The sequence below is a fragment of the Erythrolamprus reginae genome, chromosome 10 (genome assembly GCF_031021105.1).
Source record: "Erythrolamprus reginae isolate rEryReg1 chromosome 10, rEryReg1.hap1, whole genome shotgun sequence".
In the NCBI taxonomy this organism is placed as follows: Eukaryota; Metazoa; Chordata; class Lepidosauria; order Squamata; family Dipsadidae; genus Erythrolamprus; species Erythrolamprus reginae.
Window position 1 is genome coordinate 17,416,116 of NC_091959.1, and position 143,758 is coordinate 17,559,873.

At 45.6% G+C, this 143,758-nt stretch overlaps 2 protein-coding genes across 2 annotated transcripts in view; one reads left to right on the plus strand and one right to left on the minus strand.

Annotated features, from left to right (window-relative positions):
• The first annotated feature begins 8,357 nt into the window (after positions 1-8,357).
• Positions 8,358-119,006, plus strand: SMAD3 (SMAD family member 3). Its single transcript, XM_070762344.1, has 9 exons — positions 8,358-8,953; positions 93,055-93,248; positions 93,371-93,505; positions 95,067-95,141; positions 104,967-105,017; positions 108,674-108,886; positions 110,251-110,388; positions 113,196-113,340; positions 115,959-119,006. Exons 1-9 carry the CDS (start codon positions 8,454-8,456, stop codon positions 116,080-116,082), a joined length of 1,575 nt encoding a protein of 524 aa, XP_070618445.1. The 5' UTR covers positions 8,358-8,453; the 3' UTR covers positions 116,083-119,006.
• A 4,052-nt stretch (positions 119,007-123,058) lies between these two features.
• Positions 123,059-143,758, minus strand: part of AAGAB (alpha and gamma adaptin binding protein) — a 35,166-nt gene continuing 14,466 nt past the window's right edge. Inside the window, 8 exon segments of the mRNA XM_070762345.1 lie at positions 123,059-124,613; positions 127,813-127,862; positions 130,127-130,231; positions 131,433-131,526; positions 132,499-132,574; positions 135,402-135,492; positions 136,852-136,941; positions 142,283-142,379. Coding sequence (XP_070618446.1) covers positions 124,536-124,613; positions 127,813-127,862; positions 130,127-130,231; positions 131,433-131,526; positions 132,499-132,574; positions 135,402-135,492; positions 136,852-136,941; positions 142,283-142,379 — 681 coding nt within the window. The 3' untranslated portion in view covers positions 123,059-124,535.

Sequence of the window (143,758 nt, forward strand, 5' to 3'; positions counted from 1 at the left end):
CTGTAATATGGTAAATGATTTAGCTTTACTAGATAAATGGTCAAAGCAATGGAAACTGCAGTTTAATGTTTCCAAATGTAAAATAATGCACTTGGGGAAAAGGAATCCTCAATCTGAGTATTTTATTGGCAGTTCTGTGTTAGCAAATACTTCAAAAGAAAAGGATTTAGGGGTAGTGATTTCTGACAGTCTCAAAATGGGTGAACAGTGCAGTCAGGCGGTAGGGAAAGCAAGTAGGATGCTTGGTTGCATAGCTAGAGGTATAACAAGCAGGAAGAGGGAGATTATGATCCCGCTATATAGAATGCTGGTGAGACCACATTTGGAATACTGTGTTCAGTTCTGGAGACCTCACCTACAAAAAGATATTGACAAAATTGAACGGGTCCAAAGACGGGCTACAAGAATGGTGGAAGGTCTTAAGCATCAAACGTATCAGGAAAGACTTAATGAACTCAATCTGTATAGTCTGGAGGACAGAAGGAAAAGGGGGGACATGATCGAAACATTTAAATATATTAAAGGGTTAAACAAGGTCCAGGAGGGAAGTGTTTTTAAAAGGAAAGTGAACACAAGAACAAGGGGACACAACCTGAAGTTAGTTGGGGGAAAGATCAAAAGCAACATGAGAAAATATTATTTTACTGAAAGAGTAGTAGATGCTTAGAACAAACTTCCAGCAAACGTGGTAGATAAATCCACAGTAACTGAATTTAAACATGCCTGGGATAAACATATATCCATCCTAAGATAAAATACAGAAAATAGTATAAGGGCAGACTAGATGGACCAGGAGGTCTTTTTCTGCCGTCAGACTTCTATGTTTCTATGTTTCTAACGTTTCTACTTAAGAACCTGGTCACGGAACGAATTAAGTTCTTAAGTAGAGGTACCACTGTATATAGTTTAATATGCTTAGTTTATACGATTCCTCTAAAAGTAGGTCTACCATTATCAGAGTGCTGGTACTTACTGCTTGATGACCTGTCATTAATTTCCTGACAATGAGAGCAATTCATCAATGGAACAGCTTCCCTCCCAGAGTTGTTTTCAAGAAAAGGTTGGACAACCCTTTGTCTGAGATGGTACAAGGTCTCCTAGCTTCAGCAGCATCCCTTCCAGCCCTACAATTCTATGTGTTTTGTATCCTGGAGTGTATCAAGGTTAATGGGCTGTTTTTCACTTTCCTTTGTGAAAAGCGAAAGAAAGAACTAAAATGGAAAATATCAGAGATGCCAGGTTTTCTGACCAAGATACACACAAGCGAACAATCATGTTGCCACATCTTGTTCAGTAGACAATGTTCTGCTTTGCTAAGTGCAAAATAATGGAAGGTTCACCCGCTGCAGGTTTTAACAGAAAGATGCGAGCTGAGAGACGCCCCCTGCATGGCCAATTTTAAACGGAGGTGCAAATGTCACATTGATGAAGTTGTGAGGCGTAATTATGATAGTCGTATCTGACGACAGCATACGTTCAGTCGCAGCTGTGTCGTTCCGTTTCTGTCTGCCTGAACACCTGGCCTCTTTGGTAACCAGCACCAATGTGCCCTTCTGCCATCACGACTGTCCCCAAACCCTTGTGATAGGCAACGCTGCTTTATTTATTTTATTTTATTTTATTTTATTTTATTTTATTTTATTTTATTTTATTTTATTTATTTTATTTATTTTATTTATTTTATTTATTTTATTTATTTTATTTATTTTATTTATTTTATTTATTTTATTTATTTTATTTATTTTATTTATTTTATTTATTTTATTTATTTTATTTATTTTATTTATTTTATTTATTTTATTTATTTTATTTATTTTATTTATTTTATTTATTTTATTTATTTTATTTATTTTATTTATTTTATTTATTTTATTTATTTATTTCATTATTTTATTATTTTATTTATTTATTATTTTATTTTAATTTTATTTATTTATTTTTTATTTTATTTTAATTATTTTATTTTACTTTACTTTATTTTATTTATTTTATTTATTTTATTATTTTATTTATTTATTATTTTATTTTAATTTTATTTATTTATTTTTTATTTTATTTTAATTATTTTATTTTACTTTACTTTATTTTATTTATTTTGTCCAATACATATTGTAGGTTTCAGAGGATATAATCACAGTAAGATATGATGGTGAGACCACATTTGGAATCCTGTGTTCAGTTCTGGAGACCTCACCTACAAAAAGATATTGACAAAATTGAACGGGTCCAAAGACGGGCTACAAGAATGGTGGAAGGTCTTAAGCATAAAACGTATCAGGAAAGACTTAATGAACTCAATCTGTATAGTCTGGAGGACAGAAGGAAAAGAGGGGACATGATCGAAACATTTAAGTATGTTAAAGGGTTAAATAAATAAATAAATAAATAAATAAATAAATAAATAAGTAAATAAGTAAATAAAGAAATAAATAAATAAATGAAAGCAAATCATGTCAGACTAATCTCATTGATTTATTTGACTATGTCACAAAGGTGTTGGATGAAGGTGGTGCCGTGGATATTGCCTATCTGGACTTCAGCAAAGCCTTTGATACGGTTCCACATAAAGAGCTGATAGATAAATTAGTGAAGATTGGACTTAATCCCTGGATAGTTCAGTGGATTTGCAGTTGGCTGAAGTGTAGACATCAGAGAGTTATTGTTAATGGCAAGTATTCTGAGCAGAGACAGGTTACAAGCGGTGTGCCACAAGGGTCTGTTCTGGGTCCTATTCTTTTTGATATGTTTGTGAGTGACATAGGGGAAGGTTTGGTAGGGAAGGTTTGCCTATTTGCCGATGACTCTAAAGCGTGCAATAGGGTTGATATTCCTGGAGGCGTCTGTAATATGGTAAATGATTTAGCTTTACTAGATAAATGGTCAAAGCAATGGAAACTACAGTTTAATGTTTCCAAATGTAAAATAATGCACTTGGGGAAAAGCAATCCTCAATGTGAGTATTGTATTGGCAGTTCTGTGTTAGCAAAAACTTCAGAAGAGAAGGATTTAGGGGTAGTGATTTCTGACAGTCTCAAAATGGGTGAGCAGTGTGGTCGGGCGGTAGGAAAAGCAAGTAGGACGCTTGGCTGCATAGCTAGAGGTATAACAAGCAGGAAGAGGGAAATTGTGATCCCACTATATAGAGCGCTGGTGAGACCACATTTGGAATACTGTGTTCAGTTCTGGAGATCTCACCTACAAAAAGATATTGACAAAATTGAACGGGTCCAAAGACGGGCTACAAGAATGGTGGAAGGTCTTAAGCATAAAACGTATCAGGAAAGACTTCATGAACTCAATCTGTATACTCTGGCGGACAGAAGGAAAAGGGGGGACATGATCGAAACATTTAAATATGTTAAAGGGTTGAATTAGGTTCAGGAGGGAAGTGTTTTTAATAGGAAAGTGAACACAAGAACAAGGGGACACAATCTGAAGTTAGTTGGGGGAAAGATCAAAAGCAACATCAGAAAATATTATTTTACTGAAAGAGTAGTAGATGCTTAGAACAAACTTCCAGCAGACGTGTTTGGTAAATCCACAGTAACTGAATTTAAACATGCCTGGGATAAACATATATCCACCCTAAGATAAAATACAGGAAATAGTATAAGGGCAGACTAGATGGACCATGAGGTCTTTTTCTGCCGTCAATCTTCTCTGCTTCTATATATCAAAGGAAGAAGAAAAACATAGGAATAGTATGAAAAAAATAATCATTGGGAATAATAGAGTTCATAAACTTATGCACATAGGTAGTAGAAATATAAGAGAGACATTAGGACAGGGGACAGAAGGCATGCTGGTGCACATATGCACACCCCTTACTGACCTGTTAGGAATCTGGAGAGGTCAACCGTAGATAGTCTAAGGGTAAAATTTTGGGGGTTAGGGGATGACACTACGGAGTCAGGTAAGGAGTTCCATGCTTTGACAACTCAATTACTAAAGTCATTTTTTTTACAGTCAAGTTTGGAGTGGTTAATATTGTTTGAATCTGTTGGGTTCTCTTGTGTTGTTGTGGTTGAAGCTGCAGTAGTCGTTGACAGGGAGGACGTTGTAGCATATGATCTTGTGTGCAATACAAGAAGCAGAGGTGTCTCCAGGGTGGAACCTGCTACTTTGTGAAAGGGCTGGGTGGCTTTTCTCCATCCTGGGCTTTGGAAGAGCCCCCCTAAAAGTCAGAGGGATCTGGAATATCTTCTAGAATAGGGGTCCCCAACTTTTCCAGCTTGGTGGAGGTGAGAGGGAGAGGGACTGGTTCCATGTGAGTGGCAGACATGAGCACAAGCATGCACAATTCAATTTGCACAAGCAACAGGCAGCCACACGCACCACTCACACCAATAAAGCTTTGCACACGAGCACCCGGTTCCAATAGGGTCGTGCCCCAGGGGTTGGGGACACCTATATGAGAAGGTCCAAATTGATACAACAGCAACCAAAGACCTGGAGGTTGGTCAGTGGGCATTTGTCTCTCAAAGCTTTTAGGGCCAGGAGCAAAGCTTTCACTATAGCACAAACTGCTTTTGTCCCAGTGAAGGCCCTCTCTACAGAATGCAGAATAAGAGAGTGGGGAGGCACCTTGAAGGTCTTCTAGTCCAACCTCCCCTCTCAAGCAAGAGACCAGTGGGAAGTTTCAGTAGGGTCCTCCATCCCACTGGCCTTTCCGAAAGCTGTAAAAACCTGGGTTTTCCAGCAGATCAGGGTCGTTGATCAAAAAAAGGTATCACCTAGATATGGCCACATGCATGGTTTTAATATGGGTTTTTAATCATCTTTTAAATTGTTCTTTTTAGCTTGCTGTAAGCTGCCCAGAGTCCTTTGGGAGCTGGACATCATATAAATTAAATTAATAAATAATAATAAATACGTCAACAGCATTCTATGATGTCATACTGGCCACATGACTGTGGAAATGCCTTCTGACAGCGCTGGCTCAATGGTCTTATTAAAGCGGAGATGAGTACCACCCCCCTGTAATTGGCAACAAGTAAAATCTGCAGGGACTCGTTTACCTTTTTAGCACTACAAGTCATAATTTCTACCCTAAATAGTCCTTTCAGAATAGTGGAAGACCCCCCCCCCCCCAAAAAAAGAGAGAGATATCTCTACCTCCATTTTAAGTCATAATGGAATGAAAAATTGCTGCCCCAGAAGATGGAATTAGCAAAAGAGGCACCGAAACTTTGAGTCTGAAAAATTGCTCCCATGGCCAAGCCTTGGAGGTAAAGGGGAGCAGAAAGAGATGGTGTCTCAAAAGGGGGGGAGGCCTTTAATTCATCCTCTCCTCTAACAAATAACATTGAAAATACAAACAGATTAGGGGGTAGAAATGATAGGAAATCAATTATCAAACAAGTTCATCGAAACAGACCCCACCAATTCATATATTTTTAAAGAAGATATTTATTTTGGGGTAAATATTTACTTCACTGCCTATTTAATGAGTGACACTTTTCTCTAAAAAAACAAGAACCTAAGAGATTCACTCACAAAGATAGCCCACACCCAGATCCAAAATGAAAATAGAATTTGAAGTCACTGAGGTCTCCCCAAGGAAGACCAATTCTGAAAGGCAGATGGTGACAACTCTGCCTTGCTAGTTATGTAAGAGTCCACAACTTTTAAAAGTATGAGAAGGGGGCTCCCCCCCCCAAACTCCTCTTGGATCAGAGAAGAAGATAACAATAGAACTTAGACTCATATGTGTTGTGGTTGGCTCTAGCCCAGCTCCTGCCCCAGGGAATGTGGAGGTGGATGCAGGGGAAACTTCAACATGTCATAGGCCTGTTTTATTGCCGACAGAGTCAGGTAGTTCAGTTTCCTCAGACGAAGAAGAAGGTGGAAGTGACTTGGAAGAGGGGGGCTTGGCACACAGCCCAGGAAGTCAATCTCCATTATCTTCGGTCGATTCGGATGCAGAAGTCTTGGACCCACGCAGGTGCAGAGTTATGCGTAGAAGAGACCAATTGAGGACATATTACAGGAGATAAGAGAGGCCACCTGTGTTTGGTTGGGGCTCCAGTAATTAGTGCTGCTGACATAAATAGCAGCGTGTGGGTTTGGCCATTGTGGAAGATTATCTGATCGTTGTTCTTCAGAACTGCCTTGCTGTTTCCGGACTTTGTTGATTTTTCACGACTTTGAAACCAAAGCAGAGCAAAGTGTGTGTGTGTTTCACTTCGTGGAAGAAGGAGGGCGGTGACGTTTCTTCACAGCTGCAAGCTAAGTACTTAAGGACTGGTTAAGGGAATTGTACAGACTGCCAGGTTGTTTTGGGACGAGTGCTCTTTGCAATACAAAAAGAGTGCTTACTTTATTTTGAATTTTGTGATAAAGAACATTGTTTTGAATTTTCAAACGTGTGTCTGAAATTTGTACCCTTGAATTTTCGGGAGGCCCATACCAGAGAGCCCGGCAGAACAATGTGTTGCTTCACAGTTTTTTTACAGCCCTCTCTAAACGGTTTACAGAGAGTAAGCATATTTCCCCCAACAATCTGGGTCTACATTTTATCGATCTCTGAAGGATGGAAGGCTGAGTCAACCTTGAGCCTGGTGGGACTCGAGCTGCCAAACTGCTGGCAGCCAGCAGTCAGAAGAAGTAGCCTGCAGTACTGCATTCTAACCACTGTGCCGCCAGGGCTCAAAGATCTCTTCTCTATTCTTGCCTTTCAAGGTGAAAAGCCATTCTGCAGAGTGTGAGGAACACTTACAAATGACTGTCTCGCAGTATTTATTAACCAGAGGTTGAATGCGTAAAAACTTTGGGTTAAATATAAATGGACCCACGTGTTTGTTAAATATGTTTTACTGAATAAACTATACATGGCTGGGTTAGTTCAAGAAGGCATAAACAATGGCTCAGCCAAGCGCACGAAGTTCCCTCATTAACAATTTATATAGCAGATTAATTAAAAAAACAACAACAATAACACATAAATGTTGCCAGGGTCTTGCAAAATTGCCATGTTTCTGAGAATTGGGATGAGGACCTTGTAAGATCTGCCCTAAGAGTTCAGCTTTGTTTATGTTTAAATGTTGGCCCTGCATTGTCTTGCAGAATTGTGCAAAAGTTTCCAGTGCTTGAAGATGTTTCCAATCCCTGCAATAAATCATATGTTAAAATCATAGTGATAGAGCTCTCACATTAAACAAAATCCAAACAAACCAGATTACATCTTGGGTAACATGAAGAGTCCAGCTTTGGCCTAGCCAATCATTGTCATGGACAAACGGGCCCATTTCATGTGATGGACACATAGACATTCGGCTTCATAAAGGAACGATAATAGTTTCAAACATTATTTCTCTGAGTTACTACTCCAGTGATAAATTGCGGTCCAAAAATCTTCAAGTTGCCAAGGTTGGGAAACACTGGATTAGATGACCTATAACAGGGGTGGGCAATTAATTTTGCCATAGGGCCGCATGAGAAATTGGGATGGTTTTAGAGGGCCTGACTAATACTTAATTAACTCAGTTCTACCCAATACTGTTTATTATTGTGTAGAATTGAGTTAATTATATTATAATTATAAATTATAATTATATAATATATTATATATTATACAGTATATTATATATTATATATATAATTATATATTAAATCTTGAGCACACAGTTCTTATCTAGAAAACTTGGACCAACCTCCGCGGGCCGATACTATAAGGTCCCTTCCAACTCTAGCAATATAATAATAATAATGAATATGAAGCATAACACACCAGACATCCTAATTGTGGAGAAAAAGAAAGTATGGATCATCGACATTGCAATCCCAGGAGACAGCAGAATTGAGGAGAAGCAGCTAGAGAAATTAGTGAAATACGAAGATCTAAAAATCGAGCTGCAACGACTTTGGCATAAGCCAGTGAAAGTGGTCCCAGTGGTACTTGGCACACTGGGCGCAGTGCCAAAGGATCTCAGCGGACATTTGAAAACAATCGGAATTGACAAAATCTCCATCTGCCAATTGCAAAAGGCCGCTTTACTGGGATCAGCAAACATAGCATAGTGATTTCATTTGCTGTGTTGTATTGCAATAATAATAATAATAATAATAATAATAATAATAATAATAATAATAATAATAATAATAATAATATTTATTAGATTTGTATACCGCCCCTCTCCAAAGACTCATCCTTCACGTCAATATTGTACTGGCTTTTGGGGGCTCCTGCCGCCCACGGTTGGCTGGTGGGTGAACTGAAGGTCCCCCTCAGAGTTCCTGTTTTGGAGAGGAAAGTGGTCCGCCAGCGACGAGGGCTCGGCCCCCAGGACGCTCCACAACGGGTTCCGCCCGGGACCCTCCGCCCTTCCCATCCCCAGCGGCCAGCCGGGCGAGGGGAAGGCAGGCTGGAGCCGGACGCCCCGCTTCCTCCCGCGGCGGCCGAGGGGCAGGTGGCCTCCCTCCGCCCCCTCAGAGGAGGCGGCCCCCCGATTTGCATGCGACTCAGACGGCCGCCGGAGCGCGCCTTTGCGCAGGAGGCGAGGAGCGCGCCCTGCCGGAGGAGGAGCCGCAGCCGCCCGCTAAGAGGAGCTTCGGCAGAAGTCGGCGGAAAGTTGGCAGCGGCGGCGTCCTTCGCTTTGTCCCGGGCCGCTCGTGGCCCTCGCGCCGCCCGCCTGAGCCGAGGAGAGAGAGCCGGGGCGCCCGCGGGCACCAGAGCCAGGCGGGGCGGCGGGGTTCCCGGGCTGCCCTCGCCCGGCCTCCTCCTCCTCTTCTTCCTCGGCGCGCCGGCCATGTCGTCCATCCTGCCCTTCACGCCGCCCATCGTGAAGCGGCTGCTGGGCTGGAAGAAGGGCGAGCAGAACGGGCAGGAGGAGAAGTGGTGCGAGAAGGCGGTGAAGAGCCTCGTCAAGAAGCTCAAGAAAACCGGCCAGCTGGACGAGCTGGAGAAGGCCATCACCACGCAGAGCGCCGCAACCAAGTGCATCACCATCCCCAGGTAGGGCCGGCCGGGAGACCCGCCGAGAGACCCCCGCCCTTTGTGGCGGCGGGGAGGCCGGAGGAGAGCGCCCGCGGGCCCTACCAACACCTCCGTCCGCTGCACACCCACCCACCCCCGGCACCCTTTAGGCCAACCCGGGGTCTCCACCCTTGGCAACTTTTAAGACCCGCGGACTTCAACTCCCAGAATTCCTCAGCCAGCTTTCCTGAGGGGAAAAAAGAAAAGAAAAGCCAAGCTTTGCTGGCTGAGGAATTCTGGGAGATGAAGTCCGCGGGTCTTAAAAGTTGCCAAGGGTGGAGACCTCCCTTACTTTAGGCACAGAGGCCGGCGGCGCTGGGAAGGGAGGGAGGGGGAGACGAGAAGGAGGCTGCGAAAGTCGCCGCGGAGGATGGAGAGGCGCCTCGCCGCCCTTCGTTGCCGGCTCTTTGGTTGCCTCCTTTGCCAAGAGTGTGTTCGTTTTCAGTCGGAAGTGAAAATAGGGGCGAAGAAAAGAAAATGATTTAAAAAACCAAACCTTTAAATGAGCTGTGAAAATGTTCTACCCTCGTCAAATTCACTCAGTCCCGATGAGGTTTGGTTTGGTTTACTTTACTTTCTTCAAAGACTCGCATTGATGACCAGATTGTGTTGAGGCCCAAGCAAAACAGTGCGATAAAATAGATTAGGATAGGATAGGATATAGAATAGAATATAGCAGTGTTTCCCAACCTTGGCAACTTGAAAATATTTGGACTTCAACTCCCAGAATTCCCCAGCCAGCCAATGCTGGCTGGGGAATTCTGGGAGTTGAAGTCCAAATATCTTCAAGTTGCCAAGGTTGGGAAACACTGGAATATAGAATAGAATAGAATTCTTTATTGGCCAAGTGTGATTGGGCACACAAGGAATGGGTCTTTGGTGCAGATGCTCTCGGTGGACACAAAAGAAAAAGAGACATTTGTGAAGAATCAGGAGGCACAACACTTAATAATTGTCATAGGGATCAAATAAGCAATTAGGAAACAATCAATATTAATAAAAACTTTAAGGATACAAGCAACAAGTTACAGTCATACAGTCATAAGTGGGAGGAAATAAGTGATAGGAATGATGAGAAAAAACCTGTAGTAATAGTAGTGCAGACCTAGTAAACAGTTTGACAGTGTTGTGGGAATGATTTGTTTAGCGGAGTGATGGCATTCGGGAAAAAACTGTTCTTGTATCTTGTTGTCTTGGTGTGCAGGGCTCTATAGCAAAGTTTGTGAAGGTAGGAGTTGAAACGGTTTAAAATGTTCAGGATTTGAGGGGTCAGTAAATATTTCCCCCGCCGTCTTTTTGACTCGTGCAGTATACAGGTCCTCAATGGAAGGCAAGTTAGTAGCAATTGCTTTTTTTTCTGCAGTTCTGATTATCCTGTGTCAGTCCTTTTGGGTTGCAGCACCAAACCAGACAGTTATAGAGGTGCAGATGACAGACTCGATGATTCCTCTGTAGAACTGTATCAGCAGCTCCTTGGGCAGTTTGAGCTTCCTGAGTTGGCGCGCTAGAAACCTACTTACCACTAGGGCCCTTCCTGGGAGTCACCTCCACTCCTCCCGAAAAGTTTTATTTATTTAGTTCCACTTGCATACTGCCCAACTCCCTAAGAACTCTGATTATACTCTAATTTAATGCTGGAACAGCTTGTTCGGAAGTGACCGTGACCTGCCCAGCTGTCACCTGCAACTGGGTCCAGACAGATAGAAGAAGGGCATACACCCAGAGGGGGGCTGCTAAGGTAGAACGGTGACTTGTGCTCGGCCCTGTGCTAGCAGAGTCCAGCGCAATTCTGCTACTGCACCTGGGCAGGTACCGAAATGGCCCAGGTGCAGTAGCATAATTGTGCTGGACTCGGTTAGCACTCAGAGCCACGTGGGACAAGCACACATCCCCGTTCCACCTCTGCATATACCTTCCCAGGAAGGAGGGCAAGAGATCCACCCGGACTCAGTTCCTGGAGGGTCAGCTGGGGGTCCACTGAGTGGCTGGGATGAGCATTCTTTGCTGGCTTCTGGCCCTGTCTGCAACCCGCCCGGAGGCATCTGGGTCAGCTGCCTTGGAGACAGGCCCAAGTGGGGCAGAGGTTCTGATGGACTTGCGGTCTGTCTAGCAGCCACTGGAAGGACTCTCGGCTGAGTCTCTTCGGCCGCCCCTGCTGCAAGGTCTCCCCTGCACAGGGAGCACCCCCGCAAATCGCCTTTTCTTGCTGGGATAATATTCACAGAGGTCTTTTCCTTTCCTGCCGTGGGCTGCACAAAGGCCTCGCTTGGGAACGGCATGGGAGACACGATCCATTTCAAAATCCTGGAGCTTGAAGGGAGAATGCAGTTTGGCCTAAGCTGGGCAGGGTGGGGATTTTTCAGCCGGCCAAGTTGTTTCCTCGTCATTTATTTTGGCCCTTCATTCTGGGCTCTTACGGCCGAGCATAATTGCTCTGGTTCACGTGCAAGTGAGTTTAAAAAAAAACAAAAAACGACAAACATCGATTGGTTCTTCCAGTTTGAGTCTGGAGTTTGGGGTCACTCTCTCTCCTGGAGAGAACTTGGCCTTCTTGGTTTCCCCCTTTTTTCCTTTCTCTGTTTCGAGGAGGGGCTGCAGAGCAGCCGTGTGGCCTCACTTTCGGCGCGAGGGGAAAGTTCTCAGCGTTGGGCCCAGAAGGCGTGTTTGTTTTCGTCCCTGCCTTTTGCTTTCCCAACGCTCTGTAAATGTGAATCTTGGCTGTCAGAGTGATTTAGCAGGGGGCGGCTGGCTCACACAAAGAGGCGTCTGTTGTTTCGGGCCAGCCGGGGAGAGGGGAGGCCAGGAGGGGTCGGGCAGTGCCGAAAATGTTTCTCTCTCTCTCTCTTTTTTTTGAAAGACAGCTTCCAAGTGTCGAAGTTGCATGCTTCTCAGGGTGGAGAGCCTCGCTGGGTAGAAAACCGCCTTTTGCAGAGCGTCCGTACTCAAAATGGGGGGGAGGCATTTATGGCAAAGGAGCAATCCATCTCTCCCACCCACCCACTTCATCCACCCCACTCATTGTTCTCTTGTAGTGCCAGTTCGTTGGGGATAGGGTTGCTTTTCTGCAGAAGCTCATCTGGGCTTGTATTCTCCAGAAGGGACTGGGGGAGAGCTGGCATTGCCTCTGAGCCACAGCTTGGGTTAGAAAACCTCATCTCTTCCTACTCCTCTCCTCCTCTCCTTCTGGAACGCCAGGCAACGTTCCCAGCTCTGCCTCCTTCGGATTTATTCTCTCTCTCTCTCTCTCAACAAGGCAGGGGAGTGACCGGCCCCACATCCAGAGGTGGGCTGCTAACGGTGATGTGTGCTCGCCCCTGTGGCTCTGAGTGCTAGCGGAGTCCAGCGCAATTCTGCTACTGCACCTGGGCAGGGAGCGAAATCGCGCGCGGACACGCAGGTGTGCCCATGGCTGTCCAGGTGCAGTAGCAGAATTGCGCTGGACTCCGCTAGCACTCAGAGCCACGGGGGCGAGCACACGCCACCGTTCCACCTTAGCAGCCCACCCCCTGCCCACATCACTCTCCGCGAGTTTGGAGGTTGAAAAGGAAGGGAACTTGTGGCGTTCCTAACCCTCACCTCAGGCAGCTCTCTGCGTCTTGCGCAAGCTCTTTCTCAAGAAAGCTTTTGTCTTTTTCACGAAGTCCTCCTCCTTCTCTTGAACTGCCTGCTCAGAGGTCCACGGCTGATACTTTTCTCAGCCCTCGAGGTCTTCCTGGAAGGTTGTGTAAAACTGGTGTTGTCCTCTTTGCTCAGGGGTAGAAATGCCCTCTGCAAGTGGCAAGACCCCAGGTAGATGTTTCACCCATGTTTCACCATCACTCCGCAGTCTGCATTGGCTGCCGATCAATTTCCGGTCACAATTCAAAGTGTTGGTTATGACCTTTAAAGCCCTTCATGGCACTGGACCAGAATATCTCCGAGACCGCCTTCTGCCGCACGAATCCCAGCGACCGATTAGGTCCCACAGAGTGGGCCTTCTCCGGGTCCTGTCAACTAAACAATGTCGGTTGGCGGGCCCCAGGGGAAGAGCCTTCTCTGTGGCGGCCCCGACTCTCTGGAACCAACTCCCCCCAGAGATTAGGACTGCCCCTACTCTCCCTGCCTTCCGTAAACTCCTTAAAACCCACCTTTGCCGTCAGGCATGGGGGAATTGAAACACCTCCCCCGGGCATGTTCAATTTATACATGGTATGTTTGTGTGTGTGTTTGTTAGTAAATGGGGTTCTTTTAAAATCTTTTAAAATCTTTTAAATCTTATTTGGATTTGTTATGATTCGCCGTATCTTGTTGTGAGCCGCCCCGAGTCTGTGGAGGGGGGCGGCATACAAATCTAAATAAATAAATAATAATAATAATAATAATAATAATAATAATAATAATAATAATAGATTTACTTACATCTGCTCCAGAGGGACTGCTGTGTGAATAGACATGGGGAGACCCTGGTGTGTGTGAAAGACTTTCCAAGAACAGGACATTTTTCCATTCCACCTTGCAGCCCCAGGATGTGTGCGTGCGTTTGTGGGCTTCCAAAGCCTCTTTCCTCTTGCAGTGGATGTGGTTGTGCTTACCCTTGAAGTGTGTGTGCTGTTTTTTCTTCCCACCCTTTTCGTGTTCCAGGCCTTTGCTCCCCTTTCAGTTCTGCCCGAATATAACCCGTTTTATGACATAAGGAGATGGCAGGGTCTGGAGAACAAGCTATCTGGACCGAGACTCACTGCTCACAGTCACTCCTGCCCTCATCGCCTCAAGGTTCGACTATTGTAACACTCTCTACATGGGGCTACCTTTGAAAAGTGTTCGGAAACTTCAGATCGTGCAGAATGCAGCTGCGAGAGCAATCATGGGCTTTCCCAAATATGCCCATGTTACACCAACACTCCGCAGTCTGCATTGGTTGCCGATCAATTTCCGGTCACAATTCAAAGTGTTGGTTATGACCTATAAAGCCCTTCATGGCATCGGACCAGAATATCTCCGGGACCGCCTTCTGCCGCACGAATTCCAGTGACCGGTTAGGTCCCACAGAGTTGGCTTTCTCCGGGTCCCGTCGACTAAGCAATGTCGTCTGGCGGGACCCAGGAGAAGAGCCTTCTCTGTGGCGGCCCCGGCCCTCTGGAACCAGCTCCCCTCAGATATCACAGTTGCCCCCACCCTCCTTGCCTTTCGCAAGCTCCTTAAAACCCACCTCTGTCGTCAGGCATGGGGGAATTGAAATTTCCCTTCCCCCTAGGCTTATAGAATTTATACATGGTATGCTTGTATGTCTGAGTGGTTCTTTAAATTGGGGTTTTTTAGATTATTTTTAATATTAGATTTGTTTACATTGTCTTTTTATACTGTTGTTAGCCGCCCCGAGTCTTCGGAGAGGGGCGGCATACAAATCAAATAAGTAAGTAAGTAAGTAAGTAAGTAAGTAAGTAAGTTAGTTAGTTAGTTAGTTAGTTAGTTAGTTAGTTAGTTAGTTAGTTAGTTAGTTGCTGGCTGAATTTCTTGCAAAAGGTTGAGCCACCTGCTACGCGTTGCCTGGCATTTAGCTCCTAGCATCTTCCAGGTCCTGCAGTTTCATTGGACTGCCGTTGCCAGTGCAGAGAATTGTGTTACTTTTGTACTTATACAAAGGAGTGATGGATTGGAGTGGAGTTCTTCTGTATGAATACAGACATTAAAAAAATAAATTCTGGAAGGCAGTCAAGGGCTCTCTTGCTACACTGGCGTAACTCATCCTGCAGAGTCCTTCTGTTGACTTCTGCAGTTAGGTAATCACGGTGGAATAATCAGGCCTCTGATGAAATGTCTGTGTTAAAAGTAGAACTTGCGATGAATTTTTTAAGAATTACAGCAAGTAAAAAAAAAAGATGGGGATGTGCTATGAGAATAATACTGCAGACTTCAGTCTTGAGCATCTAGTCAAACTCACAGCTTTTTAACATCTGGTCTAATGAGAAAGTCAGGGATTTTCAAAAACCTAAATACATAGAAACATAGAAGACTGACGGCAGAAAAAGACCTCATGGTCCATCTAGTCTGTCCTTATACTATTTCCTGTATTTTATCTTACAATGGATATATGTTTATCCCAGGCATGTTTAAATTCAGTTACTGTGGATTTATCAACCACGTCTGCTGGAAGTTTGTTCCAAGGATCTACTACTCTTTCAGTAAAATAATATTTTCTCATGTTGCTTTTGATCTTCCCCCCAACTAACTTCAGATTGTGTCCCCTTGTTCTTGTGTTCACTTTCTCATTAAAAACACTTCCCTCCTGAACCTTAACCCTTTAACATATTTAAATGTTTCGATCATGTCCCCCCTTTTCCTTCTGTCCTCCAGACTATACAGATTGAGTTCATGAAGTCTTTCCTGATACGTTTTATGCTTAAAACCTTCCACCATTCTTGTAGCCCATCTTTGGACCCGTTCAATTTTGTCAATATCTTTTTGTAGGTGAGGTCTCCAGAACTGAACACAGTGTATTCCAAATGTGGTCTCACCAGCGCTCTATATAAGGGGATCACAATCTCCCTCTTCCTGCTTGTTATACCTCTAGCTATGCAGCCAAGCATCCTACTTGCTTTTCCTACTGACCGACCACACTGCTCACCCATTTTGAGACTGTCAGAAATCACTACCCCTAAATCCTTCTCTTCTGAAGTTTTTGCTAACACAGAACTGCCAATGCAATACCTTTTCTGAACCTTTGAGTTGGCCTCCGGAAGAAGCCATTGCCTGAACAAATGGTTTTGGAGCACCATAGCTAAATTTGTATAGTAAAGAGAGAGCAGTTTAGCAAAATAATCTCTCCTCCTGCTGAAATGTTAGATATCTGAAATGTTTCCATCACCGTGTCGTGATAGTCCTCAATTTAGGATTGAGCATTGAGCATCCAACTGAGTTACAATGTCCATCTTACAAGGAATTTATGACCCGATTTCAAAGTTCCAATGAACCCAACCCAGTCACATGATCAGATTTTGGGTCCTTGGCAACTGGCTCGGACATTTGCAGTCTCCCACAGTCACGTAACTGCAAATTTGACTTCTATTTCTGGCCAGAAATGACCATTGGGTAAAACGGATTTGCCTAACAACTACAATTTGCCTATCGACTACTGCTTTCACTTAATGACCACAGCAAAGAAAAAAAACCAGTCATATGGTCAGGCATGCTCTCAGGGTGATCCATTAAAGACTGCAATGGCTTACGGCAATAATTCTGGCCTTAATTACAGATGTAAATCAAGGTCTTTATGTATCATGGGTGAATCTACAAAAAAGTACAGGAGAACATGTTAGAGCAGAGGTGTCAAACTCAATTTCATTGAGGGCCGTATCAGGGTTGTGTTTGACCTTGGGGGTGGGGGCAGGGATGAAGAAGAGCCAGGGTGGCACAGCAGGTAGAGTGCTCTACTACAGGCCACTGAAGCTGACTGTAGATCTGAGGGTCAGCGGTTCAAATCTCATCACCGGCTCAAGGTTGACTCAGCCTTCTGTCCTTCTGAAATTGGTAAAACGAGGACCCGGTTTGTGGGGGCAATATGCTGGCTCTGTTAAAAAAGTGCTATTGCTAACATGTTGTAAGCCGCCCTGAGTCTAAAGAGAAGGGCGGCATGAATGAATGAATGAATGAATGAATGAATGAATGAATGAATGAATGAATGAATGTGTGGCCAGGATGGGTGTGGCCAACTCAACGTCATTCATGTTGGGGGCACCTGTAGTGCCAGAGCACTCTGCCAATGTAAATGGGCTCCTGAGCTGGGTTTTCAGCTGCAACGGCCTCCTGCAATCCTCTGCCAGCAAAAACGGAGCTCAAGAGGACCGCACACAAGCAGAGGGATGCAGGAGGCTGTTGCAAGTGAAAACAGAGTTCGGGAGCCCGTTTACACCGGCAGAGATACCACGGGCTAGTCCTTCGTATATCCAGCTCCCAGGCCTTGAGTTTGACACATCTATCTATCTATCTATCTATCTATCTATCTATCTATCTATCTATCTATCTATCTATCTATCTATCTATCTATCTATCTATCTATCTATCTATCTAATCTATCTAATCTATCTGTCTATTCTGTCTAATCTATCTATCTATTCTATCTAATCTATCTGTCTGTCTGTCTATCTATTCTATCTAATCTATCTATCTATCTATCTATCTATTCTATCTAATCTATCTATCTATCTATTCTATCTATCTATCTATTCTATCTAATCTATCTATCTATTCTATCTAATCTGTCTGTCTGTCTGTCTGTCTGTCTGTCTGTCTGTCTATCTATCTATCTATCTATCTATCTATCTATCTATCTATCTATCTATCTATCTATCTATCTATCTAATTTGTATGCCGCCCCTCTCCGTAGACTCGGGGCAGCTCACAACAGTAATAGAAAAAAAAATGTACAATAGAAATCTAATAATTAAAGCTAAAAACCCATACTTTAAAAAACATGCACACAACATACCATACATAAACAATATAGGCCTGGGGAAGTTATCTCAGTTCCCCCATGCCTGACGGCAGAGGTGGGTTTTAAGGAGTTTACGAATGTTAGAACACCGAGTCTCAAAATCGTTTCATGTTGATTTGCCCTTCAAGACTATCCACTTCTAGAGGAAGAAGCAAAGTCTTCTCTTAAGGAAGGCAGGGCCAAAAAAGGTGCAATTCAAAAATAGTAAGATAAACCATAAGACAAAATAAGACAAACAATAAACAAATCCTTGTTAAGACCACACTTGGAATACTGCACCCACTTTTTGTCGACATATAACATTCCACAGTCCCACAACAAAAAGATGTTGAGACTCTGAAAAGAGTACAAAGAAGAGCAACAAAGATGATTAGGAGGTTGGAGGCTAAAACATACAAAGAATGGTTGCAGGAATTGAGTAGGTCTAGTCTAGTGAAAAGAAGGGTCGGGGCGACATGATGGCAGTGTTGCAGTATTTGGGGGGCTGAAGCAAAGAAGAGGGAGCCAACTTGTTTTCCAAAACGACCAAAAGGCAAGGCAAGAAACAATGGATGGAAACTAACTAAGAAAAGAAGCAACCTAGAACTAAGGAAAAGTATTACAGATTAGCAGAGCTGGAAAGAACCTTGTAGTTCATGTAGTCCAACCCTTCACCCAAGCAGGAGATCTTACACCATTTCTGACAAATGGCAGTCCAATCTCTTCTTGAAAGCCTCCAGTGGTGAAGCTCCCACAACTTCTGAAGGCAACTTCTGTTCCGTTGGTTGATGGTTCTCACAGTAAGAAAGTTCCTCCTTAGTTCCAGGTTAAATCTCTCCTTGTTCAGTTTCCTTTCTTTCTTTCTTTCTTTCTTTCTTTCTTTCTTTCTTTCTTTCTTTCTTTCTTTCTTCCTTCCTTCCTTCCTTCCTTCCTTCCTTCCTTCCTTCATTCATTCATTCATTCATTTATTGAATTTCTATGCCGCCCCTCTCCGTAGACTCGGGGCGGCTAACAACAGTAATAAAAAACAGCATGTAAATCCAATACTAAAACAACTAAAAAAACCCTTATTGTAAAACCAAACATACATACAAACAAACATACCATGCATAAATTGTAAAGGCCTAGGGGGAAAGAATATCTCAGTTCCCCCATGCCTGACGGCAGAGGTGGGTTTTAAGGAGCTTACGAAAGGCGAAGAGGGTGGGGGCAATTCTAATCTCTGGGGGGAGTTGGTTCCAGAGGGCCGGGGCTGCCACAGAGAAGGCTCTTCCCCTGGGCCCTGCCATTGTTCCTTGTCTGGCCTAATTCCTAAAGGAGAGAGAAATCAAACTATAAAATAGCTTGAAATTGTTGGTGCTCCATCAGTGGAGGCTTTCTTAAAGAGTCTGAATAGCCATTTGTCTGAAACAACATATGGTCTCCTGCTTGAGCTGGGGGTTGAACTAGAAGACCTCCAAGGACCCTTCCAACTCCATTATTCAGTATTCCATATTCTAAACAACCTCTGTAGATCAGACGGAAGCCCCCGTTTAGATTATCAGCCATCTGTTTTCACAGCAACCAGTTTTGATGCCTGCAAACAAGGTATTGATTAAAAAAAAGACTTCCTGCATTTGAATTTCCTAGCAATGGCAAAGAAAAATGTTGTGCTGGCCTGTGAATGTTACAAAGCTAGAGTGGACAGTGGCTGTACAGTTCAATGACTCAATCTATCATTTGAGTACCCTCTGGACCAGGGGTGGGCAATTAATTTTGCCATGGGGCCGCATGAGAAATTGGGATGGTTTTAGAGGGCCGGACTAATATAATTAACTCAGTTCTACCCAATACTGTAAAGACCCAGACCCTGGCCTGACCTAAACACCCAGACCCACTCTACAGACCCCTAATTGTTTGCTTTACGGCAACATGGTGCACCACAGTCACTGCGCTGGAGTGTTTGCGAGGTTTCTGTGCTCGGACGCTCTCGATAGGAGGCTGTGTTCCTGTTCTGTCGGGTTCTCTGGTAGACTCCTCCTAAAAATTCACAGGTACAAATTTCAGACACACACACGTTTGAAAATTCAAAACAATGTTCTTTATAATGAAAATTCACTTAAACTAAGCCCTCTTTTTGTATAGCAAAGAGCCCTCGTCTCCAAACAAACTGGTAATTTGTACAAGTGCCTTATCAGTTCTGTGATATTTAGCTTGCAGCTGTGACGCAATTCACAGTCCTTCTTTCACAAAGTGAAACACACTTTGCTCTGGTTTAGTTTCAAAGCGGGGAAAAATCAGCACCCAAAAAGTCAAAGTCAGTAAAGCAGTCACAAAACACAACGATCAGATAATCCTCCACAATGGCCAAACCCACAGGCTGCTATTTATAGCAGCCTCACTAATTACCACAGCCCCACCCAACCACAGGTGGCCTCATTTTCTTTGATAATAATCTCTCAGTTGTTGTTGCCTATGCATCGCTCTCCGCATGCGTGGCTGTATCATTAACTCTTGTTCTGAATCCAAGGAGGAGCTAGATAATTGATCTCCTTCTGAGCTGTCTGCCACACTCTCCTCCACCCTGTTACTCATGTCTTCTTGGTCAGAGGAGCCGTCATTAGCAGATTCCACCAGGGGCAAAACAGGCCTGCAGCATGTGGATGTCTCTCCCACATCCACAGTCCTTGGGGCAGGAGCTGGGCCAGAGCTAACCACAACAGTTCCACTCCAGTGCGAGGATGAAAGAGCTCACTGTGCCTGCATCAGGAAAGCAGGAACCGGAGCAGTCCCGGCAGACGCGGTGAACTCTTTCATCCTCGCACTGGAGCAGACCCCGACCTCCGCGGACCTGTCACAGATAGCAGGCAGGCCGGTCACAGACAGCGGGTGGATCGCCCCTTGCCCAGGTCTGCTCTGGACAGTGGATTTCCAGAGTCATCCTCAGGTAGCATAGCTGCTGCTAAGATGATTGGGAGTTAAAATGTCACAAATCTGCTGCCATTGGAGAATTTGTGAAGTTTTAGGTGCAAATCTTTGATGTCCTTGGATCAGAAATGCACGAGGGTTAGTTCTGCTAGTGTAGCTTTTTCCACACAAGGGCAGCATGAGTGTTTTCAGCTTTTGCACAAAGTTTTGCAATCGCAATGGGCTCTTAAGCATTTCTGCAGGAAATTTGAATTGTCCAAATAAACATTCTATCCTCACCGGCTTTGAAGCGCGGTTGGATTATTAAGAGGGGAAAGAATTCCGAGTCCGTCACAGTTTGTGTGCATTGGCAACAAAAGCAGCTTATGGCGAGGAAGCACAGAAGCTGCTGTCCGGACGTCCCCCGTGGACCAACCTCATCGTTGCTGGTTTAAACAAGGGCTTGATTTTCTCTGGATTCCATTAATGGCAGACTTGATGACAGATCCTAAAACATTGAAGTTTCCAATTTAGAAGTAGGTTGCATCTCAGTTATTTAAAAGCAGAATGGAATTCACTTCCAGAAGAGGTCGTGACAGCTGTCAGCCTGGATAGCTTCAAGGCAGGATTAGACAGATTCATGGATGCCAAGTGTATCCGTGGTTATTGAAAGGTATGTCCATGTGCCGCCTCTATGTTGGTTGAAGCAGGCGGGATTCCCTTGAGGACCATTTGTTGGGGGTCATGGCAAAGGGAGGATCTTGCCTTCTCTTTCTGCTCAAGATCCCCATAGACAGTTGGTGGGCCGCTGTGTGACACAGAATGCTGGACTCCATGGGTTTTGGCCTGATTTAGCAGGGCTCTTCTTATGTTCTTATGTTCTTAGTGGGGAAATCCTCTGCAGCTGGGCGAAAGCTTTGACCGACACCCTATAGCAGTGGTGGCAAACCTTTTTTCCCTTGGGTGCCGAAAGAGCGTGTGTGTGTGCTATCGGGCACGCGCAAGTGCTCACACCCATAATTCAATGCCTGGGGAGGGCGAAAACAGCTTCCCCAGCCCCTGGAGGCCCTCTGGAGGCCAGAAACGGCCTGTTTCCCAACTTCTGGTAGGCCCACTAAGCTCGTGTTTTGCCCTCCCCAGGCTCCAAAGGCTTCCCTGGGAGGGTAAAAACGTCCTCCCCCATCCCACCAGAGGCTCTCTGGAAGCCAAAAACGCCCTCCCAGAGCCTCTGTGTGAGCCAAAAATCAGCTGGCCGGCACACACATGCACATTGGAGCTGAGCTAGGGCAACGGCTCGTGTGCCAGCAGATGTCTTCAGAGTCTTCCGAGAGGGGCGGCATACAAATCTAATTATAACTATAACTATATGGCTCCACGTGCCCCCTGTGGCACCCATGCCATAGGTTCACGATCCCTGCCCTATAGCCTCCTTTCACTGTGAGTGCCCGTCAGAGGCAGCACTTATGGGCTAGGCGGCTGTCCCCAAAACATTGGCTGGATTAAGCCTATGCCTGCCTAACCGAAAACAAGCTCCACTGAGTTCAATGTGACTTATTCCCAGGCCAATAGTAAGGCAACAGTTTGCTTGCAGCTTATAATAAGTAAAATAATAAATATTAACACTAAAATTCCATTGCCCAGATTGGAGAGTTGGGGGGGGCAATGTTTACTTCTTTCTAGGGGGGTGCAACAGAAAATAATTAGACTAGAGCAGTGCTTCTTAATCTTGGCAAGGTCAAGATATGTGGACTTCAACTCCCAGGATTCCCAGATTTCTTATCAAACTGTAGGAGAGAGGTGTACTAATGCTTGAGGTGTTCCATTAGAGCTAACCACAGTGGTGATGTAGGTACAGACCATCGTCATTTGGAAACCACAATTTGAACCAACACTGGTCATTAAGCAAAGCAGTCATTAAGCAAAACCACAGCTGCGCTTACAACCTCACTTCAGCTTTCCTTTGCTTGACAGCCATCAATGCAAGGATTGATTGAAAGGATATTTTTCAAATGGTCATTATGGGTCATTGGTGAGAGAATGAAGGAAGTACAGTGATACCTTGTCTTACAAACTTAATTGGTTCTGGGACGAGGTTCTTAAGGTGAAAAGTTTGTAAGACGAAACAATGTTTCCCATAGGAATCAATGGAAAAGCGATTAATGCGTGCAAGCCCAAAATTCACCCCTTTTGCCAGCTGAAGCGTTGGTTTTTGTGCTGCTGTGATTCCCCTGGGGCTCCCCTCCATGGGAAACCCCACCTCCGGACTTCCATTGCCAGCGAAGCGCCCGTTTTGCGCTGCTGGATTCCCCTGCTGGGATTCCCCTGCAGCATCACAAAAACACGGAAGTCCAGAGGTGGGGTTTCCCATGGAGGGGAGCCTCAGGGGAATCCCAGCAGCGCAAAAACGGGTGCTTCGCTGGCAAAGGAAGTCTGGAGGCGGGGCATCCCAGCGGCAGCGGCGTGTTTGTAAGGTGAAAATAGTTTGTAAGAAGAGGCAAAAAAATCTTAAACCCCGGGTTTTTATCTCGAAAAGTTTGTATGACGAGGCATTTGTAAGATGAGGTATCACTGTATAGCCAGAATCAGACTAAAGCAGATTGGAAGAGATACTGTTCTATGGCAGTATAACATGGGAAGTAATCGTTGAGGGGGGTAGTAGTAGTAGTAGGTGGTAGTAGAAGTGGAAGAGAATGGAGTAGCGAGCACTGAGTATTAGCCTTTGAGTATTGGGGGGGGGGGTGTTACCTAGGGACCTGTATGGTTATGTTGGCCCTTAGGTGCTTTGGAGCCCACCAACTTGGGTGTTCTTGAAAGAACCCATGTCCACCCCCTCGAGGTCAAGCAGAAAATGATGCAAAGCCAAATAAACCCCAGTGCGATCCTAAGCGGCATTAACAGAGGGATGCAATCAAGATCAAGGGAGGTCTTTTTCTTTTTAATATGTTTGTGAGTGACATAGGGGAAGGTTTGGTAGGGAAAGTTTGCCTACTTGCCGATGACTCTAAAGTGTGCAATAGGGTTGATATTCCTGGAGGCCTCTGTAATATGGTAAATGATTTAGCTTTACTAGATAAATGGTCAAAGCAATGGAAACTGCAGTTTAATGTTTCCAAATGTAAAATAATGCACTTGGGGAAAAGGAAACCTCAATATGAGTATTGTATTGGCAGTTCTGTGTTAGCAAAAACTTCAGAAGAGAAGGATTTAGGGGTAGTGATTTCTGACAGTCTCAAAATGAGTGAGCAGTGTGGTCGGGCGGTAGGAAAAGCAAGTAGGATGCTTGGCAGCATAGCTAGAGGTATAACAAGCAGGAAGAGGGAGATTGTGATCCTGCTATATAGAGCGCTGGTGAGACCACATTTGGAATACTGTGTTCAGTTCTGGAGACCTCACCTACAAAAAGATATTGACAAAATTGAACGGGTCCAAAGACGGGCTACAAGAATGGTGGAAGGTCTTAAGCATAAAACGTATCAGGAAAGACTTCATGAACTCAATCTGTATAGTCTGGAGGACAGAAGGAAAAGGGGGGACATGATTGAAACATTTAAATATGTTAAAGGGTTGAATAAGGTTCAGGAGGGAAGTGTTTTTAATAGGAAAGTGAACACAAGAACAAGGGGACACAATCTGAAGTTAGTTGGGGGAAAGATCAAAAGCAACATGAGAAAATATTATTTTACTGAAAGAGTAGTAGATCCTTGGAACAAACTTCCAGCAGACGTGGTTGGTAAATCCACAGTAACTGAATTTAAACATGCCTGGGATAAACATAGATCCATCCTAAGATAAAATACAGGACATAGTATAAGGGCAGACTAGATGAACCATGAGGTCTTTTTCTGCCGTCAGTCTTCTATGTTTCTATGTTCTATGTATTAATGTCACTCTACAAAGCTTATAAGATCACATCTAGAATACTGCATCCATTTTTTTCCACCACACCCTAAAAGAGATGTTGAGACTCTAGAAAGAGTGCAAAGAAGAGCAACCAGGATGATTAGGGGGCTGGAGGCTAAGACATACGATGAACAGTTGCAGGAACTGGGCATGGCGAGTCTAGTGAAGAGAAAGACCAAGGGAGACATGATAGCAGCCTTCCAATACTTGAGGGGCTGCCACAGAGAGGAGGAAGGGGGGGGGGTCAAGCTATTTTCCAAAGCACCTGAAGGCCAGACAAGGGATAATGGATGGAAACTGATCAAGGAGAGATTCCACCTGGAAATAAGGAGAAATTTCCTGACAGCGAGAGCAATCAACCCATGGAACAGAAGTTGATTCCAGAAGTTGTAGGAGCTTCGTCACTGGAAGCTTTCAAGAAGAGACGGGACTGCCATATGTCAGAAATGGTGCAGGGTCTCCGGCTTGAGTGGTGGGTTGGACTTGATGACCTCCAAGGTCCCTTCCAACTCTGCTGATCTGCAATCTGGGCCAGACCAGAGACTTACCTGAGATAACTTGAGCGCTGCTGAAAGGCAAGTTGCTGCTCTCCCACGAAGTGGCCTTGGGCTTTTTGGCTTCCTTATGAGGCAGCTTGGCAGCTTCGTGCCCTTCAACTGCCTTGGGCATGAAATGCCTCCCCTACACATTTAAAGGATGAGACTTGCACAATGCAAAGCTCATTACAGGAGCAGTAATTCAGACCTTCTGGCAATAATCTTGATTTTGGAATAATTTATCACCACTTGATGCTCTTGCCAACGTGGAACACCAGCTGGCCAAGGTCTCCTGAGGGCAGTGGGAGTTGGTCCAACTGAGGTTGGACAAAAAATCTCCTCCTTGCCATGACTTATTTCCATTTTCTCTCCTCCTCCTCCTCCTCCTCCTCCTCCTCCCTTTCTAAACTTCCAGTGGTTGTGATTGGTCGTCTGCTGTCCCTCAGTAGCAGAGAGTTTTTCCAGGCCTTTACAGATGATCTATGGATCTTTTAAAGAACTTATTAAGCTGGGAAGGTGAGCCTCAAGGAGAAACCGGTGTTCCTCTGGAATTAATGATGACATCCTTTGCTGAGGCCTGAACAAAGTGTTCTTATCATCAGTAATGGGCAGCCAATTTTTTTACTGCCACACTGTGGGTGTGGCTTATTTTGTGGGTGTGGCTTGATGGTCATGTGACTGGGTAGGAGTGGCTTGCCGGCCATGGGACCAGGTGGGAGTGGCTTGAACGATCCTCATCGTTCAAGTGAACTGTTAAGTCCTCAACTTACAACCTCACCAGTGTCGCTTTCTGGGGTGACAATTTGCTTCGCGTTTCCCACGCTCTCCTTCCTCGGTTGCCCCCTGCCTCAGACTGGGTAACTGATCAGCTGTTGAGAAAAGAGGGGGGGTACGAAATGGGCCCCCTGCAACTCCTGCCGGTGCTGGTCTCCCTGCCGCTTTACGAAGAGGAGGAGGAGGAGGATGGGAGTGGTGGATGGTCAGCTAAAGCTGGGGCATTTTCAACGCTCTCAATCTGCTGATTCTCAACGCTCTCAATATCCTGCCCAGCCCAGAGGAACAGGTCCCAGAGGCGGCAGACGCAGGGGTTCCAGTAACTACAGATCAGCTCAACGAGGTTCCGGAAGCGAATCACGTGCTACAATCAATATTTTAACTCTAAACAACGTTCCTGATTCAAATTATGAGTACAACACAAGATATTTATGGACTTTAGATAGCTGTCCCAGATGTTCCAGTTGATGTGCAGTCTTCACCATCGCAGATGATGTTCCTAGCGATGTAATTGGAGACGGAGATGACCAAGATGATGAATGGACCACAGTTCTAAGACGTTCTAAGACGCTTCATTTGTGCCGGTGGAACTGCGTTCCACCCCGTCCTGCCTGCTGCCCACCCCTGGTTCTTATCCACTTGCCGCTTGGCTTCCAAGCAAGTAGAGAGAAGAAGCGTCTTGTGGATTCCACACACACACACACACACCCTTAACGGAAGTGCTTTGCATATGCAACTTTGAGGCTTACCACATCCACCCCCACATTCAGGGAAGGGTACCGGACTTTCCCAAGGGCTCAATTCGTGTCAATTCACAGCAGAGATCGACATAGTAACCATTTCTTTTCCAAGGAAAGGCTCTGTGTAGACACATCCCCATGACAAAAAGTGCTTTGTTTTTAAGATAACCCCAAAAATGGGGCAGCAAGAAAACAGCACAAAGAGGTTTGTCATGCAGAGGTTGCATACAACAGTCATGAAGCCTGAGGCTAAGTTGGGTTTGTGTTAAGTTGGGAAAATTGATGTCTTCTTTTTTTTTTTCCTTCAAATTTTTATGTTACAAACAACAATAAAACACGACAAAGTGTCAAAACAGTAATTGCACGGTTATATAATAAATCATTTTTGATTCCCAGGTCATTGGATTCATAAGAGATTATACAGCTTCATATGTCCTTATGAAAAATTCCTTTCATCAGAAATAAAGATCCATATACAGTCATACCTTGTCTTATGAACCTAATTGGTTCCCGGGGGAGGTTCGTAAGATGAAAGGTTCGTAAGACGAAACATTGTTTCCCATAGGAAACAATGTAATTCAATTAATCCGTGCAACAACAAAAAAAAAACCGCAAAAAAAACCTGCCGCCCGGCTGTCACCTTTTAAAACAGCCCGGGGGCTTCTCAGCGGCCTCCCGAATGCCGAACGCCAAACCCGAACTTCTGGGTTCGGCGTTCGGGAGGCCGCTGGGAAGCCCCGCCACCCAGCTGTCACCTTTTAAAACAGCCGGGGGGCTTCCCAGCAGCCTCCCGAATGCCGAACCCGGAAGTTCGGGTTTAGCGTTCGTAAGACGAAAAAAGTTCGTAAGAAGAGGCAAAATTTTTCTGAACCCCGGGTTCGTATCTCGGGTTGTTCGTAAGACGAGGGGTTCGTATCTTGAGGTACCACTGTATTTCTGCACACATACAAAATATACCATATACCGTATTTTTCGCTCCATAAGACGCAGTTTTTTTCATCCCAAAGTAGGATGAAAAATCGGCCACGTCTTATGGAGCGAAGATGCAGGCAGGGAGGGGGGGGAGGCGCTGGAGCAGAGGGGGGGCGGCGATATACTCATCTGTAGACTGCCGCCTCTGTCGCCGCCTCTCCTCTTCCCAACCCCGAAGAGAGCCGCGCCTTTCGGCCTCCGGAAGTGCTGGGCCGGGGGATGCCTCCACCCCGCAGGTTTAGGAGGCGGAGCGACACCGGAGGAGCGTTGGCGATTCCGAGCCTTTGGGAAGGCTACGGGAATCGCTTCAGGAGGCGGGGAGGTCTCGAAGACCCAAAACCCAGCCAGTCGCTCGCAGCCGGCCGCCGCCTGTGCAAAGTTTGGCTGCGAACTCGGCTGGCTAGCTGCTGCCTGGCCCCCTCCCTCCCGGAGGAGGGTCTCCCTTTGCACCACCAGCGGCGCTCCCCACGCCAGCCAGCCAGCCAAGCCCCGCGCCCGCCGGAGCCGGCTTCTTGCTCTTCCCCCGCCGCCGGCCGCATTTGCAGGAGGTGGGGAGGGTCGGGCGGCCCGCCAAGGCCAAGAGGGACGCCGCTGCCCCCCCCTTCCCTCTCTCCGCCCGCCGCTGCGCCTCCTGCTGAGCCCCCTCGGCCCCGCGCGGCGCCTGTCAGAGGAAGCTGCCCTGTCCCGGCCAGGATCCGGGGGCGAGGTCGTCGGGGTTTGAGGGGCCCTAAACCGCCCACAGCAGAAAGAGAGAGAAAGGAAGAGGAGAGATAGAAAGGGGGAGAGAGAAAGAGGGAGAGATAGAGAAGGAGAGAGAGAAAGAGAGAGATACAAAGAGAGTGAGTGAGAGAAGGAGGGATAAGAGAGAGAAAGAGGGACAGAGAGAAAGAAAGAGAGGGACAGAGAGAAAGAAAGAGAGGGACAGAGAGAAAGAAAGAGAGGGACAGAGAAAGAAAGAGGGACAGAGAGAAAGAAAGAGAGGGACAGAGAGAAAGAAAGAGAGGGACAGAGAGAAAGAAAGAGGGACAGAGAGAAAGAAAGAGAGGGACAGAGAGAAAGAAAGAGGGACAGAGAGAAAGAAAGAGAGGGACAGAGAAAAAGAGAGGGACAGAGAGAAAGAAAGAGAGGGACAGAGAGAAAGAAAGAGGGGCAGAGAGAAAGAAAGAGAGGGACAGAGAGAAAGAAAGAGGGACAGAGAGAAAGAAAGAGAGGGACAGAGAAAAAGAGAGGGACAGAGAGAAAGAAAGAGGGACAGAGAGAAAGAGAAGAACAGAGAGAAAGAAAGAGAGGGTCAGAGAAAGGGAGAGGAGAGATAGAAAGGGGGAGAGAGAAAGAGGGAGAGATAGAGGAGAGAGAAAGAGAGAGATACAAAGAGTGAGTGAGAGAAGGAGAGAGAAGAGAGAGAAAGAAAGAGGGACAGAGAGAAAGAAAGAGAAGAACAGAGAGAAAGAAATAGAGGGACAGAGAAAGGGAGAGGAGAGATAGAAAGGGGGAGAAAGAAAGAGGGAGAGATAGAGAAGGAGAAAGGGAAAGAGAGATACAAAGAGAGTGAGTGAGAGAAGGAGAGATAAGAGAGAGAAAGAAAGAGGGACAGAGAGAAAGAAAGAGAGGGACAGAGAGAAAGAAAGAGAGGGACAGAGAGAAAGAAAGAGGGACAGAGAGAAAGAAAGAGGGACAGAGAGAAAGAAAGAGAGGGACAGAGAGAAAGAAAGAGAGGGACAGAGAGAAAGAAAGAGAGGGACAGAGAGAAAGAAAGAGAGGGACAGAGAAAGAAAGAGGGACAGAGAGAAAGAAAGAGAGGGACAGAGAGAAAGAAAGAGAGGGACAGAGAGAAAGAAAGAGGGACAGAGAGAAAGAAAGAGAGGGACAGAGAAAGAAAGAGGGACAGAGAGAAAGAAAGAGAGGGACAGAGAGAAAGAAAGAGAGGGACAGAGAGAAAGAAAGAGGGACAGAGAGAAAGAAAGAGAGGGACAGAGAGAAAGAAAGAGGGACAGAGAGAAAGAAAGAGAGGGACAGAGAAAAAGAGAGGGACAGAGAGAAAGAAAGAGGGACAGAGAGAAAGAGAAGAACAGAGAGAAAGAAAGAGAGGGTCAGAGAAAGGGAGAGGAGAGATAGAAAGGGGGAGAGAGAAAGAGGGAGAGATAGAGGAGAGAGAGAAAGAGAGAGATACAAAGAGTGAGTGAGAGAAGGAGAGAGAAGAGAGAGAAAGAAAGAGGGACAGAGAGAAAGAAAGAGAAGAACAGAGAGAAAGAAATAGAGGGACAGAGAAAGGGAGAGGAGAGATAGAAAGGGGGAGAAAGAAAGAGGGAGAGATAGAGAAGGAGAAAGGGAAAGAGAGATACAAAGAGAGTGAGTGAGAGAAGGAGAGATAAGAGAGAGAAAGAAAGAGGGACAGAGAGAAAGAAAGAGAGGGACAGAGAGAAAGAAAGAGAGGGACAGAGAGAAAGAAAGAGGGACAGAGAGAAAGAAAGAGGGACAGAGAGAAAGAAAGAGAGGGACAGAGAGAAAGAAAGAGAGGGACAGAGAGAAAGAAAGAGGGACAGAGAGAAAGAAAGAGGGACAGAGAGAAAGAAAGAGAGGGACAGAGAGAAAGAAAGAGAGGGACAGAGAGAAAGAAAGAGAGGGACAGAGAGAAAGAAAGAGAGGGACAGAGAAAGAAAGAGGGACAGAGAGAAAGAAAGAGAGGGACAGAGAGAAAGAAAGAGAGGGACAGAGAGAAAGAAAGAGGGACAGAGAGAAAGAAAGAGAGGGACAGAGAGAAAGAAAGAGGGACAGAGAGAAAGAAAGAGAGGGACAGAGAAAAAGAGAGGGACAGAGAGAAAGAAAGAGGGACAGAGAGAAAGAGAAGAACAGAGAGAAAGAAAGAGAGGGTCAGAGAAAGGGAGAGGAGAGATAGAAAGGGGGAGAGAGAAAGAGGGAGAGATAGAGGAGAGAGAGAAAGAGAGAGATACAAAGAGTGAGTGAGAGAAGGAGAGAGAAGAGAGAGAAAGAAAGAGGGACAGAGAGAAAGAAAGAGAAGAACAGAGAGAAATAAAGAGAGGGACAGAGAGAAAGAAAGAGGGACAGAGAGAAAGAAAGAGGGACAGAGAGAAAGAAAGAGAGGGACAGAGAGAAAGAAAGAGAGGGACAGAGAGAAAGAAAGAGAGGGACAGAGAGAAAGAAAGAGGGACAGAGAGAAAGAAAGAGGGACAAAGAGAAAGAAAGAGAGGGACAGAGAGAAAGAAAGAGAGGGACAGAGAGAAAGAAAGAGAGGGACAGAGAGAAAGAAAGAGAGGGACAGAGAAAGAAAGAGGGACAGAGAGAAAGAAAGAGAGGGACAGAGAGAAAGAAAGAGGGACAGAGAGAAAGAAAGAGAGGGACAGAGAGAAAGAAAGAGAGGGACAGAGAAAGAAAGAGGGACAGAGAGAAAGAAAGAGAGGGACAGAGAGAAAGAAAGAGAGGGACAGAGAGAAAGAAAGAGGGACAGAGAGAAAGAAAGAGAGGGACAGAGAGAAAGAAAGAGGGACAGAGAGAAAGAAAGAGAGGGACAGAGAAAAAGAGAGGGACAGAGAGAAAGAAAGAGGGACAGAGAGAAAGAGAAGAACAGAGAGAAAGAAAGAGAGGGTCAGAGAAAGGGAGAGGAGAGATAGAAAGGGGGAGAGAGAAAGAGGGAGAGATAGAGGAGAGAGAGAAAGAGAGAGATACAAAGAGTGAGTGAGAGAAGGAGAGAGAAGAGAGAGAAAGAAAGAGGGACAGAGAGAAAGAAAGAGAAGAACAGAGAGAAAGAAATAGAGGGACAGAGAAAGGGAGAGGAGAGATAGAAAGGGGGAGAAAGAAAGAGGGAGAGATAGAGAAGGAGAAAGGGAAAGAGAGATACAAAGAGAGTGAGTGAGAGAAGGAGAGATAAGAGAGAGAAAGAAAGAGGGACAGAGAGAAAGAAAGAGAGGGACAGAGAGAAAGAAAGAGGGACAGAGAGAAAGAAAGAGGGACAGAGAGAAAGAAAGAGAGGGACAGAGAGAAAGAAAGAGAGGGACAGAGAGAAAGAAAGAGGGACAGAGAGAAAGAAAGAGGGACAGAGAGAAAGAAAGAGAGGGACAGAGAGAAAGAAAGAGAGGGACAGAGAGAAAGAAAGAGAGGGACAGAGAGAAAGAAAGAGAGGGACAGAGAAAGAAAGAGGGACAGAGAGAAAGAAAGAGAGGGACAGAGAGAAAGAAAGAGAGGGACAGAGAGAAAGAAAGAGGGACAGAGAGAAAGAAAGAGAGGGACAGAGAGAAAGAAAGAGGGACAGAGAGAAAGAAAGAGAGGGACAGAGAAAAAGAGAGGGACAGAGAGAAAGAAAGAGGGACAGAGAGAAAGAGAAGAACAGAGAGAAAGAAAGAGAGGGTCAGAGAAAGGGAGAGGAGAGATAGAAAGGGGGAGAGAGAAAGAGGGAGAGATAGAGGAGAGAGAGAAAGAGAGAGATACAAAGAGTGAGTGAGAGAAGGAGAGAGAAGAGAGAGAAAGAAAGAGGGACAGAGAGAAAGAAAGAGAAGAACAGAGAGAAATAAAGAGAGGGACAGAGAGAAAGAAAGAGGGACAGAGAGAAAGAAAGAGGGACAGAGAGAAAGAAAGAGAGGGACAGAGAGAAAGAAAGAGAGGGACAGAGAGAAAGAAAGAGAGGGACAGAGAGAAAGAAAGAGGGACAGAGAGAAAGAAAGAGGGACAAAGAGAAAGAAAGAGAGGGACAGAGAGAAAGAAAGAGAGGGACAGAGAGAAAGAAAGAGAGGGACAGAGAGAAAGAAAGAGAGGGACAGAGAAAGAAAGAGGGACAGAGAGAAAGAAAGAGAGGGACAGAGAGAAAGAAAGAGGGACAGAGAGAAAGAAAGAGAGGGACAGAGAGAAAGAAAGAGAGGGACAGAGAGAAAGAAAGAGGGACAGAGAGAAAGAAAGAGGGACAGAGAGAAAGAAAGAGAGGGACAGAGAGAAAGAAAGAGAGGGACAGAGAGAAAGAAAGAGAGGGACAGAGAGAAAGAAAGAGAGGGACAGAGAAAGAAAGAGGGACAGAGAGAAAGAAAGAGACGGACAGAGAGAAAGAAAGAGAGGGACAGAGAGAAAGAAAGAGGGACAGAGAGAAAGAAAGAGAGGGACAGAGAGAAAGAAAGAGGGACAGAGAGAAAGAAAGAGAGGGACAGAGAAAAAGAGAGGGACAGAGAGAAAGAAAGAGGGACAGAGAGAAAGAAAGAGAGGGACAGAGAGAAAGAAAGAGAGGGACAGAGAGAAAGAAAGAGGGACAGAGAGAAAGAAAGAGAGGGACAGAGAGAAAGAAAGAGGGACAGAGAGAAAGAAAGAGAGGGACAGAGAAAAAGAGAGGGACAGAGAGAAAGAAAGAGGGACAGAGAGAAAGAGAAGAACAGAGAGAAAGAAAGAGAGGGTCAGAGAAAGGGAGAGGAGAGATAGAAAGGGGGAGAGAGAAAGAGGGAGAGATAGAGGAGAGAGAGAAAGAGAGAGATACAAAGAGTGAGTGAGAGAAGGAGAGAGAAGAGAGAGAAAGAAAGAGGGACAGAGAGAAAGAAAGAGAAGAACAGAGAGAAATAAAGAGAGGGACAGAGAGAAAGAAAGAGGGACAGAGAGAAAGAAAGAGGGACAGAGAGAAAGAAAGAGAGGGACAGAGAGAAAGAAAGAGAGGGACAGAGAGAAAGAAAGAGAGGGACAGAGAGAAAGAAAGAGGGACAGAGAGAAAGAAAGAGGGACAAAGAGAAAGAAAGAGAGGGACAGAGAGAAAGAAAGAGAGGGACAGAGAGAAAGAAAGAGAGGGACAGAGAGAAAGAAAGAGAGGGACAGAGAAAGAAAGAGGGACAGAGAGAAAGAAAGAGAGGGACAGAGAGAAAGAAAGAGGGACAGAGAGAAAGAAAGAGAGGGACAGAGAGAAAGAAAGAGAGGGACAGAGAAAGAAAGAGGGACAGAGAGAAAGAAAGAGAGGGACAGAGAGAAAGAAAGAGAGGGACAGAGAGAAAGAAAGAGGGACAGAGAGAAAGAAAGAGAGGGACAGAGAGAAAGAAAGAGGGACAGAGAGAAAGAAAGAGAGGGACAGAGAAAAAGAGAGGGACAGAGAGAAAGAAAGAGGGACAGAGAGAAAGAGAAGAACAGAGAGAAAGAAAGAGAGGGTCAGAGAAAGGGAGAGGAGAGATAGAAAGGGGGAGAGAGAAAGAGGGAGAGATAGAGGAGAGAGAGAAAGAGAGAGATACAAAGAGTGAGTGAGAGAAGGAGAGAGAAGAGAGAGAAAGAAAGAGGGACAGAGAGAAAGAAAGAGAAGAACAGAGAGAAAGAAATAGAGGGACAGAGAAAGGGAGAGGAGAGATAGAAAGGGGGAGAAAGAAAGAGGGAGAGATAGAGAAGGAGAAAGGGAAAGAGAGATACAAAGAGAGTGAGTGAGAGAAGGAGAGATAAGAGAGAGAAAGAAAGAGGGACAGAGAGAAAGAAAGAGAGGGACAGAGAGAAAGAAAGAGGGACAGAGAGAAAGAAAGAGGGACAGAGAGAAAGAAAGAGAGGGACAGAGAGAAAGAAAGAGAGGGACAGAGAGAAAGAAAGAGGGACAGAGAGAAAGAAAGAGGGACAGAGAGAAAGAAAGAGAGGGACAGAGAGAAAGAAAGAGAGGGACAGAGAGAAAGAAAGAGAGGGACAGAGAGAAAGAAAGAGAGGGACAGAGAAAGAAAGAGGGACAGAGAGAAAGAAAGAGAGGGACAGAGAGAAAGAAAGAGAGGGACAGAGAGAAAGAAAGAGGGACAGAGAGAAAGAAAGAGAGGGACAGAGAGAAAGAAAGAGGGACAGAGAGAAAGAAAGAGAGGGACAGAGAAAAAGAGAGGGACAGAGAGAAAGAAAGAGGGACAGAGAGAAAGAGAAGAACAGAGAGAAAGAAAGAGAGGGTCAGAGAAAGGGAGAGGAGAGATAGAAAGGGGGAGAGAGAAAGAGGGAGAGATAGAGGAGAGAGAGAAAGAGAGAGATACAAAGAGTGAGTGAGAGAAGGAGAGAGAAGAGAGAGAAAGAAAGAGGGACAGAGAGAAAGAAAGAGAAGAACAGAGAGAAATAAAGAGAGGGACAGAGAGAAAGAAAGAGGGACAGAGAGAAAGAAAGAGGGACAGAGAGAAAGAAAGAGAGGGACAGAGAGAAAGAAAGAGAGGGACAGAGAGAAAGAAAGAGAGGGACAGAGAGAAAGAAAGAGGGACAGAGAGAAAGAAAGAGGGACAAAGAGAAAGAAAGAGAGGGACAGAGAGAAAGAAAGAGAGGGACAGAGAGAAAGAAAGAGAGGGACAGAGAGAAAGAAAGAGAGGGACAGAGAAAGAAAGAGGGACAGAGAGAAAGAAAGAGAGGGACAGAGAGAAAGAAAGAGGGACAGAGAGAAAGAAAGAGAGGGACAGAGAGAAAGAAAGAGAGGGACAGAGAGAAAGAAAGAGGGACAGAGAGAAAGAAAGAGGGACAGAGAGAAAGAAAGAGAGGGACAGAGAGAAAGAAAGAGAGGGACAGAGAGAAAGAAAGAGAGGGACAGAGAGAAAGAAAGAGAGGGACAGAGAAAGAAAGAGGGACAGAGAGAAAGAAAGAGACGGACAGAGAGAAAGAAAGAGAGGGACAGAGAGAAAGAAAGAGGGACAGAGAGAAAGAAAGAGAGGGACAGAGAGAAAGAAAGAGGGACAGAGAGAAAGAAAGAGAGGGACAGAGAAAAAGAGAGGGACAGAGAGAAAGAAAGAGGGACAGAGAGAAAGAAAGAGAGGGACAGAGAGAAAGAAAGAGAGGGACAGAGAGAAAGAAAGAGGGACAGAGAGAAAGAAAGAGGGACAGAGAGAAAGAAAGAGAGGGACAGAGAGAAAGAAAGAGAGGGACAGAGAGAAAGAAAGAGAGGGACAGAGAGAAAGAAAGAGAGGGACAGAGAGAAAGAAAGAGAGGGACAGAGAGAAAGAAAGAGAGGGACAGAGAGAAAGAAAGAGGGACAGAGAAAGAAAGAGGGACAGAGAGAAAGAAAGAGAGGGACAGAGAGAAAGAAAGAGAGGGACAGAGAGAAAGAAAGAGGGACAGAGAGAAAGAAAGAGAGGGACAGAGAGAAAGAAAGAGGGACAGAGAGAAAGAAAGAGAGGGACAGAGAAAAAGAGAGGGACAGAGAGAAAGAAAGAGGGACAGAGAGAAAGAGAAGAACAGAGAGAAAGAAAGAGAGGGTCAGAGAAAGGGAGAGGAGAGATAGAAAGGGGGAGAGAGAAAGAGGGAGAGATAGAGGAGAGAGAGAAAGAGAGAGATACAAAGAGTGAGTGAGAGAAGGAGAGAGAAGAGAGAGAAAGAAAGAGGGACAGAGAGAAAGAAAGAGAAGAACAGAGAGAAAGAAAGAGAGGGACAGAGAGAAAGAAAGAGGGACAGAGAGAAAGAAAGAGGGACAGAGAGAAAGAAAGAGAGGGACAGAGAGAAAGAAAGAGAGGGACAGAGAGAAAGAAAGAGAGGGACAGAGAGAAAGAAAGAGGGACAGAGAGAAAGAAAGAGGGACAAAGAGAAAGAAAGAGAGGGACAGAGAGAAAGAAAGAGAGGGACAGAGAGAAAGAAAGAGAGGGACAGAGAGAAAGAAAGAGAGGGACAGAGAAAGAAAGAGGGACAGAGAGAAAGAAAGAGAGGGACAGAGAGAAAGAAAGAGGGACAGAGAGAAAGAAAGAGAGGGACAGAGAGAAAGAAAGAGAGGGACAGAGAGAAAGAAAGAGGGACAGAGAGAAAGAAAGAGGGACAGAGAGAAAGAAAGAGAGGGACAGAGAGAAAGAAAGAGAGGGACAGAGAGAAAGAAAGAGAGGGACAGAGAGAAAGAAAGAGAGGGACAGAGAAAGAAAGAGGGACAGAGAGAAAGAAAGAGAGGGACAGAGAGAAAGAAAGAGAGGGACAGAGAGAAAGAAAGAGGGACAGAGAGAAAGAAAGAGAGGGACAGAGAGAAAGAAAGAGGGACAGAGAGAAAGAAAGAGAGGGACAGAGAAAAAGAGAGGGACAGAGAGAAAGAAAGAGGGACAGAGAGAAAGAGAAGAACAGAGAGAAAGAAAGAGAGGGTCAGAGAAAGGGAGAGGAGAGATAGAAAGGGGGAGAGAGAAAGAGGGAGAGATAGAGGAGAGTGAGAAAGAGAGAGATACAAAGAGTGAGTGAGAGAAGGAGAGAGAAGAGAGAGAAAGAAAGAGGGACAGAGAGAAAGAAAGAGAAGAACAGAGAGAAAGAAATAGAGGGACAGAGAAAGGGAGAGGAGAGATAGAAAGGGGGAGAAAGAAAGAGGGAGAGATAGAGAAGGAGAAAGAGAAAGAGAGATACAAAGAGAGTGAGTGAGAGAAGGAGAGATAAGAGAGAGAAAGAAAGAGGGACAGAGAGAAAGAAAGAGAGGGACAGAGAGAAAGAAAGAGGGACAGAGAGAAAGAAAGAGGGACAGAGAGAAAGAAAGAGAGGGACAGAGAGAAAGAAAGAGAGGGACAGAGAGAAAGAAAGAGAGGGACAGAGAGAAAGAAAGAGGGACAGAGAGAAAGAAAGAGAGGGACAGAGAGAAAGAAAGAGAGGGACAGAGAGAAAGAAAGAGGGACAGAGAAAGGGAGAGAGAGAAAGAGAAAGAGAAAGAAAGGTAGAGAGAAAGAGGGAGAGATAGAAAGAAAGAGAGAGGGGGGCTTGTTTGTATATTTTCCCAATTCCCCTAGGGCAGTGTTATTGTAATAAATATCTTAGCCTACTTTTTGGCTCAAAATATTTTTTTTCTATTTTCCTCCTCTAAAAACTAGGTGCGTCTTATCAGCAGGTGCGTCTTATAGAGCGAAAAATACGGTACTTGAACTGTAGTCCTACCCTTTGAAGCGAACATATTATTTTTCATTCCTTCATCATTGGTGTCTTCTTTTATGTACAATAGTGGGAAAATTTGACTAGATCTGTTCAAAATTCTAGAACGAGGGTGATAAATCAACATCTGGTACAACTTTGCTAAAATCAGCAGGGCTTCTGTTGAGCACAGCTTTTGTGGATTTCTCTGCTCATTCTTAGAGATGAGGACATCTTAACCCAACACTTTTTATGTTTTTCTTCATATAAAGCCACCTGAACCAAAGATGGGCCGAAAAGGCTCTACAAGGGCTGTTGGGTGGGCTTAGTAGGCCAGTGTTTCCCAGCCTTGGCAACTTGAAGATATTTGGACTTCAACTCCCAGAATTCCCCAGCCAGCAAATGCTGGCTGGGGAATTCTGGGAGTTGAAGTCCAGATATCTTCAAGTTGCCAAGGTTGGGAAACGCTGTAGTAGGCCATCCAATGGATAAGTTGACTATCAGAAACTGCAGATGAGATTGTCCGAAACAACAGTGATCTCCACAATGGATTCCCATATTGAGTTTGGCTCAGAGATCAATTCATTGTTATTTTGTGGGTTTCTGATTATTTTGAGGGATGGGAACTATTGAAGGAAAGAAGCAATCGATCCCTAAGGAGAAAACTCTTGTGAGAACAATCAACTACTGGAATGCTTTGCTTCCAGATGTTATGGGGGGGAGATTCAAGAAGAGACTGTAGAGCCACTTGTCTGAAATGGTAGAGATTCTCCTGCTTGTGCAGGGAGTTGGACTAGATAACCTCCAAAATCCCTTCCAACTCTTTTAGTCTAGGTTCAAGTCTATGTTTCCGGGAACGACTTTTAGCCAACAGATAAGTTGACTGTCAGAAACCAGAGATTAATATTATCAGAAACAACATTGATCTCTATGCTGGATTACCATCTATAAAGTGGCATTCCTTGCAAGGATGCAACTCCAAGGGATCCAGTTAAGGGATCCACCACTCCCTGTATCATGAATTTTGACTTACCCTCATCAATGGTGTTTTATTGGACCACCAGATAGCTCCCATCGGCCTCCCACGCCAAAAGTCCAGCTAAATCTTTCACCAAGCTTCCAGTCATGGTTTGTCCACCATGACTTTCAGGCCATGATGCCAGATTATTGAATTGGTGATTCAGTAATCAATTATTATTGATGTTACAGCTTGGACCAAACTAGGTGTGCTTGGGAATTAGTTACTCAAAGGTTGTTTGCCAACATGCCAATCCTCTTTGTTGTTCTTCTATGGTAAGATAATTTGCTTTAGGTTTTGAATCATATCTTATTAGGAAATCTGAGAAATTGAATTATTCAAATCCTAGCTTATTGAGCATTGAATTCATCGTGGTGTGAATCAAAGTGAGAACTTACGGTTGATTAGTGTCTTGATTATTTTTTGTAGCTTGGATTTATAAACGGAGATGCGATGATCTAAGTAGGTCATTTTAAATAATAGACTCTAATGCCGTGATGGCGAACTTATGGCACATGTGCTACTGGTGGCACCCAGAGCCCTCTCTGTGGGCACGTGGGCTGTCACCCAGCTCAGCTCCAACGCACCGCCTCCCGCTGGCCAACTGATTTTCAGGTATCTGCTACACACGTGTGAAGAGCGGGGAGCATCCCTTGGCTCCAGATGCTTTCTGTGAGCCTCCAGAAGGATGAAAATGGCCTCCCCTAGGCTCCGGAGGCTGTCGGGAGGCCAAAAACCGGCCCATTTTTGGACTTCCAGAACTTCCAGGAGGCCTATTTTTTGCCTTCCCTAGGCCCTGGATGCTTTCGAGCCTCCGAGAGGGCAAAAATGGCCTCTGCTGGGCTCCGCAGGCTCTCCAGAGGGGGTGGGGAACGCAGGGGGGAGGATGAATGCTGGGGTTGTGCACATATGCGCGGAGGGTGTCACATATGCATTGTATTATGGCTGCTGGCATGCATGCACGCGTGCTATTGCGCGTGTGCATGTTTTAGGCTCATGGCAAGAAAAAGGTTAGCTACCACTGCTCTTGTGTGTTATGTATGGAACGGATTTAGGATAGGAATTGGGTTGCTCATTTGAGTTTGTCTCTGAGATCGAATTGTCTGCCGCACGAATCCCAGCGACCGGTTATTATTATTAGCCTTCTCCGGGTCCCATCAACTAAACAATGTCGTTTGGCAGGTCCCAGGGGAAGAGCCTTCTCTGTGGTGGCCCCGACCCTCTGGAACCAGCTCCCTCCTGAGATTAGAACTGCCCCCACCCTCCTTGCCTTTCCTAAACTCCTTAAAACCCACCTCTGCCGTCAAGCATGGGGGAATTGAGACATCTCCTCCTATACAATTCATGTATGGTATGTTTGTTTGTGCGTATGTCTGCTTTAATAACGGGTTTTTAAAAAATGTTTTTAAATTATTAGATTTGTCTTGAATTGTTCTGTTGTTGTTGTGAGCCGCCCCGAGTCTACGGAGAGGGGCGGCATACACATCTAATAAATAAACAAATCTAATAAATAAATTTTGCGGCATTCTATTGCAGGACCCAATCTTGGTCGGTCACTGGAACCAGCTTCACTGTTGGTTTATTGTAATATGATCTTCTTTGTGCAGCGTGTTCCATTGGTGAAAATGGTCTTACAGTGATGATGATAATAATAACAGTTCTGCTTGACTAGTAAGCAAAGGCTTGTGCAATACATTCTTCTCCAGAGGAAAACATCTGTGCCACATGTGGAACATGATGTGAAGCCAAGAAAGATGAAAATCAATTCCTTCCCACCCTCATTATTAGTGTATTTTCTGGACAAAATATATCCCATTTCAGGAAAGTTTGGGGGGGGGGGTGTTGTCCACTGAAATTCATGTATGTATGTATGTATGTATATTTACTCTGCTTTCTGCATATTTATTTATTTATTTATTTATTTATTTATTTATTTATTCAATTTTTATGCCGCCCTTTACGACATGTTAGCAATAGCACTTTCTAACATGACATTCATCGGCCAGGGGGTCTAAGATCTAATCACCCCAAGCCTGGCGGCATAAATGAGTCTTAAGACTGTTGGGGAAGGCGAAGAGAGTGGGGGCAGTGTGAATCTCCGGGGGGGGGAGCTGATTTCATAGGGCCAGGGCCACCACAGAGAAGGCTCTTCCCCTTGGCCCTGCCAAGTGACATTGCCTGGTTGATGGGATCTGGAGAAGGCCAACTCTGTGGGACCTAACCGGTTGCTGGGACTCAGGTGGCAGAAGATGGTCCCGACATCATGGGCCACCATGGAAAGAAAGAAAATCTGCGGGAAAGTATTGAACTGTATCCCTGTTTCTTTGCCTCCTCCGGCTCCTCTGGATGCTCCGAGAGCCCTTTGAAACCTGAGAACATTTAACTGCTGCTGCTCCCGAGGGAGGATAATTATAGCTGTGCAGGCTCCTGGCGTGGGCAACGCTTTACGGAGTTTGCATGCCATTTTTCCCGGAAGGAACCTTTAATTCAGGGCTGAGAAACTCGATTTCATTGAGGACCACGTCATTTATTTATTGATTTCATTTGTTCATTTGTCAAACATATGTAAGATAGCAAGTACAGCGATACCTCATCTTACGAACTTAATTGGTTCCGGGAGGAGGTTCGTAAGGCGAAAGGTTCGTAAGATGAAACAATGTTTCCCATAGGAAACAATGTAAAATCAATTAATGCGTGCAAGCAAAAAAAAAAACAACGCAAAAACGGTGCTTTGCTGGGCGCCGCCGCCCGGCTGTCACCTTTTGAAACAGCCGGGCGCTTCTCAGCGTTCTCCCGAATGCCGAACCCAGAAGTTCGGCAAAAGTTCGGGTTCAGGAGGCCGCCGAGAAGCCCCGCCGCCCGGCTGTCGCCTTTTGAAACAGCCGGGGGGCTTCTCGGTGTCCTCCCAAACCCGAACTCCGAACCCGAACTTTTGCCGAACATCCGGGTTCTGCATTCAGGAGGCCGCCGAGAAGCCCCGCCGCCCGGCTGTCGCCTTTTGAAACAGCCGGGGGGGGGGGGGGGGGGCTTCTCGGTGTCCTCCCAAACCCAAACTCCAAACCCGAACTTTTGCCAAACTTCCGGGTTCTGCATTCAGGAGGCCGCCGAGAAGCACTGCCGCCCGGCTGTTGCCTTTTGAAACAGCCGTAGGGCTTCTCGCCGTTGTCCTGAATGCCGAACCCGGAAGTTCGGCAAAGTTCGGGTTTGGCGTTTGGGTTCGGGAGGACGCTGAGAAGCCCCACCACCCGGCTGTCAGCTTTGCAAAAGAGCCGCGGAGCTGTCGGCCGGTTGGGAGGCTCAAACGGAGGTGGGGAATCCCAATAGGGAATTCCATGGGCGGAGCTTTGACATCACGGAGACGTCCTTTCTGGCCGGCCGAAATGTAGACTCCAGCATATATAAAAAACAGAACAATAATATAATCCAATTAGTACTACAATATTAAAAACAATTACAAAGAGAAGATTAAAAAATGAACTTATTAACCAAACATTCAGCAATCATACTTAAGGCATTCAGTGGTCAGGGGAAGATCTAAGAGTCCCAAACCTGGTGGCAAAGATGAGTTTTTTAAGCTCTTTCGGAAGCCAAGGAGGGAGGGGGCAGTGCGAATCTCTGGGGGGAGTTGATTCCAGAGGACCGGGGCTCCCACAGAGAAGGCTCTTCCCCTAGGTCCCGCCAACCGACATTGTTTGGTCGACGGGACCCTAAGGAGGCCAACTCTGTGGGACCTCACCAGTCGCTGGGATTCGTGCGGCGGAAGGCGGTCTCGGAGATAATCTGGCCCTGTGCCATGTAGGGCTTTATAGGTCATAACCAACACTTATTTCCAGGTTGAATCTCTCCTTGGTCAATTTCCATCCATTGTTCCTTGTCTGGCCCTCTGGTGCTTTGGAAAACAGCCTGACCCCCTCCTCCTCTCTGGGGCAGCCCCTCAAGAGAGATTCGAATGGGAGGGGTGGGCTCTCTTCCGCAAGGCCTCTCTCACGCTCCTGCGCCACTACTCAGCTTTCGTGCCCGTAGCTCTTCCGTGCTTGTTGTCAACAAGGTTGTTAGCCAGAAGACATGAGCACCTGGTGAGTCACCTTCCCACTCCCAGGCCCTAAGCTGCAAGCGGCAGTGAGGTGTGGCTCCAGGCAGGAGAAATTTATGGTTTGCAAGGCTTGTCATTGTTTAAACTCTCCCATACTTGGTAAATCGTGCCTTTTTGCAGCTCCGAGGATTGTTTGCAAAGTGAATCACTTTCTAATATCTCAGGACTTCTCACCAATATTGTGGGAATCACTTAATAGGGGCTGAGTCAGCCAGAGAGGTTTTGAGTCACACACACACACACACCACACCAGCCCTGATCTGAACCCTTGGGGGTGGAAACAGGCCCCTTTCAGTGGAATGAGTCCAATGTTGGCAGAAAGTGGTTTGTTGCACGATAGTCCCGAGGCCTTTTGCCTGGAATTCAATCCTGGAAAGGTTGTGTGGTGATGTTCAAAGTGTTGGTTATGACCTATCAAGCCCTTCATGGCATCGGACCAGAATATCTCCAGGACCGCCTTCTGCCGCACGAATCCCAGCGACCAGTTAAGTCCCACAGAGTTGGCCTTCTCTGGGTCCCGTCGACTAAACAATGTTGTCTGGCGAGATCCAGGGAAGAGCCTCCTCTGTGGCGGCCCCGACTCTCTGGAACCAGCTCCCCCCGGAATTTAGGATTGCCCCCACCCTCCTTGCCTTTTGTAAACTCCTCAAAACCCACCGTCAGGCATGGGGGAATTGAGACTTCTCCGTACTGAAGGAGCGGGTCCAGCAGTCACATGGGTTGCTCATGTCCAATCCGGTGGAACTGAGCCTAGTATTAAAAAAGCTTGCCGGATCCGCCCCTTCCCCAGAATTCGCTCAGTTCGCATATCCTGCGGTTGTATTGTGATAGCTCGTTCAACATTCTAACACCTTCCCTTCGATCTTTCCTTCAAAAAGTAGTAAGATTTATTGTCTTTATTCATTTACTTGCACTAATTGCGCCAGCCGTTTAAAAGAAAAAAAGAAAAAAATAAAGCGGCTCGGCTTTTTTCCTTGGGAGAAGTTGCGGTTTCGTTTTCCCCCGGCGGTTTTTGCCGGTTACGATTCCTGCGGCCGCTTGTGGATTCTTCTAATCCTTTGGCCTGGAGGTCCTGGTGCAAGTATTTATATATTGAATTATTGATTATTTATTGTATACAAAATATTTAAGGGCTTAAGAAATACCTCCTGCGGAGTGAGACGCCTTCCAGTCTCCTGGACTTAGTCGATCGCTTCCCCTTTAAGTATTTACGGGGCGATTTTTTTGGCGCGAAGGCCTTCGCGCCCTTTTTAAATCTAGGCCTCTCGTGTTGGCCTCCTGCCAGCCCCGTAGGCCTCAGTCCACCGCGTGGATCCCGGAGCGGGCCTTGGGGGTCCCAGGCTAAATTCTCCACCGGCTAAGCCTCCAACCAGAGTGCCTTGGTTTACTTAATTACAAAGTTTAGGGAGGCTGGCCCCGCTGGATTTGGGGGCACGAACTCTGGGTTTGCCCAGATTGTCCTCAAGTTTCAGCAGCTTCGAGGCCTCGAAGCAGGATCCATTCCTCTTGGGAAGTCTTTGAAATTCTTCTCCTTATTATTCAGTTATTGGCTCAGCCTTGTCTTCTGTTAATTGTCAGACTATGGCTACTTTTCCCAAGAGAGGCACAACTAAAGGTCCCAGAGAGGCCAGGCCTACAGGCGATGAAATTACTAGTATCCCCCAGGCCTCTTCCTCCTCTTCTCCAGGGGCCCGCCCCTCGACCAAGGTCACCAGGGCCGAGAAGAGAAGGGACCTAGCCCTACAAAAAAGTGCAGGCCCAAGTAATCAGTAGTCAAGACCCCCCAGAGGCTTCTAGTCTACCTCCTTCTGGGGTCCCTGTGTTATCTCTGGATGAGCCAAACCTAGACAGACCCCAACCTAACCTATGGGGCATAGGTCCAGAGGAACCAGATATTATTGAAGATTCCCCCCAGCCAGGATCATCCCAGGCCTTTAGGAATTCTTCTGCCATTTCTGCTGATATTTCCAGTTTACCTCCTGAGTTCCAGTCTATATTTGCTGTGCTGTCCAAAGCCATTGATGCCAAACTCTCCACCATCAATGAGCCTCCCTTACCTCTTCCTCCTTCTCGCTCCTCCCGCCCCTTGGGTTCTTCCCCAGCGGTCAGAGCTCCTATTCAGGATGATTCAGATTCCTCCCAGGATGAATATGAGGATATAGAGGATGATGAGGATGCTTTTCAGGGCTTATCAGATGATGAGGAATCCCAAATAAAGGTTCCTCCTCCAATTACTATTTTTCCCTCTCAATTATTCAAATCTCTCCTCCTCAAAGCTAGAATTTCTACGGGATTAGCGGCCCAGGAGAAACAATCCTCCACTTCCACTGATCCCCCAGAGGAGAATTTACCTTACTTCACAGAGGAACAGGAGGATAACGAGGTAATTCCTATGCCTAAATTGTTTAAAGATGCCTTACTCAAACAGTGGGAATTTCCAGCCTCTGGCCTTAATCCCTCCACCAAGGATAGAAAGTTGTACAAACTTTCCTCTTCCTATGAAGAGCTTCTATCCTTTCCCAAACCAGATGAACCTGTCAAGATTCTTCACTCGGCAGCGGCTGTGCCAGGCGAGGCGGAGGAAGTCCTCCGCCCAGAGGACAAGCGCATTGAGCAAATGCTCAAAAGAGGATTCACCGCTGATTCCTGGGCCATTAAAAGTTCTGCAGCGGCTTCCTTTTTCTCCAGAGCCACGCTGCTGTGGCTTCGCCAACTTCAACAGCATATTCCTCCCGATGACTTGAGAGGTCAACAAGACTTCAACAAGGTCTTTGCAGCTGCTCAGTACGTGGCTGATGCCACCTTGCAATCTACTAGGTTTTCTGCTAAGTCTATTGCAGCTTCTACAACGGCAAGAAGACTCCTATGGATTCGCCCTTGGCAAGCGGGAGTTCGCCAAAAGTGGCAGTTATCCCAGGGCCCCTTAAAGCGCGACCTTCTCTTCGGTGATCTTCTGGATCCACTCCTCACGGAGACCACGGACAAGAAGAAAGTTTTGGGTCCAACCACAAAAAAGGCTACCAAAACGCAGTCCTTTCGTCGCCCAGGGCGCCAGCAAGATCAAGCGGCTTCCTATCAGAGATCTCCAGGTCAGTATTCCCCCCGCTTTCGTTCCCAAGGTAGGAACTCCAGGGGTAGAGGGTTTCGCTTCCAAAGGGGAGCTTCCTCTAACAGGGCTTCAAAAAAACCTAGATGGTAATCTTACCTCCATTCCCATAGGGTGTCGCCTAGCTCATTTCGCCTCTAATTGGCGTCTCACCTCCAAGGACCCTTGGGTCATTGACACTGTTCAATCAGGCCTTCTTTTAGAATTTATTTCTCCTCCTCCTAAACGTTTTATTTCCTGCCCTTCTCCCAGGTCATCCTCAGATTGTAACCGTATGGAGGAGGCCATTTCTCATCTATTGTCCATCAGAGCCATTCAACCGGTCCCTTCCGATCAGAAGGGCCTAGGTTTTTACTCCATCCTATTTATGGTTCCAAAGTCCTCCGGAGGTTGGAGAGCTATTTTGGATTTAAAGAAACTAAACCTATTCATTAAATATAGGAAGTTTAAGATGCACTCCTTGTCTTCTATTTTGGCCGCCATTCATTCGGGAGATTTCATGGTCTCCTTAGACCTCACTGAGGCCTACCTTCACATTCCTATAGCCAAATGCCACAGAAAATTTTTACGTTTTTCCTTTCAAGGCAGGCATTTCCAGTATAGGGCGATGCCATTTGGCCTTTCCTCGGCCCCTCGAGTCTTTACAAAGCTCTTGGGGTCCCTGGCGGCCTATATCCGGGCGTCTCCCATCCACATTTTATGTTATCTTGATGATATTTTGATTCATGGGAACTCCCTAGAGAGAGTGAAAACAGACCTTTCGGTCACCATGTCAGTCCTTCAGGACCATGGATTTTCCATCAACTTTGATAAAAGTCACCTCCAACCTTCCACATCCATTTCTCACCTGGGATCCATTATTGATTCAGAATCCTCCCAGGTTTTTCTCTCTCCCGAGAGAAAACTCAGTATAGTGGAGTTAATTTCTAACATTTTATCTAATGCTTCAGTATCCATAGTTACTCTATCTTCCCTTTTGGGGAAGATGGTGTCATGCATAGGCATCATTCCCTGGGCTCGCCTTCATGCTAGGGAACTCCAGTGGCTCCTGTTGCCTTTTCAGAGATCGGGGCACAGCAACTCAAATCGACGCATTGTCATCCCACTGAGTGTTCGCAGATCCTTCAAGTGGTGGAAGTCTCCGGCCATGGACAAAGGATCCCCGTTCAGGTGCCCGGATCAATTTGTCATCACCACAGATGCCAGTCTATCGGGATGGGGCGCCCACGCCCAGGGGATGATAGCCCAGGGCACGTGGTCCCCGGAGGAAGCTTCCAGGCCAATCAATTGGCTAGAGTTAAGAGCCGTTTCCCTGGCTCTGAAGCATTTCTCTCCTCGCATCCCCAACCGGCACGTTCTCATTCTCACCGACAACATTGCCACAAAAAGCCATATCTGCAGACAGGGAGGCACGAGATCCAAGGCTCTCATGAGGGAGGCCCTCAAGTTAGGCCTTTGGGCGGAAAAACATCTGCAGTCGCTCCTAGCCGATCACATCTCGGGGAGTCTCAACGTCCAGGCGGATTGGCTATCCCGAGCAACGATAGACCCAGGAGAGTGGAACCTCCATCAAGACCTGTTCCATCAAATCACCCTCAGATTCGGCCTACCAATCCTGGATCTCTTCGCGACCAATGCGAACGCCCAACTCCCTCGCTTCTATTCCAGATTTCCATCCCCGGGAGCGGAAGCAATCAATGCCCTCCGGAGTCCATGGCCTCCAGGCCTACTCTACGCATTTCCTCCAATTCCAATCCTCCCGGACGTGATTCACAAGGTCCTCACCGAGAGGGCCCGAGTAATCATAATCGCTCCTCATTGGCCCCGCCGGCCCTGGTTCGCGGATCTCCAACAGCTGTCCGTCCAGGACCCTTGGCGACTCCCCGTTTCGGGGGATATGCTGCGGCAGGGGGCCTCTTTCCATCCAGACCCGGAGTGGTTCCACCTCACCGCCTGGCTGTTATCAGGAGAGATCTAGAACTGCGTGGTCATGACCCCGATTCAGTGGAGGTCATTTTAAAGGCCAGAAGGGGTTCGACCAATCGAATCTACGACCACACGTGGTCCAAGTTTCACCAGTGGTGTCTACAGGAAGGTCTCTCCCCTCTGTGCATCCCCATACACAGAATTATTTCCTTCCTTATGCAAGGCTTCCATAAAGGACTTTCCACCAGCACCCTCCGACGTCATCTGGCAGCCATTTCATCTGTCCTAGGGGGTCCCCGCAGACAGCCTCTCCGATCCTTCCCTGAAGTTCAGGAATTCCTCAAGGGCATAGCCAATCTCAGACCTTCCAAGGTCCACAGGTATCCTTCCTGGGATTTGCCACGGGTTCTCCATTCCCTCACGCAGGCACCATACGAACCCCTAAAATCGGCGTCCCTCAGGTACCTATCCTTTAAGGTAGCATTCCTGGTGGCTATTACCTCTGCCCGACGCATTTCGGAGCTGGCTGCCCTCTCAATCAGGCAGGACCTTTGTCAATTCCATCAGGACAAGGTAGTCTTGCGACTGGACCCCACCTTCTTACCCAAGGTCAGTTCCATGTTCCACAGATCTCAGGATATTGTCCTACCTTCCTTCTGCCTCCAACGAGACCATCCCTTGACAATTAGATGGCACACCCTGGATCTCACCAGAGCGCTGAGAATATATATCCAACGCACAGGACCCTTTCGGAGGTCAGAAGCACTCTTTGTAGCCTATCATCCCAGAGTCATGGGGGCCAAAGTGTCTTCAACAGTAATAGGCCGTTGGATCAGAGGGACTATATCTAAGGCCTATGAGTCGGCCTCCCTCTCAGTTCCAAGGAACATCACAGCGCATTCCACCAGGAGCGCAGCCACCTCGGCCGCTTGGGCGACTCAAGCCCCGTTGGAGGAGGTCTGCAAAGCAGCCACTTGGGCCTCGCCAAATTCCTTCATCAGGCACTACAAAATTGATTCTTACGCTTCAGCGGACGCTGCCTTCGGCAGAAGGGTACTCCAATCCGTTATCTCACACGATAGCAAACTAATCCCACCCTAGGGACCATCTATTGGGTATGTCCCATGTGACTGCTGGACCCGCTCCTTCAGTACGGAGAATAGGCGTTGATTGCTTACCTGAACGCCTCTTCTCGTACGGTGAGCGGGTACAGCAGTCACTTCCCGCCCTTGTATGTGTCTTCTTCACCTTTCTATAATCCTTTTTTCTCTAACAATGAGAGTTGAACACTACAGAGCTTCACAACTGAGCCTAGTCTATGGATTCGCGAATTCTGGGGAAGGGGCGGATCCGGCAAGCTTTTTTAATACTAGGCTCAGTTCCACCGGATTGGACATGAGCAACCCATGTGACTGCTGTACCCGCTCACCGTACGAGAAGAGGCGTTCAGGTAAGCAATCAACGCCTAATCTCCCTTGGCCTATATAGTTTATGCATGGTATGTTTGTGTGTATGTCTTGCTTTTAAATAAGGGATTTTTAGATATTTTAATTATTAGATTTGTTATTGTATATTGGTTTTTACTATTGCTGTGAGCCACCCCGAGTCTAGGGAGAGGGGCAGCATACAAATCTAATTAATAATAATAATAATAATAATAATAATAATAATAATAATAATAAGAACAACAACAACAACAACAACGAGACAGCAGAATAATACTAAGGAGACAGCAGAATTGAGGAGAAGCAGTTAGAGAAATTAGTGAAATATGAAGATCTAAAAATCGAGCTGCAATGACTCTGGCATAAGCCAGTGAAAGTGGTCCCAGTGGTACTTGGCACGCTGGGCGCAGTGCCAAAGGATCTCAGCGGACATTTAAAAACCATCGGAATTGACAAAATCTCCATCTGTCAATTGCAAAAGGCGGCTTTACTGGGATCGGCAAACATAATTCGCCGCTACATCACGCAGTCCTAGGTGCTTGGGAAGCGCCCGACTGGTGATGAAATACGAAATCCAGCATAGTGATCTCGTTTGCTGTGTTGTACTATAATAATAATAATAATAATAATAATAATTATTATTATTATTATTATTATTATTATTATTTCTGAGGTTGGCCCCCTGTGTCTTTTTATTTTTGGATTCCTGACTTGCTGTTCTCAACTCTCCTGGCTCTTTAGGGAGATTTGGAGAAGAAAGGTGAATAAACTAACTTCTCTGGCCAGGGTAAAACTAAGAAAGAAATCTCGTTCAGGTCTGTTCTTGACTGTTGCCTGCTTATGCACTCTGTTTTAAGCAATCTGGATTCCAATCTAGAAACTCGAAACCAAGACATATGAAGCAAGGTTGCTGGAACTGGGCATGGATAGTCTAGTACAGTGTTTCCCAACCTTGGCAACGTGAAGATATCTGGACTTCAACTCCCAGAAATCCCCAGCCAGCAAATGCTGGCTGGGGAATTCTGGGAGTTGAAGTCCAGATATCTTCACGTTGCCAAGGTTGGGAAACACTGGTCTAATGAAAAGAAGGGCCAAGGGGGACATGATAGCAGTCTACAGGTACTTGAGGGGTTGCCACAGATAGGAGGAGGGTCACACTATTTTCCAGGACACCACAGGGCCAGATGAGGAACAACGGATGGAAGCTGACCAAGGAGAGATTCAACCTGGAAATAAGGAAGAACTTCCTGACGGTCAGAGCGATCAACCAATGGAACGGCCTGCCAGTGGAGGTTGTGAACATCCCAACTCTGGACATTTGAGGAGATTGGACTGCCACCTGGCTGGGGAGGTGTAGGATTTCCTGCTTGAGCAGGGGGTTGGACTTGATGACCTGCAAGGTCCCTTTCAACTCTAATAAAATAAATAAAAGATCCTGCAGGAATTATGCATAGGACACTTCCTTCTCACAACCAGTTTTGAATAAAATGATTAAAAGATTAAGAGAGTTGGAAGGGACATTGAAGGTCATCTAGTCTGACTGACAGGTGGCAGTCCAGTCTCTTCCTGAAAGCCTCCAGTTATGAAGCACCCACAACGTACGAAATCCTGTTCCATGGTTTGATTGTTCTCGCTGTCAGAAAAGTTCTCATTTCTAGATTGAATCTCTCCTGAATTAGTTTCCATCCATTATTCCTTGTCTGGCCTTTGGGTGCTTTGGAAAATAGCTTGACCCTCTATTATTTATGGCAGCCTGCTATCATGTTTCTCCTGGTCCTTCTCGTCACTAGACCAGCCATGCCCAGTTCCTGCAACCATTCTTTGTAAATTTTAATCTCTAGTCCCCATGAAATTAGAAATTCAATTCAATTTATTAGATTTGTATGCCGCCCCTCTCCGAAGACTCGGGGCGGCTCACAACAGTAATAAAAACAGTATAACAATGGAACAAATACAAGTCTAAATAATAATAATAATAATAATAATAATAATAATAATAATAATAATAATAATAAACTGGATAAGGGCTGGAATTGGGCATGCCCAGTTTAATGGAAGGAAGGACTAGGAGTGACATTATAGCAGTCTTCCAATTCCTGCTTATAAAGAAGAGAGGGTCAACTTATTCTCTAAACAGCACCTGAGGGTAGGACAAGAAGCAATGGATGGAAACTAAATCAAGGAGAGAAGCAATCTAGAATTTGTTGTGACCGGTCCACATCGGGCTCAAATGGTCACAGAAGGATGGAAGGCTGAGCAGTGTGGTCGGGCGGTAGGAAAAGCAAGTAGGATGCTTGGCTGCATGGCTAGAGGTATAACAAGCCGGAAGAGGGAGATTGTGATCCCCTTATATAGAGCGCTGGTGAGACCACATTTGGAAGACTGTGTCCAGTTCTGGAGACCTCACCTTCAAAAAGATATTGACAAAATTGAACGGGTCCAAAGATGGGCTACAAGAATGGTGGAAGGTCTTAACTATAAAACGTATCAGGAAAGACTTCATGAACTCCATCTGTATAGTCTGGAGGACAGAAGGAAAAGGGGACATGATCGAAACATTTAAATATGTGAAAGGGTTAAATAAGGTTCAGGAGGGAAGTGTTTTTAATAGGAAAGTGAACACAAGAACAAGGGGACACAATCTGAAGTTAGTTGGGGGAAAGATCAAAGGCAACATGAGAAAATATTATTTTACTGAAAGAGTAGTAGATGCTTGGAACAAACTTCCAGCAGACGTGATTGGTAAATCCACAGTAACTGAATTTAAACATGCCTGGGATAAACATATATCCATTGTAATAATAAAATATATAAAAACCTCAACAATTAAAAACCATATAGCACATAAACATCAAACATGAAATATAATAAGCCTGGGGGAGATGTCTTAGTTCCCCCATGCCTGGCGATTTAGGTGGGGTCTTAAGTAACTTGCGAAAGACAAGGAGGATGGGGGCCGTTCTAATCTCCGGGGGAAGTTGATTTCAGAGGGCCGGCGCCACCACAGAGAAGGCTCTTTCCCTGAGGCCCGCCAAACGACATTGTTTAATCGACGGGACCTGGAGAAGGCCAGCTCTGTGGGACCTTATCGGCCGCTGGGATTCGAAAGAAGGGATTTCATGCATTTGGACCTTTTTTTAAAGAAACTCTCATTGCTTTAGCAGGGTGTTTATCAACCTTGGCAACCTTAACTCCTATGTGGAGTGCATAGCTGGCTGGGGAATTCTGGAAGTTGAAGTTCATGCATTTTAAAAGTTGCCTAGGTTGATTTATTAACTCAAGGGGTAAGTTACATAAGGAACCAAACAGCATTTTGGGTACCCTGCCTCCCATGTATAAGTGGCATTCCAGGCTCACAGTTGTTCTGTCGAGCTCTCTGGTAGAATCCTCCCAAAAATGCACAGATACAATTTCAGACACACACACGTTTGAAAATTCAGAACAATGTTCTTTATACCGAAAAATCCAAATAAACGAAGCACTCTTTTTGTATAGCAAAGAGCACTTGTCTCCAAACAAACTGGTAATTTGTACAAGTCCCTTATCAGTTCTGAGATACTTATCTTGCAGCTGTGAGGCAATTCACAGTCCTTATTCTTTCACAAAGTGAAACACACTTTGCTCTGGTTTAGTTTCAAAGCGGGGAAAAATCAGCACACAAAGATCAAAGTCAGCAAAGCAGGCACGAAACACAAGGATCCCCACAACGGCAAAACCCACAGGCTGCTAAATGAGGTGGCCTCATTTTCTTTGATAATAATCTCTCAGTTGTTGTTGCCTATGCATCGCTCTCCGCATGCGTGGCTGTATAATTAACTCTTGTTCTGAATCCAAGGAGGAGCTAGATAATTGATCTCCTTCTGAGCTGTCTGCCACACTCTCCTCCTCCCTGTCACTCATGTCTTCTTGGTCAGAGGAGCCTTCATCATCAGATTCCACCGGGGGCAAAACAGGCCTGCGGCATGTGGATGTCTCCCCCACGTCCACAGTCCTTGGGGCAGGAGCTGGGCCAGAGCCAACCACAACAGTCAGATCTACCCCGACACCTGCTTCATTTTGATAGCAGCTGGCCATAAAGGGTGAGGAGTGTGGATCGGAAGACATAAGGTGGGGACATGACGGGAACCAGAGACAATAGTTGAACAGTCCAAAGACACAGGTCTGTGAACAGAATGCAAACGCCCACCAAAGAGGCACCAAACTCTGGAACTGTTACCAAAGCACCCAGTTTGAACCTTACTGGACACCACCAAGATGACCAAGGGTGGAGGTAGAGCCTAGGAGAAGGGAAGACCACCAGGTTTACACAGGAAATCCCCAGATCTGGCTTTGCTACGTTATTTGGCTTTAGTAAAAATATACCTTTGAATACAAATGGAGTTGAGGGTCTTTTTTTCCTGAACCTCCAAGCCGGGACAGGCCTGACATCGGCAAGCAAGACCTAATCCACCTCTTGAAAGGATGAAGGTTTCTTGTTTTGCATTGTCTTCTGGTGGTGGCCTTGGCTTGTGGGTGAGAGTTGGCAGCAACTGGGAACAGCAAAATTTGTTAGCCTCCAGATAACAAACATTAGACAGCCGAGGGCTGCGTCATGTAATCTTTTCCTAGGTAAAAGTGAGCTGAAGGATGTTTTGTCTTCAGAGCAGAGATCTACTTGCCTGAACAAGCTGACTTGGCTCCGTAATCACATGGAACAGCTCACAGAGATCCTTACTACTTGAGCTTAAGGAAGGCAGGACATCATAGGTTGTAATTACATGGGTGATTAACGAAGCCAAGCCATTTAAAAATATAGGCAGTCCATCTGACCAAATCGGTTGTCCTGGAACATCACCCGCTACCCCCACTGCAATTTGGAGGGCTGCTAGGTTATGACTCCTCAAAACCCACCTCTGTCGTCAGGCATGGGGGAATTGAAATATTCTCTTCCCCCTAGTCTTATAGAATTTATGCTTGGTATGTCTGTATGTATGATTGGTTTCTTAAATTAGGTTTTTTTTTAATTTAACTTAAAGTTAAATATTAGATTTGTTTATATTGTCTTATTATTGTTGTTAGCCGCCCGGCCTCTACGGAGAGGGGCAGCATACAAATCTAATAAATAAATAAATGAATTGAATTGAATTGAAATGAATAGAATAGAATAGAATAGAATAGAATAAAATAAATAAAATAAATAAAATAAATAAAATAAATAAAATAAATAAAATAAATAAAATAAATAAAATAAAATAAATAAAATAAATAAAATAAATAAAATAAATAAAATAAATAAAATAAATAAAATAAATAAAATAAATAAAATAAATAAAATAAATAAAATAAATAAAATAAATAAAATAAAATAAAATAAAATAAAATAAAATAAAATATGACTGGGTTTGCACGAGTGGACATTCCTGTGATCTTACAGCAGACTTGGTGGAAATGGAGGGTCACCAGTGAGATTGTCACAATATACAGTGGCACCTCTACTTAAGAACGCCTCTACTTAAGAACTTTTCTAGATAAGAACCGGGTGTTCAAGATTTTTTTGCCTCTTCTTAAGAACCATTTTCTACTTAAGAACCCGAGCCCGGAAAATGTTCCCAGGAAATTTGAGAGAGGCACGAAAGCCTGGCCAATTTCCTGTCATTCCCCTTTTAATCTTGGCCATCTCAGGCTTTTCTGGGCTGCCAGAGGAGCCTTTCGGTGGTGCTTAAGGAGGCTTTGGCAGTCCAGAGTGAACAAAGCATTTTCCTTTCTCTGGGTGCTTGGAGAGGGAATAAACTTCTGCCAGCACCCAGAGAAAAGAAATGCTCCCTTTGCTCTGGGCAGCGACTGTCCTCCTCTTCTTCTTCCTCCTCCTCCTCCCACCCAAATTCCGAGCTTTTATTTCTTTCCTAATGGGTTTGCACACATTATTTGCTTTTACATTGATTCCTATGGGGAAAATTGCTTCTACTTACAAACTTTTCTACTTAAGAACCTGGTCACGGAACGAATTAAGTTCTTGAGTAGAGGTACCACTGTAAAAGAGATTTCCAGGTTTCTTAAACCAGTCAGCTTTTTAGAGGGTAACAAATCTGAAGTGGAAAAGAGAATACAGGTAGTCCTTGACTTCCGACTATAATTGAGCCCAACATTTCTGTTGCTAAGCGAAACATTTGTTATGGGAATTTTGCCCTATTTTACGACCTTTCTTGCTACTAGCGTTAAGTGAATCAGGCTCCCCTGTGGACCTTGCTTGTCAGAAGGTTGCAAAAGGAGATCATCATATGGTCCTTGGACACTGCAACCGTCATAAAGATGGGTCAGTTGCCCAAAGCGTCTGAATTTTGATCCTGGGGTGCTTGAATGATCATGTGAAAAATGATCTTACGTCACTTTTTTTAGTTTCATGATTTTGAATGGTCACTAAGCGGACTGTGGTTAAGTAAATGAAACTGATGTCTAGATCATCACAAACTGACGTCTAGAACATCACAAACTTTTTACCTGTGCTTTTTCAAACTCTCTGGCGGTGAGAGCGATTAAGCAGTGGAACGGCTTGCCAGCAGAAGTTGTGAGAGTCCCAACGCTTGAGACCTTCAAGATTGGACTGCCATGTGTCTCAAATGGTGCTTGAATGGGGGTTGGACTAGATCAGTGATTTTCAACCTTTTTTTGAGCCACGGCACATTTTTTACATTTACAAAATCCTGATGCACACCATCAACCAAAATGACATTCTAACACAGTACATATTATACGTATAGTTAATAATGTAGTATATCACCCTCTCCGGGGGCCTCTTATAAAAAGAAAAAGGTCAAATAAAAGAGGCCAGTAAGGGGCGTACATAAGTGCACTGGTGTGCCTTTTGTCCCCTGTCCAATTGTCTTTCCTTTCTCTCACTCATCATATATATTTTCTTTCTTTCATATTATTTATTGGATTTGTATGCCGCTCCTCTCCGCAGACTCGGGGCGGCTAACAACAGTGGTAAAACAACATGAACAATCCAATTAATAAAAACAACTAAAAAACCCTTATTATAAAAAACCAAACATACACACAAACATACCGTGCATAACTTGTAATAGCCTCTCCTCTAAGTTCACTTTTACCCTTATATATATTACTACATGTCTATTTTTCTTCCTATGTATTTGAGTATTGGACAAATGAATAAATAAATAAATAAAATAAAAAATATCTATATACACCATCAGGATAGACATAACCAGCTGAGGCTGAGGCTTCATCTAGTGGTGGCAACATTTACTTCCAGTCCTGACCAGGATTAGACATCAGGACCATGGGGAGGAGTAGCAGCTTCAACTACTCGGCGCGGCCACACAATGACAAGTGCGCGGCAGCCCGAGTGGGGACCTTCCTGGGTGTGAATGAGAGGCGGCCTGCTATTGGTTCATCGCTAGTGGTCAGGATGAATCCCAGGTGATTGGTCAGTGAGCATTAGCTGTGCCTCCATTCTTCCTGTCGCTGATAGCTGGAGGGATTGTGGGGGGAATGCTTATGTTCAGATGGAGGCAGCTGGCGGCGGGCCGGATAAATGGCCTCCGCGGGCCGTATCCGGCATGCGGGCCATAGTTTGGGGACCCATGTTTAATTTCCCCATGGCACAGCTGACCATGTCTCACGGCACACTAGTGTACCACAGCACACTGGTTGGAAAACACTGGACTAGATGACCTACAAGGTCCCTTCCAACTCTAATAAAAAATCTAAACCCAAAAGCGTGTGGACCTAAGCCCCCAGGATTCTCTAGTCAACTAGTGACCAAGGTGAAAAAACACAATTTTAAAGTGGAGGGATTGGAGATGGATCAGATTTGCAGTACAGTGTTCCCTCAATTTTCACGGGTTTGAACTTCGTGAATAGCCTATACCACGGTTTTTTAAAAAATATTAATTTAAAAATACTTCGTGGGTTTTTTTCTATACCACGGTTTTCCCCCCCTGATGACATCATACGTCATCGCCAAACTAATACTTTTTCCAAATAAATAACAAAAAAAATTAATTATTGTTAATAAATAATTATGTTTATAAATATCAGGATCACTAATTGTCTTATTCAATGGTGAGTACCAGTAATAATGGTGAGTAAATTATTGTTAAGGGAATGGGAAATGGTAATTTAGGGGTTTAAAGTGTTAAGGGAAGGCTTGTGATACTGTTCATAGCCAAAAATGGTGTATTTACTTCCGCATCTTTACTTTGTGGAAATTCGACTTTCGCGGGCGGTCTCAGAACGCATCCCCCGTGGAAATCGAGGGAACACTGTATTCAGAATTAGCATTCCCTGAGAAGGTTTTGGATTTGTGCCACTGCTGAGATCAGATTTTTGGAAGAGCTTTGTTCTGTTCCAGCCATGTGAGATAGAATGAAAGGAACTTCATGGCCAAGGAACCAGAAAGATGTAGAAGCTCCCTCAAGTCTCTACATTTGCCCTTAAAAAGAAATGAAGTAGCCTCACCTATGAGCAACATCCTGCCTCCTTACTAACCCCAGTGCCATGTCTCTCCTTGTTCTGCATGCCTGATTGATGGGTGCCCAAACATGCCTCCAACCAGGGGTGAAATCCAGCAGGTTCTGACAGGTTCTGGAGAACCGGTAGCGGAAATTTTGAGTAGTTCGGAGAACCTGCAAATACAATATCTGGCTGGCCCCAGGGATTTTACAGTATCCTTCCCCTGCCACGCCTACAGAACCAGTAGGGAAAATTTTTGAATTTCACCCCTGCCTTCAATCCTTTTCTTTGGAAACATCACTATCAAGAGTGAACGTGGCTGGGCAGGGGACATTTTGTTTAAATAGGTAGATAATGATTCAACCCATTTTGGGCCCTTTGTCGCACAATTTGCATAACACACACAACTCTCAACTGATTGAGTGAGGCACAGTTGCTACGCTTCCAGAAACAGCTGGGCTTAAACACACAAACCATGTTTAGTCTAGCATATGTCCCACAGATTCCTAAGACAATAGCTGGGTTCTACAACACATTAAATATCAGACTATACATCTATGTTTTAGCCCAATCTAATGGAGACCCACCCTACGAGTGATTAATAGCATATATTTGGAGTGCCTGATTTAATTAATTTATTTATTTATTTATTGGATTTGTATGCCGCCCCTCTCCAGAGACTCGGGGCGGCTAACAGCGACAATAAAACAGTGTACAATAGTAATTTGGTATTGATGATTAAAAATCAATTAATATAAAAACCAAACATACATACATACATACCATGCATAGAATTGTAAAGGCCTAGGGGGAAAGAGGATCTCAATTCCCCCATGCCTGGCGGCAGAGGTGGGTTTTAATTGTTGGCTTAAGAGCTAAAATACTTTGCGTGGCTTGCTTGACATGGGTTTCCTTGTTTTGGGAGGATGAGAAGAGCATCTTATGGCTCATGAGGAGAAAGGCACTAAAACAGGGGTCCCCAAACTTGGCAAGTTTAAGACTTGTGGACTTCAACCAACTCCCAGAATTCTCCACCCATGTGGGCTGGAGAAATCTGGGAGTTGAAATCTACAAATCCTAAAGTTGCCAAGTTTGAAGACTTCTGCACTAGAAAGTGTCATGCTCACATCGATTGGCACATTGAACAACATTGCAGTTTGTGTCCCTGAAACAAATTTTTCTGTAGCTTGCTTACAAAAAGAAATCAACTACAGGTAGTCTTTGACTTATGGCCACAGATGAGCCCAGAATTTATGTTGCTAATTGAGACAGTTGCTAAGTGAATTTTGCCCCATTTAATGAGCTTCCTTGACAGTTGTTAAGTTACTGGCATGCTTGTTAAGTGAGTTCCCCATGGACTTTTACTTGTCAGATCACAAAAGGTGATCATGTAATCATCATAACTATGAGCCAGTTGCCAAGGGTCAATTTTGATCAATTTTGAGGGTCAATTTTTGACCGTAGGGATGCTGGTTGGGATGTAATTGTGAAAACAGTCATAAGTCACTGTTTTCAATGCCATTTGAATGGACACGAAACAAATGGTTATCAGCCCAGGATTACCTATAAATGTTTTTTTACACACATACCTATACTTACTGGAGAATATTTGAAGACATTTCACACAACATAAACAGAAGCCTGACTCCAACTCCCAGCATCATGCAGTCCTCTGGCATTTTAAAACATGGGGTGGGATCCCTGCTCACACACAGTTGATCTGCAAGTGTGCGTAACCACTCGGAAAAATAGAAGACAAAGCTCAAGTGATAAAAATAACAAAATAAGAGTTTTGAAGGGACTTTAGGGGTCTTATAGTCCAACCCCAAAGCAAAAAACAATGGTCGGGGGAGGGGGCCCTCTGGGAAAAAGATAAAATGCCACCTCAGTAATAATAATAATAATAATAATAATAATAATAATAATAATAATAATAATAATAATATATTAGATTTGTATGCCGCCCCTCTCCGAAGACTCAGAGCGGCTCACAACAATAAAACATCATATACAAATACAATGTTAAAAACATTCTTTAAAAAAAAAACCTATTAAAACAGTCATACAGCCCAAACACACCATCCATAAAATCAAAGGCAGCTGAGGATATATCAATTCCTCCATGCCTGGCGACATAGATGAGTTTTCAAAAGTTTGCGAAAGGCAAGGAGGATGGGGGCAGTCCTAATCTCCGGGGGGAACTGATTCCAGAGGGCCAGGGCCGCCACAGAGAAGGCTCTTCCCCTGGGTCCCGTGAGACGGCATTGTTTCGTTGATGGGACCCAGAGAAGGCCAACTCTTTGGGACCTAATCGGTCGCTGGGATTCGTGCGGCAGCAGGCGGTCCCGGAGGTATTCTGGTCCGATGCCATGTAGGGCTTCTTCTTTGCAAGTTGGCCATTTGGTGAATTGCCAGGCCCCACCCACCCCCACCCCACTTATAGCAAAAGAAGTCATGGACAACCTTGGAGGCATCCATGGAGCCACCAAGTATCAAACTCAGATCAAGGAAGAATTCCCTTCCCTTCCTCCGAGAAGCAGCAGCGTGGTGGAGAGCCCAAGAGTTTGCTCTCAAAATTCCAACGTTGGCTTTTGGCTGCCCACACAGGTCTGTGTCTGCCCTGTTTATTCATTTGTCGCCTTCTGGGGTTTGTAAAGCTCTTCTGGGGTTTGTCAAGCTCTTCTGGGGTTTGTCAAGCTAACACCCTCCCTGTTTTGTCATCCCAGCACGGTGGGTGTTGTGGTCTGTGCAAGTCATAGAGAGAGCCCACAGAGCCTTCTGGGGTTATTGTCTGTTTCAACCCCAAAAGGACCGTTGAGCTGGTTAGAGAGCAGGCAAGCGGATGAGCCTCGTTGCGGCCTCCTCTGCTTTGATCAGTGGAGCAAGAGAAAGTTGTCCGTTGGCCTCCATTGACCACACCATTTTTAAACTGGAGATCTGGACCCATCTCTTGCCCAGCACTTTTAGCAATAGCACTTAGCAATAGCAATAGCACTTAGACTTATATGTTATATGGTTATGATTGTTAATATTGATTTTTTTAAAGATAATGGGTTTTAGTCATAGTTTTAATTATTAGATTTGTATCTATATTGTTTTTATCATTGGTGTGAGCCGCCCCGAGACTCCAGAGAGGGGCGGCATACAAGTCTAATAAATATTATTATTATGTCAATACAACACAGCAAACGAGATCACTATGCTGGATTTCGTATTTCATCACCAGTCGGGCGCTTCCCAAGCACCTAGGACTGCGTGATGTAGCGGCAAATTAGGGGTGGCGCAGCAGGAAGAGTGCTGTACTGCAGGCCACTGAAGCTGACTGTAGATCTGAAGGTCAGCGGTTCAAGTCTCATCATCGGTTCAAGGTTGACTCAGCCTTCCATCCTTCCGAGGTGGGTAAAATGAGGACCCAGATTGTGGGGGCAATAGGCTGGCTCTGTTAAAAAGTGCTATTGCTAACATGTTGTAAGCCGCCCTGAGTCTAAGGAGAAGGGCGGCATAAAAATCGAATGAATGAATGAATGAATGAATGAATGAATGAATGAATGAATGAATGAATGAATGAACGAACAAACAAACAAATAAATAAATAATGTTTGCCAATCCCAGTAAAGCGGACTTTTGCAATTGACAGATGGAGATTTTGTCAATTCCGATGGTTTTCAAATGTCCGCTGAGATCCTTTGCCACTGTGCCCAGCGTGCCAAGTACCACTTATTAATTATTATCATTATCATTATCATTATATACCGCTGCACAGTGCTTTACAGCCCCTCTCTAAGCGATTTACAGAGTCAGCATATTTCCCCCAACAATCTGGATCCTCATTTTACCCACCTCGGAAGGATGGAAGGCTGAGTCAACCTTGAGCCGGTGGTGAGATTTGAACTGCTGAACTACAACCAACAGTTAGCAGAAGCAGCTTGCCGTATTCTGCTGCGCCAACAAGGCTCAATCAATAAAGGTTAACACTGCACACTAGGACCAAGGATCAAACCATTTTTAAATGGGGACAAAGTTATAATTCAGGTAGTGACTGACATATGACTGGTCACTTAGCGACCGTTTGAAGTTACAACAGACCCATCAAAAGCTCCAAAGTTACAACATTTGGAAATCCACCACCATCTCCACCATGGTGGAGACTCTCAGTCATCCAGGTCATGGTTGTCTTAAAGGTGCTTTTTCAAAAGGCAATCGGACTTTTTCCTTGAAGGCGTTTCACTTCTCATCCCAGAAGCTTCTTCAGTTCTGACTGAATGGTGGAGAATGGAAGGATTTATATTCCTTGCAGTGAGAGGATCTGTAAGTTGGAGAAACAAAGCAACCACTTCATAAATGCATGGCACAGCATAGGAGAACAAACCCATCGGGACCAGATTCGGCATTCCATCTGAATTTAAAAGATTAAAGTCCACCTTTTGGACAAAGAGGACCGCTGGTTTGGAAGAGGAGTGGTCAGCCTTCTCTCCACAAAGGGTGAGGAATATGACACCACCTATTTTCTCTCCCAGTCCTTCCTGCAGTTCCAAGAAGGTTCCATGTTCGTTTGCACTCTGATATAAGTGACCCTGGGGGGCACAGCTAAACCCCCATGTGACTCTCAGAAAGGGTACTAATGACCAGATGACTGCAAGGAATATAAATCCTTCCATTCTCCACCATTCAGTCAGAACTGAAGAAACTTCTTAATAATGATGATGATGATGATGATGATGATAATAATAATAATAATAATAATTTATTAGATTTGTATGCTGCCCCTCTCTGAGCACTCGGGGCGGCTCACAACAACATAAACAGTGCACAAATCCAAATTTAAAATGCAATTTAAAACCCTTATAATAAAATAAAATAGTCACACAACCAATCAAACCATACACCAGCCTTGACAATTGGGGGGTGTGTTAGTTTCCCCATGCCTGGCGACAAAGATGAGTTTTTAATAACTTGCGAAAGGCGAGGAGGGTGGGGGCAGTCCTAATCTCTAGGGGAAGTTGGTTACAGAGGGCTGGGGCCGCCACAGAGAAGGCTCTCCCGCTGGATCCCACCAGACAACATTGTTTAGTCGACGGGACCTGGAGAAGGCCAACTTGTGGGACCTAATCGGCCGCTGGGATTCATGCGGCAGAAGGCGGTCCCAGAGGTATTCTGGTCATTCTTGGGTGAGAAGTGAAATGTCTTCAAGCAAAAACAAAATAATAATAATAATTTATAATAATAATAATTTATTAGATTTGTATGCCGCTCCTCTCCGAGGACTCGGAGCAGCTCACAACAATAAAACATCATATACAAATCCAATGTTAAAACAGTCTTTTAAAAACCCCTATTAAAACAGTCATACAGACCAAACATACAGCATCTATAAAGTCAAAGTCAGCTAAGGATATATAAATTCCTTCATGCCTGGCGACATAGATGAGATGGACCACCGGGGTTATGTGACTGCACTCAGGATCTGGCCGTCATTTATGGTCATTTGAAAAACCCATGCCAAAAAATATGCATACTCACTTGCCATTTTTGAATGGTAGTTCCAACACAAACTCAAGGAGGACATTAATCTGGAGAGGCTGATACCGAGGGTAAGAGATTATGGATTTTATTCCTTTCTGCAATGCCATTCTCTGGGAAAATATTTTTAGCTCACAAAAGAGAGATCCGAGAGGATTCCTCAATTCATTCCGCATTTGCATTTTATTTTATCATACATTAAGGAAGGTTTTATCTCCTACAGCTAATTATAAATATTAGAGCTGTGTTTGCATATGTATTTTAAGATTTCACTATAGATTTGCAGAGTTAAATAAATATGAAGTAAATTTTGCAGGCTGCCTTTACGACAGCATTATTATAAGTGGAAGGGGATGATTTAGTCAGGAGGGTTCAGGAGAAATAGGTTATGACCTATAAAGCCCTTCATGGCATCGGACCACAATATCTCCGGGACCGCCTTCTGCCGCACGAATCCCAGCGACCGGTTAGGTCCCACAGAGTTGGCCTTCTCCGGGTCCCGTCGACTAAACAATGTCATTTGGCGGGACCCAGGGGAAGAGCCTTCTCTGTGGCGGCCCCGGCCCTTTGGACCAACTCCCCCCAGAGATCAGAATTGCCCCCACACTCCTTGCCTTTCGTAAACTTCTCAAAACCCACCTCTGCTGTCAGGCATGGGGGAATTGAAATATCTTCCCCAGGCCTATATAATTTATGTATGGTGTGTTGTGTGCATGTTTTTTAAATTATGGGTTTTTAACTTCGTATTATTAGCTTTGTATTGTACATTGTTTCTATCACTGCTGTGAGCCGCCCCGAGTCTACGGAGAGGGGCGGCATACAAATTTAGATAGATAGATAGATAGATAGATAGATAGATAGATAGATAGATAGATAGATAGATAGATAGATAGATACATAGATACATAGATAGAACGATGAAAGAAGTCCATGAATGAAAAAAATCAGTATAGTTTTTCTCAGTGTTTCCTTGAGGGTTGGCAGATATTTCACATAGTAGGTGTCAAGAAAAAAAGGTTTAAATTGTTTTATTATGTTTGTTGTGACCCTTCCCGAGTCCACGGAGAGGGGCGGCATACAAATCCAATAAATAAATAAATAATTAATAAATAAAGCCCGAACTTCTTAAATCTTATAAGATTTTAGTAGAATTGGCCTTGATTTTTGCATTCTTATCTTGAGAACATGAATTGTTGGCATCCTTTCTGGAAATTTTATCTCACAAAAGAACACTGAAGTCTTGCTAGAATTATTAATCAATTGGCTGGTTTGCTGCTGCTTTAATGGTTTTTCATACATTTTTATTAGATGCTTAGAGAAAATATAAAACCGGAAAAAGAAAAAAAGGAATAAAAGGTTAGGATACAAATGAATAAAAAAGGGACTTTCAAATACCATAAAAACTATAATATGCCACTTGATTGTGAATAATTGAATATACCGGTATTATTCAGTTATAAATCTGAAAATCAATATTAAGATTTAACGATTGTGTGAATAACAATGTCCAGCATTCTCCTCCTCCTTTCCCTGCAGGGGAATGTCCACATTTTGGATCAATTATGATTAATAAGAGCCGACTGACTCTGATCACTGCCAGCGGTTCGATCCTGACTGGCTCAATGTTGGCTTAACCTTCCAGCCTTCCAATATCGGTAAAACCCAGATTGTAGGGGGCAATAGCCCCAGATTAGGAAGGTTGACCTAAGTAGTCTAGGCCAGACAAAATCATGCGGGCACATCTGCCTGCCTTTCATGTTTCGTTTCGTTTTAAGTCACGCTTCCTCTTTCTAATTTAAGTTTCCATCATCAGTCATTAGATTTTGGTTACTTGGGAGAACTGGTGCTAAATATAAAGTGTCTATACACTCGAGAGCTCCAGAGTCCTTCTCTTCTATACGATAGCTAAGTGCACATAACTGGGCACATTTTTTAAAACATTAAAACTCATTTGAGCAATAGCGGAATTTTGTAAACAGTGTGTATGAGCCAAATCCACATGGATGAAGTAATGTTGCACACAGTTTCTTCTTGGACTAGGGACTGAAAAGGGCTTCTGAGCTTCTAGCACAGTGTTTCCCAACCTTGGCAACTTGAAGATATCTGGACTTCAACTCCCAGAATTCCCCAGCCAGCATTCGCTGGCTGGGGAATTCTGGGAGTTGAAGTCCAAATATCTCCAAGTTGCCAAGGTTGGGAAACACTGTTCTAGCACAATGGTAGGTAATTCTGGCCCCTTTATAACCTGGGACCTCAACCCCCAGCATGGAATTCTGGGAGTTGAAGTCCAAATATCTCCAAGTTGCCAAGGTTGGGAAACACTGTTCTAGCACAATGGTAGGTAATTCTGGCCCATTTATGACCTAGGACCTCAACCCCCAAAATGGAATTCTGGGAGTTGAAGTCCAAATATCTCCAAGTTGCCAAGGTTGGGAAACACTGTTCTAGCACAACGGTAGGTAATTCTGGCCCCTTTATAACCTGGGACCTCAACCCCCAGCATGGAATTCTGGGAGTTGAAGTCCAAATACTGTATCTCCAAGTGGCCAAGGTTGGGAAACACTGTTCTAGCACAACGGTAGGTAATTCTGGCCCCTTTATGAGCTGGGACCTCAACCCCCAGCATGGAATTCTGGGAGTTGAAGTCCAGAGCTCATAAAGGGGCCAGAGTTCCCCACCCTTGTTCCAACAGATAGTAGGGGAAGGTTGGAAGGGGAGAGAGGCGCTTAGGCTGTCTAGTGATAGGGAACACCCCATGCACAGTCAGTGGAAAAGGTGGTGGCCCTTTGAAAAGTGTGATATGGGGGACTTTCCAGAATGTGGCTTGATAGGTTGTATGTCTAAACATTGGCTTGTTGGGAATAAATGAAGATAAGCTCTATGGCTGAATGTGTACTTAATAAATTTAAGATAAGAATAGTTTATAAACAGACACTGGACAGTTGATATTAGAGAGTCTGGAATGGAAGTCCCTGATTAGATCATAGTTGAAATTCTGGCCAAACATTTCAAGCAGAGAGTTCCTGCATCGTTTGCTGATGATGAACGATCGCATCGTCCCAGCTCCGTCTGATGGAACAATCAGCGCACGTGTTCATTGAAATAATGAAGCTCATTGTCCCAAAGGTGCTTTGAAAAGCAACTGGACTGGGGTTTTTTCAGTTTTGGTCACCACACTATAAAAGAAAAAAGTTGAAACTTTGGAAAAAGTTTAGAGAAGAGCAACTAAGGCCTGGAGAATGAAACATATGAAACATACAGTTGCAGGAATTGGGACTGGCTAGTCTAGAGAAAAGAAGGACTTGGCAGGACAAGATAGCAGTATTTCAGTACAGTAGTCCCTCACCTATCACTGGTGTTACGTTCCAGACCCGACCGCGATAGGTGAAATCCGCGATGGGGAATTTATCGACTGATAGTACTTATTTAAGTATTTATATTGTAATTGTTTGGTAAGTTTTCATTGTTTTAAGTGTTTATAAACCCTTCCCACACAGTATTTATTTTAGATACAGTATTTAAATACAGTATTTACAATTTTAAATATATTTTTTTTGAAAAACCTGCCGATTGAGTTCGGCGGGCTGTTTAAATCTGCCAATCGACTTCCTCAGAAACCCGCGAACCTTATTTGCCTTAACCGGGGTTGGGGGGTTCGGAGGGGGGGATACCCTTTGGATTACGGTTCAGTGCAGGTCGCTGATTGAGTCATTTCAAGCCAAAGAGCCACAGGAGAGTTTGCAGTAGGAAACTAATAAACAGATGACGTTGGAAAGAAGTGTGAGTGAGCTCTAATTTGGCAGGCTTTTGAAATCTTTTGGCACATGCTGTGCTTCAGTTTGCACCATATATGGAGAGTGAAAGTGGAAAAGCCCAACTGATCAGTCATCCGATTCTGCAACGGATGTTTCTAGGCCAAGGGGAGGCAACTATGGCCCCTTTACGACCTGTGGACTTTGACTCCCGGAATTCGTAAGCCAATAGAGCTGATTGTCTAATTCAGTGTTTCCCAACCTTGGCAACTTGAAGATATTTGGACTTCGACTCCCAGAATTCCTAAGCCAGTAGAGCTGATTGTCTAATTCAGTGTTTCCCAACCTTGGCAACTTGAAGATATTTGGACTTCGACTCCCAGAATTCCTAAGCCAGTAGAGCTGATTGTCTAATTCAGTGTTTCCCAACCTTGGCAACTTGAAGATATTTGGACTTCGACTCCCAGAATTCCTAAGCCAGTAGAGCTGATTGTCTAATTCAGTGTTTCCCAACCTTGGCAACTTGAAGATATTTGGACTTTGCGACTCCCAGAATTCCTAAGCCAGTAGAGCTGATTGTCTAATTCAGTGTTTCCCAACCTTGGCAACTTGAAGATATTTGGACTTCAACTCCCAGAATTCCTAAGCCAGTAGAGCTGATTGTCTAATTCAGTGTTTCCCAACCTTTGCAACTTGAAGATATTTGGACTTCAACTCCCAGAATTCTCCAGCCAGCGAATGCTGGCTGGGGAATTCTGGGAGTTGAAGTCCAGATATCTTCAAGTTGCCAAGGTTGGGAAATACTGGTCTATTTTGTCTGTTTTAGCAAATACAGTGGTACCTTTAATTAAGAACTTAATTCATTCCGTGACCAGGTTCTTAAGTAGAAAAGTTTGTAAGTAGAAGCAATTTTTTCCCCTAGGAATCAATGTAAAAGCAAATAATTCGTGCAAACCCATTAGGAAAGAAATAAAAGCTCGGAATATGGGTGGGAGGAGGAGGAAGAAGAGGAGGAGGACAGTTGCTGCCCAGAGTGAAGAGAGTGTTTCTTTTCTCTGGGCACTGGCAGAGGTTTATTCCCTCTCCAAGTGCCCAGAGAAAGGAAAATGCTTTGTTCGCTCTGGACTGCCAAAGCCTCCTTAAGCACCACCAAAAAGCTCCTCTGGCTGCCCAGAAAAGCCCAAGATGGACGGGATTAAAGGGAGAATGGCAGGAAACTGCCTGGGCTTTCGTGCCACTCTCAAATTTCCTGGGAAATTTTTCCAGGCTCAGGTTCTTAAGTAGAAAATGGTTCTTAAGAAGAGGCAAAAAAATCTTGAACACCCAGTTCTTATCTAGAAAAGTTCTTAAGTAGAGGCATTCTTAAGTAGAGGTACCACTGTAATATGACTTTGTGATATTATGCTCCATTTGTGATCACAGAGTTGGAAGGGGGATCTTGAATGTCACTGGGTCCAACCCTTGCTCGGTGCAAGTTCTACTCAAGGGTTTAGAGCAAAGGGCTATCCAATGTCTTTTCGAAAAGATTCATTTAACAATCGTGTTGCTAACTTAAGCCAGGGTTAAGGCAGTGATGGCGAACCTTTTTTTCCTCGGGTGCCAAAAGAGCATGCACGCGTACTATTGTACATGCACGAGTGCCTACACCCATAATTCAATGCCTGGAGAGGGTGAAAACAGCTTCTCCTACCTCCTGGAGGCCCTCTGGAGGCCAGAAATGGCCTGTTTCCCAACTTCTGGTGGGCCCAGTAGGCTTGTGTTTCAGCTCCAAAGGCTTCCCTTTCCGGTCACAATTCAAAGTGCTGGTAATGACCTTTAAAGCCCTACATGGCACTGGACCAGAATACCTCCGGAACCGCCTTCTACTGCACGAATCCCAGCGGCCGATAAGGTCCCACAGAGTTGGCCTTCTCCGGGTCCCATCGACTAAACAATGTCGTTTGGCGGGCCCCAGGGGAAGAGCCTTCTCTGTGGCAGCCCTGGCCCTCTGGAATCAGCTTCCCCCGGAGATTAGAACGGCCCCCATCCTCCTTGTCTTTCGCAAGGTACTTAAGACCCACCTATATCGCCAGGCATGGGGGAACTAAGACATCTCCCCCAGGCTTATTATATTTCATGTTTGATGCGTATGTGCTGTATGGTTTTTAATTGCTGAGATTTTTATATATTTTATTATTAGATTTGTTCCGTTGTTATACTGTTTTTATTACTGTTGTGAACCGCCCCGAGTCTTTGGAGAGGGACGGCATACAAATCTAATAAATTGAATTGAAATTGAATTGAATTCCCTGGAGCTGTGGGAGGGTAAAAACACTCTCCCCTATCCTCCCAGAGCCTCTGTGCAAGCCAAAAATCAGCTGGCCGGCCCACACATTCACATTGGAGATGAGCTAGGGCAACTAGCCGCCCCGAGTCTACAGAGAGGGGCGGCGTACAAATCTAATTAATAATAATAATAATAATAATAATAATAATAATAATAATAATAACAATAACATTAATAATAATAATAATAATAATAATAATAATAATAGACTACTGTAATGCTCTCTACATGGGGCTACCTTTGAAAAGTGTTCGGAAACTTCAGATCGTGCAGAATGCAGCTGCGAGAGCAATCATGGGCTTCCCAAAGTATGCCCATGTTACACCAACACTCCGCAGTCTGCATTGGGTGCCGATCAGTTTCCGGGCACAATTCAAAGTGTTGGTTATGACCTATAAAGCCCTTCATGGCATCGGACCAGGGTATCTACGTGACCGCCTTCTGCTGCACGAATCCCAGCAACCGGTTAGGTCCCACAGAGTGAGCCTTCTCCGGGTCCCGTCAACAAAACAATGTCGTTTGGCAGGGCCCAGGGGAAAAGCCTTCTCTGTGGCGGCCCCAGCCCTCTGGAACCAACTCCCCCCGGAGATTAGAATTGCCCCCACCCTCCTTGCCTTTCGTAAGCTCCTTAAAACCCACCTCTGCCGTCAGGCATGGGGGAACTGAGATATTCTTTCCCCCTAGGCCTTTACAATTTATGCATCATATGTTTGTTTGTTTGTATGGATGTTTGGTTTTACAATAAGTTTTTTTTAGTTGTTTTAGTATTGGATTTACATGCTGTTTTTATTACTGTTGTTAGCCGCCCCGAGTCTACGGAGAGGGGCGGCATACAAATCCAATGAATAAGTAAGTAAGTAAGTAAGTAAGTAAGTAAGTAAGTAAGTAAGTAAGTAAGTAAGTAAGTAAGTAAGTAAGTAAGTAAGTAAGTAAATAAATAACCTCCAGTGATAGAGCAGCTGCAACTTCTGAAGACAAAAGCCGTTCTAATGGTTGATTTGCTCTGACAAAGGTGGTTTCCTTGGTCCTTGGTTGCTTCTCTCTTTGATTCATTTCCATCCGTTGCTTCTTTGTCCTGCTTTTGGGTGCTTAAATTTGAACTATTTTTTACGTAATAGGAGTGTCAACTCAAGAAGTTTGGCGGTCAATTGCAACTTGGCGGAAACTGATTGTGAGATGCAAGTAGATTCACTGGAACGGAGCGGTGGGGGGGATAGTTGGCGGTTTGAGAGGAAGTGGGAAGTGGGTTTTCTGTATAACCAAGAACATCGATGGTGAGGATAGAGATTGAACTACACAGACCTGGTGTATTTCTTTTTTTCTTTTTTAGCATCATCTTGGTTTAGAGACTGTGGTTGTCTTTTCATCTTGCTTACCTAGGAATGGTGGTTGGAAACATTTGATTTTTATTACACAATGCACTGGGGATGAGCAGTATAATCCAATAAATAAGGATGGCCTTTTTTTCTAGATAGGTATATGTAGTCCTCAACTTATAAACAGTTGGGATCAGAACTTCCATTATTAAGTACTGCAGTCATTAAGTCAGTCTTGCCCAATTCTCCGTACTGAAGGAGCGGGTCCAGCAGTCACATGGGTTGCTCACGTCCAATCCGATGGAACTGAGCCTAGTATTAAAAAAGCTTGCCGGATCCGCCCCTTCCCCAGAATTCGCTCAGTTCGCATATCCTGCGGTTGTATTGTGATAGCTCGTTCAACATTCTAACACCTTCCCTTCGATCTTTCCTTCAAAAAATAGTAAGATTATTGCCTTTATTTATTACTTGCACCATTGCGCCAGCCGTTTAAAGAAAAAAAGTAAAAAAGCGGCTCGGTTTTGTCCCTTAGGAGAAGTTGCGGTTTCGTTTTCCCCCGGCGGTTTTGCCGGTTACGATTCCTGCGGCCGCTAGTGGATTCTTCTAATCCCTTGGCCCGGAGGTCCTGGTGCAAGTATTTATCGATTTCATTATTGCTTATTTATCGTATAAATATATTTAAGGGCTTAAAAAATACCTCCTGCGGAGTGAGACGCCTTCCAGTCTCCTGGACTTAGTCGATCGCTTTTCCCTTAAGAAATTCTACGGAGCGATCTTTTCGGCGCGAAGGCCTTCGCGCCCTTTTTTTAAAATCTAGGCCTCTCGTGTTGGCCTCCTGCCAGCCGCGTAGGCCTCAGTCCACCGCGTGGATCCCGGAGCGGGCCTTGGGGGTCCCAGGCTAAATTCTCCACCGGCTAAGCCTCCAACCAGAGTGCCTTGGTTTACTTAATTATTAAGTTTAGGGAGGCTGGCCCCGCTGGATTTGGGGGCACGAACTCTGGGTTTGCCCAGATTGTCCTCACTCTTCAGCAGCTTCGAGGCCTCGAAGCAGGATCCATTCCTCTTGGGAAGTCCTTGAAATTCTTCTCCTTATTATTTAATTATTGGCTCAGCCTTGTCTTCTGTTAATTGTCAGACTATGGCTTCTTTTCCCAAGAGAGGCACAACTAAAGGTCCCAGAGAGGCCAGGCCTACTGGCGATGAGATTACTAGCATCCCCCAGGCCTCTTCCTCCTCTTCTCCAGGGGCCCGCCCCCCGACCAAGGTCACCAGGGCCGAGAAGAGAAGGGACCTAGCCCTACAAAAAATTCATGACAAATCAGCAAAACGTTTGAAAGTGCAGGCCCAAGTAATCAGTAGTCAAGACCCCCCAGAGGCCTCTAGCCTGCCTCCTTCTGGGGTCCCTGTGTTATCTCTGGATGAGCCAAACCTAGACAGACCCCAACCTAACCTATGGGGCATAGGTCCAGAGGAACCAGATATTATTGAAGATTCCCCCCAGCCAGGATCCTCCCAGGCCTTTAGGGATTCTTCTGCCATTTCTGCTGATATTTCCAATTTACCTCCTGAGTTCCAGTCTATTTTTGCTGTGCTGTCCAAAGCCATTGATGCCAAACTCTCCACCATCAATGCGCTTCCTCTACCTCTTCCTCCTTCTCGTCCCTCCCGCCCCTTGGGTTCTTCCCCAGCGGTCAGAGCTCCTATTCAGGATGATTCAGATTCCTCCCAGGATGAATACGAGGAGATGGAGGATGATGAGGACCCTTTCCAGGGATTATCTGATGATGAGGAATCCCAAATAAAGGTTCCCCCTCCAGTTACTATTTTCCCCTCTCAATTATTCAAATCTCTTCTCCTCAGAGCTAGAATTTCTACGGGATTAGCGGCCCAGGAGAAACAAGCCTCCACTTCCACTGATCCCCCGGAGGAGAATTTACCTTACTTCACAGAGGAACAGGAGGATAACGAGGTAATTCCTATGCCTAAATTGTTTAAAGATGCCTTACTCAAACAGTGGGAATTTCCAGCATCTGGCCTTAATCCCTCCACCAAGGACAGAAAGTTGTACAAACTTTCCTCTTCCTATGAGGAACTTCTATCCTTTCCTAAACCGGATGAACCTGTCAAGATTCTTCACTCGGCAGCGGCTGTGCCAGGAGAGGCGGAGGAAGTCCTCCGCCCAGAGGACAAGCGCATTGAGCAAATGCTCAAAAGGGGATTCACCTCTGATTCCTGGGCCATTAAAAGTTCTGCAGCGGCTTCCTTTTTTTCCAGAGCCATGCTGCTGTGGCTTCGCCAACTGCAACAGCATATTCCTCCCGATGACTTGAGAGGTCAACAAGACTTCAACAAGGTCTTTGCAGCTGCCCAGTACGTGGCTGATGCCACTTTGCAATCTACTAGATTTTCTGCTAAGTCTATTGCAGCTTCTACAACGGCAAGAAGACTCCTTTGGATTCGCCCTTGGCAAGCGGGAGTTCGCCAAAAGTGGCAGTTATCCCAGGGCCCCTTGAAGCGCGACCTGCTCTTCGGTGATCTTCTGGATCCACTCCTCACGGAAACCACGGACAAGAAGAAAGTTTTGGGTCCAACCACTAAAAAGGCTACCAAAACGCAGCCCTTTCGTCGCCCAGGGCGCCAGCAAGACCAAGCGGCGTCCTATCAGAGGTCTCCAGGTCAGTATTCCCCCCGCTTTCGTTCCCAAGGTAGGAACTCCAGGGGTAGAGGTTTTCGCTTCCAAAGGGGAGCTTCATCTAACAGGGCTTCAAAGAAACCTAGATGGTAACCTTTCCTCTATTCCCATAGGGGGTCGCCTAGCTCATTTCGCCTCTAATTGGCGTTTCACCTCCAAAGACCCTTGGGTCATTGACACTGTTCAAACAGGTCTTCTTTTAGAATTTGTTTCTCCTCCCCCAAGACGTTTTATTTCCTGCCCTTCTCCCAGGTCATCCTCTGATTGTAACCGTATGGAGGAGGCCATTTCTCATCTATTGTCCATCAGAGCCATTCAACCGGTCCCTTCCGATCAGAGGGGCCTAGGTTTTTACTCCATTTTATTTATGGTTCCAAAGTCCTCCGGAGGTTGGAGAGCTATTTTGGATTTAAAGAAACTAAACCTATTCATCAAATATAGGAAGTTTAAGATGCACTCCTTGCCCTCTATTTTAGCCGCCATCCACTCGGGAGATTTCATGTCTTCCTTGGACCTCACTGAGGCCTACCTTCACATTCCTATAGCCAAATGCCACAGAAAATTTTTACGTTTTTCTTTTCAAGGCAGGCACTTCCAGTATAGGGCGATGCCTTTTGGCCTCTCCTCGGCCCCTCGGGTCTTTACAAAACTCTTGGGGTCCCTGGCGGCCTATATCGGGGCGTTTCCCATTCACATTTTATGTTATCTTGATGATATTTTGATTCATGGGAACTCCCTAGAGAAAGTGAAAACAGACCTTTCTGTTACCATGTCAGTCCTTCAGGACCATGGATTTTCCATCAATTTTGATAAAAGTCATCTCCAACCTTCCACATCCATTGCTCACCTGGGATCCATTATTGATTCAGAATCCTCCCAGGTGTTTCTCTCTCCCGAGAGAAAACTCAGTATAGTGGAGTTAATTTCTAAGATTTTATCTAACTCTTCAGTATCCATAGTCACTCTATCTTCCCTTTTGGGGAAGATGGTGTCATGCATAGGCATCATTCCCTGGGCTCGCCTTCATGCTAGGGAACTCCAGTGGCTCCTGTTACCTTTTCAGAGATCGGGGCACAGCAACTCAAATCGACGCATTGTCATCCCACTGAGTGTTCGCAGATCCTTCAAGTGGTGGAAGTCTCCGGCCATGGACAAAGGATCCCCGTTCAGGTGCCCGGATCAATTTGTCATCACCACAGATGCCAGTCTATCGGGATGGGGCGCCCACGCCCAGGGGATGATAGCCCAGGGCACGTGGTCCCCGGAGGAAGCTTCCAGGCCAATCAATTGGCTAGAGTTAAGAGCCGTTTCCCTGGCGCTGAAGCATTTCTCTCCTCGCATTCCCAACCGGCACGTTCTCATTCTCACCGACAACATTGCCACAAAAAGCCATATCTGCAGACAGGGGGGCACGAGATCCAAGGCTCTCATGAGGGAGGCCCTCAAGTTGGGCCTTTGGGCGGAAAAACATCTCCAGTCGCTCCTAGCCGATCACATCTCCGGGAGTCTCAACGTCCAGGCGGATTGGCTATCCCGAGCAACGATAGACCCAGGAGAGTGGAACCTCCATCAAGACCTGTTCCATCAAATCACCCTCAGATTCGGCCTACCAGTCCTGGATCTCTTCGCGACCAATGCGAACGCCCAACTCCCTCGCTTCTATGCCAGATTTCCATCCCCGGGAGCGGAAGCAATCAATGCCCTCCGGAGTCCATGGCCTCCAGGCCTACTCTACGCATTTCCTCCAATTCCAATCCTCCCGGACGTGATTCACAAGGTCCTCACCGAGAGGGCCCGAGTAATCTTAATCGCCCCTCATTGGCCCCGCCGGCCCTGGTTCGCGGATCTCCAACAGCTGTCCGTCCAGGACCCTTGGCGACTCCCCGTTTCGGGGGATATGCTGCGGCAGGGGGCCTCTTTCCATCCAGACCCGGAGTGGTTCCACCTCACCGCCTGGCTGTTATCAGGAGAGATTTAGAACTGCGTGGCCATGACCCCGATTCAGTGGAGGTCATCTTAAAGGCCAGAAGGGGCTCGACCAATCGAATCTATGACCACACGTGGTCCAAGTTTCACCAGTGGTGTCTACAGGAAGGTTTCTCCCCTCTGTGCATCCCCATACACAGAATTATTTCCTTCCTTATGCAAGGCTTCCATAAAGGGCTTTCCACCAGCACCCTCCGGCGTCATCTGGCAGCCATTTCATCTGTCCTGGGGGGCCCCCGCAGACAGCCTCTCCGATCCTTCCCTGAAGTTCAGGAATTCCTCAAGGGCATAGCCAACCTCAGACCTTCCAAGGTCCACAGGTATCCATCCTGGGATTTGCCACGGGTTCTCCATTCCCTCACGCAGGCTCCATACGAACCCCTAAAATCGGCATCCCTCAGGTACCTATCCTTTAAGGTAGCTTTCCTGGTGGCTATTACCTCTGCCCGACGCATTTCGGAGCTGGCTGCCCTCTCAATCAGGCAGGACCTTTGTCAATTCCATCAGGACAAGGTAGTTTTGCGACTGGACCCCACCTTCTTACCCAAGGTCAGTTCCATGTTCCACAGATCTCAGGATATTGTCCTACCTTCCTTCTGCCTCCAACGAGACCATCCCTTGGCAATTAGATGGCACACCCTGGATCTCATCAGAGCGCTGAGAATATATATCCAACGCACAGGACCCTTTCGAAGGTCAGAAGCTCTTTTTGTAGCCTATCATCCCAGAGTCATGGGGGCCAAAGTGTCTTCAACAGTACTGGGCCGTTGGATCAGAGGGACTATATCTAAGGCCTATGAGTCGGCCTCCCTCTCCGTTCCAAGGAACATCACAGCGCATTCCACCAGGAGCGCGGCCACCTCAGCCGCTTGGGCGACTCAAGCCCCGTTGGAGGAGGTCTGCAAAGCAGCCACTTGGGCCTCGCCAAATTCCTTCATCAGGCACTACAAGATTGATTCTTACGCTTCAGCGGACGCTGCCTTCGGCAGAAGGGTACTCCAATCCGTTATCTCACACGATAGCAATCTAATCCCACCCTAGGGACCATCTATTGGGTATGTCCCATGTGACTGCTGGACCCGCTCCTTCAGTACGGAGAATAGGCGTTGATTGCTTACCTGAACGCCTCTTCTCGTACGGTGAGCGGGTACAGCAGTCACTTCCCGCCCTTGTATGTGTCTTCTTTTACCTTTCTATACCTTTCTTCCTCTAACAATGAGAGTTGAACACTACAGAGCTTCACAGCTGAGCCTAGTCTATGGATTCGCGAATTCTGGGGAAGGGGCGGATCCGGCAAGCTTTTTTAATACTAGGCTCAGTTCCATCGGATTGGACGTGAGCAACCCATGTGACTGCTGTACCCGCTCACCGTACGAGAAGAGGCGTTCAGGTAAGCAATCAACGCCTATTTTACAACCTTATATATATTAGTGTGTTTGTGTATGTGTGTGTTTTAATTAATTAATTTATTTATTTATTAGATTTGTATGCCGCCCCTCTCCGTAGACTCGGGGCGGCTCACAACACAATAAAACAGTTAATAACAAATCTAATAATTTTAAATTTTAAAATATATTAAAAACCCCATTATTAAGCAGACATACGTACAAACATACCATACATAAATTGTATAAGCTCGGGGGAGATATCTCAGTTCCCCCATGCCTGACGACAAAGGTGGGTTTTAAGGAGTTTACGAAAGGCAAAGAGGGTGGGGGCAGTTCTAATCTCTGAGGGGAGCTGGTTCCAGAGAGTCGGGGCCACCACAGAGAAGGCTCGTCCCCTGGGGCCCGCCAAACGACATTGTTTAGTTGACGGGACCCGGAGAAGGCCCACTCTGTGGGACCTAATCGGTCGCTGGGATTCGGGCGGCAGAAGGCGGTCTTGGAGATAATCTGGTCCGGTGCCATGAAGGGCTTTATAGGTCATAACCAACACTTTGAATTGTGACCGGAAATTGATCGGCAACCAATGCAGACTGCGGAGTGTTGGTGTAACATGGGCATATTTAAGATACTGCATTCAGTTTTGGTCAGTATAATATAAAAAAGATGTTGATACTCTGGAAAGAATACAGAAAAGGGCAACAAAGATGATTAAAGGGCTAGAAGGCGGCCGCGAGAGCAATCATGGGCTTCTTAGATATGCCCATGTCTCGTCAACACTCCACGGCCTGCATTGGCTACCGATTCATTTCCGGTCACAATTCAAAGTATTGGTAATGACCTATAAAGCCCTACATGGCATCGGACTAGAATACCTACGGGACCGTCTTCTGCCGCACGAATCCCAGCGACCAATTAGGTCCCACAGAGTTGGCCTTCTCCGGGTCCCATCGACTAAACGATGTCATTTGGCGGGACCCGGTGGAAGAGCCTTCTCTGTGGCGGCCCCGACCCTCTGGAATCAACTCCCCCCAGAGATTCGAACTGCCCCCACCCTCTTTGCCTTCCGCAAAACTTTGAAAACTCATCTATGTCACCAGGCATGGGGTAACTGATGTATCCCTAGGCTGGTAAGATTTGTGTATGGTTATGATTGGGTAGTATGTTTGTTTTTAATGATAAGGGTTTAGTCATAGTTTTAATTATTGGAATTGTTATACAGTAATACCTCATGATACGAACTTAATTGGTGCAAGGAAGAGGTTCGTATGACGAAAGGTTCGTAAGATGAAACATTGTTTCCCATAGGAAACAATGTAAAGTCAATTAATCCGTGCAACCAAAAACCCCCCCGCAAAAAAACGGCTTTCGGCGACTGCTGGGAAGCCGCGCGGCTGTTTTAAAAGGTGACAGCTGGCCTGGGAAGCTTCCCAGCACCCCCCGAACCCCGAACCCGGGTTCGGGGGGGTGCTGGGAAGCCCCCCAGGCCGGCTGCGACCTTTTAAAACAGCCGCGCCGCTTCCCAGCTGTCTCCGAACGCCGAACTCGGAAGTTCGGCTTTGGCGTTCGGCTTCAGGAGACAGCTGGGAAGCGGCGCGGCTGTTTTAAAAGGTCGCAGCCGGCCTGGGGGGCTTCCCAGCACCCCCCCGAAGCCCCCCAGGCCGGCTGCGACCTTTTAAAACAGCCGCGCCGCTTCCCAGCTGTCTCCCGAAGCCGAACGCGGAAGTTCGTCTTTGGCGTTCGGCTTCAGGAGACAGCTGGGAAGCGGCGCGGCTGTTTTAAAAGGTCGCAGCCGGCCTGGGGGGCTTCCCAGCACCCCCCCGAACTGGGAAGCCCCCCAGGCCGGCTGCGACCTTTTAAAACAGCCACGCTGCTTCCCAGCTGTCTCCTGAAGCCGAACGCCAAAGCCGAACTTCCGCGTTCGGCTTCGGGAGACAGCTGGGAAGCCGCGCGGCTGTTTTAAAAGGTGACAGCCAGGCTGGGGGGCTTCCCAGCAACCTCCCGAACCGAACCCGGGGTTCAGAAAAATTTTGCCTCTTCTTACGAACTTTTTTCGAGTTACGAACCGGCGTTCGGGAGGCTTCTGAGAAGCCCCGCCGCCCGGCTGTCACCTTTTAAAACAGCCGCGCGGCTTCCCAGCAGTCTCCGAACGCTGGTTCGTAACTCGAAAAAAGTTCGTAAGAAGAGGCAAAATTTTTCTGAACCCCGGGTTCGTATCACGAGTTGTTCGTAAGACGAGGGGTTCGTATCTTGAGGTACCACTGTACATTGTTTACTCTGCTGTGAGCCGCCCCGAGTCTCTGGAGAGGGACGGCATACAAATCTAATAAATTATTACTATGTCAGTAGAACACAGCAAACGAGATCACTATGCTGGATTTCGTATTTCATCACCAGTCGGGTGCTTCCCAAGCACCTAGGACTGCGTGATGTAGCGGCGAATTATGTTTGCCGATCCCAGTAAAGCGGCCTTTTGCAATTGATAGATGGAGATTTTGTCAATTCTGATGGTTTTCAAATGTCCGCTGAGATCCTTTGGCACTGCGCCCAGCGTGCCAAGTACCACTGGGACCACTTTCACTGGCTTATGCCAGAGTCGTTGCAGCTCGATTTTTAGATCTTCGTATTTCACTAATTTCTCTAGCTGCTTCTCCTCAATTCTGCTGTCTCCTGGGATTGCGATGTCGATGATCTGTGCTTTCTTTTTCTCCACAATCACAATGTCTGGTGTGTTATGCTTCAGAATTCGGTCAGTCTGAAGTCGGAAGTCCCACAGTAGTTTTGCTTGCTCATTTTCGACCACTTTTTCGGGCTTATGATCCCACCAGTTCTTTGCCACTGGTAAATGGTAGTTCCAGCACAAGTTCCAGTGGATCATCTGTGCCACAGATTTATTATTATTATTATTATTATTATTATTATTATTATTATTATTATTATTATTATTATTGCCTTATGGAAACATATGAAGAACGGTTGCTGGAATTGGGTATGCTTAATCCAGTGAAAAGTAGAACTAGGGGTAACATGAAAGGGGTGTTTCAATATTTGAAGGACTGCCAGGAAGAAGAGGGAATCAAGCTATTCTCCCAAACATCTGTGGGCAGCATAAGAAGCAATAGGTGGAAACTAATCAACTTTAGAATTAAGGAGAAATTTCCTAACAGTGAGGACGCTCAACCAGTGGAATGGCTTGCTCTCAGAAGTCGTGGGTCTAAGGCCCCTTCCAACTCTGTTATTCTGTTATCCAGATACCCGCACTGACTCTGTTAAAAAACCCCAAGAAAGTAAAAAATGTGATCAGATAATCTACAACCATTGATCTTAAGAGCGATGATCAATTAATTATAAACCACATTTTTTTCAGCACCCTCGTAATTTCAAATAGTGTTTCAACCAACGGTTGTAAATTGAGGATTACTTGTGTGTGTGTTTATCACACCCCCCCCCCCAATATTCTCTAAACTCCAAGTTACAACTCCATTTTCCCTTTCCTCCATTGTAATCCATTTATGTGTGGGTTAAATATATGGTTGTGTTGTTGTTGAAATTTTGACTTCTAAAGAAGGAGGGAGGGTATGAGCAGGAATTTCTCTGGACCAGATGGAGCCTGTTTCCAGCATTTTGGGTGTTCTCTGAGAAGAATAAAAGTTCAAAACAATTTGGCCATGGAGTGACATTCACTTCTTCCCATCATGCCGGAACTTAATTTACGTAAATTGTGAATCACAGGATGAAGCATTGTTTTAACAAGTCAATAAATAGCAAGAGTATTAAATGTTTTACATTCTCTTGTGCCTTGGGTATAAAGGCCAATGAACTTGGGCTCTGTAGACTTTACTTCCAACTTTTTATAAGTCCTCCTAAATCCAGCTCGCCTCTTACGGATTTTAATCTCAAAGAAACTACATTTTGCGTGTTTAAAAAAGCAATTACGTGGAGGTTGAAATACAGAATGTGTTTGCATCCTGTTTAGGTCTACATCAGGGGTCCTCAAACTTGGCTAAGACTTGTGGACTTTAGCTCCCAGAATTCTTCAGCTACCTATGCTGGCTGGCTGAAGAATTCTGAGAGTTGAAGTCCACAAGTCTTAAAGTTGCCAAGTTTGAAGACCTCTCAGTTGTGCATGAACTGAAGGCTAAGACACATGAAGAATAGTTGCAGGAATTTGGTATGTCTAGGGAAAAGGAGGTCCGGGGTTGACATGATAGCAGGATTCCAATATTTATGGGATTGCCACAAAGAACAGAGGGTAAATTTATTCGCCAAAGCCTTTGAAAGCAGGACAAGAAGCAATGGATGGAAACTAATCAAGGAGAAAAGCAACCTAGAACTAAGGAGACATTTCCTGACTAAGTAAGCAGTGGAACGGTTTGCCTCCAGAAGCTGTGGATGCTCCATCACTGGAGGCTTTTAAGAAGACATTGGTCAACCATTTGTCTGAAATAGTATAGAATTCCCTGCTTGAGCAGGGGTTGGACTAGAGCAGTGATGGTGAACCTTTTTTTCCTCGGGTGCTATCACACATGCACGAGTGCCCACACCCATAATTCAATGTCTGGGGAGGGCAAAAACAGCTTCCTCTGCTCCCCTGGAGGCTCTCTGGAGGCCAGAAATGGGCTGTTTCCCTATTTGGACCGGGAGTCACTGCTCACAGTCACTCATGCCCTCATCACCTCGAGGCTCGACTACTGCAATGCTCTCTACATGGGGCTACCTTTGAAAAGTGTTCGGAAACTTCAGATCGTGCAGAATGCAGCTGCGAGAGCAGTCATGGGCTTCCCCAAATATGTCCCTGTTACACCAACACTCCGCAGTCTGCATTGGTTGCCGATCAGTTTCCGGTCACAATTCAAAGTGTTGGTTATGTCCTATAAAGCCCTTCATGGCACCGGACCAGATTATCTCAGGGACCGCCTTCTGCTGCACGAATCCCAGTGACCAGTTAGGTCCCACAGAGCGGGCCTTCTCCGGGTCCCGTCAACTAAACAATGTCATTTGGCGGGACCCAGGGGAAGAGCCTTCTCTGTGGCGGCCCCGGCCCTTTGGAACCAACTCCCCCCAGAGATTAGAATAGCCCCCACCCTCCTCGCCTTTCGTAAACTTCTTAAAACCCACCTCTGCTGTCAGGCATGGGGGGACTGAGATATTCTTTCCCCCTAGGCCTTTACAATTTACGCATGGTATGTCTGTATGTATGTTTGGTTTTTATAGTAAGGTGGTTTTTTTAGTTATTTTAGTATTGGATTGGATTGTTACATGCTGTTTTTATCATTGTTGTTAGCCGCCCCGAGTCTACGGAGAGGGGTGGCATACAAATCCAATCAATCAATCAATCAATCAATCAATCAATCAATCTAAATAAATAAATAAATAAAAATAAACTAACTAACTAACTAACTAACTAACTAACTAACTTCTGGTGGGCCCAATAGTAGGCTCGTGTTTTGCCCTCACCAGGCTCCAAAGGCTTCCCTGGAGCAGAGGGAGGGCAAAAATACCCACCCACATCCCCACGGAGGCTCTCTGGAAGCCAGAGCCTCTGTGTGAGCCAAAAATCAGTTGGCTGGCACACACATGCACGTTGGAGCTGTGCTAGGGCAACAAATCATGTGCCAGCAGCTATGGCTCCGCGTGCCACCTGTGGCGCCCGTGCCATAGGTTCGCCATCACTGGACTAGAGAATCTCAAAAGGTCCCTTCCAACTGTTATTCTGCTACTGCATTTGGCCAAATGGTCTGCGTTTGCCTGATGTAGTAAAAACATCGGTTCCTAATTACTTGGGGGCGGGAATCTTGATCTCCATAAAACATGCCTCTGTGTGTGTGTGTGTGTGTGTGTGTGTGTGTGTGTGTGTATGAGACAGAGTGAGTCACACAAGTAGAAGCACACTCTCCCGAGATACTCCAGCCTGTTCCCAGTTACACAGCATATTGGTATGAAATGGGGAGGATCGGGTTTGTTAATGAAAATGCAATTTTAAAAAGAGGAGTGAATACTTCCTTTTGCAGAATCCAATCTGAGTCAGTCAGAGAAAGAGAAAGAAAGAAAGAAAATATTGTGATAGCAATTATCTACCATTTCACAGTGCTTGACAGCCTCTCTAAGCCGTTTATTGCCCCCAACAATCCAGGTTCTTGTTTTTCTGATCTTGGAAGGATGGGAGGCTGAGTCAACCTTGAACCAGCCAGGATTGAACTCCAGACTGTGGACAGAGTTTGCCTACAATACTGCACTCTTTTTTTAAAAAATAAAAATTTTATTGAAATATTTAACACACGTATACAAACTACATATATACATAATCATAATACAAAAGTGATAAAAAGAGCCAAAAGACAAAAAAATAGAACCCCCCCCAAAAAAACCCCCAAGAATACAAAAAATAAATTAAAAAAAATGAAACGGTTTGGTTAAAAACTAGAGAATCAATCCTTTTCTCTCCAAACTTCCAAATCTTCAACATAAATTCTTGATACTCTTATGTAGTTTTACATATCATTATTTAATCTATCCCTGTACAATGTCTTATTGCTTTGTCTATCCTGAAAATCGCCAGTTCAAATTTAGCATATTAATACTTATGATATTAATCACATTAATATTTCATTTGTACTTATCTATACTCTGTTGTACGATTCTAAGAATTTGCATTTACCGTATATCACCTCTATACTATAATCTCAATTTGTTTTATTTTCCTTATTCAATCATGCCCCAAATTATGTAAAAGTCTGTTTCATCTTTTTCTCTTAGTCTCAGTGTTAATCTATTCATTTCCACCATTTACATTATTTTATTCTTAACCATTAGCTTGGTAGGAGCCATATCCTTCTTCCATAATTGCGTGTATGAAATTTTGGCCGCTGTCAGTATATGTATTATGAGATACTGATTGTTTTTATCTATACTTTGATCCATAATACCAAGTAAAAATATTTCTGATTTTAACTCCATTTTAATCACTGTGATTTCCGTTAATCATCCTTGGTATTATTTTTCAATATCTCTTTGTTTGTGGACAAGTCCACCACATGTGTTAATAGGTGCCAAGTTCTGCTTTGCACTTCCAACATTTGGGAGATAAATTAGGTGAATTTTTTGCTAGCCTTATCAGGGAGAGATGCCAATGGTAAAACATTTTATATATATTTTCTTTATATGCAGTTGACAGTGTTAATTTGATATTCCAGTTCTAAACTCTCTCCCAATCATCAAGATCAATCGTGTAGCCCAGTGTTTCCCAACCTTGGCAACTTGAAGATATCTGGACTTCAACTCCCAGAATTCTCCAGCCAGCGTTCGCTGGCTGGGGAATTCTGGGAGTTGAAGTCCAAATACTTTCAAGTTGCCAAGGTTGGGAAACACTGGTGTAGCCTATATTCTGAGCCCATGTTACCATTACTTCCTTCACTCTTTCATTTTATAATTTAGAATGCAATTATATAATTTTTGACTAATTCTTGATAATTTAATTGAAAGCCAATTTGAGCCAAATCGAATTTATATTTATTTTGTATCTGAAAACACGGCCACCAAATTCAGAAACAAAAGATGGCGGCAAGCTATGGGAGTTGAAGTCCAAATATCTTTTATCTCTTATTCTGTCGTCTTGCAATCCATTGGCTTCGATTTGGAGAGAGATTCTCTTAGAGCTCTTTCCTTTCTGTTTTTTTGTTTTAACACAGACGCAGCGATTTGGAACCATCAGCACATTTGGCTTCCTCCTGCTCTTCATTTACTCCAGAATGTTTATAAACACAGGCAAAACTATTGTTTGCAAGACCAATTCCTTGGAGACTCCACTCCAGTTTGAAAACTGACCATGGACTTGTTGGCTGCACAGTCGCAGACCCCAAGTTGCCATAGTGATCAAAACAAGTTTCTTGAAAACAATTCAACAAAGAGCAAATACTGTTAAAAGAAAAAACAAGCCATCAAAGAAAGCTCCATAAATGTCAAGAGCTACTCTTGCTTAGGAAGGGATCAGATCCAAGAGTTTCCAACAAAGATTGTGATGGACTTGTTTTCTTTTCAGAGTGTGCCTTTGGTCTGGATTCCTATTTGCTGTTCTTTAGCACAGTGTTTTTCAACCAGTGTGCCGTGGCACACTAGTGTGCCGCGAGACATGGTCAGGTGTGCCGCGAAGCTCAGAGAGAGAAAGAAAACAAGAGAAAGAGAGAGAAAGAAAGAAAGAGCAAGAGAGAGAGAAAGAAAACAAGAGAGAAAGCAAGCAAGAGAGAGAAAGAGAGAAAGAACAAGAGAGAAAGAAAGAGAGAGAGAGGGAGGGAAGGTGGGAGAGAGAAAGACATAGAGGGAGGTAGGGAGGGAGAGAGAAAGAGCAAAAAAGAGAAAAGAAGGAAGAGAGAAAGAAAGAGGGATGGAGGGAGAGAAAGAGGGAGAGAGAAATAGAGCGAAAGGAAGAGAGAATTTTTTTGTCCAAACTTTTTTTAGCCGCCCCCCCCTCCCCTCAATGTGCCCCATGGTTTTGTAAATGTAAAAAATGTGCCGTGGCTCAAAAAAGGTTGAAAACCACTGCTTTAGCAGATCCTAGGAATTCCTGTCTTTCCAAAATCCTGCCATTTGACGTGGAGTTTTATTCCCCAATCACCAGTGATCAAAGAAGGAACTGGGGAAACTACCGTATTTTTCGGCGTATAAGACGCACCAGAGTATAACACGCACCTTAGTTTTGGGGATGAAAATAGAGAAAATAATGTGCTTGCCAGGTATTCATCTGGGTAGCGTCCTTAGCCAGCACATTATTCTATCCCCTAGTTAGGGCTTTTAAAAAACTATTCGGAGAGAGTAACAATGAAAGAGCTTGCAAGCGGGTAAGAGCTGGGAACATTGTTAGCACCTGGTTAGGGCTGGAAAGAAACATTTTGAGCATGTTAGACCAATGGGGGTGGGGGGGGATCCTGCAAAGACTTACGGCTTAGAAAACATTCTTTGCAGAGAGTAACAATGAAACAGCTTGCAAGCCAGTAAGAGTTGGGAACATCATTAGCACCTGGTTAGAGTTGGAAAGAAACTTACTCAGCAAGTAGATAATGGGAAAAAAAACCCTACAAAGAAAGGGTTTGGAAAACATTCTTGGCAGAGAGTAACAATGAAAGAGCTTGCAAGGGGGTAAGAGCTGGGAACATCATTAGCACCTCGTTAGGGCTGGAAAGAAACTTACTCAGAGCAAGTTGGAGCAATGAAAAAAACCCTGGAAAGACTTATAGCTTGGAAAACATTCTTCACAGAGAAGCAATGAAAGAGCCTGCAAGGTACAAGCTGGGAAGATTGTTAGCAGCTAGTTAGGGCTTGAGGATGGGGGGGAAGACTACACAGAGTATAAGACACACCCAAATTATCAGCCTCTTTTAGGGAGGAAAAAAGTGTGTCTTATACCGAAAAATACAGTAATCCAGAAGAGAAGCAGCCTAGAACCAAGAAGCAGCAGAGATGGCACAACTGTTTTAATTAAAGCCCTATAGTTTTGTTTCCATTTGGAAACCACTTCTAAACTTTTTGTCTGAAATTGAAAAAAATGAAACTGGTTTTAGGTTTTGAGGATTAGAATGAATTTGTTTAATGAAACATTATGAAAATGGTTTGAAATGCGAAGCAAAAAGTTGAAGTTGTAATTCTTTCTTTGTATTTTAACTGCAGAGAAAAAAGTTAGAACTCTTTCTTTTTCTTTCTTTTCTTTTTCTTTCCCTCTCTCTTTTTCTTCTCTTTGCATCCTTCCTTTTTTAAAAAAACTCTCCAACCTTTGTCTCTTTTTCTATTTTCATCTTATAATAAGCTTTAATAAAATACCAAGCAGAGGCATAGGTGAGCAGAGTTACACCAGTCTTTTAAGGGCATCCGTGAAATTAGGACGAAGGCCACAACTCCCCCCACCCAATTTTTCTCCCTAGATATTTTCTACTTGTCAATTCCCCCCCCCCCCCCCCGAAAAAAATAGTATGGAAAACCACTAAGGAAGGAAGAACGCAAGACTAAACTCCCAGGCAAACTCTGCAGTTAGACAGCAAAATACAAACCCCCCCCCCCATTTCCTACATTAAAGCACTTTATTAGAGCACTAAACCAGTTCTGTTTGCATTTCTCCAGCCTCCAGTGTTCACTAATAAGGGAGTGTGGGAATGAATAATTTCCTGTCCAGAGACCATACGCTTCATCATACACTTTCTACAGATTTATTTTTGTTTGTTTATTTGCTTGCTTGCTTGCTTGCTTGCTTGCTTGCTTGCTTGCTTGCTTGCTTGCTTGCTTGCTTGCTTGCTTGCTTGCTTGCTTGCTTGCTTGCTTGCTTGCTTGCTTGCTTGCTTGCTTGCTTGCTTGCTTGCTTGCTTGCTTGCTTATTTATTTTGTCCAATACACAATAATACAGAATGAAAGTTATAGAGGATATAGTAGAGAAGAAATACGAGATATAGGAGAGACTATAGGACAGGAGACAGAAGGCACTCTAGTGCGCTTATGTACGCCCCTTACTGACCTCTTAGGAATCTGGATAGGTCAACCGTGGATAATCTAAGGGTAAAATGTTGGGGTTTAGGGGATGATACTACGGAGTCCGGTAATGAGTTCCACGCTTCAACAACCCGATTACTAAAGTCATATTTTTTACAGTCAAGTTTGGAGCGGTTAATATTAAGCTTGAATCTGTTGTGTGCTCTTGTGTTGTTGTGGTTGAAGCTGAAGTAGTCTTTGACAGGCAGGACATTGCAACATATGATCTTGTGGGCAATACGTAGATCATGTTTAAGGCGTCCGAGTTCTAAGCTTTCAAGACCCAGGATTGTAAGTCTAGTTTCGTAGGTTGTTCTGATAACCCCAAAACTTACTCCCCACTTAGCCAAGTAGCACTGCGGAGTTCCCAGAAGGAAAGGATGGAGAATTTTGGTCTCTTGAAATCAGTCGTTTCAAGGGGAGAGCAAAAAAAAAAAAAAGGTAAAAAGCACACCAGGAAAGAGACATGACTGAGTTTTATAGCTCTGGCTTCCTTAATTAGGTCTCATCGCCCAGCCAGAGATAAAAAGGCGGAAAAGTTTTCAAGGGTGAAGATCTTAACAAAGCCCTTCCTTACAAAAGGCGCTCTCTTACCCAATGCAGGAAAAAACAGAGATTTTGTGCTCTTCCAGAATACTATTCCCCCCCCCCCCCACAGGACCAGAGGTCGGTTCCTCCCGGTTCGGCCCAGATCGCCCGAATCGTTAGCAACCCACTGTTGACGTAATTTTGGCGTCACAGATCTGGTTCTGTCTGTGCCGGTCCCTGGGAGTTGAAGTCCAGATACCTTCAAGTTGCCAAGGTTGGGAAACACTGCTCTAGTCTGTTGTGATTCAGCCTGAGGCTCCTCAGGGACCGGCTGGAGCTCTGCCAGATCCATGCCCAGAGGAGGAGGACAGTGACCAGGAGGGGGAGGACCAGGCAGATGGGGGAGAGGAACGTCAGGAAGAGGAGGAGGGAGAGCAGCCTGAGACCCCCGGGGGGGGGCTCTCCCCAGATAGTAGCCTGGATTCATTGGATGAAGACGCACAGGCTATAATAGACATGAGGCAGAGATGTGCAGCTCAAAGAAGGGGCCAATTAGAAAGGTATTTCCATCCCTGAATTGGCAACAGCTGGGTTTGGGTGTGGTTCTCCTCAGCAGGGTTGAAAAGGCAGGCCCGCCCTTACAGTCTTGTGGAGAGTTATCAACTGGGAGTCCTGTGACCTTGCTTCGATTCTTGGCGTCTCTGATCTTGGCTTGTGGCCTAGAAGGTTGAAAGACTTGGGGGAGGCGTGGGTTTTATTATCTCCAGTGTTGTTTTTGCCAGCAAGAATCCTGTTTTATTGCCTGGCCTTCGTGAAACCTCTGTGAAGCTTCATAGTGTTCCTGTCTGTAAGAACAGTTTTTGTTACCTGTGTTTGCTTTCCAGTATATAAACTGCCTTTGCTTTTTACCAGTGTGTCTGGATACTCTTTTTGGTTGGTGTTGGCGTCTGGGGGGACCCAGATAGAACATAGTCCAACCCCTGCTCAAGCAGGGCACCATATACCATTTCAGACAAGTGGCTGTCAGTCTTTCTTCTCTTCTTCTGAAAAGCCTTCAGTGCTGGAGCAATCACAACTTCTGAAGGCAAGCCCTTCATTCCACTGGTTAGTTGTTCTCGATGTCAGGAAGGGTCTCCTTAATCCCAGATTGCTTCTCTCCTTGATTTGTTTCCATCCATGGCTTCATGTCCTCCGTTCTGACGCTTTGGAAAACAGAATGACCCCCTCTTCTTTGTGGCAGCACCTCAAATATTGGAAAGCTACTAGCATGACACACCCCTGGTCCTTCTTTTGACAAATGCAATTCAGTGTCAACAAATCTCCAGGTCCCATCGACTAAACAATGTTGTTTGGCGGGACCCAGGGGAAGAGCCTTCTCTGTGGCAGCCCCGACCCTCTGGAACCAGCTCCCCCCAGAGATCAGAATTGCCCCACCCTCCTTACCTTTCCTAAGCTCCTTAACCCACCTCTGTCGTCAGGCATGGGGGAATTGAGATATTCCTTCCCCCCCCCCAGGTCTATAAAATTTATGCATGGTATGTTTGTGTGTATGTTTGGCTTTTAATAAGGGTTTTTTAGTTATTTTAAATATTAGATTTGTCATATGTTGTTTTGTTGTTATTGTTAGCCGCCCCGAGTCTACTGAGAGGGGCGGCATACAAATCTAATAAATAATAAATAATAATAATTGTTCTGTCGAGCTCTCTGGTAGAATCCTCCCAAAAATTCACAGATACAAATTTCAGACACACACGTTTGAAAATTCAAAACAATGTTCTTTATACCGAAAAATCAAATCAACTAATCACTCTTTTTGTATAGCAAAGAGCACTCATCTCGAAGCAAACTGGTAATTTGTTCCTTATCAGTTCTGAGATACTTAGCTTGCAGCTATGAGGCAATTCATAGTCCTTCTTCTTTCACAAAGTGAAACACACTTTGCTCTGGTTTAGTTTCAAAGCGGGGGGGAAATCAGCACACACAAGTCAGCAAGGCAGGCACGAAACACAAGGATCAGACAATCCTTCACAATGGCCAAACCCACAGGCTGCTCTTTATAGCAGCCTCACTAATTACCACAGCCTCACCCAACCACAGGTGGCCTCATTTTCTTTGATAATAATCTCTCAGTTGTTGTTGCCTATGCATCGCTCTCCGCATGCGTGGCTGTATCATTAACTCTTGTTCCGAATCCAAGGAGGAGCTAGATAATTGATCTCCTTCTGAGCTGTCTGCCACACTCTCCTCCTCCCTGTCACTCATGTCTTCTTGGTCAGAGGAGCCTTCATCAGCAGATTCCACCGGGAGCAAAACAGGCCTGCGGCATGTGGATGTCTCCCCCACATCCACAGTCCTTGAGGCAGGAGCTGGGCCAGAGCTAGCCACAACAAATAATAAAATAAATAAGTCCAAAGGAAGCTTAAAATCTGATTTGGGTTAGCAGGGACTGTTCCGAAAATCACCCTGTCAACTCATGTGTGTGGAGACCAATTCCATCACCCACCCATCTTTTTTTTTGAAAAATAGTTTATTTATTAATAAAAAGGGGGGGAAGGGAAGTATAAACAGGAAGAGAAAAAAGGTAAGGGGAAAGGATACAAAATCAAGGAGTTTGGGAAAGTGATAGTGTTATACATAATAATACATAAAATTCTTTGTATCAATATTATATTTCTCAAACTATGTAAATAAAAAGTATCCTTATTATTACCGTTTATATCATATATTATATTTGTAATTCATACATTTAATTTCCAATTAAATTCCAATTTCTAATATGTATATATATATATTAGTTGGTAAAAGATGAATAAAGATGATTTATGAAAGAGGAAAGTGAAAGTAGAGCAGTTAAAAAGATTTGAAATTTATTTAAGTGAGTGATATAATTAAGGAAGTTTAGAGTTTGAAAAAAAAATATTGAGGGAGGTGAATCTGCGTATGGCACAGACGTTTTTAGGTGATACGACATGTAGAAAAATGATAGAGGGTGTGTATGTATAGTATAGTAAATGTATTCTTGTATGTAAAGAAAGAGAATGAAAGAATTGATATAAAAATTAGTAAGTATTTGTATTGATATGTTATATGGTGTATAATCTATTGATTTAAAGATGAATAAAGAGAGATATGATATAAAATCTTTTTCGAATTGGATTACAATTTAGTTGGTTTTGGAATTGTTTTATAATTTAGTTTTGATTCAATTCTGAACGTTCAAAGATGAGATAGGCTTATTACTTTCATAGTATAAAGGTTTGATATTTTTTTGCTAAAACCCATTTGTACCAATTATCCCATCTTAATGACCCAGCCTATGCTTCTTGAAGAGCCGCCCGGGATAAGCACACGGTCTCCGTCTTGTTCAGTGCCTGCCAGGGAAGGCTTGTTTTTCCCCATCCCTCTCCATCCCTAGACACAACACATGGAGGGGAGTTGTGGGGACATTGGTTTGGTTTGCTTTTAGCTCCTGGGAGGAACTTCCCCTTTTGCCACAGCATTGCTGACCCTGGACCACAATGGTCTTCTGCATTCTTTCCCGAGCAGGGAAACAGGGGAGATGCCACTCAACCACCAGCATGGGAAACTATGCCAGTTGGCCTCCTTTCCACCCGTATGAAGAGTTGGTGAGCCACAGAGAATACAAGTGGTAGTAAGGAAAGGGCGGAGTAGGGGGTGGGGCTGCTGGCTTCTGTTGTGGTGGCCACGGGCTTCCAGGTCCACAGTGGATGTTTTCAGACCCTGTTGGCACTTGGCCTTGGCACTTCTGATGCCAACCAAGAAGATCCTTCCTGCTCAGCCATTTGGGCTTCTTGCCCTCTATTTAAGTCTTCAGGCTAGCAACTTCTTGGGCTTTTGTGCACAACGCACAGCATTGGAGTTGTGTCACAAAATAGACGAATGAGTTACAAGCGCATGACGTTAGGGAGACTTTGATCTCAAGTGTTAACAGGCAGGAAAATCACAGTTGTTAACAATGTAAGCGTGATGGTCAGCATGTCCAAAAATACATATTTTGGCAATTCATGAAGAAATTTACCTTTTTAAGGTCAGCTTAGAGCAGTGTTTCCCAACCTTGGCAAGTTGAAGAAATGTGGACTGGGGAATTCTGGGAGTTGAAGTCCACATTTCTTCAACTTGCCATGGTTGGGAAACACTGGCTTAGAGAGTCATCCTATGCCGATATAAAGGAATCAAAACGGCAGCGTCATTTTTTAAAGGATTTTTTTAAAGGGTTCTTTATATTATAAAAAGCCCAGATTTAATAACTTGCTAAAGGACTGAGGTAGTTGTATATCAACACTGTCTTTTTATTTTACCTTTAACACTGTTTATATGTCCTTTTTGTCTGTTTGCATCTTCCTGTTGAATTGTTTACATTTTGCAAATCGGCAAAACGAAAATTATAAAAAAGGCCCAGTACTGTAGCTTTGGGGGCGGGGTGGAACACCTCCATATACACACACTCCAAAAAAAATTAACCTCAGGTAACTTTGCAGTAGGCTTGGTTCTTTCTTGTTAGTACAAGTTACATGGTTGTTAGGGTTTGCCATTGTAAACTACCTATTGTAGTCTCTTGTACTATCACTTTAAATATTTTGGGCTGGTTCGCCATAAGAGGGTGCCAGTACTCCTTCCCTCAATGATGCTTTAACGCTCATTCGCTTTTGCTTTGCCTTGAGGGGGGAGTGTATTTGCTTAGTGCTTATTATATTGGATGTCTTAGTGCTTGTTATGGATTGTTTCTATTTTGTATATATGTAAATAGTACTTATTAAGCATAACTAAGTCTGTGTCTTTTTCTTTGGCTTTACCACACATCCACACTCTGTTAAAATTCTCTGCTCAGTGTATGTCAAAGGTCTCATAGCCTAGCTATACCGAGACATACCAACATTTCTTGAGAATAATACAGAGGTGGGCTGCTAAGGTGGAAGGGTGACGTGTGCTCGCCCCCGTGGCTCTGAGTGCTGGCGGGGTCCAGTGCAATTACGCTACTGCACCTGGGCAGGTAGCAAAATCATGCCATGGGCGCCCCTGCGTGTCCGTACACCATTTTGATACCTGCCCAGGTGCAGTAGTGTAATTGCACTGGACTCCGCTAGCACTCAGAGCCACGGGGGTGAGCACATGTCACCCTTCCACCTTAGCAGCCCAGCTCTGGAATAATATAGAAAATAATAAGATCCTGGTAGATCCAGTAAATATGGAGATCCTGTAAATGAGTAGCTGACTTGTTTTGGATTAACAGCTTCTGAAGTTATTTCAGGAATATCTTTAATAGTGGCAGCTATTTAAATATAGTGATACCTCGTCTTACAAACCCCTCGTCATACAAACTTTTCGAGATACAAACCCGGGGTTTAAGATTTTTTTGCCTCTTCTTCCAAACTATTTTCACCTTACAAACCCAAGCCGCTACCACTGGGATGCCCTACCTCTGGACTGCTGTTGCCAGTGAAGCACCCGTTTTTGCGCTGCTTGGATTCCCCTGAGGCTCCCCTCCATGGGAAACACCACCTCCGGACTTCTGTGTTTTTGCGATGCTGCAGGGGAATCCCAGCAGCGCAAAAACAGGTGCTTCGCTGGCAACAGAAGTCCAGAGGTGGGGTTTCCCAGCGAGGGGAGCCTCAGCGAAATCTCAGCATCACAAAAACACGGAAGTCAGGAGGTGGGGTTTCCCATGGAGGGGAGCCTCAGGGGAATCCCAGCAGTGCAAAAACAGGCGCTTCGGCTGGCAAAAGGGGTGAGTTTTGGGCTTGCATGCATTAATCGCTTTTCCATTGATTCCTATGGGAAACATTGTTTTGTCTTACAAACATTTCACCTTACAAACCTCGTCCTGGAACCAATTGAGTTCATAAGACGAGGTATCACTGTATTTGTGATATAATTTATTTAAACTTAACTTTTGATAGTTTACCACAATTCTTAACGGCCAACAAAGGTCTTCTTAGCCAAGGTTTGTCTCCAACGGGGTCTTTTCTCCCCAAATTCAGGTCGCTGGATGGTCGGCTACAGGTCTCCCATCGGAAGGGTCTCCCGCACGTCATCTACTGCCGGCTGTGGCGGTGGCCAGACCTTCACAGCCACCATGAACTGCGCGCCATGGAAATGTGTGAATACGCGTTCAACATGAAGAAGGACGAAGTCTGTGTGAACCCATATCACTACCAAAGAGTAGAAACACCAGGTAAGGCCAACTCAGGAGGAACCCCTAGGGAAGAACGGCTGAGAACGGTGGGGGGTGGGGTGTCTCATTTTCCGAAAGCCTGGGAGTGGGCTGCAGTTGTGACTGGCTGCTCTTGTCCTCAGTATTACCTCCGGTTTTGGTCCCACGACATGCGGAAATTCCAGCCGAATTCCCTCCACTCGACGATTACAGCCATTCCATTCCCGAGAACACGAATTTCCCAGCGGGCATCGAACCTCAGAGCAATTACATTCCAGGTATGGCATCGTCCCCAGGAAGGAGAGAGAGAGAGAGAGAGAGAAAGTGGGAAACCCCCAGGAACCTTTTTATAGAAGTTTAAAAGTTAAGAAGAAAATAAACACACATACAAGCAACAAAAAGGGAAAAACCCCACCCACTTACATATAGCAATATAAATACATTAACAGAACAAAAGAAAAGAAAATTCTATATATAAAAGAAATAATTATGTCTTTTCATCAAACACTTCCTTTTGTTCAGTTATTTTCTGGGCAAATACAGTCAGTATCCAAAAAGAATTATTTCGGTTATTGATCTCTATATATACAGCTATTATAATTCCTACCGTCTTATCTTAATCGCTAATATCGTTGAATGTTATGTGTGGATGTGATTGAGTAGACTGACTGTTTTTTTAACATAATGGGATTTTTAGCTTACTGTTTTAACTATTAGATTTGTATACATATTGTTTTGTATTGCATGTTGTGAGCCACTCCGGGTCCTTGGAGAGGGGCGGCATACAAGTCTAATAAATAATAATAATAATAATAATAAATAATAATAATATTTATACCCATTAAATTAATGGGAGCTGGGGGGTTTTCTTCATGATTGAGCATATGTGATCCTTGCTGCTGTCAGTATATGTACTATCAAATACAGTGATACCTCGTCTTACAAACGCCTCGTCATACAAACTTTTCGAGATACAAACCCGGGGTTTAAGATTTTTTTTGCCTCTTCTTACAAACTATTTTCACCTTACAAACCCACCGCCGCCGCTGGGATGCCCCACCTCTGGACTTCCATTGCCAGCGAAGCACCCGTTTTTGCGCTGCTGGGATTCCCTTGAGGCTCCCCTCCATGGGAAACCCCACCTCCGGACTTCTGTGTTTTTGTGATGCTGCAGGGGAATCCCAGCAGCGCAAAAACGGGTGCTTCGCTGGCAACGGAAGTCTGGAGGTGGGGTTTCCCAGCGAGGGGAGCCTCAGTGAAATCGCAACATCACAAAAACACAGAGGTCTGGAGGTGGGGTTTCAAGGACTTCGGTGTTTTTGTGATGCGGCGATTTCACTGAGGCTCCCCTCGCTGGGAAACCCCACCTCCAGACTTCCGTTGCCAGCGAAGCGCTTGTTTTTGCGATGCTGGGATTTCCCTGCTGGGATTCCCCTGCAGCATTGCAAAAACACAGAAGTCTGGAGGTGGGGTTTCCCATGGAGGGGAGCCTCAGGGGAATCCCAGCAGCGCAAAAATGGGCGCTTCAGCTGGCAAAAGGGGTGAATTTTGGGCTTGCACACATTAATCGCTTTTCCATTGATTCCTATGGGAAACATTGTTTTGTCTTACAAACTTTTCACCTTAAGAACCTCGTCCCGGAACCAATTAAGTTTGTAAGACAAGGTATCACTGTATTGGTTGTTTTTAGTTATTTTTCAATCGGATTTTGGTTACCTATCTTGGGACCTTGACTGAATAGAAAAACAGGCTGGAAGTCTGATAAGTAGCTCGGTGCGATTGAGAATGGAACAGCTCCTTTTGTAAACCTCTCTTTTAATTTTTTCTTCCCCTCTACAGAAACACCGCCTCCTGGATATCTGAGTGAGGATGGAGAAACCAGTGACCATCAAATGAACCACAGTTTAGATGCAGGTAAATCATGACCAGAAATGATTTTTGCGGGATTAAAGGTCTTGAAAAATTCACCCCATCCCCGAGAGGGTTCCTTTCTCCTCCCTCTTCCTGGTCTCTGTGATCTTGACTCCTCCACCCCACCCCGTCTACACCAGGGATCTCCAACCGTGACAACTTTAAGCCTGGTGGACTTCAACTCCCAGCTGGCTGTGGAATTCTGGGAGTTGAAGTCCGTTTGGCTTAAAGTTGTCAAGGTTGGAGACTCCTGGCCTAGACGATTCTCTCCTTCTCTGCCCAGGAGTTAGTTAGTTAGTTAGTTAGTTAGTTAGTTAGTTAGTTAGTTAGTTAGTTAGTTAGTTAGTTAGTTGTTTGTTTATTTTTATTGGATATATATGCCGCCCCTCTCCGCAGACACGGGGCGGCTAACAACAATGATAAAAAACAAGATGTAACAATCCAATTTAATAAAACAACTAAAACCCCTTATTATAAAAACCAAACATACACACAAAAATACCATTCATAACTTGTAATGGCCTAGGGGAAGGAATATCCTAACTCACCCATGCCTGGCGACAAAGGTGGGTCTTAAGTAATTTGCGAAAGACAAGGAGGGTGGGGGCCGTTCTAATCTCTGGGGGGAGTTGATTCCAGAGGGCCAGGGCCGCCACAGAGAAGGCTCTTCCCCTGGGGCCCGACAAACGACATTGTTTGGTCGACAGGATCCGGAGAAGGCCAACTCTGTGGGACCTTATCGGCCGCTGGGACTCGTGCGGTAGAAGGCGGTTCCAGATGTATTCTGGCCCAATGCCATGTAGGGCTTTAAAGGTCATTACCAACCCTTTGAATTGTGACTGATGCTGACAAGGAAAGCAAGAGCCCTGGGTTCAATACCAGTCATGTACGGAGGAGATGCACATTGAACAGTGCTTAACCACAGCTTCTTAGCTTAAATAGGCAGCAAACAACTCTTTAATGGCAATTTCTCAAGAAAAATATTAGACGGAGAGAGCTGCAGCTCATGGCACTGTATTGCTGGTGTAAGCCAGAAAACATGACCACTGTATCTAAAATAACTATTTATGACCAGAAATAACTGAATGGGAGTTGTTGTTAGTTGCGAAGTCATATCCGACACATCATGACTCCATGGACTATGTTCCTCCAGGCCTTCCATCCTCCAGAGTCCATTTAATCTCACGCCTACTGCTTCTGTGACTCCTTCTAGCCACAATCTCTGTCGTCCCCTTATTCTTTTGCCTTTTGATTGGGAGGACAAAACCCAATTCTGCTTCTCCCCAAGTTTAGTTCCATCTTTGCCACCTGCAGTTCTCCAATTAAAAACATAGAAACATAGAAGACTGAGGGCAGAAAAAGACCTCATGGTCCATCTAGTCTGCCCTTATACTATTTCCTGTATTTTATCTTACAATGGATATATGTTTATCCCAGGCATGTTTAAATTCAGTTACTGTGGCTTTACCAACCACGTCTGCTGGAAGTTTGTTCCAAGGATCTACTACTCTTTCAGTCAAATAATATTTTCTCATGTTGCTTTTGATCTTTCCCCCAACTAACTTCAGATTGTGTCCCCTTGTTGTTGTGTTCACTTTCCTATTAAAAACACTTCCTTCCTGAACCTTATTTAACCCTTTAACATATTTAAATGTTATAGTCTGTCCTCCAGACTATACAGATTGAGTTCATGAAGTCTTTCCTGATAGGTTTTATGCGTAAGACCTTCCACCCTTCTTGTAGCCCGTCTTTGGACCCGTTCAATTTTGTCAATATCTTTTTGTAGGTGAGGTCTCCAGAACTGAACACAGTATTCCAAATGTGGTCTCACCAGCGCTCTATATAAGGGGATCACAATCTCCCTCTTCCTGCTTGTTATACCTCTAGCTATGCAGCCAAGCGTCCTACTTGCTTTTCCTACTGCCCGACCACACTGCTCACCCATTTTGAGACTGTCAGAAATCACTTCCCCCTAAATCCTTCTCTTCTGAAGTTTTTGCTAACACAGAACTGCCAATGCAATATTCAGATTGAGGATTCCTCAATCCATAAACGGTCCATAAACGGTGGGAGGCAGATATTTCTTGAATTTGTTTGACAAATTATTATTATTTATTATTATTATTATTATTTATTAGATTTGTATGCCGCCCCTCTCCGAAGTCTTGGGGCGGCTCACAGAAAATGGCAAAATGAACCATGTTAAATTTGGTGGGTTTTTCCCCTATCGCAGTTCTAAATTAAAGGTGGTGGTATAGCTTTGCTTTTTGAAATGTTCACTCAGTTCTAGAGCAATCTAGAGGGAGCCACAGCATTTCAGGTGACTTTTGGACTCTGGAACTATAACATACTATATGACTCCTATAGAATGGTGGTTGGGTAAGGGAAGATGGCTACAAACAAATGCAATATGCAAATATCTAAATGAAAGGGAGAATAAAGAAGCGCTATTTAGGAAGGCGAGAGAGTTAGAAAAAATAATAAGAGAAAAAAGTGAGGGTACCAAGGCGCAAGCAAGTAATATATATAAGATTTTAGTGCATGTTCTGTCGGGCTCTTTGGTAGAATCCTCCCAAAAATTCACAGGTACAAATTTCAGACACACACACGTTTGAAAATTCAAAACAATGTTCTTTATAATGAAAATTCCCTTAACCTAAGCCCTCTTTTGATATAGCAAAGAGCGCTGGTCTCCAAACAAACTGGTAATTTGTACAAGTCCCTTATCAGTTCTGTGATACTTAGCTTGCAGCTGTGAGGCAATTCACAGTCCTTCTTCTTTCACAAAGTGACACACACTTTGCTCTGGTTTAGTTTCAAAGCGGGGAAAAATCAGCACACAAAAAGTCAAAGTCAGCAAAGCAGTCGATCAGATAATCCTCCACAATGGCCAAACCCACAGGCTGCTATTTATAGCAGCCTCACTAATTACCACAGCCCCACCCAACCACAGGTGGCCTCATTTTCTTTGATAATAATCTCTCAGTTGTTGTTGCCTATGCATTGCTCTCCTCATGCATGGCTGTATCATTAACTCTTGTTCTGAATCCAAGGAGGAGCTAGATAATTGATCTCCTTCTGAGCTGTCTGCTGCACTCTCCTCCTCCCTGTCACTCATGTCTTCTTGGTCACAGGAGCCTTCATCAGCAGATTCCACCGGGGGCAAAACAGGTCTGCAGCATGTGGATGTCTCCCCCACATCCACAGTCCTTGGGGCAGGAGCTGGGCCAGAGCTAACCACAACAGTGCAGTCAGATGGGGATGTGATCCAAGGATTGACTAAATGGTGGCATAATGAGATACAAGTTGAGGCGCAAGTGATGAAAAATATAGTAGAGAATATAAGGAAAACTAAGAATACAAGAGTTAGGGAAATGAGAATGAAAATATTACATAAGTGGTATAACACCGGTTCAACTCGCATACTTTCAGCAGAATGTTAAGGGTATTTGTTGGCATGGGTGCCAAGATAAAGTAGTGTTTATGCATATGTTTTGGGAATGCCCGGTAGTGCAGAATTTTTGGCAAAAAGTGCAAGAGGATATTAATAGATGTTAAATATACGATGGATAATTACTAAGGAAATGGCAGTATTAGTCAAAAGTAATGAGATGGGAGAATTTAGAGAAATAAAAGAAGCAGCGATAGAAAGCGCTCAGGCGGTAATAGTCTTGAGTTGGAAGAATGTGACAAAATGGACAATGCAAAATTGGTACTGGTACATGGTGGACCACATTCTCCGTACTGAAGGAGTGGGTCCAGCAGTCACATGGGTTGCTCCTGTCCAATCCGTTGGAACTGAGCCTAGTATTAAAAAAGACTGCTGGATCCGCCCCTTCCCCAGAATTCGCTCAGTTCGCATCCTCGGATGTGTGTGAATGCTCGTTCCTCTCGATAAAACACCTTCCCTTCGATCTCTCTTCAATAGCAAGTAAGATTTTTCCATTACTCAGCTTGCCGGCAGTTTTTTTCTCAGCCCTACAGGGCTTTGAGTTGGGGGAGAAGTTAGCGGCTCAGCCATTTGCGGTTTTTTTCCCTTCGTGCTGTAGCCGCGGCCGGTTTGTTAATTCCGGCCTTGGAGGTCCTGCCGTGAGCAAGCTTTATTTTTTTTCAACTAATTAAGGGCTATTTACCTCCCGCGGTGTGGGACTTGTTTTGTCTCCCGGGCTTAGTCGCTCCTATTGCAAATAACGGAGCAGTTATTTTGGCGCCAAGGCTCTGACGCCCAGTAAGTTGCACTTTCGGTTCTGCCCTAAGGGGTCGGCCATTAGTGCCTACAGCCCGCCGCCTGACCCTGGAGTCGTCGCTTTGAGTTCCCTCGGGCCTATTCTCCACGGAAGTGGCCTCCAACCAGTGTGCCTTGGTTTTTCTTAAAGTTAAGTTAGTGAGGCCTGCCACGCTGCACTTAAGGACAAGAACTCTTGGTATCGCCCAGGATTGCCTCTTAAGGCGCAGCTGCTCCTGGGCCCAGGAGCAGGGTCACCTATCCTCTTGGGAATTCCACAAAATAATTCTTCTCTCCCCTATTTTTTGGCTCAAGCCTTGTCTTCTGTAATTGCTCAGACTATGGCTTCCCTTCCCAAGAGAGGCACTACCAAAGGTTCCAAAGAGGTTAGGCCTACTGGTAATCCTTCTGAGCTTCCCCAGGCCTCTTCCTCCTCTTCCTCAGGCTCTCAGTCTTTAGCCAAGCCCACTAGGGCTGAGAAGAGAAGGGACCTAGCCCTACAAAAAATACATGATAAATCAGCCAAACGTTTTAAGGTGCAGGCCCAAGTGCATATCAACCCTACCCCCCCGGAGGCCTCTAACCTGCCTCCCTCTGGGGTACCTGTGCTATCCCTGGATGAGCCAAACCTAAATCCACCCCAACCTAACCTATGGGGTTTAGGTCCAGAGGAGCCAGATATTACCGAGGATTTCCCCCAGCCAGAACCTGTTCAGGGCCTCAGGGATCCTCAGGCTTTTCCGGCTGATATTTCTTCCTTGCCACCGGAGTTTCAGTCTATCTTGACTATTCTGACTAACACTATTGATGCTAGACTCTCATCTTTAAATGTACCTCCTCTGTCTCATCCTCCCCCTCGCTCCTCCCGTCCCGTGAGTTCTTCTCCTTCCTACAGAGCCCCAGTCATGGAGGTCTCTGACTCCTCTCAGGAAGAGGATGAGGACGTGGATGCAGAAGAGGATGATGACCCCTTTCAGCGTCTGTCGGAGGATGAGGAATCTCAGATTAAGATTCCAGCCCCAGCTGCTATTTTCCCTTCGCAGCTTTTCAAATCTCTCCTGCTAAAAGCTAGAGTATCCACGGGGCTAGCCGGGCAAGAGAAGCAAGCTACTCCTTCCACAGACCCCCCAGAGGAAAATCTTCCTTACTTCATGGAGGAACAGGAAGACAATGAGGTAATTCCTATGCCCAAGTTGTTTAAGGATGCCTTGCTTAAACAGTGGGACCACCCAACCATAGGCTTCACTCCCACTCCCAAGGACAAGAAGCTCTACAAGCTCTCCCCCTCCTATGAGGAACTCCTAACATGTCCCAGGCCAGATGAACCAGTGAAGACGCTCCACTCAACGGCTGCCATGCCTGGCGAGGCAGAGGAGGTCCTCCGGCCAGAGGACAAACGACTTGAACAAATGCTCAAAAGAAGTCTCCTTGCAGACTCATGGGCCATTAAGAGTGCTGCAGCGGCATCCTTCTTTTCCAGAGCTATGCTCTTATGGCTTCGTCAGCTCCAACTACACCTGCCTCCAGATGACTTACGGGGCCAACAGGATTTCAACAAAATTTTCGCAGCTGCCCAATATATAGCAGATGCTACTCTCCAATCTTCCAGATTTGCAGCCAGATCAGTAGCAGCCTCCACAACGGCCAGAAGGCTTCTATGGCTCCGCCCTTGGCAGGCGGGGGTAAGACAGAAATGGCAGTTAGCTATGGGTCCACTGAAACGTAACCTCCTCTTCGGAGATCTTCTGGACCCTCTCCTTACGGAAAACGCAGACAAGAAAAAGGTCTTGGGACCTACCACCAAGAAGGCCCCGAAACCGCAGTCCTTTCGGCGCACCGGGCGTCAGCAGGATCAAAGCTTCGCATTTCACAAGAGCCCAGGTCAGTATTCCCCTCGCTTTCGATCCCAAGCTAGAACCACCAGGGGCAGAGGGTCCCGCTATCAGAGAGGATCCTCTACTACCAGAACTTCCAAAAGAACCAGATGGTAAGTTTTCTCACCTGCCTATAGGCGGTCGCCTAGCCTGGTTCTCTTCCGCCTGGCACCGCTCTTGTAAGGACCCCTGGGTCATTGACACAGTGGAAAGGGGCCTAAGGTTAGAGTTTATTTCTTCTCCCCCTAACCGTTTTATTTCTTGTCCCTCTCCCAGTTCCTCTCCATCTCGTATTCGAATGGAGGAGGCTATTTCTCATTTGTTGACTATTAGAGCTATTCAACCGGTCCCCTCTCTCCAGAGAGGTTTAGGCTTCTATTCCATCCTCTTCATGGTCCCTAAGACTTCTGGAGGCTGGAGAGCCATCTTGGACCTAAAGAAATTAAACCGCTTCATTAAATATAGAAAATTCAAAATGCACTCCCTATCTTCCATTTTATCAGCTCTTCATCGAGGAGACTTTATGGTGTCTCTAGATCTCACTGAGGCCTACCTCCATATCCCCATTGCCAAGGTCCATAGGAGATTTCTGCGCTTTGCCTTTCAAGGCAGGCATTTTCAGTATAGGGCTATGCCTTTTGGGCTCTCCTCAGCTCCCAGGGTTTTCACTAAACTCTTGGGATCCTTGGCGGCTCATATCCGGGCCTCTCCCATTCATATTTTATGTTATTTAGATGACATTTTAATTCATGGTAATTCCAGAGCTGGTGTAGCTGCAGACCTCTCCTCTACCATGTCGGTTCTACAGAACCATGGTTTTTCCATAAACCTTAACAAGAGTCATCTTGATCCATCCACTTCCATTCTGCATCTGGGGACTATCATTAATTCCGAAATATCCCAGGTTTTTCTCTCCAATGAGAGAAAACGCAGCATTTTGGATCTCATTGCTCGCATCCTGCCCCAGCAATCGGCCTCCATTGTCACCCTATCCTCCCTTTTGGGTAAGATGGTGTCATGTATTGGTATTGTTCCCTGGGCCCGCCTTCACGCCAGGGAACTTCAATGGCTACTATTACCATTTCAGAGATCAGGCCACAGCAACTCGAACCGACGCATCACCATCCCACCGACGGTTCGCAGATCCCTCAAGTGGTGGACTTCTCCAGCCCTAGACAAGGGATCCCCCTTCCGGTGTCCCGACCAGTTTGTAGTCACCACAGATGCCAGCCTCTCGGGCTGGGGAGCCCACGCCCAAGGTCTTTTAGCTCAGGGCACATGGTCACCGGAGGAGGCTTCCAAGCCCATCAATTGGCTAGAATTAAGAGCCGTGTCTCTAGCTCTAAAGCAATTCCAACCTCACATATCCAACCAACATGTGCTGATTCTCACCGACAATATAGCCACCAAAAGCCATATTTGCAGACAGGGAGGCACAAGATCTCCAATCGCTTCTAGCCGATCACATCTCAGGGAGCCTCAACGTCCAAGCGGACTGGCTCTCACGAGCCACCATAGATCCAGGCGAGTGGAATCTCCATCAGTCACTGTTCCACCAAATCTGCCTCAGGTTCGGCCATCCAGTGTTGGATCTATTCGCGACCAGAGACAATACCCAGCTTCCCCGCTTCATCTCCAGGTTTCCGTCTCCGGGAGCGGAGGCAGTCAATGCCCTCAGGAGTCCTTGGCCTCCAGGCCTACTGTATGCCTTCCCTCCAATTCCAATTCTGCCAGACGTGATCAACAAAATCCTCCTGGAGAAAGCACGTGTAATCCTGATTGCCCCTCACTGGCCTCGCAGGCCCTGGTTCGCGGACCTTCAACAACTGTCCGTCCAGGACCCCTGGCGACTCCCCGCTTCGGAGGATATGTTGCGGCAGGGGGCCTCCTTCCATCCGGATCCAGAGTGGTTCCACCTCACCGCCTGGCTGTTATCCGGAGGGACTTAGACCTGCGAGGATATGACCCAGACACAGTGGAAATCATTCTGAAGTCTAGAAGGGGGTCTACCAATCGGATCTACGACCATACTTGGTCCAAATTTCATCAGTGGTGCTCGCAGGAGGGCTTATTCCCCCTGTGTCTTCCCATTCACAGGATAATCGCCTTCCTTATGAAAGGTTTTCACCAAGGTCTCTCTACCAGCACCATCCGCCGCCATCTGGCCGCTATCTCTTCCGTCTTGGCGGGGCCTCGCAGACAGCCCCTACGCTCCCTTCCAGAAATCCAAGAATTTCTAAGAGGAGTGGCCAATCTCAGGCCTTCTAAAATCCACAGATATCCAACCTGGGACTTGCCACGGGTTCTCCACTCTCTTACTCAAGCACCTTACGAACCCCTGAACTCTGCGTCCCTCAGGTACCTATCCTTCAAGGTAGCATTCCTGGTGGCGATTACTTCCGCCCGACGCATATCTGAGTTGGCAGCCCTTTCTATCAGACAGGACCTCTGTCAGTTTCATCAGGATAAGGTGGTTCTGCGGCTGGACCCCACCTTTCTACCCAAGGTCAGTTCCATGTTCCACAGATCTCAGGATATCGTTTTACCTTCTTTCTGTCTCCAACGAGAGCATCCCCTGGCGATTAGATGGCACACTCTAGATCTCACTAGAGCGCTAAAGATTTATATCCAACGCACAAGATCCATCCGGAGATCTGAAGCACTCTTCATAGCCTACCATCCCAGATCCTTGGGATCCAGAGTGTCTTCCACAGTAATAGGTCGTTGGATCAGAGGGGCCATCTCAAAGGCCTACGAGACAGCTTCCCTCTCCATTCCAAGGAATATTACAGCGCATTCCACCAGAAGTGCTGCCACATCTGCCGCTTGGGCGACTCAGGCTCCGTTGGAAGAAGTCTGCAAAGCAGCCACTTGGGCCTCGCCAAATTCCTTTATAAAACACTACAAGATTGATTCGTACGCATCAGCAGACGCTGCCTTCGGAAGAAGAGTACTCCAATCCGTTATCTCTCACAATAGCAATGTACTCCCACCCTAGGGACCTATCTCTTGGGTATGTCCCATGTGACTGCTGGACCCACTCCTTCAGTACGGAGAATAGGCGTTGATTGCTTACCTGAACGCCTCTTCTCGTACGGTGAGTGGGTACAGCAGTCACTTCCCTCCCTTTGTGTGGTCTTCTTTACCTTCTATTCTAATTTCTTATAACACATGAGAGTTGAACATTAAAGAGCTTCACTACTGAGCCTAGTCTACGGATTCGCGAATTCTGGGGAAGGGGCGGATCCAGCAGTCTTTTTTAATACTAGGCTCAGTTCCAACGGATTGGACAGGAGCAACCCATGTGACTGCTGTACCCACTCACCGTACGAGAAGAGGCGTTCAGGTAAGCAATCAACGCCTATTCAATATGAGATTATGGATAAAAGGATGAATTTGGTTAATGAAACTGACTTGCGACAACTGCTACAAGAAACAAATTGGAATCACTGTAAATAGATATTTTGCTCTTGGGTTAAAATGGTTTATACAAGAAACACCCCCGATTGGTGGGTATGACTGTTTGTCTGGTGGCGGGCACAATTCACAAAACACTTGTTTTATGTTGTGTGAGTCTTATATTGTAACTGTACTTTGGGTTAACATGCAAAGACAATTCCTGTGGTTTATTCAATAGATCACAATTATGCAAACTCTGGGTTAGTGCAATATGTGATCTGAATCACACATTGAATCGGTTACTTATTGAATTTCCTTCTGCCCCGCTAGGTTCTCCAAATTTATCACCGAATCCGATGTCTCCCGCACACAGCAATCTAGGTAAGTGTAACATGATGTGGAACCTTTTCTGTTTTTTTTTTCCTTGGGAGCTGAATGGAGAGTCAAAGAGGGTGTTGCAGAACTGTGGGTTTAATTCGGAACCATTGTGAAATAAAAAGACTCAACATTTAGCAATGTCGTTTGGCGGGACCCAGGGGAAGAGCCTTCTCTGTGGCGGCCCTGACGCTCTGGAACCAGCTTCCCCCAGAGATTAGGATTGCCCCCACCCTCCTTGCCTTTCGTAAACTTCTTAAAACCTACCTCTGCCGTCAGGCATGGGGGAATTGAGACATCTTCCCCAGGCCTAGATAATTTGTGTATGGTATGTTGTGTGCAGTGTTCTCTCTAATTTTTTTGGGGGGTGGGCGGAAAAGTATAGTGTCTGAGAGGCAGTCCCTTCGCGACTGGGCGGCACAGAAATAATAAATAAACAAACAAACAAATAAACAAATAAAAAACCCACCCTGTTTTGTCTTAGAGAATTTCAAAATAAAATACTGTACTGTGTGTCTATAACAGTGAGCTCATAATAGGGCAACTCTATCAATATCAAAATGCCACTTAAATAGTTGAGCTAGTTTCAAACTAGATTTTGATTTTCTTTCTCTCTTCCTTACTCCCATTCTTTTTCTTTTTCTTTTCCTTCCTCTCTTTTTTCTATCTTTTTCTCTCTCTTCCTCTCTCTCTCCTTCCCTCTCACTCTTTCCCTCTCGGCTTCTGGGCAGGTTTGGAAAACTCTGAGTTGATGATGATTTTTAAGTGAGCGATTGCTCACTGCTCAGCTTAGAGGGAACTATGGTTGTGTGTATGTTTTTTAATTATGGGTTTTTTAGTTTTTTAAATATTAGATTTGGATTTTACATTGTGTTTACCATTGCTGTGAGCCGCCCTGAGTCTCCGGAGAGGGGCGGCATACAAATTTAATAAATTAAAAAATAATAATTCTCATTCCACTCACTTTCACTCCCAGTTAATAGATTCATCAGGTTGTATTTTCTCTTGAAGTTCTGCCACCTGTTTCTCTCTGGGGCAAGATGAATGTACGTATCCTAAGGAAGCAATCCACTCTGAGATCATTTCCAGTTCTCTTAAAAAGCTATTTTGGTTCCTGATTGAGAAAACAGATGTGTGGCAGCAAACCAGCTCTTGAATCTTCCACGAATATGATTTCAGTAACAAATGTCTTGTGGCATTTAGTTCATTCGCATCCACTTCCACCGACAAGAGATTCACAGACACAAATAACATTTCGCTCAACTCAGCTTGGCTTGGAGATGTTACTCAACCTCTACTGGACCCCAGCCCAAGTCTTCATCCACCATTTGGTTGTATTTATTGACAGATCTGGAAGTTGTTGTCATTTTTAGGATTTCAACCCCATGTTGGGTCATGCAATGAAACTTTAGGAGTGGTGGATTCAGATGCATTGAAGTTCTTCACACAATGCAGAGTTAAACTAAGGAATTCATTGCCTCAGAATATGGTGGCACCTTCGATGGGCTTAAAGGAGAATTATACCAATGAATGGAGAACAAAGTTTAGTGACTGGTCAACAAATGTCTTTCTGGTGCCTGATACTTTGGGTAGAGAGAACTCATATTTATTTATTTATTTATTTATTTAGTTAGTTAGTTAATTAGTTAGTTAGTTAGTTAGTTAATCTATGTATATATCTATTTATCTATCTATCTATCTAATCTATCTATCTTATCTATCTATCTATCATCTATCTATCTATCTATCTATCTATCTAATCTATCTATCTATCTAATCCAGCGTTTCCCAACCAGTGTGCCGCAGCACACTAGTGTGCCGCGAGACACGGGCAGGTGTGCCGTGAAGCTTCTAGGGAAGCTCCAGCTGGGCGGGGCGCTGCCGGCGCAAACCTGCTGGGCCCCAAAGGAGGAAGGCAGGAAAAAGGAGAGCTTAATTCTTCCGTTCCGCGTAAGGAGCTGGGCGTTGGAGTTTGGGGTGGGGAGCGATGAAAGTGCGGAGGCCGGCTCCGCGGCTGCCCCCACCCCCCAGTGCCTCCGCTCCCCTCGCGCCCCTGGCTTCTCACCGCTGACGCCCGCCCCGCCCGATCTGCCCCTTTCTCCAGCTCCTCCCGCAGTGGTGGCTGCAACGGCGGCGAGCGCTCGGAGAAAACCTTCTCACAGCGGAGGTCGGAGAAGGTTCTTTGGAACGTCGGGGGTGCGTGCGTGCGCGTGCCCTATCCCCCAGCCAGCCTACCCAGAAAAAGCTTTGCCGGCTTCTGCAGAGAAGAAAGGAAGAGAGAGAACAAGAGAGAGAAGGAAAGGGAGAGAGAGAAAGAGATAGCAAGAGAGACAGAATGAGAGAGAGAGGAGAAAGAAAGAAAGAGACAGCAAGAGGGGGGAAGGAGGGAGAGAGAAAGAGAGCAAAAGAGAGAGGAAGGAAGGAAGGAAGGAAGGAAGAGATAGCAAGAGAGACAGAATGAGAGAGAGACAGAAAGAAAGAGACAGCAAGAGGGGGGAAGGAGGGAGAGAGAAAGAGAGCAAAAGAGAGAGGAAGGAAGGAAGAAAGAGATAGCAAGAGAGACAGAATGAGAGAGAGAGAGAGAAAGAGGCAGCAAGAGGGGGGAAGGAGGGAGAGAGAAAGAGCAAAAGACAGGAAGGAAGGAAGAGAGAAAGAAAGAGATAGCAAGAGAGACAGAATGAGAGAGAGAGAAAGAAAGAGACAGCAAGAGGGGGGAAGGAGAGAGAGAGAAAGAGAGCAAAGAGAGAGGAAGGAAGGAAGAGAGAAAGAGACAGCAAGAGAGACAGAATGAGAGAGAGAGAGAAAGAAAGAAACAGCAAGAGGGGGGAAGGAGGGAGAGAGAAAGAGCAAAAGAGAGAGGAAGGAAGAGAGAAAGAAAGAGATAGCAAGAGAGACAGAATGAGAGAGAGAAAGAAAGGAAAGAAAGGAAAGAAAGAAAGAAAGAGACAGCAAGAGTGGGGAAGGAGGGAGAGAGAAAGAGCAAAAGAGAGAGGAAGGAAGGGAGAAAGAAAGGGATGGAGAGAAAGAGGGAGGGAGGGAGAAATAGAGCGAAAGGGAGGAAGAGAGATTTTTTTGTCCAAACTTTTTTGCCCCCCCCCCCCCCCCCGCTCAATGTTCCCCAGGATTTTGAAAATGTGAATAATGTGCCGCGGCTCAAAAAAGGTTGGGAAACACTGATCTAATCTATCTTATCTATCTATCTATCTATCTATCTATCTATCTATCTATCTATCTATCTATCTATCTATCTATCTAATCTATCTATCTATCTAATCTATCTATCTTATCTATCTATCTAATCTATCTATCTATCTATCTATCTATCTATCTATCTATCTATCTATCTATCTATCTGACTTGTATGCCGCCCTTCTCCGAAGACTCATGTATTTTGCTGGAATGTCCTTGGTCTCACCTTCCCAAAGTTATGAGCCCTAGTGGGGCAATAGTTAGAATGCAATATTGCAGGCTAATTCTGCCAACTGCCAGCAGCTCGATTCTTAACATCTTAACTCAATATCTAATTGAATCCTTTCATCTCTGTGTTAACTCCTTATCAAATGCTTTCACTTCTAAGCCTACCTGTACACATTTTTAAGCAGCTGGCAAAACTCTACATGTAAGAAGAAAGAAAATTCATCCTCTCCACCATTTCCTTGCAGATCTCCAGCCGGTCACCTACTGTGAACCTGCTTTTTGGTGCTCCATTTCCTATTACGAGCTCAACCAGCGAGTGGGAGAGACATTCCACGCTTCTCAGCCCTCAATGACTGTGGATGGCTTCACGGACCCCTCAAATTCGGAGCGCTTCTGCCTCGGCCTGCTTTCCAATGTCAACCGCAACGCAGCAGTGGAGCTGACCAGGCGGCACATTGGTAGCCTCCATTGCCTTGTTTTTTGGGGAGGGGGCTGGAAAGGGTGGCGGTGGGGGAAGGGCCCTGGGCCCTGTGTCAACAGGCCTTTGGGGGACACGTAAGATTTTCGCCCACCTTACATTGGGGGTGGGGAAATATAGCCCCTTTGTGATCTCAGGACTGATTCCCAGAGTTCCTGAGCCAGCAAAGTCCACAGGTCACAGAGAGGCCATAGTTGCCATGTTGGCTCAGGCATTCTGGGAGTTGAAGTCCATAGGTCATAAACAGGCCATAGTTGCCATGTTGGCTCAGGCATTCTGGGAGTTGAAGTCCACAGGTCATAAGGGGGCCAGAGTTTCCCATCCCTGCCTACAGGCAAGCGTTCCCCATTGCCGGCGATACCTGTGCACTATGGTGACCGTTTGGCGGGCATGCACGGGAAGCCAAATCTCGCATGAGGATGCTCACACATGCATGATTTTGCTGATTTTTGGCGATTTCATCCTCACATAAGATTCGGTTTCCTGTGCATGCGCAGAAGCCAAATCTCGCACAGGCGTGCCCGCCTGCCCGCCAATCACACAGAGCTGCACCCGCAGCTCCATTCTTGCTACCACTCTATAGAATCCATTGCTGCCTAAAGCAATGCTGCATATTTAGGTGCACAAGGGTGTCTGGCTTTATTATCCTTCTTGTTTATATAATAAACTTAATGTTTGGAAGGCGTCAACTTTTCTGTGATCTTCACACAAGCACACTCTGACTCTGTTTATTACAGCTGGCCCTCTCACCAACACAAATGGAAAGCTGGACTCATTTCTACGGAATAAGAGCAGCGATTCCAGCCTATCGAAACCTCCCATCCAATTTCGAAAAAGTTGTGTTTTTTAGTGGTGCTCTTTTTGAGTCACGTTAACAAATCAAAACATTTGTTTTCCAGCAGGCAACGATTTCTTGGAGTCAATGAACAGAGGGAATTAAATAGAACTAGCTGCCATGCTTTGGAGATTCCAAAAAAACAAAATAACACACACACACACACACACAAAACCCCCTTTGTTCCAGCTGTAGTGATTTCAATAATGGCATTTCCATCAGTGCCTCTTCCTGGAGAAAAGAGGGCTGACTTATTAGAAAGCTATTTATGGCCCAAGATAACTTGCATGTGGTAGTGGCTACAGCCAGAGGTAGGCTGCTAAGGTGGAACGGTGACGTGTGCTCGCCCCCGTGGCTCTGTGTGCTAGCGGAGTCCAGCACAATTATGCTACTGCACCTGGGCAGGTAGCAAAATGGCAGGTATGCAGGTGCGCCCATCGCACGAAGATCAAACAAGATCAACCTCTTTGTCTCCTTTGGTGTCCTGACACTGAACTTGTGTTTTCTAGGGAGAGGAGTGAGGCTGTATTACATTGGAGGGGAAGTATTTGCCGAGTGCCTTAGTGACAGTGCCATATTTGTCCAGTCGCCCAACTGCAACCAGCGTTATGGCTGGCACCCAGCTACCGTGTGCAAAATACCACCAGGTGATTTATTTTGACTCTGTTTCCTTTTGTGTTTTATGTTTTTCTCTTGTCACTTCTGTCCAATGAGTTGGCCCAGAGGACTGACAACTAGACACAAGAACAATTTTTTTCCGAACGCCATCACTCTACTAAACAAACCAACACTGTCAGACTTTCTACTAAATCTGCACTTCTATTCTACTAGTTTTTCTCATCATTCCTATCACCCATTTCCTCCCATGTTGACTGTATGACTGTAACTTGTTGCTTATATCCTAAGATTTTTATTAATATTGCTTCTTCATTGCTTATTTGACCCCTATGACAATCATTAGGTGTCGTACCACATGATTCTTGACAAATGTATATTTTATTTTATGTACGCTGAGAGCATATGCACCAAGACAAATTCCTTGTGTGTCCAATCACACTTGGCCAATAAAAATTCTATTCTATTCTGACTCTGTGGCAGTGAATCTGTGCAGTTGAGAACCACAATAGGATTTCCAAAGAAGATTATGTCTCTCTCTCTTTCTCTCCCCCTCCACCAAAAAAAAAAATAGCTGCCACTTTTAGGAAAAACAAAACACAAACGATGAGTTTTGAGACCATGTTGTTCTTAAAAATCGGTATTGGCATGTTGAATGCTAGTCCAACTTTTTTAAGAACTTAGATTTCCTGGAGCAGGGACCTCCAACCTTGGTAACTTTTCAGACTTTTGGACTTCAATTCCCAGAAGTCTGCAGTCAGCAAAACAAAGCTGGCTGAGGAATTCTGGGAGTTGAAGTCCACAAGTCTTAAAATGGCCAAGGTTGGAGACCCCTGTTCTGGAGGAGCTTATCAGTTTTGCAAAACAATTTGCATTCATCTCCTTTTTGGATCAGTTTAAATTAGTTGATAGTTCTGTTGTTGGGTGTGATGGAGAATTGGGAAGTGGGGTTTTTTGCATGCGCTGGAGTTGCAAGGAGAATTATGTCCAAGAATCTCTGAATGAGGGGCAGACTTCAGCAAGTGGGTTTCAGTTCGGAGAATTGGGGAATTCTGGGAGTTGAAGTCCTCAGCTCATAAAGTTGTCATTGTTGCCCACCTCTAAATTAGACCTTACCCGGTGTTCTTCAGATGTATTGGCTCTGCAGTCAATACATGAATGCACAACTTACATCTAGACAACAAAACATTACTTTTCATTTTCCTTGCAATAAATCTCTCTATTCTTACGTAGCTCAAAATCTTCCTTAGAATATTTGGTCAGCCAAACTCATGCAAGGAATCCTAAAAAGGCCAAATACTACTATTAGTTTTATGACACACATACAAATCTGAACGACTTCCACAAAGAAAGCCCAGTTTCAACCGCCAATCTCTTTTCACTTTAAAAAATATAGTTTGAGCCACTAAATAATTTTTGGATTTCTTAGTTAAATCCCCAGTGCCTGAAGTTGTTTGTGCTGATGGGTTAGATAAGTAGCAAACTTATCTATTGAAACTGACACAAACACTTTAGATAATGAGCATTAAAGTAGGAAAGCAAACCAGGTAGTCCTCGAGTTATGGCCACTCATTCAGCAACTGTTTGAGCAAATACTAGCGTGTACTGTATCTTGTAGCTTCACAAACCTATTTCACTGAAAGAGTAGTAGATCCTTGGAACAAACTTCCAGCAGACGTGGTTGGTAAATCCACAGTAACTGAATTTAAACATGCCTGGGATAAACATATATCCATTGTAAGATAAAATACAGGAAATAGTATAAGGGCAGACTAGATGGACCATGAGGTCTTTTTCTGCCGTCAGTCTTCTATGTTTCTATATACAGTAGTACCTCTACCTACAAACGCCTCTACTTACGGACTTTTCTAGATAAGAACCGGGTGTTCAAGATTTTTTTGGCTCTTCTCAAGAACCATCTTCCACTTACAACCCCGAGCCACTGAAACTGTAACCGGAACAGGCATGGAGAAGCCTCCGTGGGGCCTCTCTAGGAATCTCCTGAGAGGAAACAGGGTGGGAAAAGGTGTGGAGAAGCCTCTGTGGGGGCCTCTCTAGGAATATCCTGAGAGGAAACAGAGTGGGAAAAGGTGTGGAGAAGCCTCCTTGCGGGCCTCTCTAGGAATCTCCTGGGAGGAAACAGGGTGGGAAAAGGCAGGGAGAAGCCTCCGTGGGGCCTCTCTAGGAATCTCCTGAGAGGAAACAGAGTGGGAAAAGGTGTGGAGAAGCCTCTGCGGGGCCCTCTCTAGGAATCTCCTGGGAGGAAACAGGGTGAGAAAAGGCAGGGAGAAGCCTCTGCGCGGGCCTCTCTAGGAATCTCCTGAGAGGAAACAGAGTGGGAAAAGGCGTGGAGAAGCCTCCATGCGGGCCTCTCTAGGAATCTCCTGGGAGGAAACAGGGTGAGAAAAGGCAGGGAGAAGCCTCCATGGGGCCTCTCTAGGAATCTCCTGGGAGGAAACAGGGTCTCCACCCTCCCTGTGGTTTCCCCAATCACACGCATTATTTGCTTTTACATTGATTACTAAGGGAAAAAATGCTTCTTCTTGCAAACTGTTTTACTTAAGAACCTGGTCACGGAACGAATTAAGTTCGTAAGTAGAGGTACCACTGTAATGGGAAATTTGCTGTTTAAAGAAGGTTGTCTGCTTTTTAGAAAATAAGAGACCTTCCTTTTTTTTTTTAATTCTAGAGTTTTGTGTGTCTGTTTGACTAGCCTTAAAGGAGAGGGTAGTGCTGTGTCTTGTCTGCGGTGAGCTACGGGAGGGCGCACGAGGTGATGCTGTTTGGGGGAATCCCTGCTAACGTCGGCCCTGTTGTGTTCGGTCTCTCTTCTCCACAGGGTGTAACTTGAAGATATTCAACAACCAGGAATTCGCAGCCCTCCTGGCTCAGTCGGTCAACCAGGGCTTTGAGGCCGTCTACCAGCTGACACGCATGTGCACCATCCGAATGAGCTTTGTCAAGGGCTGGGGGGCCGAGTACAGGTCAGCATTTCAGTCCGGGAATGGAAGGAGAGCTCTGGGAGACCCAGAATTATTGGGGGTGGGGGTGTGTGTCTTCAACTCCTTTTGGATTGATTGGGTGATTTGGGGGGAGGGGGCTGAAAGCTGAAACATATGAAGAACATTCACAAGAATTGAGTATATCCGCTCTAGTGAAAAGAAGAAGTTGGGTGACATGATAGTAGCCTTCCAATATTTAAAGAGCTGCCTCAAAGAAATCAGCTATATAGGTCTGGGGGAGATGTCTCAATTCCCCCATGCCTGACGACAGAGGTGGGTTTTGAGGAGTTTACGAAAGGCAAGGAGGGTGGGGGCAATTCTAATCTCCGGGGGGAGTTGGTTCCAGAGGGTCGGGGCCGCCACAGAGAAGGCTCTTCCCCTGTGTCCCGCCAGATGACATTTAGTCGACGGGACTCTGAGAAGGCCAACTCTGTGGGACCTAACTGGTCGCTGGGATTTGTGCGGCAGAAGGCGGTCCCTGAGATATTCTGGTCCGATGCCATGAAGGGCTTTATAGGTCATGACCAATACTTTGAATTGTGACCGGAAACGGATCAACAATCAATGCAGACTGCGGAGTGTTGGTGTGACATGGGCATATTTAGGGAAGCCCATGATTGCTCTCGCAGCTGCATTCTGCACGATCTGAAGTTTCCGAACCCTTTTCAAAGGTAGCCCCATGTAGAGAGCATTACAATAAAGACAGAACGTCCAAGGACCGTTTCAAAGAATCTAAACATTTTAAAATCTCTTAAAATTGCACTGGACTCCACTAGCCCTCAGAGCCAAGGTGGGGGGGAGTCCATGTCACCACCGTTCCACCTTAGCAAGCCCACCTCTGGTTGTCCCAAGTGGGGAAAGCGCAGGGCCTCTCTGCGGCCGGGAATGGGAGCAAGAGGGGGGGGGGGAATCCTGGCCCTGCTTCCACATGGGAATGGGCGGCCGCATCTCGGCCAGGGAAGGAGTGGGCGCCCAGGCCTCTCGCATTACCTCTCGCAGCTCCTCCAGATGTCTGGAGTCCATCTTGTTTTGCTCTTGGCAAGCTCCCTGCTCCGGCTGCTTCGGGCCTTGGCTGATGGCCAGGGTGTCTAATGAGCTCCAGATGTGCACGCTGCTGCTGCTCCTGCTCCCACGTTGGGTGGGGCTGGGAGGCCTCGGTCCTTGAGAAGAGACAGATGGCCGGAGCACGTTCTGTGCTTGTGCATTGCAACTGCCCCCTCCCCAACCCCCGGCTGCAGGGGTCAGCAGGGCCTTGTATCCCTTGGCCTCCATCCCAGGCCAGCAGGGGCTGCTCACCCCCTGAGGAATCTCTCCTTGGGCCTTTCTGCTACGTGTCTCCGGAGGGGTCACTCTAGGGCAGAGCAACCACTGCAGCCAGATTAGAATAATTGTTGCTCTCCTCTGGTTAAGGATGCTGGGTGGGGTCAGCAGAAGGGGTTCTCTCTGCCCCCTCTCCTCTCTCCCTTTCTCTCCTCTCCTCTCTCTCTCTCTCTCCCTCCCTCTCTACTCTCTTCTTTCTCTTTCTCTTCTCTTTCATCTCTCTCTCTCATCTCTTTCTGTCTCCTCTCCTCTTATTTCCCTTTCTCTTCTCGTTCCTGTCTCTTTCATCTCTCATCGCTCCCTTTCTGTCCCCTCTCTCCCACTCTCCTCTCTTCTTTTTCCTCTCCTCTCTCTCCTCTCTCTCCAGAGATCAGAAGCTTCTCCCATGCTTCCCAAAGAGGAAAGCATCTGAGATGAACTCAACACCCCCCCATCTTGATTTCATTCAGCATAGGCTGGGATAGAGGGGAACCTGGAGGGTCTATTATGATTGTTGTTGTTGTTGTTGTTTGGCTAACTAACTCGCATAGCTAGAGGTATAACAAGCAGGAAGGGGGAGATTGTGATCCCACTGTATAGAGCGCTGGTGAGACCCCATTTGGAATAATACTGTGTCCAGTTCTGGAGACCTCACCTACAAAAAGAGATGGATAAAATTGAACGGGTCCAAAGACGGGTTACAAAAATGGTGGAAGGTCTTAAGCATAAAAATTATCAGGAAAGACTTAATGAACTCAATCTGTATAGTTTGGAGGACAGAAGGGAAAGGCGGGACATGATCGAAACATTTAAATATGTTAAAGGGTTAAATAAGGTTCAGGAGAGAAGCGTTTTCAATAGGAAAGTGAACACAAGAACAAGGGGGCACCATTGAGGTGAGTTGGGGGAAAGATCAGAAGCAATGTGAGAAAATATTATTTGATTGAAAGCATAGTAGATGCTTGGAACAAACTTCCAGCAGACGTGATTGGTAAATCCACAGTCACTGAATTGAAACATGCCCGGGATAAACATATATCCATCCTAAGATAAAATACAGGAAATAGTATAAGGGCAGAATAGATGGGCCATGAGGTCTTTTTCTGCCGTCAATCTTCTATGTTTCTACGTTTCTATCACTAAAGACCATAGTGTGTGCTTCTTGACCTAATCAGCCCAGGACAAGATTGATCTGCTTCTGATGATCAGGAGGAAGAGGGACGATTCTGGGTTTCGGTTTTGGTCCTCTCCTTCATGTCCCCATGGAGATACAATGGTCCTCTGTGTTTTTTCCATTCCAGGAGGCAGACGGTGACAAGCACTCCCTGCTGGATCGAGCTCCACCTGAACGGACCCTTGCAGTGGCTGGACAAGGTCCTGACTCAGATGGGCTCCCCGAGCATCCGCTGCTCCAGCGTGTCTTAAAGGAGGAAGGTGGAACCAGGTCAAATCTTGAGTAGGGACAAAATAACTCAGCCTCTTCCTTGGTAATGTACAAAAAAAACACGGAACGGAAGCGAGCCTTTAGGGTAGCGGCTGTGTCCTCCCAAGGCCCTTTCTTCTGTTCCATGAAAGACTGCGTTTGGTATCCTTGATAGGAGCAAAGACTTCCACCTAATGTCCACGTGTGCAGAGGATCCACCCAAAGCTTTGAGAGGCCCAGACAGGTCCTGCCACATGGGCCACAGCAGGAGAGCCTCGGCTACATTGGCAGCTCAGATTTCTAATTTAGGACAGGCAGGCTGTGGCTCATGGGCTTTGCAAGGCAGGGTGGCACTCGGCAACAATTCTTTGGGAGGCCAGAGAGCAAGGAAATGGTTCCGCCCCGTCCTTGTCCTTCCTCCTTCCTACCTCTTCGGGCGAGAATTCCCACTTTGTACCAGGCACGTGGTGAGAAGAACCAAGACATCTTCTTTTTTGAGCATCCTCCTGGGGTTGTTCACTGCCAACTGTTCAGAGGGGATTTTCCTCCTCACCTGCAGCCCCAACTGATAAGGTGCCGTTAATTGAAGATGAAGAGGACTCGTGCCCCAAGGAAAGAGCTGCTGCCTCTCGTACATGAAACGGTTGCTTGAACTGACACTGTGATGGTCGCCAAGGCCTCCTGTGTTAAAGGCAAGTGTGCCCAGCTCTATCACTCGTCCTTCAGTCCTTATTTTATGGTTGCTTCTCCTTTGGTCTTGCTTGCAACTTGCCGCTTCCTTCCTGCGGTCCTCCTGCGCTCATGACCCTGTCTTCTGGAGAACTTTCGGAAAAGCACGTTGCTCTGTCCTGTTTCCAAAGCTGATGCCTCTCAAAGAAACAGCTGGAAGGGAAGCAGCCAGCCAGAAGTGCTCTGGAGCAAAATCATCCAGGAGAAACCTATGCGCCTTCCTCATCCGTAGAATTTCCTTGGTCGTTTGACTCATCTGCCGAAACGGATCTTTCCCACCCATCAAATCGGAACAGCCTGACCACAGCACGGCCCCAAGATGATTTAAGGGACAGTTATTACTGTTTTGATGCTTGTAACTAAGCAAACATCTGTAAACAGATCTTGGAGCCATGCTTACTGTTTTGCAAAGCAGTTTGTGTGTGTGGGTGTGTGGATGGGTTCTACAGTGGCCGGTAATTCTGGTTAGTATGCTTTGCGATTGAGGGCAAAACCAGCATGCGTTGTTTTTGGGATCAGATGTAACTGTTATTCATGCCAGTCAACCCATCTGGAATTGTTCAGAAATTTTGGACCCGTTTCTAGATTCTCAAGACTTGGTAACAAACTTGGTAACCGGTCCCCAGAAGCTGAGAACCCATGATTTTTTCATTAGTTGAGCAGATTTTAATTAAAAGCTAAAATAATACCGAAGAACACAATTTGAGATACCTCATGGCAAAGTAACTCAAAGCATTTAACTGTATGGAATAGATTTGAGCATGTCGGACTGGCAAATATTTGGAAGTGCTTCTAAGAAATGCCATTTAAATTTCAGATTAACGTCTTGACAAATCGTTTAAAGTTCAGTATTAATCCTGTTGGCCTTCAAAGCAGAAATAGCTGCCTCATTGTATACAATGAATAGATCATTGCATAAAATGAGTGGAGCTTCCGTGGAAGTAATCTGTGAGTAATCTATGCGCAGCATCTGAAATCCAATTGGGTTTTTCATAGGGTTAAATTCACTTTTCAGTATCAAAGCCATGCCAGAGTTGTCTTAAAAATTGCACGTAGAGAATCTTACTCTATAACGATTCAGAGTAACCTTAACCCTTTCCATAGGAAAATCTACCATATGGAATATTTGAATTTGAGAAACGCTTTTAAATAATCCAAGGAGAGAAAATTTGTATGGTGTGTGCATGCTTTTTGTAAAAAAAAAAGAAGAAGTTATAGCAGTGATGGCTGGCAGGAACAATCAATCCAAAGACATTTTTGAAGGCTTTTTTTAAAAATGCGGTCAGTGTAGATTTTTTTAAGGTACCCAAGATGAAATATTTTGCTCCTGGTTCATGTTCAGCCATCGGTGTGGTCTCATTCGCTGGGGAAACTATTGCTGTTTTTGCTGATTTTATTTCTTCCAGATATGCTAGGTGTGCGCTTATATTGTCTCTGGGAGTTCTGAGCATCCTAGCCTGTTGGATAATGTTTCCTTTTTGGTGAAAACGTAATTTCTGTGCACAGGGAATTCGCTTTCTTTAAGGTTCTCTCCTTGAAACACTACATTTCTCCAAGTTTGAGTGGACCTACTTAGGTTGAAGGACTTGGTCCCCCAACCCAATCATAATTGGATGGAATGGCTCTCACAAACCTATTGTGCTTTTGGTAACTTATTAACTGCTGGAAGGACGTATTACGGAGAGCCCATGTGAGTCTGAACATGAACAGTGAAGAAGGTTTTAAAAGATAGTTTTAAATACATAGATATATATATTTTCTTACTCAGCATATTAGCCACTTTGCACAAGTCAGATTTTATTTCTTGGGAATTCTTTTTTGTATTCAGTTCTGTGTGATAAGTCTACAGGGTAAATCATTTCCACGCCCATCAGTCTTTCTATTCTTGGCAAAACTGAGATAGGATCAGCAATTTCAGAATTTCACAAACAAGAGAGGTTTCTTTAGAAAATGTCTCTTGGGTTTCAATATGTTCAATTAAGAGGGGAGTATATTCCCTAGATTGCAAACCTTGCTTTGTACAGCCTGGGAAACCACATCATCAAAATGTCCATGAAATATAGTTTGGCAACATTCTCACAAGCAGTTAAAATAACTTTTAAAAGTTTCAACTGAACTCTACAGATAAAAGTGGGGATGCTTGTCGAAGATCCTATGTAAACCAGTTAATCTTGCGAAATTAAAAATCCCACCCTAAGGTTGTTTGTTGATTATATTAAATCATAGTTTACATTATTTGGTTGTTGCTAGGCTAGGATAGTGCTTCCCAAACTTGGGTAAATTGCCCAACATTGGGTAAAAACAGTTTTTTCTTTGGCTAACAACACAGGAATCAAACAGGGATAATGAGGATTTTCTGATAAATTTTGAGTAATGAACATAACAGTTTGGGAAGCACTGGCTTAGGTGTCCTAATCCATCTATTGTGTGTTTATTCCACAAAACATAGTTTAGTTGTATACGTGAACTCACCGACTCTAGTCAGGTATAAACAGGGGAAAAAATTTGATGTTTCAAATTAGATGTTGAAATTTCCAGAAACTGCCATAAAATAAAATATACTTAAGTGCATTTAATTTCCCCCAGTCTGCATCCATAGACCTGCTAAAATATTTTTTGTGCCTTGTTAAAGGCTGCCTAGTAGAAATTTGGAAATGATGCAGAGGGGCTCATTAGTTGGGGAAACAGGTGCCAAGTCAGGTAAGCTATTGCTCAGGTGTGGGTCTGACCCTCTTTCAGGTCTTGAGTGAGATCTGCTAGTATCAGGCTACGTTTGTAACACCAAGCCATATCACGATTTGCCTCAATTTAAATGGATGCATTCCGCAAACCTAGCCAATCATAGTTTAGTCAACGAAACGTGGTTAAGCAAGGCATAGCACAGAAGTAGGTGAACCCAATGTTGTTCTGCAAAAATCCAGCTAAAAATTTTGCCTGACCCACTTCTTGCTACCTGAAAAGGAAGCTTGCGAAACAAGCCATACAGCAAGAAACACACAAGTGCCAAAATCTTGAATCGTCCTCATTGGGGTCTCTGGAGTTGCACTTTAAAGAAACAGTAGGTAACTTCACAAATTTGGGTCCTGAGCAGTGCAGGCATACTTTTTTTTAAAAAAGGAATCTGGAAGCATTACATACTAGACAGAAACGTTTTGGTCCACTGACCGGATGTCCGTGTGGAGAGCACAAAAAAGGCCTCGGGCAATATTGTGCAAAGGAGATGATTGTTAAGATAACAATATGTGTTTCCCTGTCTCCTTTCTTTTCAGGTTTATCTTGATTGAAGGTCCACAAAGTTTGGGGAGGGGGCTGGAGCTAATACATGGCTCCAGAAAAGCTGCTTTGAGCTTTTGTTGACAGTTGGAAGTAACTTTCTTTGACTTTGAAAAGCCCCTCTCCATTGCTCTTATCCTAAATACTGTACGATATTTTGCTGTTTTCCCGTGGAAGGGATCACCAATGCTTGGGCCTTGGTGGTGGTTGGAATATCACATGTGCCACTCAGAGGTGGGCTGCTAAGGTGGAACGGTGACGTGTGATCGCCCATGTGGCTCTGAGTGCTAGCAGAGTCCAGCGCAATTATGCTATTGCACCTAGGCAGGTAGTGAAATTGCGCGCGGACACGCAGGGGCGCCTGTGGCTCTAGTTGCAAGCGTAGTCTAGCACAATTATGCTACTGCACCTGGGAAGGTAGCAAAATCACACACGGACACGCAAACATGCGTCTCCGTGTGCAATTTTGCTACCTTTCCAGATGCAGTAGCATAATTGCGCTGGACTTTGCTAGCACTCAGAGCCACACGGGCGATCACACGTCGCCGTTTCACCTTAGCAGCCCACCTCTGGCCACACTGAAAGCACCGGATGACCACCACTCCAATTCCTCTTTGCAGCCGGTGAAATTAGCTCTCTTGGGATTCAGTGGCGCTGATCTTCTAGCAGGGCCTTTGTGGTTCCCTGGGGCTGGGCCCCTGTTCAGGCTGAGGCCCTTCCCCCTCACGCCTTCAGGTGATGCCGTGAGCACAGGCATCGGTGTGCCAAACCACACGGCTGCTGAACTTTTCATTCGTGCAGGACTTTGGATGCAGCATCGGCCCCACGACTGGAATCTCCTGCCTGCAGCATCCTTCATCTCGTCTCAGTGGTCCATTGATGGGCTGACCTGGACTCTCTTCATCGTACGCAGCTGCTGGCCGCCATGGCCAGGGATGGACTCGGATTTTATTGACTTTGATCAAAAGCTTCTTTTGTATGATAATGAGCCAAATTGCAGTGTGCGTTGTTTTTTATAATGAGCTTTCTGCAGACATTTGGGAATAGCATCCTCGCTTCACAAAACGGGCTGGTTGGAGGTTTTAGGAGAAGAGAGGCTGCTGGAAGCTTTCCAGCAGGGGAACCCCCAAGGATAAAAATTCAAGGAGGATCCAGCAGAGGTTGAAGGACTGTTGAAAGCTGCCTTGAGACCAACTCCTAGATGACCTCTCTCGCCAGGGGTGGTTGGGACCGGACTGGACAAGAGGCAGGCTGTATCCCGGATGGGCAGGAGTGAAAATTTAGTTTCTGAATCCTCAAGAGACTGTCAGAAGCAGAATTGAAACTTTCCTAGGGTAGGGTAAGAAATGATTAGCCTCTCCAGAAGAAAGATACGGTTAAAATGTTTTTAACATGGTTTTAGGTATATATTTATTTATGCAACTAGTGCAGTAGCTGGATTCACTCAAGATGCTTCTCAACTTCAAGAGAGTTGGGGAAAGATTTGACAGAGGTGGAGGCCCAACCATTTTTCTCAGTAGTAAAGCACTTAAATTCTATTGGATTGGGCTCGCCCGTTCACTGTTGCCTTGGATGACTGATGTTCTTGGCAGAGGTGGGCTGCCAAGGTGGGACGGTGGCGTGTGCTCGTCCCCATGGCTCTGAGTGCTAGCGGAATCCAGCGCAATTCTGCTACAGCCCACCTCTGGAGAGGTCTCCAACCTTGGCCACTTTAAGACTTGGTTACTGTGCCAAAATACAGGCGCACCTGCCCAGGTGCAGTAGCAGAATTGCGCTGGATTCTGCTAGCACTCAGAGCCACGGGAGTGAGCACACGTCACAGTTCCACCTTAGCAGCCCATCTCTGCCAAGATCTTCTCCCCACCTTAGATGGAAGTAGATTGGTTTCTTGAGAAATAGTGGCTTCTCTCTAGCTCTTACGATATACGTTCTTCACCTGGTGTTTTGTACTTTTGGCTGTATATTGCTTGTTTTCCTTTGGCTTTTAGCTTCTATTAAAAGCTTTGTAACCTCCATGGCCTGTTCTTTCTAAATGTGAAGTTTCAAGTTCTGGGATGTTTTCCCCTTCTTTTCTAATAAACTTTTACGAATCCTTCTCCCCCGTTTTAGAAGTCAGGTGAATCCAACTTGAAAACGGGCAGCGGCTTCAACCAAGACAGGCCGTGGGGGGAACTACAAGTTTCCTCTTCCCCAAAAATTCCTGTGCCAGATGGGACTCCCCAGCCCAGTGATGGCAAACCTATGGCACGGTTGCCACACGGAGCCATATCTGCTAACACGCGAGCTGTTGCCCTAGCTCAACTCCAATGTGCATGTGTGTTCCGGCCAGCTGATTTTTGGCTCACAGAGAGGCTCTGGGAGGGCGTTTTTGGCTTCCAGAGAGCCTCCAGGAGGATAGGGGAGAGTGTTTTTACCCTCCCCCAGCTCCAGGGAAGCCTTGGGAGCCTGGGGAGAGTGAAACAGGAGCCTTCTGAGCCTACCAAAAGTTGGGAAAGAGTCCGTTTCTGTCCCCCAAAGCTGGCTGGGGAATTCTGGGAGTTGAAGTCCAAATATCTTCAAGTGGCCAAGGTTGGGAAACACTGCCCCAGAGGACCTCCAGTGGGCAGGGGACGCTATTTTCGCCCTCCCCAGGCATTGAATTATGGGTGTGGGCACTCAAGCATGCGCAATAGTGCACATCCACGCTCTTTCAGCTCTTAAGGGAAAAAAGATTTGCCCTCACTGCCCCAGCGATGAGAATGGGAGTGTAGACAGGCTGGGAAAGAGGCAACCTGTAGTCAGAAGCTGTTTCCCTTTGTTTGCTAGTTTGATCCCATGGCTGTTAAGTATCTACCTTTCATAGCCAGTCCTTCCCCTCAAAAGCTGTCTCGTCTCAAACTCTGCAACCCGAATTTGAGTTCCAGCCTGCAGAGGCCCTGTTGCTGCAGTCCCATCCTTTCCTGGATGGGCAGAATGCAAACTGACCAGACCTCGTCCTGTGTTTTGAGCAGACTTTATTCACCCTAACACAACATCAAACAAACAAAAGGTGTGTTCCCCCCCCCCCTCCCCCAGTGGCTGGACCAACACACAACCACCTTTCCCATCTCCACGTCTTTGCAGCAGCAGCTGGCATCCAACCCAACCGGGGATCAATGGCTGTGGATGATGGGAGCCGCAGCCCAAAACGGCCCATGAGCACCTGGGGGGCTACATCTCCCAGCAGAAGAGGTGTGAAAAAATTGCACAGAACGATAGGATCCCAACAGGCAGCACTGGTCAAGTTTCTAGCTGCGGTAACTCAAGTCTAAAGTGCTTCTGTCTGCCTGGGGGGGGGGGGGGGGGCTCCCTTCAGGCCTGGGAACGGCAGGAGGTGGCTCAGTTCTGCTAAAACTTGGTTCTGGTACCAAGAGAGCCCCAAGATTTACACACCTTTTGCAGGAAACAGCACGTAAGGGCCTGTCACCCCTGGCAGTCCCAAACTTTTCCGATTTGATGCTCCCGGGGGGTGGGAGAGGAAAGATTCCTTATGAGTGGCAAGCGTGCACATGGGCACAAACAGCTCTATTTGCACCAGTGGCATGTGGCTCCAGTGTTGACACAAATGGAACTCCACCCATGAATGTGAGCGCCCACCACTCACAAGTAGAGCTGTGTGCTTGCAAAGATCAGGGTTCCCTCTTGGCCTAAGGGATCTAGTAGAATCCTAACCTTCCTGGCTGCAGGTTTGGCGAAGAGTGCCCCTTCCCTCCCAAAGGAAGCCCCTTCCCTCGGTTGTTTCCAAAGGCTGTGATGCAACGGCCACCTTCAAGTGAGGCAGGAGTTGCCCACAGCCTCTCTGAGCTGCCACTGACCAGACCCTTGGGGTGGGGGGGAAGGAGAAGGCCTTTCAGGTGTTTCTCCTTGCTCTGGTTCGTCCTCTGCTTCCAGGCAGGGTAGATGGCACACAAGTGCTTTCTCCTTTTGGCCGGCCAGCATTGGGATAAACACTCGGCATCCGATTCCAAGTGAAGTTGAGCCAAGAGAAGCCGCCTCTTTCAGCGTTTTCCCCCCTTTTAAAGGTCTGGGGACATCAAGACCCCTAAACTCTTAACAGGCAACTTTCTACCAACATTCCCCTCCAGATTTCAACCGGTATTTTTGATATGGAAACAAGAAGGCAAATGGAACCGTGCTTGGTTTGTCTGAAAGCGGCAGCCGCCAAGGCACCGTGCAGCTTCTTTAGTTGGGAACAGGTTCGGTTCACTGGAAGGTCCACGCTCCCCTTGGTAAATCCAGACAAGGAGACCACAAAGGCAGCTGCTTTCCCGTGCTGCAGAACAAGAATGAACTAAGTCTCAAGGGACAACCCTCCCCTCCCCACCCCCAAATCTCTGCCAGAGAAAACGGGGCCTCGGCAACATGAAGGTAGCAGCCCCCTCCCCTGCCGCACATTCAGAACCGGCGTCCCGTTCCAGTCTGCAAGCCCCCGTCCTCAGTTGTCTTCGTCGGAAGACAAGCCTTCAATCTCCTCCTGGTCTCCTCTGATGGCCATCCAGAAGGCTTTGGCAACCTAGGAGACAAAGTGTAGGTTATTATCAAATTATTGCAACGATATGGAAAACCAATCTTGTCAATAATAAGGTTCTCATTATTCTGAATTATTTATGTCTATAAAATTATATTCTCTGTTATCTAGAATAAAGGTTACTTGCTAATTCAGCTCTAATTCACCTGGGGAGGGTGAAAAATGGACGTACCGGGCCCACCAGAGGTTACAAAATGGGTTGTTTTAGGCCTCCAGAGGGCATTGAATTGTGGGTGTGGGCACTCGTACATGCACGATAGCACATGCGCTTTCAGCACCCGGGGGAAAAAAGGTTTGCCATCACTGCCTTGGGGAATTGAAGTCCTTCTGTTAAGATGCTCTTCAGTTTATTCAGTCATTTTGTTGTGACAGGATTATTTTGCTTGCTGTGTGTCACAAATTAATCCTTCCCATTATAAAGGAATCCTCAATCTGAGTACTGTATTGGCAGTTCTGTGTTAGCAAAAACTTCAGAAGAGAAGGATTTAGGGGTAGTGATTTCTGACAGTCTCAAAATGGGTGAGCAGTGTGGTCGGGCAGTAGGGAAAGCAAGCAGGATGCTTGGCTGCATAGCTAGAGGTATAACAAGCAGGAAGAGGGAGACTGAGATCCCCTTATATAGAGCGCTGTTGAGACCACTTTTGGAGTACTGTGTTCAGTTCTGGAGATCTCACCTACAAAAAGATATTGACAAAATTGAACAGGTCCAAAGACGGGCTACAAGAATGGTGGAAGCTCTTAAGCATAAAACGTATCAGGAAAGACTTCATGAACTCCATCTGTATAGTCTGGAGGACAGAAGGAAAAGGGGGGACATGATCGAAACATTTAAATGTGTTAAAGGGTTAAATAAGGTCCAGGAGGGAAGTGTTTTTAATAGGAAAGTGAACACAAGAACAAGGGGATCTGAAGTTAGTTGGGGGAAAGATCAAAAGCAACATGAGAAAATATTATTTGACTGAAAGAGTAGTAGATCCTTGGAACAAACTTCCAGCAGACGTGGTTGGTAAATCCACAGTCACTGAATTTAAACATGCCTGGGATAAACATATATCCATTGTAAGATAAAATACAGGAAATAGTATAAGGGCAGACTAGATGGACCATGAGGTCTTTTTCTGCCATCAGTCTTCTATGTTTCTATAACTAGGTTAAGTGAAGAGTAAATGTTTTAGTTGTATACTCAAGAAATTGGTTATAAATAACCTGGCAAGTCTATGGGGAGAGCTTCAAACCTCTGAGCTGCTCATGCCAGAGAGAGAGAAAGCTCAGAAGCAGCACCCACAGAGAGATTCCTGGCCCAGACAAACCTTGCTTGAAGAAACCATGTCTCCCCTGTCAGTGATTTTTGCTTCTCTACATCAAGCAAAGAGGCTGGAACTCCTGCAGGCTCACCTGCCCCACACCTATGGGGGACAAGACACCCTACAAGCTCCCTGCTGCTAGATCTCTCAACTTAAGCCCTGGGGGCATCAGGACACACTTTGCTTCTATCCTGGAATCCGCAACATAGAGAAGCAAACAAAAAAAATTTTTTCATCTTGATTACAGAGATCCTACGCAATAGAGAACTAAGCACGAAACATAGAAACATAGAAGACTGATGGCAGAAAAAGACCTCATGGTCCATCTAATCTGCCCTTATATTATTTCCTGTATTTTATCTTACAATGGATATACGTTTATCCCAGGCATGTTTAAATTCAGTTACTGTGGATTTACCAACCACGTCTGCTGGAAGTTTGTTCCAAGGATCTACTACTCTTTCAGTGAAATAATATTTTCTCACGTTGCTTTTGATCTTTCCCCCAACTAACTCCAGATTGTGTCCCCTTGTTCTTGTGTTCACTTTCCTATTAAAAACACTTCCCTCCTGAACCTTATTTAACCCTTTAACATATTTAAATGTTTCGATGATGTCCCCCCTTTTCCTTCTGTCCTCCAGACTATACAGATTGAGTTCATAATTTTGATTTTGGTTGGAGAGAGAAGCTACCAAGGGAAGAAGAGACCAGGGTTAGAAACCTCTCAGAAAGATCCTAGGGCAGGGATGGCGAACCTATGGCATGGGTGCCACAGGTGGCACATAGAGCCATATCTGCTGGCACACGAGCCATTGCCCTAGCTCACCTCCAGCACATATATGCGCACCGGGTAGCTAATTTTCGGCTTGCAAAGAGACTTTGGGAGGGCGTTTTTGACTTCCAGAGAGCCTCCGGGGGGATGGGGAGGCCTCAGGAGCCTGGGGAGGGTGAAAAACAGGCCTGCTGGGCCCACCAGAAGTTGGGAAATGGGCTGTTTCTGGCCTCTGGGGGGGGGAGGCAATTTTCACCCTCCCCAGGCATTGAATTATGGGTGTGGCACTTGCGCAGGCAGGATAGTGTGTGCGTACATGCTTTTGGCACCCGAGGGTAAAAAGGTTCCCATCACTGTCTGTTGTGATTCAGCCTGAGGCTCCTCAGGGACCGGCTGGATCTCTGCCGGATCCATGCCCAGAGGAGGAGGACAGTGAACAGGAGGGGGAGGACCAGGCAGACGGGGGAGAGGAACGTCAGGAAGAGGAGGAGGGAGAGCAGCCTGAGACCCCCGGGGGGGGGGCTCTCCCCAGCTAGTAGCCTGGATTCATTGGATGAAGACGCACAGGCTATAATAGACATGAAGCAGCGACGAGCAGCTCAAAGACGGGGCCAATTAGAAAGGTATTTCCATCCCTGAATTGGCAACAGCTGGGTTTGGGTATGGTTCTCCTCAGCAGGGTTCAAAGGCATGCCCGCCCTTACAGTCTTGTGGAGAGTTATCAATTGGGAGTCCTGTGACCTTGCTTCGATCCTCGGCGTCTCTGATCTTGGCTTGTGGCCTAGAAGTCTGGAAGACTTGGGGGAGGCGTGGGTTTTATTATCTCCAGGATTGTTTTTGCCAGCAAGAATCCTGTTTTATTGCCTGGCCTTCGTGAAACCTCTGTGAAGCTTCATAGTGTTCCTGTCTGTAAGAACAGTTTTTGTTACCTGTGTTTGCTTTGAATTATATAAACTGCCTTTGCTTTTTACCAGTGTGTCTGGATACTCTTTTTGGTTGGTGTTGGCGTCTGGGGGGACCCAGACAGAACACTGTCCTAGGGTGCTAGTAAGCAGCGCCTGGCTGGGTTTGGGCTCAGGAACAAGGGATTTCCCATCCCACGACTTACCTTTTCGGCATGCAGCTTTCTTTGTTCGTGAGGCAGGGTGGCAGCCTTTTCTGGAGAATGAAAGGGAAAGAGAAGTCACCTTTGGCTAGGGAGCAAAGAAAGACATCGGTGGGGATGGAATGAAAACGCGACTTGCAAAGACACAAGGAGGATGGATTGATCTTGGCCGTCTGTTGCGCAGAAACTGCCCTAAGAACATAAGAACCTAAGAAGAGCCCTGCTGAATCAGGCCAAAGCCCATCGAGTCCAGCATTCTGTGTCCCACAGTGGCCCACTAATTGTCCATGGGGATCTTGAGCAGAAAGAGAAGGCAAGACCCTCCCTTTCCCTTGACTCCCAACAAATGGTACTCAAGGGAACCCTACCTGCCTCAACCAACATAGAGGCAGCACAACATCCGTTTCAATAATCACCTATAATACACTTGCCATCCATGAATCTGTCTAATCCTGCCTTGAAGCTATCAAGGCTGACAGCTGTCACGACCTCTTCTGGAAGTGAATTCCATCAACCAACGACCCTCTGGGTGAAGAAATATTTCCCTTGATTTGTCCTCACTTTCTTACCTATGAGCTTTAGGGAGTGCCCCCTCGTCCTAGTATTGTGTGATAGAGAAAATAAGTTTTCTCTATCCACCTTTTCTATCCCATGCATGATTTTATACACTTCGATCAAGTCACCTCTTAAACTCCGTCTTTCAAGGCTGAAGAGACCAAGACGTTGCAACCTGGTTTCATAAGGGAGGGGCTCCATTTCCTTGATCTTTCTTGTTGCCCTTTTTTGCACCTTTTCCTGTTCCATTATATCCATTTTGAGGTGCGGTGACCAGAATTGTACACAGTACTCCAAGTGTGGTCTCACCATCGATTTGCCCTGCCCTAAAAGAAGCCAGAAGCAGCCGCTGGGCTGGCAGGAACCGATGGGTGTAACTTTGGCTGTCCCCACCTCTGATCACACATTCTAGACAGGGGTCTCCAGAGGTGGGCAGCTAAGGTCGAACGGTAATGTGTGCTCGTCCCCGTGGCTCTGAGTGCTAGCGCAGTCCAGTGTAATTCTCTGAAAAGTGTTTGGAAATTTCAGATCGTGCAGAATGCAACTGCGAGAGCAATCATGGGCTTCCCCAGGTATGCCCATGTCACACCAACACTACGCAGTCTGCATTGGCTGCCAATCAATTTCCGGTCACAATTCAAAGTGTTGGTTATTACCTATAAAGCCCTTCATGGCATCGGACCAGAATATCTCCGGGACCGCCTTCTGCCGCACGAATCCCAGCGACCGATTAGGTCCCACAGAGTTGGCCTTCTCCGGGTCCCATGGACTAAACAATGTCGTTTGGCGGGTCCCAGGGGAAGAGCCTTCTCTGTGGCGGCCCCGACTCTCTGGAACCAGCTCCCCCCGGAGATTAGAACTGCCCCCACCCTCCTTGCGTTCCGTAAACTCCTTAAAACCCACCTTTGCCGCCAGGCATGGGGGAATTGAGATATCTCCCCCAGACCTATACAATTTATGTATGATATGTTTGTATATACAGTGGTACCTCAAGATACGAACCCCTCGTCTTACGAACAACTCGTGATACGAACCCGGGGTTCAGAAAAATTTTGCCTCTTACGAACTTTTTTCGAGTTACGAACCGGCGTTCGGAGACTGCTGGGAAGCCGCGCGGCTGTTTTAAAAGGTGACAGCCGGGCGGCGGGGCTTCCCAGAAGCCTCCCGAACGCCGGTTCGTAACTCGAACAAAGTTCGTAAGAAGAGGCAAAATTTTTCTGAACCCCGGGTTCGGTTCGGGAGGTTGCTGGGAAGCCCCCTAGGCCAGCTGCGACCTTTTAAAACAGCCGCGCGGCTTCCCAGCAGTCGCCAAAAGCCGTTTTTTTGGTTGCACGGATTAATTGACTTTACATTGTTTCCTATGGGAAACAATGTTTCATCTTACGAATCTTTTGTCTTACGAACCTCCTCCTTGCACCAATTAAGTTCGTCTCATGAGGTATTACTGTATGTCTGATTAATAATGGGGTTTTTAAAATGTTTTTAAATTATTAGATTTGTTATGAATTGTTCTATTGCTGTTGTGAGCCGCCCCGAGTCTACGGAGAGGGGCAGCATACAAATCTGATAGATACATAGATAGATAGATAGGTAGGTAGGTAGGTAGGTAGGCAGGCAGGCAGACAGACAGACAGACAGACAGACAGACAGACAGACAGACAGACAGACAGACAGATAGATTATGCTACTGCACCTGGGCAGGTAGCCAAATCACGAGAAAACAAGTTATTTTCCAAGTTTGGGGAAACAAACCGAAGGCTACCTTTCATTTCCTTCAACTTGGAGAAGAGTCGCTCAAAGTTCTCGATGTCTCCTTCTCCCGAGGTGAGGCTAGCAAGTTCTTGGATGTCCGTGTCCAGCACTGGGTCTGCAAAGAAGGCCAAAAGAGAGGCAGCTCTCAACAGGAACAGGTACAATTCACCGTGGGACAATTTAACAATTCTATTTAATTATTTAAAATACATTTTAAAAAATTTAAAAAATATTTAAAATAGTGAATAGCAAAAAAAAAATGGCTTTGCACATTTCATTTCATCCCTCCAATTGCATCTCTTCTTTAATTATTCTATTCCACCCTTTCTTTGATATTAGTGTCACTCTTGTCCCACCGTGAGTTGTCCTGGGGGGAGATGGTCGTGGTGAATGATCCAGCAGGCAGTTGGCCATAGAAACATAGAAGATTGACGGCAGAAAAAGACCTCATGGTCCATCTAGTCTGCCCTTATACTATTTCCTGTATTTTATCTTAGGATGAATACATGTTTATCCCAGGCATGTTTAAATTCAGTTATTGTGGATTTACCAACCACGTCTGCTGGAAGTTTGTTCCAAGTATCTACTACTCTTTCAGTAAAATGATATTTTCTCAAGTTGCTTCTGATCTTTCCCCCAATAACCTCAGATTGTGTCCCCTTGTTCTTGGGTTCACTTTCCTATTGAAAACACTTCCCTCCTGAACCTTATTTAACTCTTTAACATATTTAAATGTTTCCATCATGTCCCCCCTTTTCCTTCTGTCCTCCAGACTATACAGATCGAGTTCATGATCAGTTTTATGCTTAAGACCTTCCACCATTCTTGTAGCCCGTCTTTGGACCCGTTCAATTTTGTCAATATCTTTTTGTAGGTGAGGTCTCCAGAACTGAACACAGTATTCCAAATGTGGCCTCACCAGCGCTCTATATAGTGGGATCACAATCTCCCTCTTCCTGCTTGTTATACCTCTAGCTATGCAGCCAAGCATTCTACTTGCTTTCCCTACCGCCTGACCGCACTGCTCACCCATTTTGAGACTGTCAGAAATCGCGACCCCTAAATCCTTCTCTTCTGAAGTTTTTGCTAACACAGAACTGCCAATATAATACTCATGTTGAATGTCCTAGACCCGCCCTCACTGACTCGATTGACGGACTGAGCAGGAGGTGGGGCTGAGCCACTCTTGCAACCCCCGAGAGTCCTCCTGGGGGGGGGGGGGGTTGGATGGGCTGGAAGAACTTCTTGCAAAAGAACAGATGGAGGACACGCCCCTGTTTTCTCCCCTTCACCCTATTTAGCAAAGAGGCTCTTACCAGCCACGGTGTCTCCCTGTGTTGCCTCCGCGGGGGCCAGGGCTGCTTCCGAATCCAGCACAGACTGGGCCCTCTCTGCCGGCAAAGAGTTGGCCTGGCGGGGAGCGAAAGAAGCCAAATCAGACTCCACACCCTCCAGCGGAAATTGGCACAAAGAGCGCGTTGGCCTGAGCCCACCTCAAGGATACAAACTCCACGAAGCCAACAAGAGCCAAGCCGGTTCAAAAGGACACCTGGGTCCAAATTTTAGGTAAATTCCAATTGCAATTCCAAACAAATAACCTGGTTGTCCCTGAGGCTTAAATGTTTTAATTGTAAATAACATCATTACATTTCCAGGCCTTTTTTTTTTATTATTATTTTTAATTAATTTTTAACAAGTTTATATACACACAACATAAAACAATGTATAGTGAAATGTGCCCACCACCCAAACACACACACATTCCCCATCACCAAATCGGGGGTGTTTCTTGTATAGTCCACTTGACCCAAGAGCAATGTATCTATTTACATATTATAGAGTGATTCCAATTTATTTCCTGTAGCTTGGTCTCGGATTCTGCTCATCATATATCGTCTTACCTTGTCCCACCGTCCCATCAGTTGTCCCAGCTCAGTTTCATTATCCGAATTTATCCTTTTATCCATAATTTCAAATTGAATATGGTCCACCATGTACCTATACCAATTTTGCATTGTCCATTTTGTCGCATCCTTCCAACCCAAAACTATTACTGCCTGAGCGCTTTCTATTGCTACTTTTTTTATTTCTCTAAATTCTCCCATCACATTACTTTTAACTAGTACTGCCATTTCCTTAGTGATTGTCCATTGTATATTTAGCATTCTATTAATGTCCTCTTGCACTTTTTGCCAAAATTCCTGCACTATCGGGCATTCCCAAAAAATATTTGAAGATAAAGGGCCCTGCCCAACCGATTACCCCAGGGTTAAATGCGGGGCATAACAGATTCAGAAGAAGAAAAAAGGCAAAACAGCCCAGGATAAAGCTGCAAGGAGATAGACAATCCCACCCAGGAATTTTTTTAAAATGACTGCTTACTTCTGGAGCTTCGTTCTCGTCTGACCCGATTCTGTGCTCTGCCCCTGCTAAGGCTGGGAAAAGGCCGAAGCTGTGACTTGCCTCTGAAAAGGAAGAAAGGACCGTCAGTTAGCAGAAGGCTTCGGTGGCTGGTCAGGCATCACACAGCCCTGACCTGGAGGGATGTCAAAAAGGTGCAGAAGTTGGTGATAAATGGACAGCTAGCCACACTATCTATGGAAGAAGGCCTGATGTTGATGCCGCCCCGAGTCTCCGGAGAGGGGCAGCATACAAATCCAATAAATAATAATAATAATAATAATAATAATAATAATAATAATATAACTTGGGAGGGGTGATTTTCACGAGGGAGCAGATGCAGTCGCAAATAATTTAATAATAATAATAATTTATTAGATTTGTATGCCTCCCCTCTCCGAAGACTCGGGGCGGCTCACAACAATAATAAAAACAATGTTACAGTGGAACAAATCTAATAATAAAAGAGAAAAAACATATAAAACCCCATCGTTTAAAACCAAACAACACATACATACCAAACATAAAATATAAAAAGCCTGGGGGAGGTGTCTCAGTTCCCCCATGCCTGGCAAAATAGGTGGGTCTTGAGTAATTTACAAAAGACAAGGAGGGTGGGGGCAGTTCTAATCTCCAGGGGGGGAGTTGATTCCAGAGGGCTGGGGCCGCCACAGAGAAGGCTCTTCCCCTGGGGCCCGCCAAACGACATTGTTTAGTCGACGACTAAAAGAATGCAAAGCATTCTTTCGAATAGGTTCAAGGCCTTCTCCAGGTCCTGTCTGCCAAACAATGTCATTTGGGAGGGACACAGGGAAGGGCCTTCTTTGTGGCAGCTCCAGCCCTTTGGAACCAACTGCCCCTGGACATTCGCACTATTCCTGCCCTAATGGCCTTCTGGAAAGCCGGGGTGGCACAGTAGGTAAGAGTGCTGTACTGCAGGCCACTGAAGCTGAGTGTAGATCTGTAGGTCAGCGGTTCAAATCTCATCACCGGCTCAAGGTTGACTCAGCTTTCCATCCTTCCGAGGTGGGTAAAATGAGGACCCGGATTGTGGGGGCAATAGGCTGGCTCTATTAAAAAGTGCTAACACGTTGTAAGCTGCCCTGAGTCTAAGGAGAAGGGCGGCATACAAATCGAATAAATAAATAAAATAAACTAAGACCTGGGACCATGAATGAATGACTGAATGTCTGAGTGTTATTAATAGGGTTTATTGTAGTCATATCTGGACTAGAAGATCTCCAAAGTCCCTTCCAACTCTGTTATTCTACAATTCAAGGAGTCCAACCTGTTACAAGAATCCATAAATCAAAGCATCCATGCTACTTATGCCAACTTCCTAGACAACTGATTTTGTAATTGAATTCTTCTTGTTGGGAAGACACAACTCCCAGCAAAATCTGTTTCCTCTTGTTATTCCATAATGTGTCCCCCCCTCTGCCCCCCATGGACTGTTGAGAGCAAGTGATGGCTGGCTCTTGCCTTTCCAGACATTCCTCGGGTAACAGGGATCCCGGCTGGGAAAGGAATTCCCACAGAATTATTATTTTTTATAATTATTTATTAGATTTGTATGCCGCCCCTTTCTGTAGACTCAGGGCAGCTTACAACAGTGATAAAAACAATATATAATGACAAATCTAATAGTTAGAATCTAAAATAACAATAATACATTTAAAAAGTCTAAAAAACAAGGAGCCCCAATATATTAAAAACATACATATTTATTTATTTATTTATTTTATTTATTAGATTTGTATGCCGCCCCTCTCCGTAGACTCGGGGCGGCTCACAATACAATAAAACAGTTCATGACAAATCTAATAATTTACAATTTAAAATATTTAAAAAACCCATTATTAAAAAGACATATATACATACATACATAGTCATATCATGCACAGAAACTACATAGGCAGGGGGAGATGTCTCAGTTCCCCCACGCTTGACGACAGAGGTGGGTTTTAAGGAGTTTTCGAAAGGCAAGGAGGGAGGGGGCAGTTCTGATCTCTGGAGGGAGCTGATTCCAGAAGGTTGGAGCCATCACAGAGAAGGCTCTTCCCCTGGGTCCCGCCAGACGACATTGTTTAGTCAACGGGACCCGGAGGAGACCAACTCTGTGGGACCTAACCGGTCGCTGGGATTCGTGCGGCAGAAGGCGGTCTCGTAGATACCCTGGTCCGGTGCCATGAAGGGCTTTATAGGTGATGACCAACACTTTGAATTGTGACCGGAAACTGATCAGCAACCAATGCAGACTGCGGAGTGTTGGAGTAACATGGGCATATTTGGGAAAGCCCATGATTGCTGTCGCAGCTGCATTCTGCACGATCTGAAGTTTCCGAACACTCTTCAAAGGTAGCCCCATGTAGAGAGCGTTACAATAGTTGAACCTCGAGGTGATGAGGGCCAATGGCCCGGGAACAATTGCACTACCCCCCAGTCCAGAAAATTACAGTGTTCCCTCAATTTTTGCGGGGGATGCGTTCCGAGGCCGCCCGCGAAAGTCGAATTTCCGCAAAGTAGAGATGCAGAAGTAAATACACTATTTTTGGCTATGAACAGTATCCTAAGCCTTCCCTTAACATTTTAAACCTCTAAATAACAATTTCCCATTCCCTTAGCAACCATTTAGATTATTACTCACCATCTTTATTTATTAAAGTTTATTTTAAAAAATGTTTTTTAAAGGCAGACGAAAGTTTAGCAATGACATATGATGTCATCGGGCGGGAAAAACCGTGGTATGGGGGGGGGAACCGCGAAGTATTTTTTAATTAATATTTTTGAAAAACCGTGGTATAGATGTTCCGCGAAGTTCGAACCCGCGAAAATCGAGGGAACACTGTATTTGCATTGATTTTTAAAAGCTGACCTTAAAAAGCCCCTACCGTTTTTTCATCACCACGTTTGACCAGACGTTGGCATTCAAGGCTTGGATGATTCGCTTCACTCCGGTAGATTCTGGAAAATCGTCTAAAATGGAAAGAGAGCAGAGTTGGAATATGACTTACTACAAAGGCTTCATCAGAAACAGAATCCTCTTCATTTAACGGCCCTGTCATCCTTTGCGGGGTGGAGCCTGGGCAACTGAATGGAGCTAGCAGAGGGTTTACTGGCCCATTGCCCTTCCTGTCGCCAGTGTGGGGTTTTGTTCAGCAGATACCGTATTTTTTGGAGTATAAGACGCACCTTTTCTTCCCTAAAAGAGAGTGGAAATTCAGGTGCGTCTTATACCATGAATGCAGCTTTTTTGGAAGCTTCCCCCCCCCCCCCAGCCCTAACTAGGTGCTAACAATCTTCCTAGCTCTTATCTTGTAAGTTCTTTCATTGTTACTGTCTGTGAAGAATGTTTTCCAAGCCCTAAGTCTGTGCAGGTTTTTTTTTTCATTGCTCTAACTTGCTCCAGATGTTTCTTTCCAGCCCTAACTAGGTGCTAACGATGTTCCCAGCTCTTACCCACTTGCATGCTCTTTCACTGTTACTCTCTGTGAGTAATGTTTTCCAAACCATGTCTTTGTAGGTTTTTTATTGTTTTACTTGCTCCAAATGTTTCTTTCCAGCCCTAAACAGATGCTAACAATGTTCCCAGCTTTGCAAGATCTTTCATTGTTATTCTCTGCGAAGAATGTTTACCGAACCCTGTCTTTGTAGTTGTTGTTTTTTCATTCTCTACTTGCTCTGAATGTTTCTTTCCAGCCTAACCAGGTGCTAACAATGTTCCCAGCTCTTACTGGCTTGCAAGATCTTTCATTGTTACTCTCTCCAAATAAGGTTCTTTTAAAGCCCTAACCAGGGGATTTGCTGAAGCTGACCAGACTCAGGATGCTACCCAGATGAATACGTGGTAACCAGATTATTTTCTCTATTTTCTTCCCCCAAAACTAAGGTGCGTCTTATACTCCAAAAATATGGTACAGTATATTCTCAGTGTGCCCAAAGAGAGAAACATCTACCTCTCCTAGGATTGAACTCACAACTTCCTGATTGTGAGCCGAGAACTGCACCACTGGGCCACCGCACCAATCTCTTCGTCAGAACTAAAATGAGGATTCAGAAACTGAGAAAGATAAACAAGGCCTGGAAACGGTCCTCTTAAGAAGACCATTCTCAGTTCTCAATTTGAATGTAACACCACCAGACAGGGAGACCTCACAGAACATTGGCAGGAGCATTGCAGAATTACAGCCAGATTTCCGTTACGGAGCAGAACAGTCAGTCGTTAAGGGAGCTTTGCCCCATTATATGACCTTTATTGCCATTGTCATTAAGTGAATGACGGTGAGACTGAAACGGAACCATTTGAAAGCCGCTGGGGGCAGGAGGCAACCTCACCGTCCTCATCTGGAAGTTCCTCGGGGTTGAGCTCCACCAATTCAAAGCTGTGTTTGATGCACCACTCTTGGGCCTTCTGTCGGTTGATGCCTACAAAGAGAAGAGGAAAGGCATTGATTTGGCCAGGAAAACTATTGGAACATTCTGGGGAATGCTGCATGTGGATATAATAATAATTAATAATAATTTATTAGATTTGTATGCCGCCCCTCTCCACAGTCACTCATGCCCTCATCACCTCGAGGCGCGACTACTGTAACACTCTCTACATGGGGCTACCTTTGAAAAGTGTTCGGAAACTTCAGATCGTGCAGAATGCAGTTGCAAGAGCTATCATGGGCTTTCCTAAACATGCCTATGTTACACCAACACTCCGCAGTCTGCATTGGTTGCCGATCGGTTTCTGGTCACAATTCAAAGTGTTGGTTATGACCTATAAAGCCCTTCATGACATCGGACCAGAATATCTCCGGGACCGCCTTCTGCCGCACGAAACCCAGAGACCGATTAGGTCCCACAGAGTTGGCCTTCTCCGGGTTCCGTCGACTAAACAATGTCGTCTGGTGGGTCCCAGTGGAAGAGCCTTCTCTGTGGCGGCCCCGACCCTATGGAACCAACTCCCCCCAGATATCAGAGTTGCCCCCACCCTCCTTGCCTTTCGTAAGCTCCTTAAAACCCACCTCTGTCGTCAGGCATGGGGGAATTGAGATATTCCCTTCCCCCTAGGCTTACAAAATTTATGCATGGTATGTTTGTATGTATGATTGGTTTCTTAAATTGGGGTTTTTAAACTACTTTTAATATTATATTTGTTTATATTGTTTTTTACTGTTGTTAGCCCCCCCCCCCGAGTCTACAGAGAGGGGCGGCATGCAAATCTAATAAATAAATAAATAAACAAACAAACAAACAAACAAACAAACAAACAAACAATAATAACAACAATATGACAACGAAACAAATCTAATATTTAAAAAACATTTTAAAAACCCGTCTTTAAAACCATTCAACACAAGCATACCATACATAAAGCTATATAAGCCTGGGGGAGGTATATACAGATTTGAGTTCATGAAGTCTTTCCTGATAAGTTTGGTGCTTAAGACTTTCCACCATTTTTGCAGCCCGTCTTTGGACCTGTTCAATTTTGTCCATCTCTTTTTGTAGGTGAGGTCCCCAGAACTGAACATAGTACAGTGGAACCTCAAGATACGAACTTAATTGGTTCCAGGGGGAGGTTCGTAAGACGAAAGGTTCGTAAGACGAAACATTGTTTCCCATAGGAAACAATGTAAAGTCAATTAATCCGTGCAACAAAAAAAAAACAACGCAAAAAAACGCTGCCGCCCGGCTGTCACCTTTTAAAACAGCCGGGCGGCTTCCCTCTCTCTCTCTCTCTCTCCTTCCTCCCTCCTCCTCTCCTTCCTCCCTCCTCCTCCCCGTGGGCTCGGTTACATCTTCCGCTGCCAGCCAGGCCATGCTGGCGGAAGCGCAACAAAGAGAGGCATTTGCTTTCCTCCCGCACGCAGCCGTCTGACCGTGGGCTCCTTCCTGATCTCGGAGAGCTTCCTGGCTTTCGTCCTTGTTGCATTCGCGAGCTTTCATGCCCAGGAAGCTCTCCGAGATCGGGAAGCCGCCCACGATCAGTCGGCTGCGGGCGGGAGGAAAGCGAATGCCACGGGGCTGGGCTCGGCTCCCCCCCTTACCAGCCCAGCAGGCAGCCGCCGCGGAAGGGTCCATTCTGTTCCCTGCCGGCCATGGAGCCCGGCCCCGTGGGCTCGGTTACATCTTCCGCTGCCAGCCAGGCAGCGCAACGAAGAGAGGCATTCGCTTTCCTCCCGCCGGCCCCTCAATCGGGCCGGCAGGGAACAGAATGGAGCCAGCCCAGAAGCAAGACACGCAGGATCGGGCCGGCGGCAGGCGCAGGGCGAGGCAGCAGGTCTGCATCCTGGGCAGGTGGGCGGGCGGCGGGCGAGGAGGCGCGGCTGAGCGGCGACAGGGGCGGTTCTCCTCACTTCGCCCGGTCCTCTCCTGCCTCCTGCACTGATGTTCCCCGCTGCGTCGGGCACCGCCAGCCCCAAGTTGGATGCACCCCCGCTGGCCCGCTCGGCCGCGGCTCCTCGCCCGCCGCCCGCCCAGGATGCAGACCTGCTGCCTCGCCCCACGCCCGCCGATCCTGCGCCTCCTGCTCCCCCCCTCCCAAGCCAAAAATACAAAGGCGGTCTGCCGCCGCCCGCGGAGCAATGGGAAGCTGAAGCCGCCGGCGGTTTCAGACTCCCTTTGCTCCAGGCTGCTCCGCCCTGCCTGTCATGCGGCGGCAGACCGTCTTTGTGTTTTTCGCTGGGGGGGAGAGCAGGAGGACCTTCCTGACTCCCTCCCCCAGCGCCGGACCTCCTGCTCTCCCTCCCAGACAAAACCCCAAAGTGGCCTCCCGAACCCAGAAAGAAGCCCTGCCGCCGGCTGTCACTTTTTAAAACAGCCAGGGGGCTTCCCAGCAGCCTCCCGAAGCCGAACACCAAACCCGAACATCCGGGTTCGGCTTCGGGAGGCTGCTAGGAAGCCCCCCCGGCTGTTTTAAAAGGTGACCGCCGGGCTGGGAGGCTTCCCAGCAACACCCCGAACCCGGAAGTTCGGCAAAAGTTCGGGGTTCGGGAGGTTGCTGGGAAGCCCCCCAGCCCGGCTGTCACCTTTTAAAACAGCCGGGCGGCTTTCCAGGAGCCTCCCGAAGCCGAACGCGGAAGTTCGGGTTTGGCGTTCAGCTTCGGGAGGCTCCTGGAACCTCCCGAACCCCGAACTTTTGCCGAACTTCCGGGTTCGGGGTTGGAGGGGGTGCTGGGAAGCCCCCCAGCCCGGCGGTCACCTTTTAAAACAGCCGGGCAGCTTCCCAGGAGCCTCCGAACGCCAAACCCGGAAGTTCGGGTTTGGCGTTCGTAACACGAAAAAAGTTCGTAAGAAGAGGCAAATTTTTTCTGAACCCCGGGTTCGTATCACGAGTTGTTTGTAAGACGAGGGGTTCGTATCTTGAGGTACCACTGTACTCCAAATGGGGTCTCACTAGCAGGATTACAATGGCATGATCCTATCCTAATGACAGAGGTGGGTCCCTCCCCATTTGCCTGAACCGGTAGCAACCCACTTGTGACATCACAATGACATCACGGAACCGGTTCTGTCAGTGTAGGTCTGTGGACACCGCCATATGTTTTTTGGATTTTTTTAAAAAAAATGGGAGGGTTTTTTTTCCTTCAGCACATGCGCAGAAACGCATGCGTCGCCATCTTTTTTTAAAATGGATTTTTTGCTATTGCGCATGTGCACCCATAGGTGCAGGAGGAAGCAAACTGGCAGTGAGGTAGGTTAGAACCCACCCCGACTAACAACCGCAATTTGGGACTGCCTAGAAAGCCATAATTATCGGACCAGAATATCTCCGGGACCGCCTTCTGCCGCACGAATCCCAGCGACCAGTTAGGTCCCACAGAGTTGGCCTTCTCCGGATCCCATCGACTAAACAATGTAATTTGGCGGGACCCAGGGGAAAAGCCTTCTCTGTGGCGGCCCCGACCCTCTGGAACCAGATCAGAATTGCCCCCACTCTCCTCGCCTTTCGTAAGCTCCTTAAAACCCACCTCTGTCATCAGGCATGGGGGGATTGAGATATTCCTTTTCCCCTAGGCCTATGCAATTTTATGCATGGTATGTTTGTGTGTATGTTTGGTTTTTAATAAGGGTTTTTAAAATTATTTTAAATATTAGATTTGTCATATGCTGTTTTATTATTGTTGTTAGCCTCTCTGAGTCTACGGAGAAGGGCGGCATACAAATCCAATCAATCAATCAATCAATATATAAATAAATATATAAATATATAAACAAACACACAAACAAACAAACAAACAGTGTGGTCTTAGAAACATAGAAGTCTGACCGCAGAAAAAGACCTCATGGTCCATCTAGTCTGCCCTTATACTATTTTCTGTATTTTATCTTAGGATGGATATATGTTTATCCCAGGCATGTTTAAATTCAGTTACTGTGGATTTATCTACCACGTCTGCTGGAAGTTTCTTCCAAGGATCTACTACGCTTTCAGTAAAATAATATTTTCTCATGTTGCTTCTGATCTTTCCCCCAACTAACTTCAGATTGTGTCCCCTTGTTCTTGTGTTCACTTTCCTATTAAAAACACTTCCCTCCTGAACCTTATTTAACCCTTTAATATTTAAATGTTTCGATCATGTCCCCCCTTTTCCTTCTGTCCTCCAGACTATACAGATTGAGTCTTGTGATGTTTCACATGATGGTGTTTCGCTCAGTGATGGAAATTCCGATCCCAAATCAGGTCCAGACCACTTACATTCTACGGGAAGGCTGAAATCATCCAGACGGCTTCTAACTGGAATTGGCCAATGTTGGTTGAGAGGCTAAGGAGCTGGCCACTGCAGAGAATGCTTATGTCGATCAAATGTTTTCATAATTATTTATCGTTTGGTCAATTTTCTTTCAGATAAATGTGGCTGTTCTTTAAAAACAATAATTTAATCGGGGAACTGTTCCACCGCCTTGGGATGTTGAGGTAGCCCTGGTGCCTGGAGTTGTTTACCCAGGGAGCATTGTAACCCAGGAAGCAGCCTATGGAGTCTATCAGTTCTCCAAAACCAAAGAGGTGGCCAATCACTCAGCTTCAGATTTTGAAAATACAGTGGTACCTACTTACGAACTTAATTCATTCTGTTATCAGGTTCTTAAGTAGAAAAGTTTGTAAGAAGAAGCATTTTTTCCCATAGGGATCAATGTAAAAGCCAATAATGTGTGCGATTGGGGAAACCACAGGGAGGATGGAGGCCCTTTTTCCTCCCAGGAGATCCCTAGAGAGGCCCCACGGAGGCTTCTCCCCGCCCTTTCAAGCCGTTTCCTCCCAGTAGATTCCTAGAGAGGCCCCACGGAGGCTTCTCCCTGCCTTTTCCAGCCCTGTTTCCTCCCAGGAGATCCCTAGAGAGGCCCCACGGAGGCTTCTCCCCGCCCTTTCAAGCCGTTTCCTCCCAGTAGATTCCTAGAGAGGCCCCACGGAGGCTTCTCCCTGCCTTTTCTGGCCCTGTTTCCTCCCAGGAGATTCCAAGAGAGGCCCATGGAGGCTTCTCCCCACCTTTTCCGGCCCTGTTTCCTCCCAGGAGATTCCTACAGAGCCCCCACAGAGGCTTCTCCCTGCCTTTTCCGGTTACAGTTTCGGAGGCCCGGGTTTGTAAGTGGAAAATGGTTCTTGAGAAGAGACAAAAAAGTCTTGAACACATGGTTCTTATCTAGAAAAGTTCATAAGTAGAAGCGTTTGTAGGTAGAGGTACCACTGTATGGCCTTTCCGAGCTGAGCTGCTCTCTCCATCGCTTCAGCCAAGCTTCCCATTTTAACCAGAGTTTGTCCTTGTCGTCTTACCATTTTCAGAGACTCTGTCACAGACCAAGATCATCACTTCTGGTAGCCAGTCTTCTATAAGAGGAAGCCACTGAGAGACGGCATCCAGCCCAGATATCTGTGAAAGGAGATACAAGTAGCTGGCTTCTTCATGTGCAGACTTTATGGAGTATTATAAGCAAAAGCATATCCGGTTCTATAAGGATGCTCATAAGAAAGAAATCTTAGGAAGCAGAAAAGTTGGAAGGGAGATCAGCCACCTTAAAATTTGGGCCAAAAAGTGACCCAAGGAGTGTGTGTGGGTGACAGGGGACTAGAACCTGGTGGGATGGCCACATGGGAAGCTGGTTCAAAGGGGAGGAGTGGGAACTTCACATAAAAGCTGCAAATTTAGACAAGCATCAATTATTAGGACTCTTAAACCCTCTTACCAACCTTACTGCACAGTGCAGAGTTGTTGTCCAGAAGTCTAAACACATTGCACAGTGGAGCAATTGCCATCTACAACAAGATGGTTTATAAACCATCAATACAGGGCAAACCATTACTGTTGGACTTCGAGGAATGTGTAAAAGCACAACCACCTCAAGACAGGAATGAAGTGAGATTTGTCCTTAATTCTAAGCCAAGCTACTAAACTAGCTTTTTTCCATGGAAGACAAGAGAGTTGGACCCAAAAGCGGCTTGTTCTGAGGTCCTGACACAATTGTTTTCCACTACTCGCGGACGGTCAAGAAGTTAGAGGAGCCCAAGAGGGCATAAAACCAGGGGATTCTCGACATCTCTTCTCTTTTCTATTCTTTTTCAACATTTTTGAGGACCTCAGACCATGTGGTCCTGCTGTCCTCCATTAAACCATCTTTCCAAGCAACCATGCTTCCAGTGTGTCTTTTTCCCCACCTGGAACCAAACCCAGAAGGATATCCCTTACAACAATTTACACCATTAAGACCCACACACACACACAAACACACACACACACACCGGGTGCTCCATCGCTGGAGGTCTTCATGAAAAGATTGGACTGGCATTTGTCCGGATGGAATGAGGTTTCCTACCTTGGGCAGAGGGGTGACCAGAAGGGCCCCAAAATCCTTTCTAGCCGTACGATTTTATGATTCTACAGAAGTCAAATCAAATGCCCATCATACATATATAATTTTTAGGCATTGTTTACATTTAGATGCTTTTATATGGAGCAAGAACAGCATCAAAGCCACCATAACAGAATGCATCTTTAATCTAAGCTAGTAGATTTCACAGTTTTATATATTCGATAGAAATTACCCCACCCTTCATTCAGGAGGTCTGTGCTTCTCCTATCTTCTTCTCTGCAACAAGGTTACGGGGAAGGTTGGATTAGGAAAGAGTCTGACCCAAAGGGAGCCAAGGAATGTCTGTGGCAGAGAGTGGACTAGTATTTGGGCCTCTCTGCTCCGAATCCAAGTCCTGAACCACCAACCACCCTCCCTCTTAATACCCTGGAGACCAAAGTTA

Excerpts from the sequence above, each read along its gene's own strand:
- SMAD3 (XM_070762344.1), top strand. The coding sequence starts at position 8,454 with ATGCGACTCAGACGGCCGCCGGAGCGCGCCTTTGCGCAGGAGGCGAGG. Across the intron at positions 93,249-93,370 it reads CCAAAGAGTAGAAACACCAG|TATTACCTCCGGTTTTGGTC; the intron begins GTAAGGCCAACT and ends TCTTGTCCTCAG. Across the intron at positions 93,506-95,066 it reads TCAGAGCAATTACATTCCAG|AAACACCGCCTCCTGGATAT; the intron begins GTATGGCATCGT and ends TCCCCTCTACAG.